At 42.0% G+C, this 144,179-nt stretch overlaps 1 protein-coding gene across 4 annotated transcripts; it reads right to left on the minus strand.

Annotated features, from left to right (window-relative positions):
• Positions 1 to 50,127: 50,127 nt before the first annotated feature.
• On the minus strand, positions 50,128 to 96,607 carry POLD3 (DNA polymerase delta 3, accessory subunit). Of its 4 annotated transcripts, XR_005021043.1 has the most exons (13): positions 90,660 to 90,812; positions 89,239 to 89,294; positions 81,712 to 81,814; positions 76,671 to 76,710; positions 75,315 to 75,447; positions 70,468 to 70,732; positions 69,287 to 69,359; positions 66,503 to 66,665; positions 64,070 to 64,179; positions 58,288 to 58,400; positions 57,086 to 57,164; positions 52,067 to 52,345; positions 50,128 to 50,973 (listed from the first exon to the last, which is right to left on the minus strand). XR_005021043.1 is itself a non-coding variant. In XM_036862285.1 (12 exons), exons 3-12 carry the CDS (start codon positions 81,811 to 81,813, stop codon positions 52,143 to 52,145), a joined length of 1,281 nt encoding a protein of 426 aa, XP_036718180.1. In that variant the 5' UTR covers position 81,814; positions 89,239 to 89,294; positions 96,582 to 96,607; the 3' UTR covers positions 50,128 to 52,142. The 4 variants fall into 4 exon arrangements, 3 of the variants coding, with proteins under 3 accessions (XP_036718180.1, XP_036718178.1, XP_036718179.1); XM_036862285.1 differs by lacking the exon at positions 90,660 to 90,812 and adding an exon at positions 96,582 to 96,607 and having other exon boundaries at positions 50,128 to 52,345; XM_036862283.1 differs by having other exon boundaries at positions 50,128 to 52,345.
• Between the last annotated feature and the right edge of the window lie 47,572 nt (positions 96,608 to 144,179).

Below are 144,179 nucleotides of genomic sequence, written 5' to 3' on the forward strand. Positions count from 1 at the left end.
TTAAAAAATAGTTATTTTACATATAATTCTTAAGTTTGTATTGAAACACAAAATACCCCAAATAGCCAAAACAAGTTTGAGAAAGAAGAACAAAGCTAGAGGGCTTCCCTGGTGGCGCAGTGGTTGAGAATCTGCCTGCCAATGCAGGGGACACGGGTTCGAGCCCTGGTCTGGGAAGATCCCACATGCCACGGAGCAACTGGGCCCGTGAGCCACAATTACTGAGCCTGCGCATCTGGAGCCTGTGCTCCGCAACAAGAGAGGCCGCGATGGTGAGAGGCCCGCGCACCGCGATGAAGAGTGGTCCCCACTTGCCACAACTAGAGAAAGCCCTTGCACAGAAACGAAGACTCAACACAGTCATAAATAAATAAAGAAAGAAAGAAAGAAAGAAAGAAAGAAAGAACGTGAATTTCTTTTAAAAAAAAAAAAAGCAAACTGGGCTATTCATTTCAGTAACAGTCAAGTGGTCTTAGTTTGCATTCAATTTCCAATCAGTTTCTCAAACTATTTCAAAAAAAAAAAAAAGAACAAAGCTAGAGGTATCATGCTTCCTAATCTCAGACTATACTATAAAGCTACAGTAATCAAAACAGTATGGTACTGGCACAAAAACAGACACATAGATCAATGGAACAGAATAGCCCCAAAATGAACCCACACTTATATGGGCAATTAACCTACAACAAAGGAGGCAAGAATATACAATGGGGAAAAGACATCAGCTGGGAAAGCTGGACAGCTACATGCAAAAGAATCAAACTGGACTACTTTTTCACACCATATGCAAAAATAAACTAAAAATGGATTAAAGACTTAAGTGTAAGACCTAAAATCATAAAACTCCTAGAAAACATAGGCAGTACGCTCTATGACATCGGTCTTAGCAGTATTTTTTTGGATATGTCTCCTCAGGCAAGGAAAACAAAAGCAAAAATAAACATATGGGACTACGTCAAACTAAAAAGCTTTGGCACAGCAAAGGAATTTATCAACAAAATGAAATGGCAGCATAAGTGAATGGAAGAAGATATTTGCAATTGATACATCTGATAAGGGGTTAATATCCAAAATATACAAAGAACTCATACAACTCAACATCAAAAAAAGAAACAACCCAATTAAAAAATGGGCAGAGGATCTGAATAGTCATCTTTTCCAAAGAAGATATACATATGGCCAGCAGACACATGAAAAGATGCTCAGCATCACTAATCATGAGGGAAATGCAAATCAAGACCAGAATAAGATATCACCTCACACTGTCAGAATGGTTATTATCAAAAAGACAACAAACAATAAGTGTTGGCAAGGATGTGGAGAAAATGAACCCTTGTGCACTGTTGGTGGGATTGTAAATTGGTGCAGTCACTATGCAAAACATTATGGCGTTTCCTCAAAAAATTAAAACTAGACCTACCATATGAACCACCAATTCTACTTCTAGGTATTATATTTATCCAAAGAAACAAAAATACTAATTTAAAAAGATATATGTACACCAATGCAGCATTATTTATAATAGCCAAGATATAGAAGCAGCCTAAGTGTCCATCAACATATGAATGGATAAACATGTGATATAGATAGATAGATAGATAGATAGATAGGAATATTTCTCAGCCATGAAAAAGAATGAAATCTTGCCATTTCTGACAACATGAATGGACTTAGAAGGTATTATGCTAAGTGAAATAAGTCAGAGAAAGATAAATACCACATGATCTCATTTATATGCGGATTCTAAAAAACAAACAAAACAAAAACAGACTCATAGATACAGGGACCAAATGGGTGGTTGCCAGAAGGGAGGGAAGTGGGTGGTGGGCAAAACAGGTTTAGAGGATTAAGAGGTACAAACCTCTAGTTATATCATAAATGATATTTATTTATTATGTAATATACAGCATAAGGAATACAGTCCAAATATTGTAATAATTTTATATGAGGACAGATGATTACTAGACTTATCGTGGTAAACATTTCATAATGTATGCAAATGTCAAATCATTATGTAGTATACCTGAAACTAACATAATATTATACATTAACTATATTTCAATAAAAGATATTTAAAATTCCCTCCCAAAATAGTTGTTTTAAGCTAAGTTTTGGAGTAATCTGTTATGTAGCAATAATAACTAGAAAAATGTCCAAGTTTCATCCAAACCCTCACCCCCTCCCCAGGCAAACTACCCCTCAGGCTTAGAGAACAGACCCAGGGAAGAGGACTGCACAGTCCTGGATGCAGACTCAGGCTGTTTGGGCAGAGAATACCAGGGCCCTGGGTTCCCTGGTCTAAAGTCGGGGCGGGGGGGGCACACATCCTTTTGATCCCACAGATTCCTTGTGCTATATGGGTAGGGGTGCAGCTGAAAGAGGGTCAGACTGGGGCCCTCTAGAGGGTGCGGCCCAGGATGGGGTCCCCCTTGCCTGGGCCTAAGGGTTGTCCTGCCCTCCACCATCACCACCACCACTATCACCACCCATTACTACCAGCACCGGTGATGCAATGGTCCTCTGTGTCCCAATGTACCCTCAAAGAGATCCCAGTCTGGTGAGGGAGAAAGACATAAACATGACAATTGAGAGTGACAAGCACTCTGATAGAAGAAAGCACGGTGGGGGGGGGGGCGGGTGCTGTGAGAGACCATGGTGATGAGGAGAGGGGTTTCAGAGAAAGCATCCTGGAAGAGGGGATACCTAAGTAGAGACTTTAAGGAAGCAGCCAGAGAAAGTGGGGAAATCACATTCCAGTCCCAGGAAACAGCATGTTCAGAGGCCTGGAGACAAGTAAGAGTGGTACATTCAGGGAGTGCAAGCAGACCAGCCTGGCAAGACGGTTGGGCTGGGCAGTGGAGGCAGGTGGTACAGGCAGCAGAGAGTGGCGGCAACAGCCTCTAGAGAAAAGCCAGGAGAGGTAGGCAGAGGCCAGCTCTTCCAGGGCACTCAGAACAGGAATGGTGCTCAGGGAGGATACCCTCACATGGCTGTCAATGCTGGCACCTATTCTGATTGCCCAGAGCCTATTCCAAATCAGTAATAATTCTGAATATCACCCCTTTCTTCTTTTTTTTTTTTTTTTTTTTTTTTGCCTGGAAGTGTTTTCAGCAAGGAGGTGACTCAATCAGATTTGTGTTTTACAAAGATCTCTCAGGCTTCTGTGGGAGAAAAAGCCTTGGAGGGAGCCAAGAATGGAAGCAAAGCCATCCATGAGTAATTTATCTCAACTATCATGAGAGAGATGATGGCAGTAGGGACTAGGGTGTGACAGTAGAGATGGAGAGAAGTCGACGGGGTTAAGCACCATTTAGAGGGTAGAATCAAGGGAAGCAAAGGTGAGTGAGACATGGCCTCTACCTTCAGTGAGCTCACAGTGCAGCAGAGAAGAAATGGTGTGAACATACATAGCAATTAAAATCAGCTCATTTCTGGGGATTTCCCTGGTGGTCCAGTGGTTAAGACTCCGTGCTTCCACTGCAGGGGGCACGGATTCGATCCCTGGTGGGGGAACTAAAATCTCGCATGCCATGCAGTGCAGCAAAAAAGGAAAAACATCAGCTCATTTCATCTTCACTATAAATATCAGAGGCAAGTACCAAAATTACTCTTTTGCAAATGAGGAAAAGTGATGTTCTATGGCAGATACTGTTGGTTGCCCACCTAGTAGCCATTCCCCAACCTCCTCTTTGCTAACAGAACCCCATCTGGATAGGTGCTCAGCATCTGGAGTGAACCATGACTGACTTAAGTCAGCTTTGGCAACCCAACACCCCTCTGCCGGTTACTGGTCTAGGGCTGAGCCCATGACCCCATTTCTGGTGGGGTGGGGGGGTGGGGGGAGATTTTCCTCTGCATAGTAGAGAGTCACATGAGGAGAAAGCCTTTTTGCTGATGCCCTCCCTTTGCTTCCTGCTTCAAATGCTATCGTTTAAGGACATGAGACATGGAGCTGCAGCAGCCATCTTGTGACCATGAGGCCAAGGATTATGGAAGCCAGCAATGCTAAAGAAGGCTGTAGAGAACAGAATCCTCAATGACACCGATGACCCACACTGAGACAATCTGGGGATCACCTACATTTTTGTTGTTGTTGTTAAGAAAACAACATAGGGCTTCCCTGGTGGTGCAGTGGTTGAGAGTCTGCTTGCCAATGCAGGGCACACGGGTTCGAGCCCTGGTCTGGGAAGATCCCACATGCCACGGAGCAACTGGGCCCGTGAGCCACAATTACTGAGCCTGCGCGTCTGGAGCCTGTGCTCCGCAACAAGAGAGGCCGCGATAGTGAGAGGCCCGCGCACCGCGATGAAGAGTGGCCCCCGCTTGCCACGACTGGAGAAAGCCCTCGCACAGAAACAAAGACTCAACACAGTCAAAAATAAAAATAAATAAATTAATTAAAAAAAAAAAAAAGAAAACAACATATATCCTCATAGCTTAGGCCGCTGTAGCAGTACTGCCAATGACCCTTTAATATTTTCATAGATGCTGGCTTCCAATGTGCTTTCACTCCCAACAGCCAGCATCGGCTTCTCCTTGTCCAAAGACCGCCCGCAGGCTGCTGGAGCCCACTTTGCCTGTGAGTGTGGGAATTTACACCCCCACCCACTCAAAGGTGCCCCTTAACCAATGATGGAATAGTATGGAGGTGTCAGTCCTCCAGCTGCTTTGCACTGATCTGTACAGCTCTGAGGAGTGATCTGTACTATCCCCAGAGCTCCTTTGCAAGATGGAGCCAAAATTCCCCCTTGGGGGACTTGGCTTGATATAATACTTGCCCTCCTGGCCCCATTTCTATACTTCCCTACTACTGGTTTGTCTTGGAAATAGTTCCTAATACATCGCTTTCATATGACTCCTTGTCTCAAGTTCTGCTTCTAGGAATTCCAACCTAAGAGAGTGACCACTGGTCAGGTTTCTGTACTTGCAGCCTAAAGCATCCTAACAGACATAACCCAGCAAGGTGAAGGTCTCCTAGCAAGTTTGCTCAAGTCTAGGTTTCCTGCTTGCAAATTCTACTTTTTTAATGCACTAATTAATAAGCTGATGATTAAAAACTTAATTTTGTAAAGTGCTATACTCTAAGCATAATAACAATGGCAACTAATCACAACCATTTACTGAGCATCTCCCATGAGCCTGGGAACAGGCTAAGGCTTTACCTTGGTGACCTCATTTAATCTTTACCAGAACACTATAAAGTGGATACAATCAGTTTTCTAGGCTGAGTAACAAACTACCACAAATTTAGCAGCTTAAAACACATTTATTATGTGCGGGGCATTGGGCAAAATAGGTGAGAGGGATTAAGAGATACAAACTTCCAGTTATAAATAAGTTGCAGGGACATAATCTACAGCATAAGGAATATAGTCAATAATACTGTAATAATTTTGTATGGTGGAAGATGGTTACTCGACTTGTCATGGTGATCACTTTATGGTGTATTTGATTGTCAGATCACTATGTTGTACACCTGAAACTAACATAATACTGTACATCAACTATACTTTAAAAAATACATTTATTATCTCACAGTTTATATAGGTCAGAAGTCTGGACACAGTTTAGCTGGGTTCTCTGCTTTATGGTGTCACCAGTCCACAATCCTATGTCAGTAGGGGCTGTGGTCTCATCAAAGACTCAACTGGGGGAAAGATCCACTACAAAGCATTCTCAGGTTATTGGCAAAATTCAGCTCCTTGTGGTTATAGGACTGAGGTCCCTGTTTTCTTGCTGGCTGTCAGCCAGGAGCCACTCTCAGTTCCTAGAGACCACCACATGCCCTTTTCATGGGCCCTCTCACAACATAACAACTTACTTCTCAAAAGCCAGGAACAGAGAGTCTCTGACTCCAGGGAGGGTCTGGTTCCTCTTTTAGGAACTTTTACTTGATTAAATCAGGCCCAGGCAGAATAGTCTTCTTTTTAAGTAACTCAAAATCAACTGATTTGGGACTTTAATCACATCTGCAAAATCCCTTCACCTCTGCCATACTCCACAGGCCACAAGCAAATCACAGGTTCCACTCACACTCAAAGAGAGGGATTATACATGGTGTGAAATCATGGGGGGCCACCCTATGATCTATCCACTACGCAAATATTATCCAAATTGTATAGTTGTGGAAACTGAGGCAAAGAGGGATTTTAGGAACCTTACCCAAAGTCATACTGCCAATGAGTGGAGGTGGAATATGGTTTCAAACCCATGCACTCTAGTTCAGAACCCACAGTCTTAACCATGATGCTGCAGTGACTGCCCCAAGCACTTTCCCTTTCCCTACATCCCTGAATCCCCTCAATAATCACAAGGAGGAAATAGAGTCTCAGAGAGGTTAAGGAACTTGCCCAAGGTCACAAGGTGGTAGAGTCATGGCAACAAACCTGGTTTATCAAACTCCCAAATCCAAGATCTTAACCAGTGTAGATGATAGGTAGTGCTTTAACAGAGGACTAAAGAGTGCTGGAATAGTTCATAGGAGACTGAGGCAGGGGTGGGGTGGGGCAGGGCAGGAATGGAGGAGGTAGCCCTTCAACAGGGTAATAAAGAAATGACAGAATTTATCTATTTGAAAATGGGGGAGGTGGGAGAGGGAGGAAGTGTATGTCCAGCTGGGACGAAGGCAAGGAAGCAGGAAAGCACAGCTGTTTGGGACAGGGTGGGGATGGAGGGTTGTTTCGGACCAAGATGGGGGACTGTGAGAAAGGAGGTTGGAGATGGGGCCAGGACCCAATTTGGAACATTAGGCTGAGGAGACAGAGTTTTATTTTGAAGGCAATTAGGATTTACAGAAGGGTGTTGAGCAGCAGCAGCCGTGCACAAAAATGCCTTTAGAGAGGTTGCTTAATGGCAGTGTGTGGGAGAGGGGACTGTTTAGAGTTTTCTTGCCCCTAATAGCCTTTTCCACAAAAGGGCACCTTTAGTCCTCCCAAAGCCCAAAAAGGGAGGGTGGATGAGCGAGGCTGTGCCATTTTATGGGCAAGGACACTGAGGTCTATTGAAGGACATGCTGCTCTATGAGGGGAATGAGACTCAGTAGTGGGGCCCAATGTCCCACTTCAGGCACGGCGCCGGGGAAATGGGGCCCAAGGATTATATTTTTTTCCCTACAGACTATGGCTCATTCATCCTCTGCACATCCCAGATTCACCCACGAGAATCAACATGGGGATCGTTTGAAATGTGGATTCTGGGACCTACGGCCATAGGTTGTGATTCAGCAGGTGTGGAGTAGGGCCAGGTTTTGGTATTTTAAACAAGCATCCCAGGTGGACCCGAAGGTCCTGGCTACCCTTTATGAAACCCTCAAGAGTATAAGAGTCTAGGACTTCCCTGGTGGTGCAGTGGATAAGACTCTGCACTCCCAATGCAGGAGACCCGGGTTCGATTCCTGGTCAAGGAACTAGATCCCACATGCGTGCCACAACTAAGAGTTCACATGCCGCAACTAAGGAGCCGGCCCGCCGCAACTAAGCCCCAGCACGACCAAATAAATAAATAAATAAATATTTTTTAAAAAAGAGTATAAGAGTCAAAACCTCAGATAGAAGAACGCTGCCCATGATGGGGCCTTCCCCCTCTAGGCCCCCTCCTCCCATTCCTCTGCCTCAGCCCGTCATATCCGACCTCATCACAAGCCACTGCCTCAAGTACCAAGCCTTCAACCCCTCCTTTACAGGGCAGTCCAAGTGAACTTTCCGAAGAGCCAATCTGACCTTCTCACTCCTCAAACCCCTTCCACACAAATGAAAGTCCTTATCTCCCCGGCCCACCCCTTGAGGATGCGACACACCAGCTTTTTGCGACCCTGCTCCCCATGCCTGGGCTGCCCTGGTGTTTCCATTCCCCTGGTGAACACCTCGACTTGCTTAAAGCGCAGCCTTCTCTCCCCTAAGAAGGGTTTTTGATGCCTTGTCCCAAGGCTCGCCCGGCTATTTTCTGATGTAAACCCTCCCAGCCACACGTTAAGGGCTGGCTGACCAGGTGAGTGCTATTATTAATGGAGAAACTGAGGCTCAGAGCGCCAAGAACGTACCCCGGGTCCCTCGGCTGTAAAAGGCGAGATTCGAACTCGAGGCGGCGTCCTGGGAAAGCTCCACTTCCTGCGGCTGCCAGCAGGGGTACGCGGAGCCCGGGGGATCCGGGAGGCGGGAGGCGGGGACGCTGGAAGAACGGGGGCTTTGATTCCCATCAGCCGGCGCAGACCCAGACACTAATTAAAATCGCCTGGGCCACGGGGGCGGCGGGGCGGGCACAAAGCCGGCTTTGACCGGGCGGCGGCGGTGCTGGCGGGCGCGGGTCCGCGCCGCACAGGGGCGGCTTGTGGGACGTGTTTGTTTTTGCTCGTAAAACGCGGCAGCCGAGTGGTGCCCCGGAGGCAAGGGGGGGCCCGGAGCCGGGAGAGGGCCCCTGAGGCCACGACCGACCGCCCCCGCCCGGGCTGCTTCGAGATCGACGGCCCTTGACACGCACCCCACTCTGGGGGCCCCTTTGGACCAGTCCCTTCCCTCTCGGAGCCTCAGTGTCCCCATGTATTTATTACGTGGTAATGATGGTAACCGAGTAGTATCACTAAGAATTAATATTTATTGAGCGCTTACTGTACTCCAGGCCCTGGGCTAAAGCTTTTCCCACTTCATTATATTTCTCCTAACTCTGTTAATAGCCCCATTTTACAGATGGAGCCCAGAGAGGTTGAGTGCCTTGCCCAAGGTCACAAAATTCTAAATGAAAGAGCCAGGCCTAGAATCCAACACTGGGACTCCAGAAACTAGAGGAGGCTGTCTCCCAGCAGAGGGAGACCAGGGCTAGGGCTAGTTGGGAGTGTCACAGGAAGGTGGGTTTCAGCAGGAAGAATTTCCCTGGTCAGAACCTGCTCACTGCCTGTCAAGCTGCCTGTCAGAGTGAGCTCCCCAGAGCTGGGGTATTCAAGTAGAGCCCTAAGCAGGAGCAGTGTGGCTCTCTGAGGTCCCTTCCTGGCCGGGTCTCTAGGATCCCCTGCGTATGCACCAGTGGAACTGCCCTGCTGGGGAGGCACCTCCCATCCTGGGCTGTACTGGGTGGTGGGGTGGGATGGGGTAGTGTGTGTGCCTGCAGGGGTGCAGGTCTGTGTGGGTCGGTGGGCACCAGGGAGAGGAGACCAGAGCCTCCTCCTTGGGAGCCCCTGTGTTTGGAAGGATCCCCTGGCCGCTCAGGTCACAGAATCACTGAACCGTAGGCTCATGCTGTGGGCCTTTACACCAGGGTCTCCTGTGATGAGAACTTGTTCCCACCATGTGGATGTCCCTTCCACCCACTTTTCACCTGCCTTCTACTCATCCTTCAGTTGTCAGCGCTAAGCAGGTTGTACCCTCAGCACCCACAGCTTCTCCTTCGGTAACGTCCCACCCCACGCCCTGACCCCGACCCCAATTTGGGGAGCTCCCTGTGGGGAGCGCTGTCCCCTCCAACCACAGTGGTAATGATGTGCACAGGGTCGCTGCCTCCCCTGCCAGACTGGCGCCCCTGGGGATAGCACTGTATGGGCCTTGCTCACCTCTCTGCCCCCAGTCCCCTCCCTTCATGAACTGACCCTGGGAAGATACCCTGATTGAGTAGTATTTCCTCTGGTACCTCAGGATCAGGGCTCAGCCTAGGCCAGAACAGGCTCAGTGAAGACCTGGCAGGGGACTTAGGGTGAGGGTGGGTGCCATCAGAGAGATGCAGAGCCTGGTTGGGGCCTGAGTTCCCCCCCCTAGGTGGGGTGGGGTGGTGACAGGCCAGGCAACTGACAATTTCCATCCAGTGACATGAGCACTGACGGAGGGGGTCCTGTGTCTGGGGACCTCCCCCTCTGAGACTGGGCCTCTAACAACCTAAGCTGTAAGCCTCTCCACCTCCCTTCCCCCCACATCCACCCCCCATTTGCCCTGTGTCTGCAGATGGCTGGCTGGGGAGGGCTCCGACCTGGATGGGAGTCCCCCACTGATCCCAGGCACCTGTGAGGAGAAGCACACTAATGAGGAGGAGGAGAAGAACAAGGAAGGAGGGAGGGTTTCTCAAAGACTCTTTCCCTGCCTAAGCCCTGGGAGCCAGAGCTTGGACAGAGACACTATTAACACGGAATTTGCAAACATGGCTTCTAAAAATAGCTCCAGCTGGCAAGGCCCACCTGGCACAGGCTGCACCTTTGCGGCTGCTGGCCCACTCCCCTCAGAGCATCGCCTTGGTCTGTCAGCGAGCGTGTCACTCTGCCCTCCCCCCATCCGTCGTGAGGGCGGCCACAGCCCTGGGTTCAACCCAAGGGAGGAGATGAGACTTGTCCCCATCTGATGGGGGAGCGGGATGTACGGGCTGAGGGGAAAGACAGTCTTGCCTATAAGGTGGTTGGAGGAGCTCCCCAAATCAGAGTAGAGGTCAGGGATGAGGGGGCGAGGGGGGTAGAACACATCTGTACAAAGAGACCAAAGTGGTGTTTAAACTCCTGCAAAAGAAAACAGCCCAATCAGAGTAAAAAACACCAAGATGAAGGAAGAAAACAGGAGGGGAGGAGCACGGGGCCAGAGGAGTGGTTCATGGATCCAGATGGGGGTGAGGACGCGGTCACCTCCCAGCAAATCCTTGGGGCCTCAGAACCGAGAAGCAGCCTGAAAGCTCCTCTCGTCCAACTCCTTCATTGAACAAATGAGAAAACTGAGGCCCAGATTGGTAGTCTGACTGACCCTGGGTTCCTCAGCAAGCCAGTGGCAAGACTGGGTCTGCTGGCCCGATGCCCTTTCCAACAGGCCCCTGGCCTCCCTTTCTGCTGGCTGATGGAATGACCATCGTTAATAATGAGTCTCAACATGCTCCTTTTCCATCACTGACTTATTTAGAAAAGATTTACTGAGCACGTGTTGCATGCCAGCCACTGGGTTCACAAAGGTGAACTGGACAGGCAGGCCCCTGCTTTCTGGTTAAGTTCCATTACAGTCTAACTGCAAGATCTGCTCAGGTGTGCACAGAGCTCTGCTGTGTTCAAGGTGCTTTCATGTGAACTCACAAAACAGAATACATATTGTATTTCCCAGGTGACTTGAGGAAACCGAGGCTTGGGACACTTAATAACTTGTCCGAGGTCATGCAGTAAAGTTGGGACTGGAGCCTCCCCATGTTACTTCAGGAGGCCTTGGGTTCCTTCTAAATCAGTGGGGACAGCCTGTAGGAGGCATTACTTGCCTCTGGAAGCCTTCTGTTCTGGCTGTCCCCATGGATGAGAGCTAAGAGTGCACTGGGATGTCCCATGACCAGAAACACCAGATTGCCCTCAGTGACCTTGCTTTTGGTTGGATTCAGTGGCATCCCCTGGACACATTACATAGGTAGATCCTGGCTCTTATAGACTCAAGGCAAAGCCTGGCCTCTCCCTATTAGGTGGCTTCTCCCTGATCTCTCTAACCCTCCCATGAATCAATCAGACCAGATGCAAATGCCATTTCCTGGAATGGGAAAGTAAAGCCAGAGCTGTTATCTTCCTGGCCCTCACACAGGCCCCATTCAGGGTCTAGAGCAGGAAGGGCTAGTGGTCAGCAACACAAAGACACGTGACCTCCCTCAAGGGGGCCTGACTGTGCTGGCTCCCTCACAGCAGCCCCTGGGCATTGCCCCCTGTGGTCTCTAGAGCCCCAGGCTCACCTGGGGTGGGGTCTGCGGACCATTTCTTCCTCTTTTTTTTTTTTAACATCTTTATTGGAGGATAATTGCTTTACAATGGTGTGTTAGTTTCTGCTGTATCACAAAGTGAATCAGCTATACATATACATATATCCCCATATCCCCTCCCTCTTGCATCTCCCTCCCATCCTCCCTATCCCACCCCTCTAGGTGGTCACAAAGCACCGAGCTGATCTCCCTGTGCTATGCAGCTGCTTCCCACTAGCTATCTATTTTACATTTGGTAGTGTAGATATGTCCATGCCACTCTCTCACTCCGTCCCAGCTTACCCTTCCCCCTCCCACTTCCTCTTTTGACGTCACAGTGAATTCTACTCTGCAAAGGACTCATTCCAGGTGGGCTTATCTGGGGCCTGTGCAATCACTCCAGCCATTCCCCCACACCCACAGGGGCGCCTCACCACATCTATACCTCCCCACTTGCTGCCTAGAACTTTCCAGAACACCATGATGCAACACTTGCCTTGAGTCCCCAGCTATCACACACCTGGTGGGCTGACAGGGCTCTGACTGTGAACCCTGGGAGTCACTGGCTGTTTCACCCCGTTCACGCTCCAGATTCATCTGCAATAGAGAGGCAGCTCCTGCCTCAGAGAGCCTGTTACCTGCATAGCCCCTGCTGATGAAAATGGCTACTGTGGACACATAAATTGCCAGGTTTGAGTTATATGCCCCTTCTACCCTAGCCACATCTCAGGCTAAAAAAAACCCATCCCTAAGCTGGACCTCAGAGAGATTAGTGTTCTTTGAGGTGCCCTGGCCTGGGAATCCTGCCCCCTAGGGGCACTCCAGGATAAGTAGAGGCAAAGCCAGTCTGAAGGCAGTAAGGATGTTCACAGCCTTACCTGTCCAGCATTTTCTTCTGGTGAAACAGCTACCCTGTGTCCTTTCAAGGAAGCAGGGGCTGGGCAGGTGTTTGCCCAGGGAAGGCCACTGATCCATCCAGAGGTGGGGAGAACATCAGCTCACGGGTTCCCTGGGCCCCAAGGCGGTGTCTGGGAAGGGTTGGCCAGTGAGGTGATCAGCTCACCAGTGGTGAATAGCTCAGCCTGTCTGAATGCACCCTCCAGGGGTCTGGACTGGGCTGGTCAGAGCAGTGGCAGGTGAGAGTGGAGAGGGCGGAGGGCTGCCTTGGTGTCTGAGCTCTTCCCACTTCCAGACCATGTGTGCCCACCCCACGCCCAGAAATGGATTCCTAAGATGGCTTGAGAGAGCCTGTGCTCCTTGCAACCAAAATGCTTGTTTAGCTAACAGATTCTGTCATTTAGGGGGTTTAAATGGGAGGCCCAGAGAGCAGGCAGGAAAGAGAAGCAGAGGCTGAGAGAGGCTGGGTCATGGAACCAGGAGAGGCTAAGGTGGGAGCTGAGGCTGCACGTCAGCTGGAGGGGCTGCTCGGCCAGCAGAGCTGCAGTTTAGACGCCGATATCAAAAAGGCCATTCCTCCCGAGAAGTCCTGTGCTCCCTCACCATCCCCACGTGTACCCATAATAATCAGTGGCTCTCTATTCCTTGCAACCTGAGCAACCCAAACTTAGCCCTGGACTCCTGCACCAACCCTCGGGCTGGAAGGGAGAAGCAAGCCCCAGCCATGGCATTAACTGCCAGGTGACCCAGATAAGTCACTCAGCCTCTCCCAAGCTCAATTTTCCCATCTGGAAATTGGGGCGACCAATCCTAGTTTCTCCATAACCTCGCGCAAAACATGATGTTGGCAGGGGGCGGGGTTGTGCGAATAAAATGAGATCACAAATTGGAAACCACACAGAGACTCAGCATCCAATTACACGTGATTCATCGTTTATGACCTCACCCGCGTGAAAACACCAAATGGCAAATCCTTGCCTTCTTCCCTCTCTCAGGTTAGCAGATTCTTCCGTCATTTGGTCAGTGGGTACAGAAAAAAAAAAACCCTTGGGTACCTGGCACCATTTGGGTCTGAGGGGGCACAAGAGAAAAAGACCCCAGCACAGCCCTCCAAGAGCTCATAGTCTGTCCGGGAAGATGGGATTCACACAGAACATAATCACCACCGTTTTGGGGAGCACCTACTCTATGCCGGCGCTGTGCGGTGGGCTCTATACATGATATTTCATGGAATAAATCAACCCCCTCAGGTGGCTGGTATTATCCTCAGTCCACAGATGAGAAACTGAGATTCCGGGAGGCCGCTGGGAGGCTTGTCCCATGTCGTACTGTTAGTGGCAGAGAAACTGGGCTGAGCCCAGTAGGAGCTGCCTCTGAGTGTGTGGTCTTTGCAGCATCCCTGGCTGCCTGTGGATGTTATCGAGAGGGGTCTGGATGCAGCAGGAGGGGCTGGCCCCTGTCACTCCCTGATGTCTGCTCTGGCCAGGCCTTGTGCCAGGTACTGGTGTCCAGAACAGAATCTTGAGCTATTAGCCCTGAAGAGCATGTGGTGTGGCCAGAACTGCCTTTCAGCTCCGCATCTCTGGGTGTTCCCTCCCAGGACATCTGCCCCCATTCTGGCACAACTGACCCCTCACCAGTAAGAATCGCAGCTCCTGTATGTGCACGCAGCTAGCTCCTCAGAAAGACTGTGGGCTCTGTGTTTGACAGGTTAGAGAGAACGAATCCCCCTCACCTTTGACCCTCCATGGGGTCAAGCCCTTGGTGGGGAGCGCTTAGCAAGGTCCAAGGAATCGGGTGCAGCTCAGGGTCTTGGCAGCAGCAGCCAGTGGGAGCCCCGGCCATCTGCAGAAGTCACACAGGTGCCACTTACTGCAGGCAAGTGTGTGTGGGCCAGGCTCTGCACTGGGTGCTCGCCCTGCACCGTCTTATTTAACCTGCACGTTAAATGTTATTGTTATCCAATTTTACAGATGAGGACATGGAGGCTCAGGGACATTTAGTGACTTGCTCAAGGTCACACAACTAGTAAACGATGGAGCTGGGCCTCCATTCTGTCTCCTGACTCCCTGCATCCCACAGCATCCTTTTGGGTAAAGATCAAGTTCATCTGGTGTTCAAGACTTTTTGCAGAATGACCTCAAAACCATCAAGCAGACTGGTCTCTCTCCTCACTGTACTCAAGCAGAACTGCTCATTCCCACCAACACACATCTGTGTCTCAGAAAACAAGACAGAGGGGACATGTGAACACAGGAGGAGAGGCCATGTCTCCTTGGGGCTTGTGGGTTTCTTTCTCTCTAACTGCATGCCAGTTTGGGCAGACAGTCAGCGGGAATCAGGCGACGGAACGCCACAGACTGCACGCTACCCTGGGCAAAGCAGAGACCCTCTGTGCTCCGGCTTCGTTCCGTCTGGAAGGAGTGGGCTCTGGATGATCTGAGACCCCACCAGCTCTGACCCTCTTCCCCTGAAGAAGGGAAGGTGCCAGGTCTCGGTCCAGCCCTCTCACACCCCTGCTGCAGGTGCTCCGTCACTCCAGATGGAACAGTGGCAGTCACCAGCACTCTACCCCCAACACACAACACACCAGTTCCCTGCAAGCAGGCTTTGGGGAGTGGTCCAGCCCTGGCGGGTGCTACTTAGTAAGAAAGCTTTCAAGAGCACTGGGACAAGAGGCAGGAACCCCCGGTTCTGGTTCTTCTCTGTCGTCCACTCTGCAGAGCGATGTGGGCCGATCAGTTCTCCCCTCTCAGGCTATTTCCTTGGCTGTAAAGTGGGGGGAAGAGAGGATGCTAAATGGCCTCTAAGTGTACTTCCAGCCCTGATAATCAAGGAGTTAGCTTAAGTGGAGGAATTCCAGGCATCAGCGGGGAAGATGGGAGGGACTTTATAACCCTCGGGCAGCAGGGCTTTCACCAGGAAGCAGAGCTGCTCTGTGCACCTGGGCAGCTGCATAGTCTGGTTGAGCATCACAGTAGAGGAGGGGGAGCGGCCTAGATAAGGAGAGGTGCCAGAGACAGGAGGTGGGAAGACAAAGGAAGGGACTGACAGGAGAAGGCAGTGAGGCTGAGAGGGGAGAAAACAGAGAGGTCGAGCCCGAGAAGGAGGATGGAGAGCACAGAGGTCAGACAGGTGGGGAGGGGGTGGGGAAGGGGTCGCACTGAGCCAGGTCCTCAACTGCACACCTGGGGCAGGAACCACCAAGGGTGGCGTGACATCGCTAGGTCACCAAGAGCCAGACGTGTGGAGGTGGAGCCAGTCCAAAGCCACTTTCTATTTTCCATAAGAAAGAAAAAGTAGAACCGCTGACTGAGGGAGGGTTGGGGATCCTCTGATGTTTATTCTGCACTCTTCTGGAACTGAATTGTAAAATCACAGTGACATCAACTAAGTAAAAACAATATGCATAGAGAAAAGCCTGGAAGGACCTCTTGTCAGGGAAGGAAGGAATACAATGGGAAACGGGTGCGCCAGACTTCGATTATATACATGACAGCTTATTTCTCAAGCTGAAGGGTGGGTACATGGATGTCAATAATATTACTCTTATACTTTTTCATATGTAAAATATTTCACTTTTAAAAGCTCCCTGTAAGGAATTTGCCAAAATCTTAACAGTGATTCTTTGGGAGTATGGAATTATCATGATTGTTATTATCTTCTTTTTGCTTTTGGTATTTTCCAAATGTTCTACATTGAGCAGATATGGAAAAAATAGCTAAACCTTTTAAAATAAATAGATACACTCCTCCTGCCACGACCATAATTTTAATCCTCAGTGGAAACTAAACACAGCTATTTGAGCCACCTCATCCTCATGTTCTTTCCCTCGCAGATTCCCAGGCTCAGTAAATCACAAGCGTCCTCTTTCACTCTCCATCTCTGCCCTAAAGCTGATGTTTCTCCAAAGTAAATCTTCCAGTCCTCTTAGTTCCCCAAGCCCAGTAACCCTCTAAGTTGAGAGGGAAGACATTAGGTTTATAATAAGAAAGATATGCGTTTGAAACTTAGCTTCAGTAGCTTCTGGTTGGTCACTTAACTAAATCTCATTTCCCTATTTGTAAAATGATGGAAGATTTCCATGAGGATCAAAGGAGATGATATAGGGACTTCCCTGGTGGTCCAGTTGTTGGGACTCCACGCTTTCACTGCCGAGGGCCCAGGTTCAATCCCTGGTTGGGGAACTAAGATCCCACAAGCTGCCGGAGTGGCAAAAAAAGGAGGTGATACATATAAAATATTCAGCACTTATTAGCAGTGCCTGGAATATAGAAAGTATTTAATAAATTGTCATCATCATCATCTTCATTACCATCATCATTGATGACTGTCTACCGCTTCCTCTAGGAAACCTTGACTTGATGAGAGATTTCAGTCTGAATTGGGCATCAAGCTGGCCTCCTCCTCCTGGCAAAACATCCGGATTCTAGTCTCAACTCTGTCACTAACTGTGTGACAGGGAGGGCAAGTTCCTTCTCTTCCCTGTGTCTTAGTTTCCTCATCTACAAAATGGTAGGATTGGACTTCCTGCTCTAATAGTCTGTGACTGGGGTAACCATACAGTTTATCCTTCAAACCAGGATACTTCTGAGAGTGAAAGGGGGTGCTATCAGTAATTACCCTGGGATGACAGGTTTAAGCCAGGACAGTTCGGGGAACATTGGCAAGTCCAGTCACTCCACCCTCGACAGATCCATTACCTCCTTGCCCACCAGTGTGGTAGGCAGAATAATGCCCCACCCCCCAACACACACACACAAACAGCCACTTCCTAATCCCTGGAACCTGAAGATTTGTTAGATCACATGGCAAAGAGAATTAAGGTTGCAGATGAGCTGCTTGAGATGGGAGATTATCCTGAATTATCTGGGTGAGCCCAGTGTAATCGTGAGATTCTAACACATTGAAGAGGGAAGCAAAAGAGGGAGTGACAGAGTGACGCAGTGCAAGAAAGGCTTGACCAGCCATTGCTGGCCTTGAGGAAGGAAGAGGGCCGTGAGCCAAGGAATATGGGAAGCCTCTAGAAGCTGGAAAAGGTAAGAACATGGATTCTCCCTAGAGCTTTTAGAAAGGAATTCAGAGCTGCCAATGTCTTGATTTTAGCCCAGTGAGACCCATTTTGAACTTCTGACCTCCAGGACTATAAGATAAAATACATGTATTGTTTTAAGCCACTAAGTTTGTGGTGATTTGTTACAGCAGCAATAGGAAACTAATACGCCTAGTATGGCTCAGTGGGTCCATTTGGCTGGCTGTTCCAACAGTGCTGTCCTTGGACCGTAAGAGAACTAGTCTAAGCTCCAGGGGAGCTGGATTCTAGTCCCTGCTCTGATACTAACTCACCCTGGGACCTTGAACAGCTCAGGTAATTCCTCTTGGGCCTCCGTTTTCTCTCTGTAAAATGGGGGTTAACACTCCTGCCTCATCTCTCTTTGTGGGGGGTGGGGAGGTGGGGTTGTCGAACATTCAGTGATCCGTGCTATGCTCAGTTCTGTGCTGGGGGCTCAGCTCTGTGCTGGGGAGGAGGGCACCTAGGTGAACCACACTAATCCCAACCCCATCCCTGCTCTTGAGAAGCTCCCATTCTGGATGGAGGAACAGACAGACACGTAAGCAGATAATTAAAATACAATGCGATGAACACAAAGATAGATCGTTATGAGCATGCAGAGAGGACATATATAGACCCACCTGCTGGGAGGATGGTCAGGGAAGGCTTCCTGGAAAAGGTGACACCAGAGCTGGGCCTTAAAGGATGAGTAGGAGTTAGCCAAGTAAAGGAGACAAGGAAGATTGGGAAGAAGGGGAAAAGAACAATCCAGACAGAGAAAACGGCAGAAGCAAGACCCCAGCGATGTGAATCAGCACGGCCTGGGGGACAGAGGTACAGACAGCCTGGTGGTGGTGACTTGGAAAGCCTGAGTGTAAACGGGATGCCACAAGGATTAAGTGGGATGATGGGCGAAGGCGTGACATGAGCATAAGGTTGCATTATGGGTCTGTGTGTTCCCCAGACCAGTGCTGGGTCAGGAGATGATTTGTAATGTACAATTCCTCTTGACCTGGCTTGAAGTGATCCCTTCTGGTTGTCTCATCCTCGCCTTTCCCCCAGACATGTGCCAAAGGCCTGGCAGCTTCCCCAGGGGGATGGGGCCATGTAAAATTATAGCCACTGCAAAGAAGCCGGTGTGACCTCAGGAGCTGGGTTTCATCATTCTGAAATCATGCTCCTGGCCTAAACAAGAGCCAGAGAGGAGGGGAGGAGAGGGTGGGAAAGCAGAGTGGGTGGCAGCAGGTTTGGGCAAGGTGCCGGGGCTGGAGGAGAAAGCAGCTGGGACCAGCAGGGGATGAGATTCCAGCTTGGGTGCCATCCGTCATGCTGTGTGACCTCAGGCCAGGTCCTTGCCCATTCTGGGTCTCTCTGGGCAGCACGAGTCCTTGGCGTAGTTCCCAAGGCCCATTCCCACTGGAGCCTCCTTGCAGAGGGCAAGAGCCTTCAGCTTTTCTGGTCATTCCTGTAGATGTGGCTCTTTGTGGGTGAGTAGGAGCCCAAGCCAGGCCCATTAGGCTGTATGGCAGGGCTGTTCTGAAGCATCCACATTTGCAGGAGAGGCATGCCTCTGTGAACCCATGTGAAGCTAATTGACTCCTGTCAGGATCAGACCTATGGCGATATCTCTAAGCTTTGGGTTACCTAGCACACACTGCCAAGATGTCCTTCCCGCTTCCATTCTCCATATTTGGTCAGTTCTTTTTTTTTTTAATTTTATTTATTTTTTTATACAGCAGGTTCTTATTAGCTATCCATTTTATAAATATTAGTGTATATGTGTCAATCCCAATCTCCCAATTGATCACATCACCACCACCACCCCCTCGCCGCTCCCCCCCTTGGTGTCCATACGTTTGTTCTCTACATCTGTGTCTCAATTTCTGCCCAGCACACCGGTTCATCTGTACCATTTTTCTAGGTTCCACATATATGCGTTAATATATGATATCTGTTTTTCTCTTTCTGACTTACTTCACTCTGTATGACAGTCTCAAGATTCATCCACGTCTCTACAAAGGACCCAACTTCGTTCCTTTTTATGGCTGAGTAATATTCCATTGTATATATGTACACATCTTTATCCGTTCATCTGTTGATGGGCATTTAGGTTGCTTCCATGACCTGGCTATTGTAAATAGTGCTGCAATGAACACTGGGGTGCATGTGTCTTTTTGAATTATAGTTTTCTCTGGGTATATGCCCAGTAGTGGGATTGCTGGGTCATATGGTAATTCTATTTTTAGTTTTTTAAGGAACCTCCATACTGTTCTCCATAGTGGCTGTATCAATTTACATTCCCAGCAACAGTGCAAGAGGGTTCCCTTTTCTCCACACCCTCTCCAGCATTTGTTGTTTGTAGATTTTCTGATGATGCCCATTCTAACTGGTGTGAGGTGATACCTCATTGTACTTTTGATTTGCATTTCTCTAATAATTAGTGATGTTGAGCAGCTTTTCATGTGCTTCTTGGCCATCTGTATGTCTTCTTTGGAGAAATGTCTGTTTAAGTCTTCTGCCCACTTTTAGATTGGGTTGTTTGTTTCTTTAATATTGAGCTGCATGAGCTGTTTATATATTTTGGAGATTAATCCTTTGTCCGTTGATTCGTTTACAAATATTTTCTCCCATTCTGAGGGTTGTCTTTTCATCTTGTTTGTAGTTCCTTTGCTTTGCAAAAGCTTTTAAGTTTCATTAGGTCCCATTTGTTTATTTTTGTTTTTATTTCCATTACTCTAGGAGGTGGATCAGAAAAGATCTTGCTGTGATTTATGTCAAAGAGTGTTCTGCCTATGTTTTCCTCTAAGAGTTTTATAGTGTCTGGTCTTACATTTAGGTCTCTAATCCATTTTGAGTTTATTTTTGTGTATGGTGTTAGGGAGTGCTCTAATTTCATTCTTTTACATGTTGCTGTCCAGTTTTCCCAGCACCACTTATTGAAGAGACTGTCTTTTCTCCATTGTATATACTTGCCTCCTTTGTCATAGATTAGTTGACCATAGGTGTGTGGGTTTATCTCTGGGCTTTCTATCCTGTTCCATTGATCTATATTTCTGTTTTTGTGCCAGTACCATATTGTCTTGATGACTGTAGCTTTGTAGTATAGTCTGAAGTCAGGGAGTCTGATTCCTCCAGCTCTGTTGTTTTCCCTCAAGACTGCTTTGGCTATTCAGGGTCTTTTGTGTTTCCACACAAATTTTAAGATTTTTTGTTCTAGTTCTGTAAAAAATGCCATTGGTAATTTGATAGGGATTGCATTGAATCTGTAGATTGCTTTGGGTAGTATAGTCATTTTCACAATGTTGATTCTTCCAATCCAAGAACATGGTATATCTCTCCATCTGTTTGTATCATCTTTAATTTCTTTGATCAGTGTCTTATAGTTGTCTGCATACAGGTCTTTTGTCTCCCTAGGTAGGTTTATTCCTAGGTATTTTATTCTTTTTGTTGCAATGGCAAATGGGAGTATCTCCTTAATTTCTCTGTCAGATTTTTCATCGTTAGTGTATAGGAATGCAAGAGATTTCTGTGCATTAATTGTGTATCCTGCAACTTTACCAAATTCATTGATTAGCTCTAGTAGTTTTCTGCTGGCATCTTTATGATTCTCTATGTATAGTATCATGTCATCTGCAAATAGTGACAGTTTTACTTCTTCTTTTCCACTTTGTATTCCTTTTATTTCTTTTTCTTCTCTGATTGCCATGGCTAGGACTTCTAAAACTGTGTTGAATAATAGTGATGAGAGTGGACATCCTTGTCTTGTTCCTGATCTTAGAGGAAACGCTTTCAATTTTTCACCATTGAGAATGATGTTTGCTGTGGGTTTGTCATATATGGCCCTTATTATGTTGAGGTAGGTTCTCTCTATGCCCACTTTCTGGAGAGTTTTTTTATCATAAATGGGTGTTGAATTTTGTCAAAAGCTTTTTCTGCATCTATTGAGATGATCATATATGGTTTTTATTCTTCAATTTGTTAATATGGTGTATCACATTGATTGATTTGCATATATTGAAGAATCCTTGCATCCCTGGGATAAATCCCACTTGATTGTGGTGTATGATCCTTTTAACCTGTTGTTGGATTCTGTTTGCTAGTATTTTGTTGAGGATTTTTGCATCTATATTCATCAGGGATATTGGTCTGTAATTTTCTTTTTTTGTAGTATCTTTGTCTGGTTTTGGTATCAGGGTGATGGTGGCCTCATAGAATGAGTTTGGGAGTGTTCCTTCCTCTGCAATTTTTTGGAAGATGTCTTTTGTTATTTATAACAAGCCCCTTTCAACCACACCTGAATTGTTGCCAGGGGACCCCCACCCTGGATTAGAGGGTTGGAACTTTCAGTCCCACCCCCCCTGCCAGCTGACCTCTGACCTCTGGGGAGGGGCGAGGGGCTGGAGTTTGAATCAATCACCAGTGACCAATGATTCAATCAATTGTGCCTACATAATAAAGCCTGTATAAAAAGCCCTAAACTACAGGCTTTAGGGAGCTCCTGGGTTAGTGAACACATCCACCTGCTGGGAGATGGGGATGGGATACCCCAGTTCCATGGGGACAGGAGCTCCTGCACCTGGGACCCTTTGAGACCCTGCTCTTTGTACCTCTTTATCTGGCTGTTCATTTTTATCCTTTATAATAAACTGGTAAATGTAAGTAACTGTTTCTCTGAGCTCTGTGAGCCAGTCTAGCAAATTAACCGAACCTGAGGAGGAGTTATGTAAATGTAACTGTTAAATGTAAGTAAATGTAAGTAACTGTTTCTCTGAGCTCTGTGAGCCAGTCTAGCAAATTAACCGAACCTGAGGAGGAGGTTGTGGGAATCACCAATTCGCAGCTAATCAGCCAGCAGCACAGGTGGGGGTGGTCTTGTGCCCAGGTAGAGGACATCAGAATTGCGGTAATTGCTTGGTGACGTTGGAAAACACACTTCTGACCTGCCTTCAGGCACCTTCACCTGTGGCCTCTGCCAACCCCTGAGCCCTACCCCTGCTCAGCCTGCGGGTTAAGGCACGGGAACGCCGGCACTGTCCCCTGAGCCTGTCTCCCTCCTCACCACAGAGTGGGCTTCCGGGTATGCCTCTCCCCACCTTGTCTGCCCAGGAAATGTCTCCTCAAGTTCCCTTTGAGCTCCAGGCCTTCCCTGACCGGCCCAGGCTGGGGGTGGAGGGGGCATCCCCTGGGCCTCAGGAGTCCCCTCCCCTCATTTCCCTCCCTCCTATACTGGTCACTCTGGTGGCAGGTGCCCATTCTGGTGTCTCCTCAACCAGACCGGGAGCACCCGAGGGCCAGGCGGAGCTGGTAAGTCGTGTCTGTGTTCTGGCGTGTGCACAGGACATGGTGCCGGGCCTAAGTCCTTAGCCAGGTTTCAGGGAATGAGGATGAATGTTGAAGGGAAGAACAAATGCTCCAGAAGGTTGCGTCAGGAGGGGCAGGAGGAACTCCAACACAGGGCCGCAATGGAAGAGTCGTTTTGCAAAAGGTGACATTCTTTCTGTGCCCGCTGCTACCCATTAGTGGCAGAAGTGGACCTGGCATTGCGGCTGCTGACCCCCTTCCCTCCCCTGTGTCCCTGCCCCCTGCCCAGGGAGTCCGGCACAGAGCAGGGGCAGGAAGCAGAGGCTTAGCCTCAGGTGGAAGCCTCAGGCCGGTAGGGCTGGCCAGGCAGCTCAGGGAGGTGAGAAAGCAGTGGCCTTGAGGGGAAGAGACTGGAAAATAACAGTAATGGGGAGAGGTGGATGGCTGGGAGTCTTGGAGTCCTGATTTCTGCTCTCCGCCCCATCGCTCGGCCTCAGAGAAGCTCCCCTTTCTGACCTTTCAGGTTCTTGTCTCTCCGGGCCTCAGGTTCTTCAACTGAAAATGGGCAAACAGGCTGGACGAGGTAGTGGCTGAGGTTCTCCCTCGCCCTGGCCAAGAAGCTTTGAGAAGACTGTGGCCGCCTCAGAGGTGCTGTATGAGGGGACTGTCTCCAGGCTGGCACACAAATTGCCGGGGCTCACATCTAGCCAGGCACTGGGGAGACGTGTCTCTGGGCGTGGAAAGAACTGGAAGGAGCTTCCCCAAGCCTCCTGTGCTGGACCTTGTCCCGCAATGCTGGCAGGCCCAGTGCGGCCCTCAGCTCTAATGAGGCCCGCCACCTGGAGAGCCATAGAGGCCCAGCTTGGCCTATTTTGTGGTGAAGCCATGGTCACTTCTCTGCCTAACCCTGAGGTGATACTCCCAAACGTGGCCTGGGGGCTGGGCAGCACCCTTCATGGGCCACCTGGGACTCTAAGGGGTACATCTGGTTGGTCAGGGCCTGAAGGAAGCTCCAAGCCACAGGGGCCCAGGGACCAGGTCTCTGATCATGTGGACAACCTCTGTCGGCCCCGCATTCCCTGGGTCCCGCCTGGCCAGGACAGGGCCTGCTGTCCTGGGCCCGTGCCTGCAGCCATTCCCTGGGCCCTGATTTCAGATTCAACTGGTGAAGACAGGCCTCCTGGGATGAGCCAGTTGGCCCCTCCCTGTTATTTGCTTCTCAAAGTTGGAAAAACTACGCTGTGCACCTGGCAGTGCTTGCTGCTGCTGGTTTTTCTTTCTCCCTTTTTTTTTTTTTTAGAAATTCACGTTCTTTTATTTATTTATTTATTTATGACTGTGTTGAGTCTTCGTTTCTGTGCGAGGGCTTTCTCCAGTTGCGGCAAGTGGGGACCACTCTTCATCGCGGTGCGCGGGCCTCTCACCATCGCGGCCTCTCTCGTTGCGGAGCACAGGCTCCAGACGCGCAGGCTCAGTAATTGTGGCTCACGGGCCCAGTTGCTCTGTGGCATGTGGGATCTTCCCAGACCAGGGCTCGAACCCGTGTCCCCTGCATTGGCAGGCAGATTCTCAACCACTGCGCCACCAGGGAAGCCCTCTCCCTTTTTTTTTAAGAAACAGAAAGTAACCCCTGTGCTTACTGCAACCAAATCCATTTTACTGGTCTTCTGCATCTGCCACTGCAATAATAATAATCCCTTACATCTGGTGAGTCTTTTACAGTTTACAAGCACTTTCTTATGCTTTCTCCTTTTTCAGTCCAGGCAACAGTTTGGGGAAGGAGAGAGAGCTGGCATTATTGTCCCTGATTACAGGTGAGGAAACTGAACCTCAGACAGTAAGATCAGCTGCCCAAAGTCATGAGCAAGATGAAACTAAAGCAAAGAACCTGGGTCCTCAGACCCAAGTCCTCAGTTCTTTCCCTTGCACCACACACCCCTCTTGTCATTTGAATACTCAGGGTCTCAGACAACCTCTTCCAAAAACCAGAAAGGGCAGAAGGCTCAGGTGCACCCCTGCCCCTGGCTCTTTTTATTTCTCAACTTTTTCCCTTGGTAAACTTAACCATCGCCTCACCTTAACTATCACCTCTAAGCCGATGACTCAAATCTGTGCTTCCCTCTGAGACCTGAGATCTTCAGAGCCTACCTGGCCTCTCCAGGTGTCTTTAATGTTCCCACCTGCCCCTCGCTCACCCAGTTTAGAAAACTCAGCATTACTTTAGTTTCTTTGTCTTTCACCTTCTAAATCCAGTTGGCCAGGTCCTGGCCATTTAACGTAATTCATTTATTCATCCAACAAATACTGATTGTATGCTACACCTTTCCAGTCCACTCTGCATCCCATTGTTACATAATACGCAGTCTTGTGTGCCTGGCTTCTTTTGCTTAGTATAATTTTTTTAAGGTTCATTCATGTTGTAGCATGTGTCAATACTTCATCCCTTTTTATGGCTAAATAATATTTTGTATAGATATACCACATTTTATTTATCTGTCATCAGTTGATGGACATTTGGGTTGTTTCTACTTTTTGGCTATTACGAATAACCGCTGTGAACATTTGTGTACAAGTTTTTGTGTGGACATATGCTTTATTTCTTTTGGGTATATACCTAGGAGTAGAATTTCTGGGTCATGTGGTAACTATATGTTTAACTTCTTGAGGAACTGCCAAACACTTTTCCAAAAGGGCTGCACCATTTTACATTCCCACCGGCAAGGCATGAGGGTTCCAATTTATCCACATCCTCAGCAACACTTACTGTCTTTTTTATTTATTTATTTATTTATTTATTTATTTATTTATTTATTTATTTATTTATTTATTTATGACTGTGTTGAGTCTTCGTTTCTGTGCGAGGGCTTTCTCTAGTTGCGGCAAGTGGGGTCCACTCTTCATCGCGGTTCGCGGGCCTCTCTTGTTGCGGAGCACAGGCTCCAGACGCGCAGGCTCAGCAATTGTGGCTCACGGGCCTAGTTGCTCCGCGGCATGTGGGATCTTCCCAGACCAGGCCTTGAACCCGTGTCCCCTGCATTGGCAGGCAGATTCTCAACCACTGCACCACCAGGGAAGCCCGAGTTAAATATTTTTATTAAAAACTTTTAAATTGTGGTAAAATATCCATAACATAAAATTTACTCTCTTAACTCTTTTAAAGTACGCAGTTCAGTAGTGTTAAGTACATTCATATTGTTGTGCAACCAATCTTCAGAAGTTTTCATCTTGTGAAATTGAAATTCTTACTAAAGAACTCCCCATTCCCTCCTACCTCCAACCCCTTGCTTTTATGTATAGTGTAAGAAAGGGGCCCAACTTTATTTCTTTGTGTGTGGATATCCTGCTGTTCCAGCACCATTCGTTGAAAAGACTATTCTTTTCCCATGAAGTGTCTTGGCACCCTTGTCAAACATCAGTTGACCATAAATATAAGGGTTTAATTCTGGACTATCAATTCTGTTCCATTGATATATATGTCTATACTCATGCCAGTATCAGCCTGTCTTGATTACTGTATCTTTGTAGTAAGTTTTGAAATCAAGAAATATGACAAATCTAATCTTCTTCTTTTTGAGACTGTTTTGACAATTTATGGTCCCTTACATATCCATATAAATTTCAGGATTAGCTTGTCAATTTTTGCAAAAAAAAAAAAGCCACCTGGGATTTTGATAGAGATTGCTTTGAATGTGTAGATCAATGTAGAGAGCATTCCCATCTTAACAATATTAAGTTTTTTGATTTATGAACATGAGATGTCTTTCCACTTATTTAGGTCTTTAAATGTGTTGTGGTTTTCAGAATACAAGTGTTGCGCTTCTTTTTTTAAGTTTATTTCTGAATATTTCTGTTCTTTTTGTTACTATTCTAAATGGAACTATTTTCTAATTTCATTTTCAGATTGTTCATTGCTAGTTTGTAGAAATATAATTGACTTTTGTATATTAATCTTGTATCCTGAAATCTTGCTGAACTAGTTTATTAGGTCTAATAGTTTTTTAGTGAATTCCTTAGGATTTTCTACATAGAAGATTATATCATCTGAATGTAGAGATAGTTTTATGTCTTCCTTTCCAATATGGGTCCCTTTTATTGCTTTTTCTTGCCTAATTGCTCTGGCTAGAACTTCAGTACAATGTTACATAGAAGTGGTAAGAGACATCCTTGTTCTTGATCATATGGGGAAAGCTTTCAGATTTTCACCATTAAATATGCTGTTAGCCGTAGGTTTTCATTGATGCCCTTTATCAGGTTGAGGAAGTTCCCTTCTATTCTTAATGTTTTTTTTTTTTATCATGAAAAAGGGTTGGATTTTATCAAATACTTTATCTGACTCTATTGACATGATCATGTAGTTTTTATCCTTTGTTCTGTTGATGTTATATTGAATATTAACTGATTTTCAGATGTTTAACCAATCTTACTTTCCTACGATAAATATCACTTGGTCATGGTGCATAATCCTTTTTATATGTTGCTGGATTCAGTTTGGTAGTACTTTGTTGAGGGTTTTTGCATCTATACTCATAAGAGGTATTAGTCTGTAGTTTTCTTATGATGTCTTTGGTTTCTGGTAGGGTAACAATGATCTCATAGAATGAGTTGGAAGTGTCTTCTCTTCTAATTTTTGGAAGAGTTTGGAAAAATTGGTGTGAAGTCTTCTTTAAATGTTTGGTAGAGTTCATTCCTTTCTATTTCTGAGTTGTATTCCATTATGTGAATATAGCATAATTTGTTTATCCATTCACCCGTTGATAGATATTTGGATTGTTTCCAGTTTTGGAATAAAGCTGCTATGAACATTAGTGTACAAATCTTTATATAGACATATGTTTTCATTTTCTTGGGTAAATATTTACAAGTGGAATTGCTGAGTCATTTGGTAGGAACATGTTAACTTTATGAGAAAGTTCCAGACTAATTTTCAAAGTGATTGCATCACTACACTTTACACTCCCACCAGCAATGTATTTTGCTTGTTCCGCATCCTCACCATGTTAGGTGTTGCCAGTCTTTTAAATTTTAGCCATTCTAGTGGGCATGTTGTGATATCTCAATGTTTTCACTTATATTTTACTGATAAATAATGATATTAAACACATGAACATGTGTTTATTGGCCATTTGTTTACCTTCCTTTGTTCAGAGTCTGTTTGTATCTTTTGCCCACTTTTAAAAAATTGGATTTTAGTTGGGTCTTCTTACTGTTGCACTGTAGGAGTTGTTTATATATTCTGAATAAAAGTCCTTTGTCAATATGTAGATATAGAGATAGATAGGTAAGTGTATAGTGACTATTTCCTCTGTCTATGGCTTTCCTACTCATTTTCTTAATGGTGTCTTTTGATGAGCAGAAGCTTTCAATTAAACTTTAAATTTTGATGAATTCTATTTTATTGACTTCTCTTTTATGGTTATTTCTTTCTGGGAGTTGTCTAGGAAATCTTTGCCTATCCAAAGATCATTAAAATAACTACATTTTCTTCTAGAAAACATTTTCATAGCCAATTGTTTCAGCACTGTTTGTTGAACAGACTTTTCTTTCCACATTGAATTGCTTTTGCACTTTGGATGAAAATCAATTAACCACTATTTCTGGACTAAGTATTCTGTCCCATTGATCTATTTTTTCCATCTTTATACCAGTACCACACTGTCTTGATTACTATGGCATTACTGTAAGCTTAGAGATCAGGTAATGTAAATTCTTCAACTATGTCCTATTTCAAGACTGCCATTTGTGACAACATGGATGGACCATAGATTATTCTAGATCTTTTAAATTTCCATATAAATTTTTTCCCAGTTTTACTGAGAAATAATTGACGTATATCACTGTATAAATTTAAAGTGTATGGCATGATGGTTTGACTTACATATATTGTGAAATGATTACATTTCATTAACATCTATCATCTCATATAGATACAATGAAAAGAAAAGAAAAAAGTAATATTTATTATTTATTTATTTATTTTTGGCTGCGTTGGGTCTTTGTTGCTGTGCGCAGGCTTTCTCTAGTTGTGGCGAGTGGGGGCTACTCTTTGTTGCGGTGCGCAGGCTTCTCATTGCAGTGGCTTCTCTTGTTGCGGAGCACGGGCTCTAGGCGCACAGGCTTCAGTAGTTGTGGCACACAGGCTTCAGTAGTTGTGGCTCGCGGGCTCTAGAGCACAGGCTCAGGAGTTGTGGTGCACGGGCTTAGTTGCTCCGCAGCATGTGGGGTCTTCCTGGAGCAGGGCTTGAACCCATGTCCCCTGCATTGGCAGGCGGACTCTTAACCACTGCACCACCAGGGAAGTCTCTGAAAAAAGTAGTTTTTTTTTTGACATTATATTTTGCTCTTCATTTTATTGCACTTCTCAGATGATGCATTTTTTACACGTTGAAGTTTTATGGCAACCCTGAATCAAGCAAGTCTATTGAGAATATTTTTCCAACAGCATTTGCTCACTTCATGTCTCTGTCACATGTTAATAATTATCACAATATTTCAAACTTTTTCATTATCGTTATATTTGTTACGGTGATATGTGATCAGTGATCTTTGGTGTTACTACCATGACTTGCTAAAGGCTCAAATGATGGCTAGCGTTTTTTAGCAATAAAGTATTTTTTAATTAAGGTGTGTACATTTTTTTAGACATAATGCTATTACATATGTAATAAACTACAATATAGTATAAACATAATTTTTACATGCACTGGGAAACCAACAATTTTGTGACTTACTTTACTGCAATATTCACTTTATTGTGGTGGTCTGGAACAAAACACACAATATTTCCAAGGTATGCCTGTACTGTGAACAACATTGTGGCCATAAGATCAACAACTTGGATCAGCACACTTTTCCTATAATGCGTCAGATAGTAAATATCTTAGACTTTGGGGGTCCCTATTGGAACTACTCAAAAAAGTAATTTTTAAATTTATAATGTTATAAGAGATGAAGAATTAATACCTCCACCTCTCCTTCCTCATCCTCTTCCCCAAATTTTATCATACTTTTAATTATATTGATAATTAGCTTTTGCATCATTATAACAATGTTATTGTTCACTGCAGAACATATTAGAAAACTGTGATTACATATCTTTTTTTATTGTTGTTGTTAATTGAAGTGTACTTGACCTACAACACTATGTGAATTCCAGGTATACGCCATATGATTTGATATTTCTATCAAATCATACATTACAAAATGATCGTGATAAGTCTAGTTACCATCTGTCACCATACAAAGTTATTACAATATTATTGATTATATTTCCCATGCTGTACATTGAATCTCTATCACTTCTTTATATTGTAACTGAAGTTTGTACCTCTTAATCTCTCTTGCCTATTTCATTCATTCCCCTACTGCCTCCCCTCTGGCAACCACCTTTTTGTTCTCTGTATCTATGAGTCTGTTTCTGTTTTTTAGATTGCACATATAAGTGAAATCATACAGTATTTGTCTCTCTCTGTCTGACTTATTTCACTTAGTATAATACCCTCTAGGTCCATCCATGTTGTCACAAATGGCAAGATTTCATTCTTTTTCATGGCTGAGTAGTATTCTGTTGTGTGTGTGTATTTGTATGTGTGGGTGTATATACATATACACATACACACACACACACCACATCTTTATCCATATATCTTTCAGTGGACACGTAGATTGCTTCCAAATTCCTGGCTATTATAAACAATGCTGCAATGAACATTGGTGTGCATGTATCTTTTTTAATTAGTGTTTTTATTTTCTTTGGAAAACATCCAGAAGTAGAATTGCTGGACCGTATGGTAGTTCTATTTTTAATTTTTTGAGGACCCACCATACTGTTTACCATAGTGGCTGCACCAATTTATAATACCATCAACAGTGCACAAGGGTTCCTGTCTCTCCATATCCTTGCCATCACTTATTATTTGTTGTCTTTCTGATGATAGACATTCTGACAGGTGTGTGGTGGTATCTCGTTGGTATCTCATTTCCCTGATGATTGGTGATGTTGAGCATCTTTTCATGTGTCTGTTGGCCATCTGTATGTCTTTGGAAAAATGTCTATTCAGATTCTCTGCCCATTTTTTAATTGGGTGGTTTGGTTTTTTTGATGTTGAGTTGTATGAGTTCTTTGTATATTTTGGATATTAATCCCTTGTCAGATATATCATTTGCAAATATCTTCTCCCATTCAGTAGGCTGCCTTTTCATTTTGTTGATAGTTTCCTTTGCTGTGCAAAAGCTTTTTAGTTTCATGTATTCTCATTTGTAATGGTAATGTAAATTCTTTACCTCTGTTCTATTTCAAGATGGATTTATTCTAGGTCTATTATATTTCCATATAAATTTTAGAACCAACTTGTCAATTTCTTAAAAGAGGACTACTAGAAATCTGATTGGTATTGCTTTGAACCTATTGATCAATCTGGGGAGAATTGGCAACTTAACAATACTGGGTTCTTCCAATCCATGAACATGATATCTCTCCATTAATTTTGAATTTGTTTAATTTCTCTCTTCAGTGTTTATGGTTTTTGATGTAGAGGTCTTGCACATATTTTGTTATATTTATTCTTAGATATTTTGTTTTCAATACTACTATGAATAGTATTTAAATTAAAATTTTTTTCAGTTCCTTATTGTTAGTGTATATAAATACAATTGATTCTTATATGTTAACCTGGTATCGTGTCACTTTACTAAATTCACTTATTAGCTCCAATAGTTTTTTTGTTTTTCTTTTTTTTGTTTTTTGGTTTTTTTTGTTTGTTCATTTAGATTTCTTAAGTTTTTCTATGTTTGTGATCATGTTTTTTGGAGAATAAAGACGATTTTACTTCTTCCTTTTTGAAGGCATACTTTCCTTTTGTATGTCTCTTACTTACTTTTCTTGTCTTATTGCATTTGCCAGAACCTCCAGTAATATAATATTGAACAAATAATGGCAGATATCACTGCCTTGTTACTAAACTTAATGGGAAATGTTCAGTATTTCACCATTAAGTATATAATTAGCCATAGGTTTTTCATAGATTCTGCTTTACAGATTTAGAATATTTAGTTCTATTTCTAGTTTTTGGAAAATTGTGTTTTTTCCTTTTCATCAAGAATATGTGTTGAATTGTGTAAAAATATGCGTGGTTTATTTTCCACATGCACTTGAAAAGAACAGGTATTCTGCAGTTACTGAGTGCAGTGTTCTGTAAATGGCAATCAGGTAAAATTGGTTGATAAGATTTTTCAAATCTTGTGTATTATTATATTGACTGCTTTTTCCCCCTGAATATGGGTCACACTTTCCCATTTCTTCACATATCTCATTTCTTGTATTTGTTAGATAATCTATTCTAGCAATTCGGAAATCTGTTCTTTCTTCTTTTAGGGGTTGTTGTTGCATTTGGTTGTTTAGTAACTTGCCTGGAATAAATCTGTGGAGCCTGTAGTGTGCAGCCACTAGTGTCTTTCTTATTATTTTTTAAAAATTTATTATTATTATTATTATTTTTGGCTGCATTGGGTCTTTGTTGCTGTGTGCTGGCTTTCTCTAGTTGTGGCAAGCGGGGGCTACTCTTCATTGCGGTGCACAGGCTTCTCATTGCAGTGGTTTCTCTTGTTGCGGAGCACGGGCTCTAGGCACACGGGCTTCAGTAGTTGCAGCACGTGGGCTCAGTAGTTGCGGCACACTGGCCCTAGCGTATGCAGGCTTCAGTAATTGTGGTGCATGGGCTCAGTAGTTGTGGCCTGTGGGCTCTAGGGCTCACACAGGCCTCAGTAGTTGTGGTGCACGGGCTCATTTGTTCTGTGGCATGTGGGATCTTCCCGGACCAGGGATCGAACCTATATCCCCTGCATTGGCAGGTGGATTCTTAACCACTGCGCCACCAAGGAAGTCCCGCCACTGGTGATTTTCTTATTTTTTGTTTTGTTTCTTGAATTCTTGTCTTTATTTTTAAGCCTTGCTTCCTAGGGATTGCCTCCGTGTCAGCATTGCTAAGTAGTCAACCAGTGACTGGTTAGAGTTTGCACTCAAACACCTTAAGCCCATAAGATTTTTGTTTTCTTCAATGGCTCTGTGATGAATCTAATGTATGGGTTAGAGAGCACATTCAAAATCCTGGCAGTTTACAAGTCTGTTGGGCACTCTCACGTCCCCTGTACCTGCATACATGGCCTCAAGTTCTACCAGGAATATGTAGATAGCCAGAGCACTCTTTGGTCTCTCCTGCACATGTGCTTTGCTGAAACTGTTTGGGAGCTTATCAAGACCCACAATAGCTGGCTCATTCCTGGTATATCCCTGTTAAATTTCTTTGCTTGCCCCAACCAACACCTCAAAATCAGGCTACCTGAGTTGTTGGCCTTCCTTGTTTGTTTGTTTGTCACCAAGATTGCTACTGTTTCTCTCAATGCCCCAGGCATGGGGTTTTTCAAGCTGTGCTCCAAATCAAGTGAGACCCTTCCTGAAACAAAGCTGCAGTTTTTCATGGCTTGCCTCTCCCTGTAGAACAATTACCACAATGACTGAGCTGGGGCAGTGATGTGAGGGGAAAGGGTTAGGAGCAGCCACAGGCTAAGATGTCACAGACTGCTTATGTTTCTTACCAAAGGTTCAGTAATATTTCATGAATCAACACTTCTCAGTTTGTTGTAAGCCTTTGATCATTTTCGTTTTTGCCAATTTTGTCCAGTTTGATGTTTTGGTTTTTTGATTTTTGGTTTTTTTAAGAGCATCTTCTGAGCTTCTTACTTTGCCATTCCAGAAGGCCTGTCCTCATCATTCTATATCCTTCTAAATTGTGGATTTATCTCTTTTTTCAGTTCTATTAGGTTTTTTTTAATATAAATTTATTTATTTTATTTATTTATTTTTGACTGTGTTGGGCCTTTGTTGCTGCGGGTGGGTTTTCTCTAGCTGCAGTGAGGGGGGGCTACTCTTTGTTGTAGTGTGTGGGCTTCTCATTGTGGTGGCTTCTCTTGTTGCGGAGCACGGGCTCTAGGCATGCGGGCTTCAGTAGTTGTGGTGTGCGGGCTCAGTAGTTGTGGCTCGCAGGCTTAGCTGCTCCGTGGCATGTGGGATCTTCCCAGACCAGGGATCGAACCCATGTACCCTGCATTGGCAGGCAGATTCTTAACCACTGCACCACCAGGGAAGTTCCAGTTCTGTTAGTTTTTACTTCATGTGTGAGTAAAGCTGCCCTAAACATCCATGTACAGGTTTTTGTGTGGACATAAGATTTTCATGTGTGGGCATAAGTTTTCAACTGATTTGGGTAAATACCAAAGAGCACCATTGTTGGCTCGTTATGGTAAGACTGTTTAGTTTTGTAAGAAACTGCCAGACACTGTCCAAAGTGGCTTTACCATTTTGCATTCCCACCAGCAATGAATGAGAATTCCTATTGCTCCCCATCATTGCCAGAATTTGGTATTGTCAGTGTTTTGGATTTTGGCATTTCTAATAGGTGTGTAGTAGTATCTCATTGTTTAATTTGTAAATCCCTAATGACATATGATATAGAGCATCTTTTCATATGTTTATTTCAATGCGTATTTCTTCTTTGGTGAGGTGTCTGTTTAAATCTTTTGTCCACTTTTTAAAAAAATTGGGTTGTTCATTTTCTTACTGTTGAGTTTTTTTTTTTCTTACTGTTGAGTTTTAAGAGTTCTTTGTATATTTTGGATAACAGTCTTGTATCATATATATCTAGTGCAAATGTTTTCTCCCAGTTTGTGACTTGTCTTCTCATTCTCTTAACAGTGTGTTTCACAGAGCAGAAACTTTTCATTTAAATTAAGTCTAGCTTATCAATTCTTTCTTTCATGGATTGTGTTTTTGATGTTGTGTCTACAAAGTCATCCCCATACCCATAATCATCTAGGTTTTCTCCTATGTTATCTTCTAGGAGTTCTACAGTTTTGCGTTTTATATTTAGGTCTATGATCCATTTTGAGATAGTTTTTGTGAAGGGTGTAAAGTCTGTGTCTAGATCCATTTTTTTGTGTGTGGATGTCCAGTTGTTCCAGCACCATTTGTTTAAAAGACTGTTTTGGCTCCATCGTATTGTCTTTGCTCCTCTGTCAAATATCAGTTAACTATATTTATATGGATCTACTTCTGGGCTCTCTATTCTGTTCCATTGATTTTTTGTCTATTCTTTTGTCAACATCACATTGTCTTGATTACTATAGCTTTATAGTAAGTCTTGAAGTCAGATAGTGACTTTGAACTTTGTTCTTCTCTTTCAATATTGTTGGCTGTTCTGGATCTTATAAGCCTCCAAATAAACTTTAAAATCTGTTTGTCTATGTCCACAAGATAACTTGCTGGGATTTTGATTGGGATTGCATTGAATCCATAGATCAAGCAGTGACATTTAAAAAAATTATTATATTTTCCAGTCTATCATTTCTATTTGTCTTTTTTATAACTTTCAGTTCTCTTTTGAGGTTCCTTACTTTCCCTCATTATGTTTATACTTTTCTCTAATGCCTTGAACACGTTCATAACTATTTTAAGCTCCTTGTCTGCTAATTCCAACATTAATATCATTTACAGATCTGTTTCTATTACATTATTTTCTTTTGGTTATGAGTCATATTTTTCTGCTTCTTTGCATGTCTACTAATATTTTATTTTATGCTGGACATTATGGATGCTACATTGTTGGGTGTCTGGATTTTGTTGTCTTCTTTAATGGGGTGTTGAGTTTTGCTCTGGCAGGCAGATAATTTACTTGTGGATGAGCTTGATCCTCTTGAGGCTGGTGTTTGTTAGGGTGCATCCAGAGTAGCCTTTACTCTAGGGCTAGATTAGCCCTGACCTTAAGGCTTGGCCCTTCTGAGAGTTCTATTGAATGTTTGGAGTACCCAGTGAGACCTCTATATTCTGACTAGTTACAACTCAACCATATCTTAGCTCTCTGCATGCAGTGGTAGTTGTTCAGCTCACAGTTCTCCAGTAGTTGTTCCCTGCCTGGACTTATGGCGCGTCTTCCTCTGCATGTGTCGGGGACACCTAGGCATACTTCTGGAGCTCCTTTGCTATGCAGCTCCAGTCTCTCTGAAACACTGCCCTGCAAATTTCAGCTGCCGCAGTAACCCTGAACTTCACTTTCTGTTTCTTCTTCTTAGCAAATGTTCTGTTTAGCAACCCCTTCCCTGCATCAGGGTCTAGAAAATGCCTCCAAATTGGGTGATAATGAGGCACATCATATTTGTTTTCTTTCTATTAGGGATAATATTCCTACTTTGCCTGTTGTCCAATGTCTGAAAACAATTTTTTCATATGTTGTATCCAGTTTTGTAGTTGTTCATGATGGGGCAGCTAATTCAGTACCAGTTACTCTGTGTGACCAGAAGCAGAAATCTGCCATTTTTTAACTGTGTGATCTTGGGCAAGTCAATCTCTCTTAGCCTGATTTTGACATGAGAAAATTGTGGCTTATAATAGCTAAATCAAAATGTTGTTGCATAAACAAATGGGACCTAATGAAACTTAAAAGCTTTTGCACAGCAAAGGAAACCATAAACAAGACCAAAAGACAACCCTCAGAATGGGAGGAAATATTTGCAAGTGAAGCAACTGACAAAGGATTAATCTCCAAAATTTACAAGCAGCTCATTCAGCTCAATAACACAAAAACAAACAACCCAATCCAAAAATGGGTAGAAGACCTAAATAGACATTTCTCCAAAGAAGATATACAGATTGCCAACAAACACATGAAAGAATGCTCAACATCATTAATCATTAGAGAAATGCAAATCAAAACTACAATGAGATATCATCTCACACCGGTCAGAATGGCCATCATCAAAAAATCTAGAAACAATAAATGCTGGAGAGGGTGTGGACAAAAGGGAACCCTCTTGCACTGTTGGTGGGAATGTAAATTGATACAGCCACTATGGAGAACAGTATGGAGGTTCCTTAAAAAACTAAAAATAGAACTACCATACGACCCAGCAATCCCACTACTGGGCATATACCCTGAGAAAACCATAATTCAAAAAGAGTCATGTACCAAAATGTTCATTGCAGCTCTATTTACAATAGCCAGGACATGGAAGCAACCTAAGTGTCCATCATCGGATGAATGGATAAAGAAGATGTGGCACATATATACAATGGAATATTACTCAGCCATAAAAACAAACGAAATGGAGTTATTTGTAGTGAGGTGGATGGAGTTAGAGTCTGTCATACAGAGTGAAGTAAGTCAGAAAGAGAAAAACAAATACCGTATGCTAACACATATATATGGAATCTAAGGGGAAAAAAAAAAAGGTCATGAAGAACCTAGTGGCAAGATGGGAATAAAGACACAGACCTACTAGAGAATGGACTTGAGGATATGGGGAGGGGGAAGGGTAAGATATGACAAAGTGAGAGACTGGCATGGACATATATACACTACCAAACGTAAAATAGATAGCTAGTGGGAAGCAACCGCATAGCACAGGGAGATCAACTCTGTGCTTTGTGACCACCTAGAGGGGTGGGATAGGGAGGGTGGGAGGGAGGGAGACGCAAGAGGGAAGAGATATGGGAACATATGTATATGTATAACTGATTCACTTTGTTTTAAAGCAGAAACTAACACACCATTGTAAAGCAATTATACTCCAATAAAGATGTTAAAAAAATGTTGTTGTTAAGATGAAAAGAAGTAATACATATCAATTCCTGATCTTAGTGCGTAGAGCATTTGCAGAAGCGTCACAAATGATTGTTGTTTATCACTGCAGTTATGCTACAGTGTGTTAAAATCTCTGTTGGACAGATGTGATGGAAAAGGCGAACACATCAACAGACAGGTGAAGAATCATATCTGAAGCCACAAGCTCTCACCATCCCACACAGTAATGGCCCAGCCTGTAGGCTTGGGGTTGTCCTAACCAGCTAGTGACATGCTTGGCTAAAGGATGGTGTTCCTGGCGCCAAGGACCAGGTGAAGGCCACTGTCCATAACAAGAAATGAAAGTGAGAACATCAGACACAACGGAGGCAGTGGGATATATGGGAAGAATACACAGGGTTTGGAGTCAGACAGGCATGGATTTCAATCCCACATGTGTTATTTGACTTTAGGTAAACCACATAATCTCATCTATAAAATAGGGGATAATATATATTTTGTAAGGTTGTTCTGAAAATAAGAGATGCTATATGTAAAGTCTCTGATATACAGCTGACGCATAATAACTATCATCTGATTATATCACTTCCTTGCTTAATAACTTTCCTTGATTTCTTATTTCCTTTAAGAAAAAAATCCAAACTCCTTAGTATAAGACCTCCTTTTACCTCTTCAGCCTTGAATCTTGCCACTCTGAGCTTCTTTGACTTTCTTCGGCCACATTGAACTATTTTCTTAATCTATCCAGGCCTTTACACTGCCTTTATCTCTGTATGGAACATTATTTCTATCCTTGACTTGGACTTCTATCCTTTCTGTCTTACCAATTTAGATATCGGCATAACTTTATTCACTCATTCTTTTGTTCATTCATTCATCAAACATTTATGGAGGACCCATATGTAGCAGGTACTGTGATCCAGCAGTGAACAAGGTATACACGGTCCCTGTCCTCATTGGAATTCACCCTGCACCCTTACCATATCCACCAGGTCTGGACTTGGGGCCCCTTCTGATATATTTTTATGATGTCCTGTACTTCTCTCTCATAGCCCTTCTCTTAAATATTATAATTAGTTCTTACCTATAGTTAACCCTCACTAGATTGTAAACTCTGCAGGATCACAAACCATGGTCATCCTAATCTTCACTTTATTTCCACTTCCTAACACATTAAATATTTGTTGAATTAACAGCAAATTACTGAAAAGTCCCCTTGGCCCTGAAACATACCCAGAGCACGGACTCTGTGCAAGGCCCTGTAGGAGATAAAGATACAGGTCTATCACACCAGCCAAGTGAGGGAAATGACCGGCAAGATCTCTGACTCTTGGGGTCACTCTTGTTAGTGACCCCACTCGGTGAACTAACAAGCCCATTATGATACTCTCTCGAGTCTGCTGGCAGTGATAACTCATGCTGCTCTCCCTACCGACTTAGCTTCTGCTGGAGTTGTTTCTTCCTTCTCAGGACTTTTAATGTCCCTAGTCCACAGGGCTCTATCGGCTTCATAGACCCTCTGCTTACGTCTCCAGGAACCACACCAAGTTCTGAGCAGCAGCAGTTGCACAGGAGTGCCCTGCTGTCAGCAAATGACCCGACCCCATGTGAGGTACCTTTCGGCTTCCTCCTAGGCCTTGGGGAGTTTCCTGCCTCCACTGGACACCATCTCTAACGCTTCATCTTCTTTCCTCATTAAAATTGTCAAAGTCTTGTTGTATTTCCTGTCTCTAAGCGAGAAAATTAAGTATGGCTGGCAACTCAGTTTTTTTTTTTTAATTTTTACTGGAGTACGGTTGCTTTACAATGTTGTGTTAGCCTCCACTGCACAACAAAATAGATCAGCCATACACATGGCAACTCAGTTTTATGTTGTTTGAAGCAGTGAGAAGGTCATTTTCATGTATTGACAATGAACATCAAATCGGTACAGGCTTTGAGGGGGCAGTCTGCAACGTGTCTTAAAAATGTATATCCTTTGACACAGTAATTCTATTCCTAGGAATCGATCCTAAGGATAACTTAAAATACATCAAAGATTTGGTTGCAGTTACCCCAAATGCAAGCATAATGCTCACGAGAACTTGGTCTCTATCAGACTTGCTTAAAAGTGGCTTATGAGACATTCAATTTTCAGAAAAGAGTTACTATTACAAGGTATTTAGGTCCAAATCCTAGCCATCTGGAGGATTTTAGAGGGAGAAAAAGCTCTCAGCTCTGTAAAGCGATGATAGGGTATTGAGAGGAGTGGACTGAAATGTCTAAGATGAGGCTCTGCCCCTGACCTGCCCAGTGGTCACCTGCCCTCTCTGGACCTGTTTTCTCACCTCTAAAATGGGGTAAAATCTGCCCATTATCTTGGACAGGCGTATAAGGAGGGCATCCAGCTTTCCCTTTTGTCTGTACTAGGGCTCTCTCTGTAATGACACGGATTGTCTTCCACGGCTTCTCTCTGCCTTTAGAATGACACAATCCTTCCCACAGCCTCAAGCGTCCCAACAGTCTGGCTCAGCCTACTTCTCTGGCCTCATCATGGGTACAACCTCCCTGTCAGTCACTGTGCTCCAGCCACATTCCTCCCCCAGGGTCTTCACGTGTGCTCTTCCCTCTGCCTGAAATCCTGTACACCCTTTGCCTGGCCAACTCCTACTTATCCGTAAAGTCTAAGCTTAAATGTCACTCTTACCAGGTTATCTTCCCAGATGATCCCCAACATGGTTAGGTGCCCCCGTTACATCCTGTCATAGTGCCTGCTACAGATCCTTCATAAGGCTTATCACAATGGTCCTTCAATACCTGTTTACGCCATAATTTATTTGGTTTCCTCTCCCTTTCAAAACTTCAGGAGGGCGGGTTCCATTTCTGACTTGCTCATGACCATGTAGTGTCAGGGCTTGGCAGAGTGCCCAGCCCAGAGACACAAGGTAATTTTTTTTTTTATAAATTTATTTATTTATTTTTGGCTGCATTGGGTCTTCGTCGCTGCACGTGGGCTTTTCTCTAGTTGCGGCGAGCGGGGGCTACTCTTGGTTGTGGTGCGCGGGCTTCTCATTGTGGTGGCTTCTCTTGTTGCAGAGCATGGGCTCTAGGTGCGCCGGCTTCAGTAGTTGTGGCTCGCAGGCTCAGTAGTTGTGGCTCGCGGGCTCTAGAGCGCAGGCTCAGTAGTTGTGGCACACGGGCTTAGCTGCTCCACGGCATGTGGGATCTTCCCAGACCAGGGCTTGAACCCGTGTCCCCTGCATTGGCAGGCGGATTCTTAACCACTGCGCCACCAGGGAAGTCCCAAGGTAATTTTTTAAATGAATGAATTCTTATCATCTTAGAGCATCAGGGATAGAGATCTAATGGCTTCATTTTACAGCTGACAAAATGAAGCCCCAGAGAAGATAAATGACTTTTCCCAGATCACATGGCCAATGAGTGGAAGAGGTAGTTTTAGAATTCATTCATTCATTCAAAAAATCTTTTCTAAGAGCCTACTATGTTCCAGGCACTGTCCTAGGTGCTGGAGATAGAACGACAGCCAAAGCAGGCCCTGACCTCCTAGGACTTACTACCTGTAGCGGAGGAGATAAGCATATAAACAAATAACACTTATATAACATCTGAGATAGTGATATCTATGAAGAGAGAGATGCTCTAAAGACAAGATCACATAACCGGCGAGGACTCAAACCCATGTTTTCTGCTTCCAAGTGCAGGCTCCTTCCACTACACCATGCTGCCTGCCCTAAGTAAACAAACAAAACCATAATTTATGAGGCTCCTTCAGCTGCCTGTGTGTGTGCTTGGTGGGGTGAAACCCTCATGAAGTCCGTGAAAAAGGGCCAACATCATCAGAAGCAGCAGCTGACTGGCTTGCCTGCTAAAGCAGGTGTCCCAGCATTAGCCAGCCTGGCCTCTACTGCCTTGAAACTTCACATCTGGCGCCCGAAGAGAGAGGGAGTGTGTTTAAATAAGACAGCTATTGACCAAGTGGATTGAGGAGGGTTGGAGTTGGCTTGCGTCTGGGAATGATGCAAACCACAAGGGGACAGTACTCAGGAGGCGGACAGAAAAAACAGATGGGCTCAAACTGCAGGCGTGACTATTGCCTGAGCACCCCACCCCCATCCCTGGGCGAAGCAGAGGGAGGCCTCTTCGCTGCCGAAGATCTGTTTATTTTTTCATTTATAAAGGCGCCCTCTGATGTCTGTACTTGGAGAAATCGAATGTGCACTCAGACCACTGACTTTCCTCTAAACTGTTTCAAGTAGAAATGTGGTTGAAACAAGAGTTCAGAACATATGCAGAATGACACAGCAGCCCACTGAGAGGGAGGGGTGCTGGTGGATCAAGGGGGTCATGGTTTGGACAGGTGAGCAGATCACAAGGCTGCCCACTGAAGCACTCCCTCCTCACTTTGGCAGAGCATCAGTTTTGATAGTCCAAAGTGTTGCTTATAACATAAAGTAGATACTCTAATAAAGATTAGTTGAAAAACAAATAAATGAAGGATGACAACCTATTTTTCTCACATAGGGAAGATTAAAGCCCAAAGCACTGCTTTGAAAATAATGATGATAGTTATCATTTACTGACCAAGCACTATGAACTGGACATTTCATGATCTCTCATCCTCACACTAATCTTGACATAGATATTATCTTCATCTTAGAGATGAGCGAACGGAGGCTCAGGGAAGTTCAGTGACTTGCAAGAAGTCACCCTGGTGGTGAATGGGCACTGAGCTCCTATCTGTCTCTAAAATCCAAGTACTTCCTACAAAACCAAGAAGTGACAACCACTTGCTGGAGAGCAAAAAGCGACCCTGTCTAGCTGCTCTGCTGCTACTCATGTGTTACTGGTTGGGAAGCCACGTAATTCATGTTGTGAGTTATGTACTCACTAAGTAAGGGTGGGGGGCTTCATGCAGAGGCTTCAGGATAGCGGGTCCCTTATTTTAGGGGTGAGCTTAGGAGTTTGCAGCAAAAACTCACTGCTAGAGTAGAAGCATATCATTGTACAATCCCAAGTATAAAGGCTGTTCAGTGAGTACCTGATGTGAACCCTAGTTACGGTAAGCAAGACTGCTTACCGCGCTCCACCCCACTGGAAAAGAACTCATGTCAGGAGTGGATGACAACGGGGCACTCAGTCTGCCCCTCAAATCCCCCAGCTCTACCGTATGCTAGCCTGGTGGTAGCCTCTCTTAATTTCCTAACTCACAAAATTGGGCTGATATCTACACTTCACAAAATTGTGAGGAATAAATGATAAAGTATACGGAAACACCTGGCATGGAATAGGTGTACAATAAATATGACTTTAGTCATATTTATTCATTATTCATAGGATGAGTTTGGTTGACCAGTGTGGGACTATGGGTCATTGTGGCCCAAAGAATTCCAGGGAGATGCAGTCAGTTCCAGGTCTAAATCAGAGTGTGTGTTCGTGCGTCAGAGAACGGCCTACATGGATCCTTAGTGGAACCGTGGAACCAATCCCATCTCCATGGTTTAACGAGGACCATGGCTCAGGCAAGAGCCAGAGGATTTCCAAGCATGAGATGAACCAGCAAAAGGCTAATCATTCCACATTTGAAGTCACTCCCAATTCTCTCCTGTCCTGAGTTTCCAAGGGGATCAAAGGAATCATTTGCCTAAAACTGAACTAAATCCAACTTCAAGCTTGTTCATCTTGAGATAGAACAAGCTTTTCCTTGGCTTGTTCTGTCTCAAGATGCAGGTGCAATTTGGCCTTTATGACCTATTTCATACTGGTAATTCTCTCTTTAGGCTACAAATGGCGATTTTTCTAATGTACGAATCTGAGATGTTAAACTTCTTCAATGGCTTCCTATTGCCTGTAGAGTGAAGTCCAAACTATTTAGCAAAGAATTCTGTGATCTGGCCCCTACCTACTTATTTGTCTCATAACCCACTATTCCATCTATCAATCACTAAACCACTTATAGCTCCCTAAACACTCTGTGCTTTCTCATGTGTCTATGTCTTTTATGTAGTATGTCCTGTTCCTTTTGCCTGGGGTGCCCTTCACTTTCCCATTTGGCAAACTTCTATTCTCAATTTAAGCACTTCATCCTCTGTGAATCCTTAATCCCTGAGGTAGTCACAGACAACCCTTCCCTGGGCTCACCCTTACGCAGCGAAGGAAGGACATGGTACAGTGGAAAGAATATAGGTTTCAAGTCAGGAAGCCTGGAGTTTAAACTCTGGCCCTCCTCCCAGGCCAGCTGGAACACCAACCAGAGGGAAAGACATAGTCTTCTAGCCTAATGTATAGTCCACTGGTGTGGTTTTTCTTATGTAAAGACAGATGCAGGGGCTTGTAACCAAAAGATTCAGTGACCTGAACCACTGGTGAGATTATCCCTATCTGGGATTGACAATTCTAAAGGTGTAATTCATTTAACTCCTTTTGTTCCAACCTCCATGTTTGCTCACACACCCATATGACGGGAAGTCAGCTTCCTATACAGGTTTGCTAATCACAACCACTTGAGTATTCTAGTTCCTCCAATTTTTTGTTACAAATTTATTATTAAAAATAAATGCATCTCACCTTTGCCACTTACTGGCCAAATCATTTAAACTCTGAGCCTCTTTTATCTTCATTTGTAGATGAAAAGTGTGGGGATTAGAGAAAATGGATTGAGCACAAATTTTGGCCCATGGTAAGCACTAATATTATTGTATCATTATAGCACATTTAAATTATTTATCTATGTCTCTCCCTCCACTAGATAGTAAATCCCTCAAGGGCAAGAAATTCATCTTTATATCCCCCAGCATCTAGCACAACAGTGCTGGGCACATAGAAACTTCTGGCAAAAGTCTGTGAGATGCACAACATGCACACATTTTGCCTTTCCAATGCCTGTCAGTTGCAGGAAGGCAGAGAACTTGTTGTGTGCTTTTCTTTTATCTTTCACAGCAGCCACCATGGTTGTGGAGCAAATCAGTAAGCAGTCATTCAAGGCAAACTCATGAGTAGACCAACACATTCTTCTTCTTAGCAGTTGCTCTACAGTGGAAAAGTTACATGTTGTGAAGTCTGAAGACCTTGGTTCTAGCCCTGGTCCACTCCCTTAATGTGAGGTGTTAGGCATACTCGTTAAATGACCTATGCTTGTTTTTTGCAAAACAGGGGACAGAAAAACCTTGAGGGTTATCACAAGGATGAAATAAGATGAAGTAAAGCACCATGTAAAGGTGCTTTAAGAGGGACAAAGGAAACACTCCTATCAGGCTTTATGGTTTTCAGGAAAATGGTTCTGCTTCCTGTACATCCCATTCCAGGAGAGAATAAAAAAGCACAATAGGGCTTCCCTGGTGGCGCAGTGGTTGAGAATCTGCCTGCCAATGCAGGGGACACGGGTTCAAGCCCTGGTCTGGGAGGATCCCACATGCTGCGGAGCGACTGGGCCCGTGAGCCACAACTACTGAGCCTGCGTGTCTGGAGCCTGTGCTCCGCAACAGGAGAGGCCGCGGCAGTGAGAGGCCCGCGCACTGCGATGAAGAGTGGCCCCCGCTCGCCACAACTAGAGAAAGCCCTCGCACAGAAACGAAGACCCAACACAGCCAAAAATAAAATAAAATAAATAAATAAAAATTAAAAAGAAAAAGCACAATACCATGATTATGCTATATTTATGTAATCTTCACATATCTTTTAGGAAAACCTGGTTTTGAGAAGACTCCCTTGGCCTAATTCAGAGCAATCAGTGGCTAACAAGCGTCCTGGGGCCACTTTACTATCTGCATGGCTTAAATAGGGCAAAAAATGCCAAATTTCTTTTTGATTTTCTTACAAAGCTTAAGTCAAAGGCAAGGCCAAGAGTTGGACAATCTTTTCCAAGGAAAAAGTGTTCTTGATTTAAACTAAAAGCAACCAAATGGATTACTTAGGGAACTATGCTCTGTTCAGAAGAGTTTCCTGATGATCTAAAATTAATTATAAAACTTTATTCTAGCCTCTCTTTACCTTCTTCTTAACATTTATTAGTCTACTTATCTAACTTTGTAATTTAGTAAGTATGGTATACTGAACATAATTGAATCTTTGTTTACAGATTCAGGACCACATGGCGGGGATGCTGTAGAGAGGACTCATGCAGCAGACGGGTGGCTGAGTTAGATAAACATTAAGATCACCTTCAAATCTGACAATCTGGGATCTGAACAACTTAGTTGTACTTTCACTTGTAAAACCGAACATGAATCATCATTGGGCAGTGTGGCAATGTGAACTAATATATAGCCAAGAGCAGTATAGCACAGTGGTTACGACTGCAGGCACTAAAGCCAAATTGTCAAGACTGATATCCTGGCTCTGTCACTTGCTAACTCTGTGACCTTGAACAAGTTTCGTTATTCCTCTGCTTCAGTTTCCTCATGTGTAAAATGGAAATAAAAGTACCTGTCTCTTAGAGTTGCTGTAAGGATTAAGAGTTAATATATCTGGGGGGAGAGGCAAAATAGGGATAGGGGATTAACAGGTACAGACTACTAATATAAAACAAATAAGCTACAAGGACATATTGTACAACACAGGGAATATAACCAATATTTTATAACTATAAGTGGAATATAACCTTTCAAAATTGTGAATTAGTGTGTTGTACACCTAATATTGTACATCAACTATACCTCAATTAAAAAAAGAAGCTAGGGGCTTCCCTGGTGGCGCAGTAGTTAAGCATCCGCCTGCCAATGCAGGGGACACGGGTTCCAGCCCTGGTCCGGGAAGATCCCACATGCTGCGGAGCAACTAAGCCCGTGCGCCACAACTACTGAGCTCATGTGTCACAACTACTGAACCCTGTGCTCCACAACAAGAGAAGCCACCGCAATGGGAAGCCCTCGGCAACTAGAGAAAGCCCGCGCACAGCCACGGAAGATGCAACGCAGCCAATAAATAAATAAATAAAATAAATCTATTAAAAAAAAAAAATGAAGCTAACACCTTTAACATTCTTGGAACAGTGTCTGGTACATAGTAGGTGTGCAAAAAAATATGAGTTATCCTGCTTTCTGTTAGCTTAATATATGTCAGAATACTAGGGACTGACTGCCCATGCAACATTTCATTAAAGCCTGAAAACAACACTTTAAGGTAGATGGTGTAGCTCATTCTAAAGATGAGGAAACAAGTTCTCGGAGGATGAGTGTCTTACCTGAGGTCAGTGCCTTAAACAGGGTTTGAATCCAGAGCCCTCTGCCTCCCAACTTGTGTTATTTCCATCACAGCACCCTGCTTCCCCAGTATGTCAAAATTGTTGAGTGTGTGCAAAACTGAGTTGAATTCATGCCGATCCAATATACGTAGATCCTGTAAACTGCCTTTTGGAATAATGCTGGGTACCTGCTTGCTATCTTGTCAATACTCTCATTTTTAAGGTAGGGCAGAAATAACCCCATTAAGGATTCACTTTATCATGATTTACTTATACCATGATTGTATAAATGGTGATGTTCGAACAGCTAGATAAAAATCCACTAAAGGGGGGCTTCCCTGGTGGCGCAGTGGTTGAGAGTCTGCCTGCCGATGCAGGGGACACGGGTTCAAGCCCTGGTCTGGGAGGACCCCACATGCTGCGGAGCAACCGGGCCTGTGAGCCACAACTACTGAGCCTGCGTATCTGGAGCCGTGCTCCGCAACAAGAGGCCACGACAGTGAGAGGCCCGCGCACCGCGATGAACAGTGGCCCCCGCTCGCCGCAACTGGAGAAAGCCCTCGCACAGAAATGAAGACCCAACACAGCCAAAAGTAAATAAATTAATTAATTTTAAAAAAAAATCCACTAAAGGGACTTCCCTGGTGGTCCAGTGGTTAAAACTCTGCACTCCCAATGCAGGGGGCCTGGGTTTGATCCCTGGTCGGGTAACTAGATCCCACGTGCCGCAACTAAAGGAGCCCGCATTCCACAACTAAAGATCCCACATGCCACAACTAAAAGAGCCCGCATGCCGCAACTAAAGATCCCACGTGCCGCAACTAAGACTCAGTGCAGCCAAATATTTTTTTTTAAATCCACTAAAATGGTGACCCTTCCTTAGCCTGTTTCTCGTCTTAAATCCTTTGTTATTCTTTACACAGGACGATAAATTTTCACCCATTATGATTATCCAGGTTCTCTTCTGAATTAAGTCCCTCTTACCACTCATCTAAGCATCATCTCAGTTGCTATCTAATGCTATTTAGTGTGCCTGTCCTCCACTCCAAAATGATAGCCTCTGAGCTCTTGCAATCCCTCAAGTATCTTATCCAGGACTAAACATAACTAGTATTCAACAACTGTTTGACCCTTTGGATTTGAATGACCCAAAGTAGATGCTAAATAATGTGGTTTTTCCATTCTTCAAGAGCAGTTCAATAAAAGACATAAGAACCCTGAGAAAGAAAGCCTTAAAAGACTGGAAAAAAAAGAAGTTAAAGAAGGACTAGCTGTGAAGAACTTTGAATATTAAAAAAAAAAGAGGGGGAGAAGCCAAAGTGAAGCCTCAAGAAACAAGGAGTCTGGCAAAAGCAAATGAGAAAAAAGAAGGGGAGAGGTGGCAGAGGAGCCACATATTAGGGTTTGAAATGAAGGGGAATTCTAGAGTTAAGGTGGGTTTGGATCAGAAGCCTTCCCAAGTTTCTCAGGCTAAAGAGCCTGGGTGGCAATCTGTGGGTGGCCCACACTTAAGAACACAAAAAAACTGGACATAGATGCAAGTGGTGAGAAGTGTCATGCAGCAGGGAGTGGCAAGAGTCCATCCTAAATGCAGTCATTTGGGTACAACGTGCCCTTCAGAGAGGGCATAGTGACAGCATGGGCTAATTTACAGAGCCGCCAGGGTAATAACTCAAAAAGCAATACTGCCTTCTCACAACAAAACGAGGCAGCCCCAGAATGTTTTGTGGTGGTAAAAAGCTGCATTACAGCATACTGAGATCCCGGAACCAATGAAAGGAGACAAGTTTACCAAAACGAGTCTTGACACAGAGTACGTTTCTGGCAAATACATTATTATGCACTCACTCTACTCAGGTCCTGGAGCAACTATTTCGTTTCCTTATATGGCCCTTCTCTTCAGCTCTCTCCTGTATAATAACTAATGTCTTCTTAGAGAAACAAAGAAAAGGAATAGAACTGTTCCACTCGTCCTCCTCCGTTTTTTTCAGGGAAATGAGTAGAGGCTCATATCATTGAGAGTGTCAGAGAAGAAGTACCAGTATTTGAAATCACTTTTTAAAAACTGAAATCATTTCTGCTAGAGAAAGCTGCTTTGATGGGGGGAGGCAAGGGAAAATACTGCAACTGCCTACCCTGACTGCCAGAATTAAGCAGTCTTACTTTAACCAGAACATTTTTCTTTAATTCCATTAGAACTTTAATTTGAATACTACTAGAACTAAGATACGATGGGCAAGCATGGGTAGAAACACTCCCCATATGACACACAAAATCAAAGAAAATGCCAGCTGTCACGCTTAAATAAAAATCAACTTCTAATGTTACTCCTCTTCTTAAAATTCTTTGATTGGCCCTCATAGTCTTCAAATAAAATCCAAACTCCTTAGCAGGACCCCAACTTCACTTCCCAATATATTTCCCTCCCTATTCCCAAATTCTAATAGTCCATTTCTCCCCAAAAGTCATGTTCCTCTACCTGGAAAATCCTTTCCATTCCTCTTTGCTTGGTAAAATCCTACTCATCCTTCAAAAACACTGCTTGGCTTTCTCTCCTTCAGGAAGACGTCCTCAACACCCCCCCTCCTATGAGCTCTCTGAGGACCCTGCGCTTATTTATCATTGCGCTCACCATGTGATGCTATGATTTCACTTTACTTTCTTGTCCCTTCCACTAGTTCCTGAGGACAAGTGCCAAATTCTAGGATTCTACCTTCTAGTGCTCAGATAGAAGCATGACATATAGGAGATACGCAATAAATGTTTTAATGAATAGTAAATATAGCCATCTACGAATCTCACTTTCTCTAAATAAGAAAATATACTCTCTAAAACCTTTCATAAAATAGGGTAACTATCTTCCCTCTTTGACCACACTGACAGCCAGAATGATGATTTTGAAAGAGTGTAACATCTGGGTCATATCCTTGATAACATTTCAGGAAGTTGGTGGCTGACTGCATAATTTATGACATCAAGAAGGAAGCCATCATTTGCAGAGCACCTATGTGTGCCGAATTTATTCTGTATACACGTTACTTCACTCTTGGTGGCCCATGGTAACTTGTTTGAGCTCTATTTTGATAAAGAATCTGAGGCTTAGAAATCTGCCCAAGGTCACAGAGCCAGCAAGTGGTGAAGCCAGACTAACACAATGTGCAAGATCAGGACTAGATTTTCTTCTAAAGAAACTAAAAAATGAGGTTGGCTGAATCTAAGATTTCCCACAGGACTGAAAAAATGATGAAGACAGCAAATAACTTGTCCATCTCAGACTATGGGTATGCAGTTTGAACAATATAAACTGAAAACCAGCCTTGTTCCTGTTCAGAGTTTAAATAATTGCATACACTGTTGCCATCCTGTCAAATAACAGATTCATCAGACAATCAGTTTGAAGCACTGTTTTAAAACAACTTCTCAAATTTATTTAACTCATGTGGATAACATGGTAGAGTTTTTTTTTTTTACAAAAAGAAGGAAACAGCCAGCACTTACTACTCACTAAGCCTTGCCGACGGCTCAGAGTGTAGGCAGCATACCGGGCACAGTGACCACAGGATTTGCATTATGCTTGCAAAGACAGAACTCCACTAGCACCAGAGTTTTCCAATTCAAAATGTGATTTAATTAGAGATCCCAGCATGATAATTTTTTTAAAAAAAGGCTGGATTGTTGCTTTTTTTTCTTTAATTTTCCATTTCTATTTAGAAAAATGACTAGAGGCAATGGCGAAAATAACCATTTAAAAGGGATTCCTCTCCAGAAGTTTTTTGTAAAGTTAAATCCAGCCTTTCCACCCTTCTCTCCATCCTTCTACATTTTAAAAAGAAAGGAGTTTGGAATGTGTCAACCTTTACTCAGCTTGCTGCACAAAGCCTCTGCCTTCTCAAGTTGTAGACGTAATGCTGGGACTAATCTCCCAAACCTCTGGTTTTAATCAAGTCCATGGGGTGCCTGGCTGGAGGGCCCTGGGTGACAGTTGCTAAAGAAGCTCCTATTAATCTAAGGTCAGTCACAACACAATCCTAACCTTAAACAGTAGACGGCTGACTGCATCACTTACGACATACACCAGGCGAAGGCAGAAGGAGCAAGAGGCAAGTCAGACGTCCCTCATCTGTTAGTCATGAGTCACGCCAGCAGCTGAGCCTGTGTTCCTTTCCCCAGAGCTCACTGTGCAAGGTCACTGCCACACCACCTCCATCCCCTGAGCTCACTCTCCAGCCATAAAGGAAGGTGCTTCCAAGTTATCACTGGAATAAATGATTTTCCATAAGTAACAAAAGAAAATGTTTAGATCTACCAATGACTCAGGCTCTCCATCTCTTCTTGGGGAGCCTGTACTTCTAAGCATGTGAGGAAGTTAAAAATACAGAGGTGCAGCATCAGTAGACAATGTGCTTTACCTCTTCCTCATTACCTTCCTGGAAAACTGTTGTTTCTAACATTCAGTTTCCTTGAAAAGGAGAAATTTTACTTAACTGTTGTACATTGCATGTAAGAAGGAACTTCTCTTTTTAGCCTTCATTTCACTATATGGGTTTCCCTCTCTAGGTACTGAGAGTGGGAAAGGGAGAGACAGGAGGAGACAAAAATCACAAAGTGTCGTATAAAGCACACCCTGTGTCAGCAACATGACAAGTCCTCTAATGGCATCAATGTTGACTCTAAGTAATTTCTGGCGGGGTTGAATACATCATTACATTTCTATTTGTGCTCTGCCTGAGGCTTTTCCCTAACCACTAATTGCGAATAAAGGGCTCAAGAGTAAGAGCTTTTGTGAAAGGGCTAGAACACAAGTAATGTGCTGGTCTGTGGCCAGGTGTCAGTGTACTTTATAATGGAGGAAAAGAGGATTACCGGGAGATTTTTGTTTCAGCCTTTAGTCCAACCAAGATTTAAAAGACTTACAGAAAATGCTTCACACAGAAGTGTGGTAGTGGGGAAGGGAGGATGGGGCAGTGGTAAACACATCCAGTAAAATTCAGGCATAAAAGAATACCCACACAAGTCCACAAAATACAAAAGAACAAGGAGGATCACTTCCTGAGCCATAAATGGATGGATAAGGGCACAGGGTGGGTAGGGCACAGTGGATTAGCCACTAACGGCTTCAGTGATAATTCTGAAACCTGTTCCAATTTATTTTTGGAGTGAATTCTTCTCCTGGACAGGTCAAAATTGTACTTAAAAAATGTCATTAGAAGATAACAGCTTTTGAAATATTCTTTTGCCTCTTGCTTCCAGGTGATTTCCTTTTTGTTGAAAACCAGAAGCCGTATAAACCTTACAGGATGGAAGAACAGTCTTTTGATAAAGATGAGGTGAGGCACTGGATGAACTTACACAGTAAGTGAGAGTCTGTATGTCTTGGTCTTGTCCCTTGACCACTCCACATCTCTGACCTAACAGAGATGGCAGTTCACTTCCTCTGGAAGAAGCCAGTAATGGACACTTGTCTATTGGCTTTGCCCAGAGCAGCAGTTCCTTTCTTTGGGCCCTTTCGTTCCTCTTTGGGTTCCTTTTTCAGAGTCATGGCGGGAGGCCTATGTACAGAGGAAGTCTTCATCTTAAGCTCTTCTTCACTATCTGTGCAGGATTCACTCTCGTAGACCTTTTCAGTTACTGGAAGAACACAGAAAAAAATGGGATATGAGTGGGTTGAGTCATTTAGAACACTGCTCTCCTGAGAGGATGAGATGTCTGGTTCACTCCAGTCCCCTCAGACCCACTGACCAAGGGAGGTGTGCTCACTGACCACCGCAGCTTAATCCCGCTGGGAGATCAGATCCCTCCTCAGGGAGGAAGCAGTATTTTGAGCTCACACAGGCCTCTAGCTGGGGCTCAAAATCAACATTTACCTTACTCCGTCACTGCTATGCCCCATGCCTTTAAGTGGGCGCTTATCATGCGGTTGCCCAAATCCTGCATTTGGGCCTTGGTCTATGCTTAGCTAACTTGCTGAGCTCTACATCAGAACTGTCTGCATCTCAAACACCTACTTCTACCTCCATGCTTTGACTGACTTCTTCAGTCTCACCTCCCTGACCCCCAGTGCCTGCCATTTCCATCACTGGTTTTCCTGGTCTTAAGCTCTGCTCTACCAGCCAGTCCCCATCCTGCCTAGCCAGACGCATTGCCATGGACCCTCCTGGCTAGTCCTATCCTGATGTCACCCACTGTGAACTGGAGATTAGCTACTCAACTATTCAGTTCTTGGTTCTCAGTGACCCAGGATTTAGTAATGGTCTACATCATGAAGATGACTATCTCAAGTAAACTTGGTCAGATGACAAACTTGATAGTTTTAATTTTTTTTATTTTTTTTTTAATTAATTAATTAATTAATTTATTTTTATGGCTGTGTTGGGTCTTCGTTTCTGTGCGAGGGCTTTCTCTAGTTGTGGCAAGCAGGGGGCACTCTTCATCGCGGTGCGCGGGCCTCTCACTATCGCGGCCTCTCTTGTTGTGGAGCACAGGCTCCAGACGCGCAGGCTCAGTAATTGTGGCTCACGGGCCTAGTTGCTCCGCGGCACGTGGGATCTTCCCAGACCAGGGCTCAAACCCGTGTCCCCTGCATTGGCAGGCAGATTCTCAACCACTGCGCCACCAGGGAAGCCCAAACTTGATAGTTTTAAAGAAGGACAAAGATAAAATGAGAAAAAGTTCCCAGTGTTTTTACTCCCTGTCAGCCAAGGGTGTCTTTTGCCTTTTCTCATACCAATAAAATTCACTGATCCCTCCCCATTGGAAACTTTAAAAAAAATTATACCAGTGAGGAGTCACTGTAAGGAAGCCCCAAAGGACACAGGCACAGACAATCGCTTCCAACAATGATGTCCCACAACTGATGAGGGTCTCTTCAATACTACTGCAGTGCACACACCAACCGCAAGAAACAGTACAATGCCACCCTCCTGTGACTTTAGAGAGATGCAGCAGCTGTACAGTCAACGTCATCTAAATCCTTTCTCAGCAAATGATGGAAAAAGGAAAACACCTTTTCTTAGCTGAATAGAGTAACCTAATATGCATAATACTCAAATGAGTAAAGTGAAAGGTATTTTTTCCCATTAACAAACAATGATAGTTTTAAGCTCTCAATTATTGATCATTTCTTTCTAATAAAATATATACGCCGAACTGTTCTAGAGGCATAGGCTTTGGAATCAAATACACCTGTGTTCTAATACCTAGTCTGTCACTTACATAATCTCAAATTTTAATGTGTATCAGAATTACTTGAAGGCTCATTTAAACACATATGGCTGGGCTTTATTTCCAGAGTTTTAGATTCAATAGGTCTGGGGTGGACCCAAGAATTTGCTTTTCTAACATGTTCCCAGGTGATGCTGATACGCTGCTGGTCTGGGGACCACACCTTGAGAACCACCATTCTTTGCTCCCCTGTAAAAGGTGATATGCTGCCCTACGAAATGTACAAATACACCCAGTAATCTTTGGCAAGCACTCTTCAGTGCTATATTTTCCCCTTGCAATGGGCCACGCTGGAGGTCAACTGGCTATAACCAGTGGAGTATTCCTTCACCTTATTCATCTATTCTTATTAAGGTTGCATAATCAACAGTCCCCTCCCTAAGAGTTCCTAGGATTTGTCATTACTTTCAACAGCCTAGAATTCACTTTGGCTGACCCCTGTCAACTAAGAGGCTAAAAAAACACTAGTAAGCTTTAAATATATACTAAGCATTCTTGAAGGTCTTAAGGCTCCACAGACCAGAGGCATTAGAATCTCCCATGAGCTTATTAGAAACAAAGAATCTCAAGTCCTAACCTAGGCCTACTGAATCAGAATTTGAATTTTGTCAAGATCTTCAAGTAATGTATCTACTCAGCAAAGTTTAAGAAATGTTGCTCTAAGATACTTGAGGAATTTCCATGCTGTACCTGTTAGTTCAACAATTATGATCCCAGAACATCAGCCCCATCCTGATGCAACTTCAAAAGCATTACATAACTGGATTTTAGAACAAAATTATGAGCTGTTATTTACTCAATATCTCAAATTAGGGAATTCTAAAGAGCCACCTACAGATATAGAAAAGACAAGACTTGCTCCTCCATAAGCTATATTATGTATTCAAATGGCGGCATGTCTGTAATATTAAACTTCAGCATCAATTAGCTCATTATTTCATGACTAACCACTGGTTGTTTCATTGCCAATTCTGTGCAATGCACTGCTTGAGGGAGTTAAAAACCAGTCAGGGCAGCACCAACAGAATTTCTTAAGCAGAACACTTTGTATATACCTTAAGAGCTAAAAGGAGCATTTCTATATTCAAAGCTGTGGCTACTTCAAACTACAGAACAAAGGAGATTTCAACTTAAAAATACAGGACCTTTATTTTAGCTGAACAACACGCCACTTTTCTGGGCTGCCATAAAAACAGGCCCAGTTTGCATGGGTAAAAGAATTCTTTTCCACTCAATGTTTTGCTCTTGGAAATCTACCCTGTCCAGAAGTCCACCCCAAATTTATCTCAGGGGCCCAACTCCCCAGTCCCTGTAGTAAACTCACAGAAAGGGAAAGATCAGCTTTTTAAACCCACAGACCAACTCCCACCCAGCACAGGACAGGAGAAGCCCCCTGTGCTGGTACGTTTGGAACAGTCTGAGCAAAGAGAGGAAAGCAGAACTCCTTTGTTGGTTACAGGAGCCAAGATTCATTAGGTTGAGCTTGGACTAAAAACCTTAAAAAAAATGTGCTATGTGAGCACAGTTTTCATTGTTGCATCCAAGGCTCTTAATAGTCCTGTCTGGAGACAGGAGTACAAAAAAGTTCACATCCCATACCTGGCCAAAACTTGAGTACTATGTTTTGAACAAAGCAATAGGTAATTAGCCACAAATTCCCAATGAACTCTCATAAAGATATTTTTGACACTTTTCTTTTGGGGTAGCAGGAGGGAAAAACTGGCACTGATGCTTTTGTCCTCTTAAGTTTAAAAGAAAAAAGACTGCGCACTGCGATGAAGAGTGGCCCCCACTTGCCGCAACTAGAGAAAGCCCTCGCACAGAAACGAAGACCCAACACAGCCATAAATAAATAATAGTAAAAAAAAAAAAAGAATAAAAAATTCAACAGTAAATACGTAAATTACCATTAACAGTCAAACCAAGAGGCTTGAAATTCATTACTAGAAGACTAAAAGCAAAAAACAAACAAATAAAACAAAAAAAGACCAAAATCCAGAATTCATAGGCACAAGAAAGTTAGCACTGAAAAGACAGAAATTTCCTGTGTAAGGAATTTTATTCCCAATCACCTGCTACAATTAAAATGGCAGAGGCCTTTTCAGATGAGTGGGAGGTGGGGAAGGGGAGAGGGCTCAAGACTGATGAAAGGTCTTCACTAGTTTTAACAACCACATTGCCCAGGGAAAGTTGATTCTTCAGAGTCTATCAATCGTTTTAAGACAAAAATTTGAACCAGAAAAGGAAAATCAAGAAAGGGAAAAACTACTTCTCTAGGAGAGTCAGCATGTGGCAGGTGCCACAGGAAAGGAGAAATGACAATTCTGGGCTATCTCACTAACAAGAGGTTGAAGAGCCTAAACCCACAACTTTTTACAAACACAAAAGACAGTACCAGGATCTGAACATCTCATCGGGCTTCAAGTGCTAAATCCTAAAAGCCCCACAGAAGTCGGTCAATCGTGGTAGAACAAGCTAAAACATGGCTGAAGAATCAAGCAATGACTCAAGGCCTGAATTCTAATTTCCCTCTAGGCCTCCATAAAAAGCACATGCTTTTACCTAACATGGCTTACAAGCAGGAAACATAAAGGAAGTGATTTGGAAGAGTCAGACCCCTCTACAGAACAAATGGGACAAAACACAAAGAAGACTCTTGACACTCTCTTCAGAGTCTAGTCATCTATAGGAGCTTCTTTTCCACTGTTCAAATGTATAAAACAAACATTCAAAAAAACCCCAAATGTTTCTCAATGTCTATGATTTAAAATTGGTATTGTGGTTTCCATCTTGAAAGTGTTTTTTAAATATATTACTTCACATGAATCTTCACAACAATCCCACATGTAGGCAAAATGGTATTTTCCCTCCACTCCACAGATCAAGAAACTCCCCACCGAGATGATGTGACTTTTATGCAAGATCTCAAGCATATGACCCAAACAGGAACCCAGGTATTCTGACTTTAGTTGTAGTGTTCCCTATATTCCACTACTAAAAGTGTGGGCCACAGGAAAGCAGCCCAGCACCACCTGGGGATGAATCATGTGCATATTAAAGTCTGAGGCACCCTGCTCTGTAAGGGATTAAGGTGCTCTCCACGGTAATAACTCTATCTCTGGATTTGGAGTCAAAAAATTTTCTTACCTATGCAGCCCTCCTCGTCCACAAAGGCTTTAGATTTTAGCACACGTTTTCGTTTTCTTTTGTTTTCTCCACTTGAGCCCTAAAAGATCATAGGAAGATCAGAGGATACAACATTAAATTGACCTATCAAGCTATAGAGAAAAATAACAAAAGCTTTTTACTCTATAACAATCACCCTCCAATATTCTATGACGATAAAAAGTTAAACAAGTTATCTACAAATTTCCCTTTAGGGGACCAGCCCAACCACAGACAAGTTACGCTCATTGATACTTCATTGTGAGAAGAAAAGTAGCATGTTGAGCAAAGAACTGTGTTCATTCAGTCAACAAACTTTTGTTGGGTAGTGCAGGCGTCAAGGTTAAAAAGACCAATAGGACAAGGGCCTTAGTGGAGGAGAGAGACAAAGAAAACAGACCATTGCAATCCACTGTGGTAAGGGCTTTAATGGAAGGCCACAGCAGGTACTATGGAAGCGCTCAGGGAAGGCCTCTAAACCAAACCAGAGGTCTCCACGGCATCCACCCTTGCTGTGGATACCTGCTAGTTCAATCTTGACACTGCAACGTTACAACTGTCTAATTTAGTATCAAAAGGTATTACTTATACCAACTTCCTTTTCTCTCCACTGGTCTTCCACCCCATTTTCTCTTCAGCTAATGAGGAAATTAGTGCAAAATTTAAATGACAGTCTTAACACAAAGAATTAAGGAAAACTAATAGTCATAAAGGAAAAAAAACGCCCATCTTCTCAGTCCTTCATTATCTACACTAACAGATGCAGACAAGAGCCAGATGAAGATCATTGAAAACTGTATTTCCCCATTTGCAGCCCTTTTCTGGAAGAGCAACAAACCTGCATAAGTTGTTTGTTCTACTCTGTCTTTCACATACTCTGCTGCAAGACTTCACTTTGCATAATGCCAACAGGAGTTGGGTGGCACAGCTGCCCTAAAGCTGGAGGGAATGAAAAACAAAAGAGCTCCCAGGATTGACTTCGGCCACATTCCTGAGATGACACCTAATGGCTGAACTCCCTCTTCAGGTGAGAAGAGAGGGAATGCCCATTCTGCACTACCTATAGGAGAGCAGGACGAGACAGGAGCCGGCTACTGACATCTGTGAAGTGTATAGCAGCAAACTAACGTAGCAGAGTAGTTTTATCCTTGGGTGATAAAGGACACATCCCAGTAAAGTTGTACCTTGACAGAAGGAGGCTCTGGCTCAGTCTTCAGCACTGGTTCAGGAGATGGAGAAGCAGGAGGAGGTGGGGATGGTGACTCAGCTTCATAAGCCCCAGGAGAGTCTGGTATGACTGAAATAAGGAAACAAGCTTAGATAAGAGAACTACAGCAGTGTCTGGTACAATGCCTTCTCCACTGGCTCTCTAAAATTCCATGTCCAACAAAGGGTATTTTGCAAGCAGTAATTCATGACAACCAAGGACTCTGCAATCATATAACTATAAATACCTTTAAAATACATATTTTATTAATTTTCATACAAAGAGAATCAAAGAATCAAGAATTATTAGAGCTGGAATATACCTTAGAGATCATCTTAGCTAAGCTCCTAATTTTATAGATAAGTCAAAGTATGATGTTGTTTTATAAATATCCACTGATCATCTACCATGTGTCATGTATTTCACTTACATTATTTTACTTTATCCTCACAACAAACCTAAGAGACAAATACTATTATTCATACATTAGAGTTGAGAAAACAGAGGTTCAGAGAGGTTAGTTAACTTGCCAGGGGCACAGAGCTTGCAACCAAGGCAGGAAGTTTTAGACCCCTGTCAGTCTGATTCCATAGCCTTACTATTCCAACTATCCCATGCTACCTTACCACTCAGGGCCAGACATTTTCTCTTAAGATCAAGTAAGTGGAGATAATCCTCAGATTATACCAAATGTGAGTACCTTTCATCTGAAGAGCTACAAATCCGTTAACAAATATATTTAAAATACACCGACGCATCCACATTCCTTATGCTTATGTCACTAAAAATATATTGAGGGACGATGCTTGACTAAGGCAGACAGACATGGATTCTAGCATATGAATGTGGGCAAGTTGTAAAAAAATCTCTTTGAACTTCAGTTGTATAAAACAGAAATAATAGTAACAGTGATTTTGTGACTGTGATCTGAGGATTATTTGCCATCACTTGAGATGTATGTTAGACTGAAATTTTCCAGCTGATATTAAGAGCATAAACTGTGGGGTGGGGGAATCATCTTTGACACGATGATCACAATTACAGCTCTAACAGCTAGGACTTGCCTGTTAATATGTGTTTGGGAACTACGTCTCACTTGCCTCACTGATGAGGCTTATTTTGCTACACTGAGATTATCAGGAAAGAATATTTTAAGGAGAGAAATATTGCTATGGAAGTGGTACCACCTGAAAAGAGAGTACCACCAGAGGGATCCCATCATTTCTGAATAGTTCCAGAAATAGTATAAGGCCCATAAGAGAGGAAGTGAAAATCCTCAGCTGACCTATTGCTTAATTACCACAAAGAAATTGCTGGTCAAGGGACTGGGTAAGCTGCTTAGCCTCACCTGCTCCCTGAATCTCCTGGCTGTATTCAAATTCTTAGCACAAGTCTTGGATCTGAAATTCTCCCAACCGATTAGGTCAGTGCTAAAAATTATGACAGTGGAGGGTTCAAGGCCAAATGACCTGAAGAGGTGAAGCAGAACAACAGCCAGAAAGAAACAATAAATTATACACTTCAAGTATGAAATGGGCCCCAAAACTTTATAAGCTCTAGGAAATAAAAACATAAAAGGAAAGTGGTCCAGCTATCAACCAGCTCTGGGAGGCTAGAACATGATGGGAGCTCAAGGAAGCAAAAGTCCAGTCAAACCACAGAACCAAGCACCCGTTTTTCTGAAGGTATAGCTATTAAGAAAGCTGTGTCACAATGTATTACAGTGGTAGGAGTGAAGTTTATGTGGTGAGGATGCCAAAAAAAAAGGAATTTTGAGTACTCTCAGTAATAAGTTTAAGAGTTCTTACTCTATTTCCAGTTCTGTAACGACTTAACGAAGGAGAACACAATCCCAGTGGCGCCCTCTAAGATCCCTCTCACTGCACTGCATGGACTGTTTATCTACACTCCCCCTTCAGACTCTAAGCTCCACACAGGCAGAGGCACCACGATTTCCCTAGCATTGAATATACAGTAACAATTTCTTTTAAATAAAGGAAAAGAATCATTTTCTGAACTAAATCTCGGATGATGGGCTTCTAGGTCAAGGAAGATTCAGCATATACCTCCTTCTCCCTTCCACACACCCCCAAAGAGAAACATTATAAACGATACTAAAGGAAAGAAATGTTGTAACCCTCTCATAATAGGGAAGAGAAGAACACCAGAGGAGCCAAGGGCTCCTAATGAATAAGAAATTTCAACAAATCCCTGGAAGATGGAAGGCAGATGGGAAAAAGTTGACAAGGGAAGCATCAGTCAATTAGGTGAGTCTGATAGGAGAGGTTACTATACATTATAAAACTTGTATTTTATCTGATTTTTGAAATTGTGTACATGTATTACTTTGCTTAAAAATTTTTTTTTAAACAAAATATTTTAAGAAAGGAAGGACAGGGAAAACAACTAGAATTTTCTGGGCTTTACAAACATTAATCATTCATTTTCATAATAACCCTACAAAATCACTATTACTATTTCTGTTTTATATTGATACAACTGAGGTTCAAAGAGATTTTTTAAAAACTTGCCCACATTCATATGCTAGAATCCATGTCTGTCTGCCTTAGTCTTTATTACCAAGCCAAGCATTCTCCCTCAATATATTTTTAGTGACATAAGCATAAGGAATGATGGATGCATTGGTGTATTTTAAATATATTTGTAACGGATTTGCAGCTCTTCAGATGAAAGGTTCTCAAGTAGTGAAACATCACTCACCCCAGGAAAGCAACCTTTGTTGGGGCAGAATAAGAGCTGTGGTAAAACTAATTGCAGGGATCCAGTAATGCAACCACTGTTTATCAGAGTTTTCTGGAAGAGATGGGTAACTAGAATTCCTGAAAATCATTCATAGCTTCCTAGGAAATTTTTTTAACTACTTATCTTAACCTTTAAAAAAGGGGTTGTGGGTCATTTGCTTAACATTCTCTATAAGCAATTTGCAAGGACTGAAAATGGTAGCAAGGACTGAAACATACCATTTAAAACTACTTTTTCCTAGCAATATAGATATTATTCTTAATGTTATTTCTCTCTGGGTCTGGCCTTTTCTTGCTTTACAAAGAGAGTATGTAAAATAGAACTGCTAAAGGTGCTTATGACTCTGCCAGGGAGAAAGAGAAAGGAACAGTCCCTTGGGTAGAGAGTTAAGGATATGAAGTTGACGGGAATTTTCTGAGAGAAGGTACTTTCAAGTGTGTTTATTACCATTAAACGCTTACTGAATTTCAATAGGAAAAGTGGGGTGAATAATAAGAAAACTGACTATATGTTAAGCTCTGTCCCGGCACTTTTGACGCAGCATCTTATTTAATGTTCATAAAAGGCCGGCACAGTTTGTGATAACATCCCTATATTAGAGATGAGAAAACAGGAATTGATTAAGTTATCTGCCTAAAGTCACATGGTCAGTGGTAAAGGTTACGATTTAAACCCAGGTCTGTCTAACTGCAAAGTCTCTGCCATTTCCTCCACTCCTGCTGCTCAGGTACTAACTTCTAGCTGAAGACAGCATATTGAACTAATAGTGTAACAGAAATAAAACAATAATAGGTTAGAGACTGTATGAAGGTTTAAAATGAAATCCCACTGGCTTTGAGACAAAGAAGAAATTTAGGAATAAAATGGCAAAGGTTTATAAATTTAGTCAGATGCCAAAAATTACCTTTGCCAGAAAAAAAAATCTGAGAGCCTCTGCTTTATATCATCTGCTATTATACGTTGTCCACCTCTTTCACATTTCTTCTCCCTTCCAAACTAAATAACCCCACTCATATTTCTAATCACTTAAGGGTATTATTTTTGTGAGCTAAGGATCAGAACTACAGAGAATATTTCAGAAGTATGTAAAGAGTGTTCAACCAACCACAGTAATTCCTTGACTTAGAGCTGACTCCTTCACTAACACTAGAGTATCTAGTTTACTTTTTTAATGTACATTAGGATGATGGCTTCAAAGACTTTTCTAGAGTCTTCCTCAAGTTCTTTTCCTGGTTGGAATTTAGGGAAAACTGTTCCAATTAGCACACATTCCTAAGTTACTTGCTAAGTTATTTTCCTGTGTGTCTGCATAGATTTGCCTCTATTTCCTCAACTCTTAACCAGTCAGAATGTTCCTTGATGGTTGTTTCATCACACACTTGGGAATCTTCCTTTCTGTAGTCTTGGTTAAAGCATTTTGATAAATGACATGGAATTAAGTATACAGCAACTGCCCCACTGGGATGCTCACAATACCCTATCCCTATCCATTCCACAGTCAATGGAAACCCTAAATCCATGGAAGAGTCAAAGATGTACCTCTGCCATAGACATATTCAACTTTCTTGTACAATTTCTTAGATATATTCATTTCCTTTGCATTACTGTCACCTGTATATGTAATTTGTTTTTTCACTCACTTGAGCTAGTATCCCCCCACTTTTGGGGAGCCTTTGTTACCATTTTCAGTGCTTCTTACAGTAGTTTCTGGTAAGAGTAGAGTCTAACAAGTTTAGCTTTGTCCTTTAACAGCATAGCAGGTTCCTTTTTTTGCATTCATTTTTCTTTAATCTCTTTTTAGTGTCAGTTTGTTTGCTTTTGTCTACCTTTATATGATGCTGAATCCCTTTGGACGAGAGTTCCCCTGGCCATTACCTAAAATGTTTATACTCATTAGGCCATGAATTCATGGAGGATCAATCACAGCAGCTCAAGCTTTTCACCACTGGTTCTCAAACCAGGCTTTTCAGGATCGAAGTCGTCTGGCATATCAGTCCAACCCAGGTATCGTTCTCTTTGGTCTCCTCCTTTTTCTGTACACTTTCATTTACACATTTTGGGAAGGATACTTGATACTGGCTCTTAGAATAATTGATATTCTTTTAAAAGGCACATTTACTTTTCAGGCGAGACTCTTGCCCTTATTCTGTTCGCTTATTGTACAACAGTGTCTACAACTTAAAACTGGAAGGGTTCACAGTGTCATTCCCTCTCAACATTGACCATACAGGTTCTTCATCTTAGCATGGTTTTACTTATGTGGTACAAAACACCACCAATACCCCTGATGCCTACAACATCACCCATTTTATAAGATTCACATGAAGGTACCCAAAGGAAGAGCTCCATTTTATTTTTTAAAAAAGAAAATGTCTTTGATAATAAATGTAATAATCCTTATTCTCTTTCCCTTTGTATCTGCTACTTTGACAAATTACCATAAGATTATGGTTCTTGTCAAAAGGTTAAAGTAGGTTTTAAACAGAAATAGGTACACTGTATCTCTCAGTGCTTGGATTACTATTGTCACTGTGACCCATAATAAGTAACTTTTTAGCTCCTTGAGCCTAAAATCATCATAATAAGAACTGACCCTTCTGTGGACGGAATGTTTGTGTTCCCTCAAAATTTATATGTTGAAGCCCTAATCCCCAATATGATAGAAGTAGGAGGCGGACCTTTGGGAGATAATTAAGTCTCGAGGATAGGGCCCTCATGAATGAGATTAGAGACACAAGAAAGATGATTTCTCTCTTTATCATGGAGGATACAGCAAGAAGGTGTCCGTCTACAAATGAGGAAGAGAGCTCTCACCAGGAACTGAATCGGCAGGCACCTTGATTTTGGACTTCTCAGCCTTCAGAACTGAGAGGAGTAAATTCCTGTTGTTTAAGCCTCTCAGTCTATGGTATTTTTGTTATAGCAGCCCAAATTGACTGAGACAATCCCACTAGCCAAAAATTAAAATTAAAATTTAAAAAATTAGCAATGCCCACCTTCATCTTCACTGCTATCAGACTCAGGAAGTTTGATTCTTCTCCTCTTTTTCTTCATGTTTTCAGTTTCTTTTGTCTCATCATCAGATAACTCCACTTGCTTCCTCCTGTTGCCGTTCGGGAATAATTTAAGCATGTTACACAAAATAAAAATGTAAGTATTCATGTGCTACTATCAGCCTTGCTTCATAACTCATGATCTTAATTCCAGAGGGTAGAAAGTAAGAGTCGTAATAGACCCATAAGGATACTCTGCTAACTGACCACAGCTAGGTCACTTCATGGGGTAACCAGAATAAAAACTTTCTCTGGCTCTCTAAAGACCACTGTAAGCTACTTACCAGGTTATTGAAAAATTTTCCAAATTCCTTCTTACTTCCCCTACTGGCCCTTCAATCATTCAACAAGCATTAAATAAGCAGCTACTACCTACATAAAGGCTTTTTGCTAAACACTCAGATGCAAAGATCGAGAAAATACCGTTGTTCTCAAGAAGCTCTGGCAGGAAAAATGGGTATAAATACCACTAACTATAAAATACAATGTGATAAATTTTACTGGACAAATAACCTAGATCCATCTTGACATTATTTAGCTCCTCTGTCTGGATACTCCACCACACTATTCATTCAATCAACAATAATTTATCAAGGGCCTAATGTGTGTTATAGACACAAATAAGTACAAGACATAGTTTTTACCTTTAATCTTATTTCTTATGTAACTAAATATCAACTTATTTTTCTACCTTAAGCTAGGAAAATAACAAATTAAACTCAAAATAAGTAGAAGGAAATAATAAAGAGCAGAAATCAATGAAATAGAAAATTTTAAAAGGTAAAAGTTATTTTTCAAGAAAAGATTAATAAAATTAGTAAGACTTTTACAAGAATGATAAAGAGAAAAGTATACATTACCAATGTTAGGAATGAATGAAGAAATCTATAGTGATACCTACAGATTCCATAGATACTCAAAGAATAAGGCTATATATATTATAAACAATTTTATGCCAATAAACTCAACAACTCAGATGAAATAAATTCCTTTAAAAACACATTCAAAATTGACCCCAAAAGAATAAGAATATTTGAATAGCTCTATTTAAAGAAATCAAATTCATAATAAAAATTTTCCCCCAAAGAAAACTCCAAGCCTGGATCCACTGGTGAATTTTATCAAACTTTTAAGAAAGAAACAATATATACCTTACACAAACTCTTTAGGAAAACAGAGGAGGAGGAAACTCCTCTCAACTGGTTGTATGAAATGAGCATAACTTTGATACTGAAATCTGACAAAGACATTACCAGCAAGAAAATAACTGATTATAGCCCCCATAAATATAGATGCAAAGAATTCTTAACATAACATTAACAAATCGAATCTAGCAATATATAAAAAGGATAATGCATCATGACCAAGTGGGGTTTATCTCAAGAATGCAAGGCTGGTTTAACATTTGAAAACCAGTCAGTGTAATTCACCACATTAACAGAAACACCATACGATCACCTCAATAAATGTGGAAAAAGTATCTGTCAAAATTCAACACCCATTCATAAAACATTTCAGCAAACTAGGAATAGAAAAGACTTCCTGAATCTGGTAAAGGGCATCTACTAAAAACATACAGTTAATGTCCTACTTGGTGGTGAAATCCTGAATGCATTCCTGGCAATAACCATCAACAGCGAGTAGTCATACCCATGGTTAGAAACATTTTAATCCATCCCAATCATATGTTCCTAGGAGGTGAGGCCCACTGGACAGAGAGCTCTGACCCTCTGAAACATCAGCATTTTGTTGATGTTCTCTAATAGCGTAGCCCCAACCTTGCCACAAAAGTCAAGTATGTCTGAGCCTATCAGTGCTGACAGTGTCCTTTAGAATTTCTTTCAACAGACTAGCTCCTACCAACTATGAGGTAGTGTCTCAAATTCCTGGATTCATTTTTAACAGCTTGTGTGCTTTTTATTTTCTTTTCTAATTACATTTTACCACTTGAAAAATAAACTCATTGATATAAAAAGAAAACAAAGAACTTTTTCTCTTAAATTTCACTGGAAACAGTAACCCCTCATTTGGCAATCTGAGGTGAAAAACAGACACAGAGACATACAATCAGGCACACTTATGCCATGTCCACAAATATAAAATGAAGTAAAGGAGAAGACAATCAATTTAAATCAATGGGGCCCAAAAAACTGGCTTTGGGCTCTAAATCATCTGAACTGGCTGATTCAAGTTCTGCTTCACTAGACAAGCTATGGGGCTTCTCTCTTCATTTTGGTTATACAGCTGTATCCCTAAGGCTATCCCTAGTAGGATTTAGTGCTCAACTGAAAACTGCCTGCTTGTCAATAAGCCCAAAAAGACCTGCTCACCCCCAGCAGAGACACTCTTCCCCCACAAATAACAAAATTTTCCTACCTTTTTTTTTCCTTCTGCTGCATCTTAACAGGCTCTGCTTTTTTGCTAGATTTCTTCAGGCCCACAGGGGCTGCCAGCTTTGGTTCAGTGACAGACAGTGGAGGTTGCTCCACTTTTTTTTCTTCTTTCACTGCTTGTTCTGAATCCAAATTTTTAATTTTATCTGTAAATAAAGTATAGCAGATGACATATAACCCCATCGTGCAATATTAATCTATCATTCCTTTGACAGTTTACTAAGTGCCAGGTAATATATTAGGAACAGGGGCTAAAGGGATAAAAAACAGTCCCTGTCCTAACAGAGCTCATGGTCTAGTCAGAGAACATTTCTCCTTTCCAACTACCACTCTAGCTATAACTGTTTTCATTTCTGCCTCCTGCTAATCCCTCATTATATCAAACCCCCCAAGCCAAATGATAGTAAACGTAGCACTTAGAAAAAGAATGAATACAACTTTATGAAGTACCAACATTCTCATTTGTTAGATGAGGAAATTAAGAGTCAGAGGGATTAAAAGATGTTTCCCAAGAGTATGCAGCTTATGAATTCTGAAAACAGAAAAGCATCTCCTTTGTATACGCAAAAAAATATGAAACACCCTTTTAAGCAAAGAATGATAACAGATGATGACTTTTTAATTGTCACCAATGCTGTAATTTTTTGGAATATATAAAGCATTAAGGTTTTTGTTACTGAAACAGAATTCATATCATAAAATTTACCCTTTTCAAGTATACAATTCAGTGGTTTTTAATTGCAACACCACCATCCAATTTTAGAACATTTCATCACCCCTAAAAGAAACCCTATACCCATTAGCCATCACTCTCCAACCCATCCCTTAACAACCACTAATATACTTTCTGTCTCTATAGATTTGCCTATTCTGAACATTTTGTGTAAATGGAATCATATAACATGTGGCCTTCTGTGTTTGGCTTCATTTATTTTGCATAACATGTCAAGGTTCATCCATGTTGTAGCATGTATCAGTATTTCATTCCTTTTCATGGCTGAAAAATATTCCATCATATGGATATATCACATATCATTTAACCATTCATCACATGATAGACCTTTTTGGTTATTATGAATAATGCTGCTATGAACATTTGTACAAGTTTTTGTGTGGACACACAGTTTTAATTCACTTGAGTAGATACCTAGTAGTGGAAGTGCTGGGTAACTATGTTTAATTTTTTGAAGCACTGCCACACTGTTTTCAAAGTGAGCACATCATTTTACATTCCCTACAGCAATGTATGAGGGTTCAATTTCTCCACATTCTTGCTAATACTTGTTATTGTCTGGCATCAAGTTTTAAATGGTTCAAATACCAACAATCAACTCTTTTCATCCAGCTCTCAAGCTTCATTTTCATTGCATTGATCTTGTCATGTGTCAAATACAATAAAAACATTCATAATTTTACTCTAAACATTAAGCCTTGAAAAAATCATCTGTTAAATAAATCAGCTTTGTAAGCCATTCTTTTAATTAAGTGAATATTTCATTCCTTTATTTTATCCAGGTTTCCCCCCTCCCTCTATTACATTCTATCATAATGTCCTGTTACTCTCTGCCTAGCTATTACAATCATTAAGTATTTTATTTTTTCTGTATTTATTTGTCTTTCTATTCCAGTAGAATATAAGGGACATGAGGACATTTTCTGCATTGCATCACTAGCGCATAATAGTTCCAAGCATTTAGTAGGTGCTCAATAAATATTTGCTAAATAAACACATGAATAAATAAATGTATACTTCTGTTTGACTTTTACAATTTGCAGTCATGTTTTATGTATTTTAGAAATAATAGTAATTTTAAAATTCACTGGCTTTTAAGGTTACAAACATATTAAAAACAACAACAACAAATAAACATGTGGGCCTCCTCAAAGTTGCCAAGAAACCACACAATCTGATTGGGTATAGTGGACTAGCACCAGCCGTGCAGGCCAGTGACATTAGCATGACATATTTTCACAGAAGTAGGGAGCCCTCCTTATGCACTGTGCCTGCAGTAATACAATCATGCCTCCCAATAACCTGACAGTAGCAAACTTTCAATATTTTTTCAGAATATAAAAATGTTCTCTGATAGCTTTTATGGCAAATAAAAAAACTATTACCCCAATCTGTCCCCTGACTACCATTTTGACCATCACAGAAAAGCAGATTTCTGACTAATTTTGCTTGCACAGGCATGTAACAAGTGCTACGCTCCAAGAAGTGTGCCATAATTATCCTGCAACTCCTGCATTCTTCCTGGTATTCTGGCCACATACCCTCAGGGGATGTGTACTTGATATGAGAAGTACAAAAATATGTGGTTATTGGTTCTTTCTATATGAAAGAATTCTCATCTAAATATATTTTTTTAAATAAAGGAGATTTGCTTTCTCAAAAAGTAAATATTTATAAATGGCCATTATAAATAAACTTCCCTTTTATTTTAAACACCCATTTTCAAGAACACTATGAAACAAATATTTAATTCTCTTTTCAAGGCAGGAAGTAAAAACAGAAATAAGTAAACTACCCGCCAGGATATCTCGACTGAACCCAGCTCACCCATAAAATCTACTGTTCCAGTTGGTTATATTGGTTATATTCATCAACATATAGGTCCGTATACTACAAGTTTATGTTAGGATGTGGGAATGCCACATGGTAGTGTGTTAGATGGGTAAAAACTGGACAAGGTGGCTTTCACCTCAGATATAATGTTATTATATTAACGTTCATATATTAGTCAAAGGAAGGTAAGAACATGCTTACTCATAGCAGCTTTTCCAAAAAAATTGCTTATCGCATTCGCTTTCCCTGGTGCCTTGTTGCCTACCGAAGATGCCTAAAAGCATAGAAAAAGAAAACACACATGATTTTTTTTCTAGTGTTTAGGCTGTTCTTCAAGTAGCAGTCAAAAAATCTCTTCAATAGCAGAGCACACTCTCATGATCATACAGTCTCTATATTATCATGCCAAAACGTGTAGGCACTAGATATAAGAACAAATCCAGACCAGATAGTATTTGGTGTTAATTGCCATAGCTTAGTTTCCCCTGGTTTTTATAAAATTATTATCCATGAATATGTCTAAACTTTTTTAGAGTATATTTAAAAACTACTTAGTTTGACAGAATTAAAACACATCAGAGGCAACATGGTACAAAATGGGGAAAATCCTCCAAAACATTACATTTGTAATCATCCTAAGTGGAACTGAATGCTGGTTCCACCACGTAATAGCAATATGACATCCAAATTACTTAACAAGATGATAATATCTCCCTCACAGAAGTGATAAGAGGATTTAAACAAAGACCAAACTATTGGCACTCAGTAGGAGCCCTATAATTGTCAGTGCTTTCCCTCTCCCTCTCCTCTCCTTTCCCAAAGTGGAAGCTTTAAAATGACAATAATGGTAATAATAATAATGGCAATAATTATGCTTTTCTAGATTATTTTTAATAGTATCTTATGAGACTTTTCTTAAGTCAATGCACTTTAGTTCAGATGACTGAACAATAAAAAACTAAGGAAAGGGATGAAAGAAAAAAATAAGAAAAATTCATTAAATAGAATGAGAATGTTAAATACACTGGCAAAGCCCAAAATATAGATGTTCCCAAATAACATACTGCTAATATACAATTCCTTGCATTATTTCAACTGGGTCTCACAATAATCTTGTGATGTGTACAGGGCAGGCATTACATTTTACAGGAGCATCTGAGTTTTGGTGAGAAGCATTAACGAAAGAAAAAGGACTACTTCAGGTGAGAATATCAAGAATTAAAGGATTAAAAAAAAAAAGAATTAAAGGGTTTACACTAAAGCAGAAAAAACAGAATTAAATATCAGACCTTAAATAATTAAACTACTACCACTGGAATTGTTAAATGCTTTTCTAGTTACCCATTCTGAGCTGTAAAAGCATATTTTTAAAGAAGACTTACATTCGTTACTTCTTTAGCCTCTGCTCTGGTTTCCTTGTTGGCATCTTGGGTTTTAGAAGCAGCTTTAGAAGCAAACATGCCCATGATTCCTTTGGGCTGCTGGGAACTCTGTTTGGGGATAGGTGGGCCATGACCATTGGTGGTCAACTCATTACTGGCTTGTGTCTCAGGTGATACCGGAAGATCTGACTGCTCAAACTTTTCAGAAGATGAGGATTCAGCAGGAGCTCTAGGGACAGCAGCTGCACACTGGATGGCACTAAACCTGAGGACAGAAATGTTACATTAAATTAATTGATGTCAACATCAAACCTTATTTTTAAACTCTTGCTTCTTCCCCACAATACTTTCTAACCCTAATACTATAAAATTAGAAAATTTTAGAACTAGAATGGATTTTAGAAATTAGTTTGTGCAACAAGTACTGGAGAGGAGTGAGTGAAGTCCTAGATTATACATCTCGTTAGTAATAAAACTAAGATTGGAAGGTGTCTTCTACCAAGCCATATGGGTATTCTTGCTTTTTTGAAAAAAGCATCCTAATTCAAAATAGTAAGAATACACCAAACAATAATAAAACATTAGTAATTTCACCATCTTTGGTAAACCAAATTGTTATCTCTTGTTTTTAAAGACCTTCAATGTATAGGGCTAGCAATACCATAAATACTGACAGAATCAAAATTAAGAGCCTTAAATATTAACAAATTTCCTGGCAACTCTCCTGGCCAGAATGGATCATGCTTTAAAACATGGAATAAGCTGGGAACAGAGCCACTGGCTTCTATAACCTGTGGTCCTTTATAGTCACTTGTTTAATAATTTATAATAATCCCAACTAACAGCACCAGACAAGTATGCCCATCGCCAAGTGAAGAAATTTGGAACAATATGCATGACGTATTAAAGGGAACATTCATCTCTTCTTCTCTAATCACTGTAGATGTGCCTGTTTCACAAAGATCCATAATGGAATGTCCTACATTGTGAATGGGTAACTGATCCAGCCTTGTCAAACAGTTGTACTTAAAGCAAAGTTTCCAACGTTTCCTAAGAAAGAAGAACATTCTATTTCCCTCAGTCTTTTGCTTATTGAGGGTAGGTAAGAGCTCCTTGAAGGTAAGTATATTATTCATCTTTTGTATTTCAGGTACCCAGTACAAGACCTGGCACAGAGAAATACAGGTTGAAAGAAAGATTATTTAAGTCACTGAAAGTGAGGCTTCTGGCTTCTCTCCTTTCTTTAGTGTATCATCTCGACTTGGGGTGGGAGAAGATGTAGGTTAAGAAACTATGTGGTGATAGCAATTATCTTACAGATCAACCAGGCACAACTCTGAGATTAACTGGCCTAAGATAAAAAATCCCTGATAATATCACTTAATTTCTGAAGTAACTTTAGGCTGAACAGCCCTGAGCTAGAGTCCACAGTTCCAAAAACCTTCCACTGATTTATTACAGTCCACATAGAAAACCCCATATTAACACAAATATTTTGTGCATCAGAGTTAAGAACAGACGGAAATCATTTCCTTTCACTCACCACTCTTCCTCTCTGGCCCTGCAGTGCCTCCATGTACAAGGAAAGAGAGCAATGTTTTATTTCATTGTCAACATCTAAAGTTGGCCCCGAGACAACTCTTTCTCCATTCGGTCTACATTCCACACCTTAGGGTCAGAACCAGGAATTGGCAATGAGGAAGAGACCAGGTTAGGCTGGGAACATGTCCGAAGAGAGAAGAATCTGCTCAATCTAAAATTTCAACTTTCTTCCTGTCACAACACTTCTTAAAACACATGAAACAATGTGTCAGATCTCAGTTGGCCCATGATTCTCAGGACCAAATACAAACTTCTTTACTGGAGATAAATTCCTCACATTTCTACCGAGGATACTTTAAGTATTTAAAGTTTCATTGAAGTGCTTCCTACTATCACATTTCTACTTGCCATGTTTATTTTAGCGGTCCCTATGCAAATTTCATTTTGGACTTTTGAGTCACTTTTATTCTTGTTTGCTTACTAACTAGATATAACAGAATTGATTTTTAGAGTTTGACATACCACAACTAGATTTTAATACAGATTATTTTTGAAATCTAATAATACAACTTACAAAAACATATCTGGGTATTAATGTTTTCTTATAATCCTTCCCTAAAAGACACCAGACATAAATTACCCTTTAGCTGTATATTCATTATTTATCTAATAAATATTTGTATGCCTACTATACTCAAGGTTTTGAGCTGAAGAAAAAAAAAGAACCAATGTCTACCATTAATTCACTCAACAATTATTTACTGAATGCTTACCATTTGCCAGGCACCATTTTGGGTATACACTGGTTAACAAAATAGACATGATCCCTATGCTCATGGAACTTACAGAAATTATTTTTGGCAATCCTATATCTATTTCTCCTCAAGGACCCAACTTTATCAGTTATCCCATCCCCCCCCAGTATCTTCAACCATTCCTTCTTTTTATAGCTCTTTCCTAATAATACAAGTTCAAGGCATTCTCAACTTTAAAAATGTATATATCCTCCCTGAGCCTCAATTCCTCTGTAGCAGGTTACCTCTCTTTTTCCTCCATCTTACCGTCAAATTTCCTGGAAAGTTGTCCCTATCTGCTGTCTCACTTCCTTATATCCCTATCTGCCCAGCTGACCAGAAGCTGGTTGCTCCACTGAAACTGCTCTTACCAAGGCCATCACTTTTCAGTTCCTGTTTTACTCAGCTTCTCAGAAAGGTTTGATATTGTCAACCAGTCCCTCCTTCTTGAAACTCTCTTCTTAGTTTTTAGAACTCCAGACACTCTCATGATTTTCCTCTTATCTCTGGCTGCTCCCTCTTAGGTCCCTCTTTTCTGCCCACCCCTTAAAAAACAGCTGTCACTTAAATAGTGCTTACTGTGTGCCAAGCATTGCTCTAAGTGCTTTACATATATTAATTCATTTACTCCTCTACAACCCTGAGGCTGATACTAATTTTATTAGTTTCATTTCACTGATGAGGAAACTCAAGCAGAGAGGTTAAATAATTTGCCCAAGGGGTTACACAGCTAGTAATTGTGGCTGGAGTTTAATAACTTTCTGCCCTTCAGTCTATGCATTCTCTCTGCATGACTGTATCTACTGCTGTAGCCCAATTAATTATCTATTTTCTCTGATTCCAAAATCTCTATCTTTACCCTCAAATTTCTCTCCTTAGCTCTAGACTCCCCTATCTATTGCAAAGGACACCTCCACTTGGACTCCCGACAGGGTACTAAAACGCAACATGTCCAAAGCCAATTCATCATTTTTCCCTTCTCCCAAAGCCTGCTCCTCCTCATATATTCCTCTTCTTAGTGATGGTACCATTATCCATCCAGCAATTCAAGCCAGAAGCATGGCCATCATCCTTAACACCATGAACCCCACCCCCATCCCCACCATACACACTCTCCTGGTCCCTAACCACTACCACACCATCCAGGTTTTGATGGTATGACTCTTTAACCTCTGTACCTCTCCATTTCCAACACCACTACTATACTTCAAATAACTGTCATCTCCACCCTGAATCACTGCAACATTTATCCTTCCTGATGGCCTTGCCTTCAGATTACTCCCTTCAGATCCATTTTCACCATCACAGTCAGAGTGATATTTTTATGATGCAATTCTGATCATTTCAATCATCTGCTGCAAAATCTTCAGTGGCTCCCCTGTGCCCTTGGAATAAAGCCTAAACTCCTTATCCTAGTAGTCAAGCATACAGTCTGACTCCTTGTATCATTATTTCCAGCCTCTCACTCTAATTTCCAACCATAGAAAACTACTGTGGTTCTGCACAAGCACCACGTGTTCTCTCAGCCTTGTCCTTACTCTCCCACTTCCCTCTGACTGGCTACTTCTACTAGGCCTTCAGGCCTCAACTTCAATGCCGTACCCTTCAAGAAGCCATCTCTGTCTTGCCTCCTCACTACACCCCAACCAAAAAGGGGGGGATGAGTGTCCCCCAACATCCTCCCACACTCTTATTCATATTCATATTGTAGCACTGTCACACTATACTGTAATTGCCTCCCATAGGATCATCAGTTCCATAAGCAGGTACTGGGCCTTATTCACTCTATAGTATGTGGCATGTCACACGTACTCATCAAATCTTTGTTGAATTAATTCAAATTATCCTGCTTAGTACCTATCAAAGTAGTAGGTGTTCACTATATGTCTGGGGATCTGGCCTGAACCATCCATACAACCTCACAAAGTAGGCACTTGACCAAAGCTCAAAAGAGTTTAAGTAACTTGTCCAAAGCTACTGGGCCATGAGCAACAAAGCCAAAAATCAAGCCCATGGCAATCAATTTCCAAAACCCATGTGCAATATAGTCCACCTCCTCCCTGTGCTGTGAAAGATACAAAAGATGAACAAGATCTGATCCTGGCTGTGGAAGATCAACTGATTTTGGATGGAAGGTAGAGGAATATTAAATTAGGAATAGTTTTTTGAAGGATAACATTTGAACTGGTTCTTGACAGATGGGTAGGATTTAGACAAGCAGAGACTGGGGTAAAGGAGTAATGAGGGGGCCCAACAAACAACATTTCTGGTAGTAGTGACAGGATAAATACATGAGAAATAGATTTATGGGGAGTCTACTGAGGTTTTCAGTATGGGTTGTGGCTGCTATTTTTCACCTTATGATGTACTAATAAAACCAGGCATGTGTCTTACTGCAAGATAAATGGGGTTTTACTAGACTTGGCGTTCACTCTTAAGACGCAGCCACTGTGTAAACATCTTACAAAATCAATTTGTAAAGAAGCCCACAAGAAACATTAAGGAGCTCACTTGCTGCAGTTCTGCAAGTTGCTTTTAAGGATGTCATAGTCGGTATTGAACAGAGGCCCACTGTCCTTTAGCATGGCTTTCTGGATGCTGTACACATGTACACTGGCAGTCACAGCTAGCTTGGACTTCACTGCTACAAGTCAACAGGAAAAGCAGTCTGTTAATACACAAACTTCATAACATGTGGGGAGTTTAACAAGAAACCCTTCTGCATTAAAACCATTTGTAATCTGTGGTGGTCCAAAAAGCTCTAAAAGGCCAAACAGTTTTATATACAGTATAATATCAACTCTTCTGTCTGTGACAAGGACATTAAGAAAGGTAGGTGGTGGTGAGTCAGTTCTAAGTACAGTACTGTGAAGGTATCACTCATCCAGTGGACACTCAGTAAATATTAATGAATAATTGATGATACTATGATGTGGTTTTTTTTTCCCCCTCAGTCAGGGAAGAATCTTATACTCTAGCATATAAACATAGCAACTGAAGAATAAGTAATTTCTGAGAAGTCTCGCTTATATAATTCAATTTTAGTTTACAAAAAGAAACTCTATATAACAAAAATACTACTAACCAGATAAGTCTGCAGAGGAAATACACAAAAGAACATCACAAGAACAAATTTTAGGTTCCATGAAGGAAGGAACCATGCCTAACTTGTTCCAAGTCTCTAGTGCCTAGCACAGAGCTTGACACAGAGTAGATACTCACTATGTATCTACTGAATGAATAAATCTACCACTGTGGGAATTCAGAAAGAAAATACTGGACATTTCCACCATCTTGAATACCTCAAAGTTAATTTATAAGAAAACAACTCCACTGGTAGGCATCTTAATATACAAAGTACAACAGTGCAGGTTTTGTCTTGAGACATAATCCAAGATCGTGTGGCTGACTGTTACAAAATTCCTTTGAATTGGGTATTAAAAAATAGAACAGTAGCATTAATAGTCTTGAAATGGGTAGACAAATTTAATTTAGAAGTTATACTAAGTTTTTCTGACTTCAGAAAAGCATTCTTTAATTTTCTTCCTAGAAAAACTGTTATGGAATACAACACAATATTTAGAGACCACTGTCTTCTGGCAGCTGATGAGGTGTTCCATATGGTATTCATAATAGTTTTTTACGTCTGTCACGGTTTTGAAACCCCGTGATAAAAGCGCTTTATAAATGTCAGCAGCCATTGGCCTTAAAAATGGGAAATTAGTGTAGTATCATCTTTTAACATGTTTCAGAAATTACTAATAAAAAGAATACATGGCTCTCCAGTAAAACAGCTAAATATATATGAGATGTTAATGACACTGATGCCATAAGAGGAAAAACTTGCTAAATCGCTAAAATACTTACCTTCCAATTTATCTTCTCTCACTACTGCAACCTTGTGGCACTGTAACAAAATAACACTTCATTGGTATTTAAAATAGTACAACTTGCAATTTTAACGTTTCCTTGCCAAAAATTCATTTGCACTTGGATGTGAAATTAGCAACATTAGGTACCCCTGAAAATGTATGTTACAGTTTAATAAAGTCAGACTCATTTTTAACTTGCTTACTTTGAAACTTCTCAATCAGGTTAAGGAAAGTGAGCGAGTGTAGATATCAGTACCAAAAAAACCCCCAAAACTCAAAAAAACACAGCAGCTCAAAATAGTGTGAGGAAAAGAGGACTTTTTACTAAGTAATGTAATGAGAATTACTGTATAATCATATGGAACCAGATAAAAATTGGATCTCTCACACCATACAAAAAAAATAAATTCTAAATGGATCAGAGATCTAAATGTAAAGAATGAAACATATATATATATATATATATATATAAAATATGCACAGAAAGAAAATATGGGTGAATTCTTCTATAAACTAATATAACCTGAGAATGAGGAAAAGTTTCTTGACTATAATTCAAAATCCAGAAGTAACTGAAATAATCCATAAAAACTAAAAATCATTTTTGGATGATAAAAAAAAAAACTTTAAGCAATGTAAAAAGACAAATGATAAAGTGGGAAAAATATCTGCAACTTACATCACAAAGGGTTAATATATAGCTCCTAAAATAGAGAAAACAAAGACTAACTATCCTTTTGAAAATCGGCAAGAGGTATGAAGAAACAGTTCACAGAAGAGAAATGCAGATGACCCTGAAACAGGACCACATGTGCTGTGTAGAAACAGATGCTCTCCTACATTGCTGGTAGGAATGAAAAATGGAGAGGTATTTGGCAATACCCAACAAAGTTTATATATATCCTACTTCTAGGGACGTAACCCTAAAACACACTGGCAAAAATATACAAAACACATATACACTGAGCTATTCACTGCAGCACTATATGTAATAGCCAAAGATGGTAAATAACTCAAATAACTATCAATAAGGGACTGCTGAATAAACTAAGGTATATCTATCAATGTAGGATCATGTGGCTGTAATAAGGAACGAGAAACATTTCCATAACTGCAACAGAGTGATGCTCGGGATAACTTAGAGACCTTAAACTGTTTTCAGTCATCATATGGTTAGTAAAATTGTTGGTTTTGCTTTTCTAAATCACATATATTTGGCTAAAGCAAATAAATATTTATTTTAATGTTAGGAACAACCAAAATTCACAACATAAGAAAAAAGAACAATATAAAATCAAGTAAGTTTTTAAAAAATATAATTGTAAATTTGAACTGGGAATTTAGCGTGTCTTCATAATGCATTTTCTCTTAAAAAAAAGCATTCTTAAAAATGTCATGTTCTGCAAAATTGTACAATAAATATTACAGAGCTTATGAGAAAAAGAGCGTTAGGAACTAATCACTCAAACCTATGTAATAGGAGCCCTAAAAACAATAATTGGTACCCTCAGGAGAAAATATCGCAGCCCAGACAGTTCAGTGTGACTAAACGCTGCCTTAGGGGATATAAGAAATGCATAAAAACAACGCAGTGGAAATGCCAGTGCTAAAACAACGTAGACCAGAGTAGAGCTCTGGTTCAGGGGGATCCTATTAAGGGGGACACAGGAGTTGAGTTCAGAATCCATAAACCCAGAGCCTGGCTGGGGGCAATCCCCTTGAGCTTTTTATCAGTTAAAGAAAAAGGGAAAACATAGCTAGTTGATGAGAGAAAGTTCTTCTTTATAGAAACATTCCAGCCAATAAATCCAGAAGGAATGACAGAATTAGAACATCACTATTTTGTAACTCCTAGTGAATTAATGATCTAGGCAATGATAAAAATCAATCTCAGCTAAAATCATTAGATGAAAAGCTAATGGGGGACCTAATAAAGAATGGATCAAGCTAATAACCTCTAATATCACAAAAAGAATCAACCAAACATTTCCTTGAAATTTTCAATAATTCTCTGGAAGACTCTCCAGGATGAGATTAGAAGGAGGCTTTTACTTTCTATGTATTATCAAGCATTTTTTACAATAATGATCATTAGAAAAACAGAAATTATTCGTATGTTTAAAAACCCATACAAAGCCTATGTATCTTTTTTTCTTTCTAGAAACACTTAAAACTTAAAAAAGAAATGAGAAAGAATAAGAACAAAACCTGACATTATGCTTAATAATCTGCCTTTTCTTAGCTTGGCTCTCTTAAAAGAAAAAAGCATGGATAAGCATCCACACTTGGTCAGTAATTAATTCTACAGGGTTCCACAGGGCTCTAAAATTCTCACAACCACTTCAACCACAGGAACCCTACTCTTAATATATTTTATATTTTAGGATTCCAAGATTTCATTTGATAAAGCGTTCTGCTGCTTTAAAAAAAGGTGGGCAGGGCTTCCCTGGTGGCGCAGTGGTTGAGAATCTGCCTGCCAATGCAGGGGACACGGGTTCGGTCCCTGGTCTGGGACGATCCCACATGCCACGGAGTAACTGGGCCCGTGAGCCACAGCTACTGAGCCTGCGCGTCTGGAGCCTGTGCTCCGCAACAAGAGAGGCCGCGATAGTGAGAGGCCCGCACACCGTGATGAAGAGTGGCCCCCGCTTGCCGCAACTAGAGAAAGCTCTCGCATAGAAACGAAGACCCAACACAGCCAAAAATAAATAAATAAAATAAAAATTAAAAAAAAAAAAATCCAAATTGCCCAATAGCTGCTAATCCACAAGAACAATTCCCCTTCTTCACAGAACCATCTTTGACCAACCAGCCATGAAGCTAGCTGGACTTCTGCGTACTCCCTCCTGCTAAGGCCCCATAAAATAGTCCACCATCCTTCTCCAAGTTAGAGAGTCTGACACCTGGCATTCTAAGTGAAGGCTTATGTTAAAGGCGTTCTCGCTCATTTAAAAAAAAAAAAAAAAAAAAAAAAAGGTGGGCAAAAAAAAAAAAAGGTGGGCAGAATTTAAATGCCCTCTTTTTTTTTTTTTTTTATAAATTTATTTACTTATTTTATTTATTTTTGGCTGTGTTGGGTCTTCGTTTCTGTGCGAGGGCTTTCTCTAGTTGCGGCGAGCAGGGGCCACTCTTCATCGCGGTGCGCGAGCCTCTCACTGTCACGGCCTCTCTTGTTGCGGAGCACAGGCTCCAGACGCGCAGGCTCAGTAGTTGTGGCACACGGGCTTAGTTGCTCCGTGGCATGTGGGATCTTCCCGGACCAGGGCTCGAACCCGTGTCCCCTGCATTGGCAGGCAGATTCTCAACCACTGCGCCACCAGGGAAGCCCCCTAAATGCCCTCTTAAACTTAGAAACAGAAGGCTTTATACAAGCAAACCACAGCACAGAAGTTTTTAATTGATCATGGGTTACACATCATTTTGAAAAATGGTCTCAAAAAAATGCACTGAGGAACACAATTTGAATGTACTTTCAAGGGTTCACCCAAGAATCCCTTGAATCCTAAAGACCATCCAAGAATCTGAAATTAAGAACCTCTGTCATATGGGTTAGAATAAAAATCTACCACTTTATCTTAAAACATAAATTCTTAACCTTGGACCCTTGTTCAAAAGATCTGTGATCACTGAGCCTGCGCGCCTGGAGCCTGTGCTCCGCAACAAGAGAGGCCGCGACAGTGAGAGGCCCGCGCACCGCGATGAAGAGTGGCCGCCGCTTGCCGCAACTGGAGAAAGCCCTCGCACAGAAACGAAGACCCAACACAGCCAAAAATAAATAAATAAATTAATTAAAAAAAAAAAATCTGTGAACACTGAAAATTTCATGAATATGTCAACATATGCATTTTTCTTTCAGATTCTCAAGGAATCAGTGACCAAAAAAAGAATAGAAACCACTGCTTTAAAGGTACACAGTGAGTCCCAGGTAAAGAATTGACTATGACTAAATGGAAGGCTTTGACTAAACTCAAGAAAGAGACAGAAGGGAGCTGATTAACCCTGGAAACAAAAGAAGGCATTCAGATGCAGACTTTGGCAGAATCCATTCAAGGGCCATACAGGGAGAGGATTCTGGTCAGGTTTATTTCTGAGAGCAAATGAATCAGGTCTGCTTAATCTGGTTTCAGATATATAATGACATCTGATTCCATCTACACTTGCAAATATCTTAATTAACATCTGGCTTGCCAAACAGCTTACCAACAAGAACAGAATATGCTAGTCAGGGAATATAAGGATCTGATAGCCCTAGCAGTTTTGTTTCTCCTTGTAAATTACTAAATCGCCATTCCAGTTTTGAATCTCACATGTTTGGGACTCTATTGATACAAGACAAATACAGTCAGTATTTTGATAAATCTGGCTTCTGAATTTATGAATCTTAGGGAAAGTCAAAAGGGAAGAGGAAAACAGGTATCAGTGGATCTCTGAGAAGGAGTCTTGATCCTTGGGCTAAATTCTCTAGGGCTGGTGGTATGGGAGCAAAAGAACCTTCAGGTAAGAAGTTTGGGAAGTAAGAACAGAGGAGGTGTGCCTCAGTTTGGGGAGGAAGCAAAAGAGGAGGAATTATCAAAGTTCCAAAGATCAGTCTGGTACAGGAGAAGGAATGGAGTTATCTTAGCAGAGCTTCTGGGACAAAAGCTCAGATTAAAATCAAGTTCACTTAAAAAAAAAAAAAATTGTACTTGCTGAACACCTGAGTTTGTGGCTTGACATTTGAACGGGCTGAAAATTAACCACCATTGCCCCCAATATACCTTCAAAAGGAAGAAAGAGGAATAAGAGAAGCAGTTCCGAATGTCTTGTTGCCTAGGAAAACTGCACAATAATGAGTCTCTGTATCACAGCCGAGATATTACCCAAACTTCTCAAGAGTTTTAGGTTTAGTCTAAAAATCCAAAATAATCACCATCTTCAAGTAGCTTTTTAAAATTTCCATAATACTGAATCTTGTTGTTTTTGCCCTGTGTTGCGTTATATAACACTATTCATAGCTCAAACACATTTAAACTCATAATAAGATTCTGAGAACTTACAGAATGTCCATTCTGAATGAGACTGCCAGACACTAAATAAGTAACATGCAGTTGGGCTCCTGAATTTTCCTTTCGCTTCCTTTCAACATAATCATACAGCATCCTGTTACAAACAAAAGGCACAAGTAAGTCATTAGTAAAAGTTTACCTCATCAACTCTTAATCCATGACTTAAAAGTTAGATATATTAAATCTGACAGTCCATCAAATATTCTACAGAATATTTTTGCTCTGTCCATGGACAGAGAGTTAAAAAAGATGAATGGAACATAGGGGTTGGGGTCAACTTGTATTGAGCTGGCACAGTGACCAAGCAACTGAAATAAAAGAAATCTAATAATTGGTCAAGTGGGACTGAGCCTGCACTAAAAGAGGCAAAGACATATAATGGACAGAATAATCAATCAAGGATAAGTTTAGTCACTATCTAGCCATTTGATCCTGGATAAATTAATTAGTTTTTCTAGGCCTCTTTCTATCCTGAGGTATAATTTGGGAGGGCTGTACAAGATTGGCAATTCTCTGTTAATCTGGGATTCCTGTGGCCATCCATAACCCTCCATCCCGGACTTCCATGGCGGTCCAGGGGTTAAGACTTCGCGCTTCCAATGCAGGGGGTGTAGGTTTGATCCCTGGTCGGGGAACTAAGATCCCACATGCCTCGCGGCACAGCCAAAAAGAAAAGAAAAAAGAAAGAAAGAAAGAAAGAAAAAAAGAACATAAGCCTCCATCCCTCAAAACTGTAAGCAAAATGTAGGTGTTTTTTTGCAGGGAAAGAGGGGAGAGGGTAGAGATGGTTCAAGGTTTTCAACAGATTTGCAAAAGGATTACTCCAGAACATTAAGAACCACTATGTAGATGACCGTAAGTGCATAGCTCTGAAGTTCCAATTTTATGATCATTCAGAATCAATGCTGTTTCAAAACTGCAAATGTAACAGCTTACTCACACTGTCCAGTATTCATTAACCCGAGACTGCCAAACACTCAATAATGCTGCTTTTATAACATTCCCTAAATTCATTTTTATCCTTATGATCCACTTAGTATCAGAAGCTGATTCCCCCCAATAACTTACAGCTTAACAAAAACATCAACCAGGAGACATCACTTGTGTCGTTTATTTCAAGAAACATTTACCGAGCCTCTATGACATGTCATACTTCTGGCAAGAATAAGGGAAACTCAACCTACACTGTTGACTACTCTCTTAGCTTCCTTGATCCAATGCCTCACTGAGTCTCCTGCCACCTCCCTAACTGCCTCTGATCCATTTCCTGCACAGACCTGACTACCGACTCCTTTTCTGTACTGCTGGGGTTGTCTTCAGCTATCTTTTCTCTATATATATTAGAGTGACCAATGATCTGGGTTTGCCTGGATCTGAGGGGTTTCCTGACATGGACTTTTAGTTCTAAAACCAACAGTCCAGGGCACACCAGGATGACTGGTCACCTTACTAAATCTTCTCCTTGATCCATTTCATTCATCCCCATGGCTTCATTCATTCCCAACAACATCATCTGCTCAAACCACCCAAGCCAGAAATCTGGGAGTCGTTATCCCTCACTTTTCCCAGTCTGGTGAGTTGCCAAATCTTGTCAGTTTTCCATCCCAAGTAATTCTTGACTCCATGCCCTCCAAATCTCTTGGCTGGACTATTTCAATTCCAAGTGTCAATGCCTTCCTCACACCATCTTCCCTTTCATTATCCACAAGGCTGCCAAGGTGAAGTTTTAAAAATGCAAATCAAGTCATTCGGTCAACAAAACCTTAATGAGTGGCTACTTCATGCTCTATGCCTTGGGGATAGAGCAGAGAACAAAGCAATCAAAGTTTCTACACATTCAGAGTTTGCACTGCAGAAAAGAGAGATACAATAAACAAACAAGTAAATATATGTCAGATGGTAGTAAATCTATGGGGGGAAAAAAATATTAGGAGAATAGAGACTGCCTGAGAAGTTTTGCTATTTTATATAAGATGATTAGGGAAGGACTCCTTCCCTGCAGGAAGTTACAGAGCCACCAATGTGAATATCTCAGGGAAGAATGTTCCAGGCAGAAAGTACAGCAAATCCAAAGGTTCTGAGGCAAGAATGTAAGCAAGGTGCAAGGAACGGAAAAGAGGTGAGTGTGCTGAATAAGGAAGAAGGGAAGAAGAGAGCCAAGCACCAGACATGTGGGCTTTGTGGCTCTATGTAGGAAGGAAGTCCTCAGAAGGTTTAGAACAGAAACAACATGATCTCACCTTTTAGGAGGATTCCTGACTGCTGTGTGGAGAATATATTGTTAAGGGGCAAGGAAGGAAGCAGGGAGACCACTTACAAGGCTACTGCAATCATCTAGGCTAGAGATGATGGTGGCTCAGACTACAGTGGTAGCAATGGAGCCAGTAATCAGTGGATGAATTCTGGGGACACCTTAAAGGGAGAAACAACAGGATTTGCTGATGGACTGACTGTGGGGTATGAGAGAAAAAGAAATCAAGGATGACTGGATTAAGCAACTCAAAGAACAAAGTTGTCATTCACTGAGATGGAGAAAAGCAGAAGGAGGCGATGTGGGAAAAATTAGGAGTTAAGTTTTGGGGCATGTTAAATCTGAGATGCCTATTAGTCATTAAGTGCTGTTAAAAAGTAGCTGAATGGGGCTTCCCTGGTGGCGCAGTGGTTAAGAATCCGCCTGCCAATGCAGGGGACACGGGTTCAAGTCCCAGTCCGGGAAGATCCCACATGCCACAGAGCAACTAAGCTCGTGCGCCACAACTACTGAGCCTGCGCTCTAAAGCCCGCGAGCCACAACTACTGAAGCCTGCATGCCTGGAGCCCATGCTCAGCAACAAGAGAAGCCACCACAATGAGAAGCCCGCGCACCGCAATGAAGAGCAGCCCCTGCTCGCAGCAGCTAGAGAAAGCGTGCGTGCAGCAATGAAGACCCAATGCAGCCAAAAATAAATAAATAAAATAAATTTAAAAATAGAAAATAATTTATTGCTAAAAAATGCTAACTATCATCTGCCTTCAGCAAGTCATAATCTTTTTGTTGGTGGAGGGTTTGAAACATGATGAGAATTACCAAAATGTGACACAGAGACAACAAATAAGCAAATGCTATTGAAAAACTGGCACCCACAGACTTTGTCAACACAGGGTTGCCACAAACCTTCAATTTGTAAAAACAAAAACAAAAACAAACAAACAAAAAATGCAGTATCTGCGAAGTGCAGTAAAGTGAAGCACAACAAAATGAGGTAAGCCTATACACATTTTAGGGCTTCACTTATAAATAAGCTTGAACCAACACAGTGTATTCTTACTGTGAGGACTGAAGCATTTTTAGTATAACAAGCACAAGATACGTAGAAATGTTAAATAAAGTGATAATTATTGATTTAAGAGCTAAAACTACAGAACTCTCAGAAGAAAACACAGAAGTACATCTTCATGATTTACTTGGGTTAGGCAAAGCCTTCTTAGATACTATATAAAAAGCACAGGCAACAAAAGAAAAAAAAACCGGACTCCATCATCAATAATAAGAACTCTTGGGCTTCCCTGGTGGTGCAGTGGTTGAGAGTCCGCCTGCCAATGCAGGGGACACGGGTTCGGGCCCTGGTATGGGAGGATCCCACATGCCGCGGAGCGACTGGGCCCGTGAGCCACAACTGCTGAGCCTGCGCGTCTGGAGCCTGTGCTCTGCAACAAGAGAGGCCGCAATAGTGAGAGGCCTGCGCACCACGATGAAGAGTGGCCCCCGCTTGCCGCAACTGGAGAGAGCCCTCGCACAGAAACGAAGACCCAACACAGCCAAAACTAAATAAATAAGTAAATAAATTTTAAAAAGAAAAAAAAAAAATAATAATAAGAACTCTTGCACTGCAAAGGGCACCATCAAGAAAGTGCAAAGAAATCATTATCTGATCAGGGACTTGTCTCTAGAATATATAAAGAACTCTTACAACTCAATAATAAAAAGACAAACACAATGGAAAAAATGGGCAAAGGATCTGAATAGGTATTTCTCCAAAGAAGATACACAAATGACTAATAAGCACATGAAAAGATGATCAATGTCATTAGCCATTACAAAAATGCAAATCAAAACCATAATGATACTGCTTCACACCCACCAGGATGGCTAAAATTAAAAAAGACAGATAACAGAAAGAGTTGACAAGAATGCTGAGAAATCAGAACCCTCACACCTTGGTGGTGGGATTGTAAAATAGTGTAGCCACTTTGAAAAACAGTTCCTCAGCTCCTCAAAATGTTACATATGACCCAGAAATTCCAATCTTAGGTGTATACTCAGAGAACTGAAAATACATGTCCACACAAAAACTTGTACGCAAATGTTCACAGTAGCATTATTCATAACACGCCAAATGTGGAAACAACCTAAATGTCCATCAACTGATGAATGGATAAACGAAATGTTATATATCCATATGTTATAGGTTGAATTGTGTCCCCCCCAAAAAAGATAAGTTGAAGTCCTAACCACCAGTACCTCAGAGTATGACCTTATTTGGAAATAGGGTCTTTGCAGATGTAATAAGTTAACATGAAGTCATACTGGAGTAGGGTGGGCTCCTCATCTACTATGACTGGTATCCTTGTTTTGTTTTTTTTTAATGGTATCAACTGCTTTTTATTGAGCACATATTAAGTACTTTCCATAAAATTCAATCTGCACCCTAACCTTAGAAGTTACATGTTTTTATTTTTTATTTTTTTTATAAATTTATTTATTTATTTTTGGCTGTGTTGGGTCTTCGTTTCTGTGCGAGGGATTTCTCTAGCTGCGGCGAGCGGGGGCCACTCTTCATCGCGGTGCGCAGGCCTCCCACTATCACGGCCTCTCTTGTTGCGGAGCACAGGCTCCAGACGCGCAGGCTCAGCAGGTGTGGCTCACGGGCCCAGTTGCTCCGCAGCATGTGGGATCTTCCCAGACCAGGGCTGGAACCCGTGTCCCCCGCACCGGCAGGCAGACTCTCAACCACTGCGCCACCAGGGAAGCCCTACATGTTTTTATTATTCCCATTTTTCAAACAGAGACAGAAGCTCAGAACCTAAGAGTGGTGACTCAAGTGGGTAACTCAGCTAAATGAGTGGATTCTGATTCTGGATGCATGGCCTCCAAAGCCAGTGTTTGTAATCCTAAGGCTCCTGTGCCTCAAACTCTGCTCTGCTGGTATTGGCTGGAGGGAGCCAGGATGAGCCCTCTAAGGGTTAGGCCTTCCAAACAGGAGCCACCAAGCCTGATGTCTCATCTGTCTCTCAGTTTAGCCTGACTGGTATCCTTATAAGATGGCTATGTGAAGATACAGACACACAAGGAGAATGCCATGTGCTATGAAGGCAGATACTGGGGTTATGCAGCTACAAGCCAAAGAATGCCAAACATCGCTAGCAAACCACCAGAAGCTAGGAAGAATCAAAGAAGAATTTTTCTCTACAGGTTTCAGAAGGAGCATGGCCCTGCCACTATCTTAATTTTGGACTTCTAGCCTCCAGAACTGAGACAATAAATTTCTGTTGTTTTAAGCCACCCAGTTTGTAGTATTCTGTTATGGCAGCCCTAGAGAACTAATATACTATATAATGGAATATTATTCAACCATAAAAAGAAATGAAGTACTGATACATGCTACAACATGGACAAACCTTGAAAATATTATGCTAAGTGGAGGAAACCAGACACACAAGATTACTTATTATTAATAAGTAATCTTAAGTATTAATAAGTATTAATAATTACTTATGATTCCATTTATATGAAATGTCCAGGATAGGCAAATCTATAGATGGAGAGTGTATTAGTGGTTGCCTAGTGCTTGGGGGGTGAGGGGAGAAGAATGATGAGGGACTACTAACGGATATAGGGTTTCTTTTGGGGGGGGTGATTAAAATGTTCTGAAATTAATTATAGTGCTAACTGCACAACTCTGTAAATATATTAAAAATCATTGAATTGTACATTTTAAACGGGTGAATTGTATGGTATATGAACTATATCTAAATAAAGCTGTTTTTAAAAAAAATAATTATGAAAGAAAGTAACAGGGTGCATGACAGAGAGAGAGGAGTAGGGACACCGGAAATAGAGCATTAGGGAAGAGTTGCTATATGAAGTAATGTGTGAAATTTGAGCTGAAACCTGAACAATGAGGACAGCTGTGAGAAGAGCATTCCAGGCAGAGGGAATGGGACAAATTTCCTTGAGTGAGAATGGGCTTGGCACATCTGAGGAACAGAAAGGCAAATATGGCTAGAGTATAAGTGATGTAGAGAGTGGTATGGGATGAAACTGGTAGACAGGCAGGGGCTAGACAGCGTATTAATTCCATAAAAATTATAGGAAATAATTCCATAAAAATTATAGCTACAGTAAAATTGCCGGCAACTTTATTTCATCTCCAGTCCTCAATATGCACCTTTAATCTCAATAGGCTTATATAGTAACAGTTAACTCATTTCATATTTAAACATCTATAACCATAACAAATAATTACTCTTATGGGTGTCTAATCCCAAAGTTACCTAAACCTGTTAGGTTTGGGCCAGGACTGGTCTCAGCAATGGCAATCTCAAATAGTCAGAATCAGTCCGAACCCATCCCTGGGCCAAGAGTTTCAGGTCTTGAAGGCATAAACATCACAGTCAAAATTAAACTCCTGGATCTGCCAAACAGCAACCCAAATCAAGCCAAATCAACCCATTCTAGAGATCAGGGATTTTTTTTTAAGACTCACAGAATGTTCCTATGACTCAAGGAATAGGGAAAAACCAAACCACCTTTAGGAATAAAGCAAACAAAATGAGTATTTAACTCAATATATGTTAACAGGCTCTCAGCCTGTTCACCAATTCCTACCCATTGGACATAGACAACACCTGCACATTTTCAGGTGAAGAAATTCCGAAGTTAATTCAAAAGCCTGCCCCTTCCATTTTGGCCCCAGGTCGGACTACAAGTTTCAGCAAGGAAAGGTGATAGGGCAAAATTCAAGAAGGGCAATGCTCTGTCATCCTGAACACTCCCTTTTTAGTTTCACTTAAATAGTTCTACCCTGTCTTATACTGTTACACAGCTGTGTCAAACACCTGTTGACCTCATTATGGAAGTTATTTCAGTAACACCCAGAGATGGGCCTAAGGAGCACATGTGAAAATGTAATGAAGATGTTTAAGATAACAGACATATAAATCTGAGATGTAAACAGAATTGGCTAGCCCATTTAATAAATTAGAAATAACAAAGTGATGTTAACCAGAGGGCAAGGCTACAAATAAATCCAGTAAACATATCACCACACATTTGTATACAAGTCCACCTATCTCCTAAATAATAGACAAAAGCATTAAAGGTAGTAAAAAAAGGTATTCTTTCCCATTCCCCCTCAGGGTGGGTGAGGTGTGGGTTCTAACCTAGAGACTATCTGTAAAGCTAACAGAGCAAAAGAAAACAAACAAACAAAACCAAAAATTCCAATCAGATTAAAATTAGTAATAAATTGTACTTACTGTTTGGCCTGATTAACATGAACTCCTAGTGTATAGCTCAGCCATTTGTATGTCACCTGCAAGAAGAAGGAGTTTTATTTTAATGTTTTATTAGATGACTCCAGAGTGCAGGTCAGTCCCAAGGGCTCCTAAAGATTCTTACTCCTAGATGATTAAGCCTTATAAATTACATTAGATGCCACCCCAGTTTTGCCAAGAACCATACACCTAGGCAGGTAGGACTCAGATATTTATCTTACAAATACTAAGATGTCTGTATCATAGATTAATGCAAGAATCTAAAAAGAAAGGCTGAATATACATAGAAAAAAAATCTCATTTTTCTCACACTCCTTGTTTTACTAAGGCCCTTTTTTTTCACATTCTGTCCTTTTTTGGGGCCACCACCAAAAACTATCCTCAAACTCACCCAGAAGCTAGGTTACTTTGGAGTGTATAACTCAGAAACTTCTGAGGAAAGTTGCAGCCATACAAATATTAAAGGGCACAGGTGGTGCAGGGGTCAGGGAATGAGTGAAGTTGTTGAATACTGTATCAAGAGGTTAGACTGGTAACTACTGGCATCAAGCTTTGATCTTCCTTCCATCCTTCATTGAACTCTCCTGTCATTTGCCACCTCCTTATAACCTGTCACCCTCCTCTCAAAGTCTTCCAATTCTAAACGCTGAGTTTCCAATAATTAGAAGACTTATATAGGTTAGGCAAAGGCAGTGTGATGTAGAGGAAAGCACTAGCAAAAGAGACAGACCTAGGCTGGAAAACTGATTATCCCTTACTAACCACAAATAAATTATTTGGTCCCTCTGCTTCAACTGCCTTTTCTAGGGATACTTCCACCGACCTCCAGGTGGGTCACTGTAGAGACTAAACGCAATAATGTGTATCCAAAGCTCACAGTAGGCACTCAGTCATCACGATTTGCGAAGCGCTCTCACATCCATCGTCTCACTTGATCTTTACTCCAACCCTGTGAGGCAGGCCAAGCCTGTATCAATACCAAACTTCCAGGAGGAGGAAACCAACTGACGGCCGGAAGGTTACATGTCACTTAACCCGGTCAAAACACAATTTCCTCAACTGAAAACTTGAGACTTCAAACGCCAACCACGTCGTCAGACAAGTGTAGAGACGCCTTAGAAACACTATCAACCAATGTTCCTCCTCGCCCCCCCGCCCCCGACCTCCGGGGCCCCGGGCCTGTGCACAGAACCCAGCACGCCCACCCTAAGGACGCGGATTTGCGCGCGAGCCACAGGTCCTCCCCGGCGAGTTCTCGCTCGCCCTGGGGCACCAGGCGTGGGGACCGTGTCCCCTGGGCCAGTCCCCACGCGGCACACGCAGACGCGTCAAGGCCCCCGCCGCCCTCGCTGGGCCCAGGACCCCAGTCGCACGCCCGCATTCCCCAAATCCTAGCTCCTCACGATCTTGTTCTGGTCCGTGACGAACTCGTCTATATTTTCCAGATAAAACTGGTCCGCCATGGTGCCGCTGCGCCGGACCCGCAGCCTCCGAGCTCCCCTGGCCACCACAACTGCAACTCCCGCCGGCGGGAAACGTCTTTCCTCCCTCACAGGTCCCGGGTCGTTTCCCACAGCAACGGAGGCGACGCGCTACGGCGGCCGCCCGAGGGTCAAACTAGTCTCGGAGACGGCGCAGGCTGAGCGAAGCGGAGCTAATAGGAGCGGACGGAAGTGAGGTCCTAGCGGCGCAGGCGTGCTCTGGAAGGGCTGAGTGTAGAGCCCTAGTTTCAAATCCCAGTTCTGCCTCTTAGTGAGTGACCAGGGCAAAATACCTCACCTCTAGGAACTACAGTCTTTCCAACTCTAAATTGATAAAATAATCCTTACCTTTTCATACATTTATTCAACAAATATTTATTAAGTACCCAGTCTATTCCAGGCACTTCTTAGGCACTGGGACATAGCAGTGAACAATAAAGACAGAAATAAACAAGTATTTTAGTAGAGTCCTGCCAGCTAGGATAAAGTACTGCCTGTTATAATCTCTCAGAATTGAGAAATCAGGGAAAGTTTTCCAGAGAGGATGAGAGAGGGGGAGTATTTGCTGGGAAGAGAATAGTTTTCATTATGGTTGGAATGCCGGGAGAAAAGGACAATGAGGAGGGATGAGACCGAAGAAGCCAAATCATGCTATGCCTACAAGGTTGTGTGAAGGGGCACGTGCACTTTATTCTCAAGAAAAGTTTTCGAATTGGGGAATTTCAGCTAAAATTTCTCCTAACATCAGCTAAAAAACCATTCAGCAGAAGCCAGTGTATTTCAGTAGGGCAGCATAGTGGATAATGGAGCAGGTCCTAGAGTTAGACCCTGGATTTGAATCCTGGTTTTGATATTTGTGTGTGAACTTAGGTAAGTTATTTAACCACTGCAAGCCTGTTTCCCCACCTACAAAATGGAAATAGTGGGACTTCCCTGGCAATCCAGCGGTTAAGACTCTGCCTTTCCAGTGCAGGGGGCGCGGGTTTGATCTCTAGTCAGGGAACTAAGATCCCACATGCCTCAAAGCCCGGCCAAAACATTAAAAAAAAAAAAAAGATGGAAGTAGCAATAGCACCCATTTCAAATGTTTGTTGCAACATGCATTCATTCAAGACATAGTTAGCAAAAGCCTACTAAGGGCCCGGCACTGTTCTGGGTACTGGGGCCCTGGGGATACAGCTGTGATCAATAACACACAGAGCCTGTTCACATGTAGCTTACATTTTCTTGGAGATTTTTAAGTGAGGGACGGTAGCAGCTTAAAATAGGATCGTACGTACTGGAAATTGAGAACTGAGTAACTTGGGTTTTCTTTGAGTCAGCAAAAACTGCTAATGAATTAGATGAGTGGAGTATGAGAAAGACAGTAATCAAGGAAAATGCCTAGATTTGGAACCTAAATCTTATCTCACCTTAAAAAAAAAAAAAAAAAGAGAGATATGAAGATATGAAGAGAAAGAGCAGATGAGAAAATTTAAGAATTTTATTTGGCCAGAGTTATAAACGGGATAATATACATATACCCCTCATGCCATGCCTGCACACAATGAAATCAACAATTAGTAGCTGTACTTGGAATTGGCAAATAATAAAATGACTAAAGTTAGAAAACAACAACAACAAAAAAACAGTTATTACATTACTATATACCAGGCACACTGTACCAGGCTTTGAGAGTGAGATTTCATTTGATTCTCATAGAATCCCTGCAAATGGATTGTGTCTGTCCATATTTTATAGACTAGATTGCTGAGGCTCAAGAGAGGAGACACGGATTTTCCATGTCACAGGGTTAAGTGGTAGTACGGGAGCTGGAACTCGTTTCCAGTCATTGCTCCACAGGATTGGAAAAGAAGTCAAAATTGACCAAAGAAGAGTCTTGATACTACCTCCCTGCCTAAAGGGAGCAGATGATAATACTTATAGACTACCTGGCCCAACATGGTCCTAGATCTGCCAATATTAAAAGAGTTGCATATCTTTTAGAAGCTAGATTCGTGGTTGTCTTTCGGAAGATAGAAACTGAAAGGGAGTAGGAGGAGGCTTCTGAGAAAAAGGTAATGTTCTGGTTCTGGATCTGTGTGCTAATCCCATGGGTGTGTCAAGTCTGTGAAAATTTGAACTGTACACTTTTGATATATATGGTTTTCTATATGTGTGTTTACATCTATAAAAAGTTTAAATGATTATTCAGGAAATCTTTAACTACTGTGCCAGGTCTTCTCAAATCAGTAAAACAGAAAATAGGTACAGGTAAGGATGGGTATTGGAAAGGATGGGTTCAGTCTTAACCTTGGAAAAAAGAAAAGAGATTCTGGGAAGAAAGGATAATGGACAAATGGACCCCAGGCAAGACAGTAATGGAATTATCAAGTTAAGATAAATGATCAAAGGCATCTCCAAGACTGGGTTGGAATAATGAGACTAGAAAGGAATGACCACCGGCTATGCCCAGGAGGGGGCAGGTTGGGAGTTGGGCTTGTACATTAAGGGCAGGGAGCTGGAGGGGGAAGGGAAAGCTCTTCTGCTTATGTCTGAGGCCTACCCAGCCTTGAACATTCCTACCTCAGGGGAGGGTAGCTGACTGGAAAGCATGTGGGCTTTGGAAATACATTTTTCTTTTAAAAAGCAAGCAAAGCAAACAAACAAAAACCTAGGCTTGAATCCCAGCTTCACCACTTTCTAGCTGCGTGGCCTTGGGCAAATCATTTAACCTCTCTAGTCCTCACTTTCATCATCTTTAAAGAAGAGACAATGATATGTAGTGATGTTCTGATAAATGATTAAGAACCAATTTACCAAATAAAAAAAACCCTGATTTGTAGTGGTTGCCAGCTTCTGTGGTGTAAATATTCCCACCATAGCAGATTCCAAACTACAGATAGTGAAGTCACAGAATGCAGAGTCAGGAAAAGATGCACACTATCACACCATTATTTCCACTGTACAGACACAATAAGCAAATAACCTCAAGAGCATAGATGATAGTAAAATGTAGTAATATAATTGAGAAATAAGATTTGAATATTATCTTTGTTTTTAATATAATTTATTTAATAGTAAGTTATGTAATTTAGTTTTTAGTAACAGCTCTGTTTAACAAGTGACTTGCAAACTTTCTGAAACTTTAACGTTCAGCTCTCATAAGCAAGTACATGCCATCTCTAGCACATTACTATAAATATAATTTAACTTGCATGATTGAGGGGATTGAAGGAAACATGTTCTGTGCCTGGCAGATAGCTAAGTGCTCTAAAAATGGTAACTATTATTATATAACTAACACTTGCATACAACTAACTATATGCCAGACTCTGTTCCAAGTGCTTCACAAATAGTAACCCATCTAACCTCCATAAGAGTCCTAGAAAGTAAGGTGTGTTATTAGCCCCTTTTTCCAGATAAGTAAACATTGGCACAGAGAGGTTAAGTAACTCGCCCAAGATCACAGAGTAAGTGGCAAAGCCAGAATTATAACCCAGGCAGTCTGGCTCCAACATCCATGATCTTAAACGTTTGTATTTTGCTGCCTCATTATTAGTTTACAACTGCATATAGGAAAATAATAAGTACTGTGAAAGTCTAACACACTTTATTGCAGAATTTTGGAATCCCTGTGCACATTAGTCAAGTGAGAATTGCTTTCAGTGGAAGCCAAGTAACAAATGATATATGTTGAGTATCTAAAGGATGTGGGACTATAGAGTCCAGGTAAACAGGAGTTAATCTTAGAAGTTTTCAAGGCAATTGTTGCAGGGGGGGAACAAGGTGGAGGGAGGAAAGTTGGTGGGGGAGGGAATGGACTTTGATTAGGTTTATGGAGAAAACCACAGCTAACAAATGCCAGTGTACAAGCCTAGGACTGTGGCCAGGAGATTAGTGTTTTTCTAAATAATGCCTGAAAGCTTAATTCTAGGGTCAAAAGTAAATCAGAAAAGAAAGGAGCGCTCTGCACTTTCACGCCCATAAATCATAGGTGTGAAACTCCTTCAGCTCATGTGCATCACTGAAATGTTAATAACTATCATTTATTGAGCACCTACCATGTTGTGGGGACCTTGCAGAGAATGACTCATTTAATCCTCAAACAACCCTGTTAAATTCTATTATCCCTTCACCAAAAAAGAACCCAAATTTGAAATCAATTTTATGTTGTTGATAGGAAGAATGAATGGGAAATGATTTCATATAAGTTCCAAGACAAGTTTTGCTTAAACTAATAACTAAGTAGGATTTTAGAACTGGCCTCCTTCTAATATAATAACAACAACCTCACCAGCATCTAATAGGTTCTCAGTGACGTTTATTGACTTAAATTCAATTACACTGAAGGAAGTGAGATTTGAGGGGGAAAAACACTGGATTAAGAAACAAGGTGATCTGAGACAGTGTTCACTCTTACTTATCATTCTTGGAGTGTGGAAAGTGTACAGGCACCATGCTAGGCCTTTTACTTTAATATTCTCATTTAATCTTCAAAATAATTCTATAAAGTAAATAAATATTATTACTTACCTACTATTATCCCTGTTTTACAGATGAAGAAACTGGAGCTCAGAGAGGTTAAGTAACTTGCCCCAAACCATCCAGGTAATAAGTGGTGGAGATAGGTTTCCACCCAGGTGTGCCCAGAGCCCATGCTCAAACACTGTGGTTGTCTTTTTTATTCTTTTCCTTATTTTATTGTTTTCTGTGCATCTTTGAATTTTTATGAGTCATTTTTACAAGTATCATTTTTATTGTTAGAAAAAAATGAACATATTTTCACTTTGAAGAAAAAGTGCATTTAGCAACATAAAATTAACTCATCTTCCTACTCCAGGCATGGTGTTTTCCCTATTTGAAATGTAAAAGGCAAATCTCCAAAAAGGAAAAGTACCACCATTCCTTCCTTCACCTCAAATGTTGCTTCTTTTAATAAGACAACTCACTCCCTATTCCTTAAGGATGAGGCTTAAGATTAGTTTTAAGAACACGAGCAGTTCTGGGGATGGCAGTGTCAGGTGATACCAGCAGTGGGAGCCATAGCATCAAGGCTCCATGTCTCAAAACAGAACCTAAGGTTGATGTTAGAAATAGAAGACTGACCCTCCTCTTCATCCCACTTTACCCCAGAAATGATTGGCTTCGGAGAGTCTAATGATTCTGACAGAGCGTGGGGTGGGAAATCTGGACGGGGCTCAATATTGGGAGGGAATGAGGAGCCGTCAGCCTGTATGTGGGCAGGATCCCCAGACCGCAAGCAGGGGAAGAGGGCCTGTAAGAGGAGCTCAGGAGCCCCACCAGCTGGCTGGGCTTCAGGGCTGCTATAGGTCTCTGGGGGATAGCATTCCAGTCAGGGTAACGGGTTAGAACAAAGGAGAATAAGATTAAGAATTATGACTCGGAGGCCACATAACTGTCCAAGGGCCATTCCAGAGTCCCAGAGGCCCAGGACTTATTAACACCAAGGTATTTAGCATTAGATCATTCGTACATTCATTCATCAAACTTTACTAAAGGTCTCCTACCTACTAGACCCTGTGTGACCAATGGGAACACAGCATGGTCTTCATCCCTGGGGATTTTAGAGTTGGGGGGAAATAAACAGCAATACAGTGCAAGGGAAGCACAGGGTGCCATGTGAACCCACAGGAGGCAACCAACCCAGCCTGAGGATCAGAAGAAATGTGGTCTTGGGTTTCCAGGATTACATACCGCGTAATCCCTCCTCTCACTTTAGGCAAAATATAAAAGAAATGAACTCAGGGTGCTGCCATTTTTATAGTTTTTAACAACGCAAAACACACCTGTATTTCCTCTTAAAAAAAAAAAAAAAGAGCTGTTTTATGAGAATACATATACCTTGTGCAGACTGTCCTGTGGAATGTACAGCCACCAAGGCCAGGACACATCAACCTTCCTGACAGCTGGGGAGTCAGGAGCCCAGGGGACGGTGAGATAAGGCTCCAGCTGCTGTTTCAAAACACTTTATCAGTTCTGTAAAAATCAGTGTAAAACCCCTCAGTTATCAAAACAAGGTGGATGAGGCAAGAGGACACTCAGACACTGGTTCCCTTGTTTCATACCCACGGCACCGAACCACACCTCCCCCCAGCCCACACTCACACCCCAGCCCGTTCATCCCTCAGCTCAGCCACCGGAGGCTCACGGTGCCATCTTTGTTGCCGCAGACATTCAGAAGAACAGGAGGACCTCACCCCCGCCCCATCTTGCAGTTGCTTTGTACATTGTTTTCCTTTGTCCATTCCCTTGAGGGCTGGAAGGGGGCTGGGGGTGGAGGGGATGCTGAAGGTAAAAGTTAATTGGAAATTGCCTATGAGAAGTTTTGTCTCAAGCATATCATTTCTGAATTATTAAAATTGGGGGCAGGGGGCATTGGCTTTCAGGGCTGAAAAGAAGCATATGATCCTTCTCTTACAGACCATTGCTCTCTGGCTCCCAAACCCTGCTGGGTGGGAATACTTCCTGAGGAAACGCTGTGTGGCTTCAGCTTTAGTTTCCGGTGAAGAAGGGACAGAGGCCATTCTAGACACAGTCCTGATGGAGTGGGCTGCTCTCTTTGCTCTGTCTGTCTCCTGACATCGCTGCTTCTCTCTCTATGACTATTCTGTTTTCTTCTTTGGCTTAACCACTGTCTCTACTTCCTCAGAATTTCCGTTTAAACACAGCCATAGGTTGCCATGGCTCATCTCTCCCACTGCCTCCAGTTTTTGCCTGTCACTACAGATTTTCTCAACAATTCCCCATTTTGTAATTCCTAAATTGTTGAACCTGATATGCTCAGCTTATCTCAGGCTTTTGTTTCTTTTAAATCTCAGATTAGCAATATCTTTCTCAGGATACTGAGCAGCCAGTGGAAAGATTCCTCTGGGATAATTGCTTCTTCATTCATTCTCCAGTTGTTGATTGAGTTCCTTCTGTGAGCTGACTATGTCTGTGAGCTACGATAGAATACAAGAGACATGTGGCCCTGGATGGAAACAGAGAAGTTGATGAAAAGTTACGAGATCATGGTATGAGAGGAAACAAACAGTGTGCACCCATCGGAAATGTCCGGTAGACTGTGGGGTATGCCTGCGCCCAGATGCAGAATTAGAGTGGGGATCCACACATGTAGATGGGAACTGAAGCCACTGGAGGGGATTAGATGAACCAGGGACAGAGCCAAAGGCAGAACCCCAGGGAACATCAGCAGTTAAGGGACACATGAAGGAGAAAAGGCCTAAAAAGAGAACTGAGAGGGAGAAGGAGCACTTAGAGGGTTCAAAGTGGAAACAATGGGATGGGGAGGGTGGGAGGGAGGGAGATGCAAGAGGGAAGAGAAATGGGAACATATTGTATATGTATAACTGATTCACTTTGTTATAAAGCAGAAGCTAACACACTATTGTAAGGCAATTATACTTCAATAAAGATGTTTAAAAAAAAAAAAAAAAAAAAAAAAAAAAAAAAACAAAGTGGAAACAAGAGGAGAAGTGAGTTTGAAGGAGGAATTTTTGACAGTGTCAAATGCTTCCCCAAAGTAGCGCTGGGTAGGGATTGAGAGGAATGCATTGGATTTGGCAATTAGGGGGCCTCTGGTGACACTGGCCAGAGGAGTGAGCGGCACAAAAGCCAGATTGCAGTGAGTTAAGAAGTGAGGAAGAGTGAAAAAAGGAACTGAAGATAGAGGGTAGTGACAACGTTGGCCAACTAAGTCTGTGAAACAGAGAGGTGGGTGGGGGTGAGGGTGGTCATGAATTTCACAACACGTCTGCCTAAGCAACAGGGGTGGGAGGTGGTGATGGGTGTTAGTCTGAGAAGGAAGTATGATAGGCATTCTGGGGTCCTTTCTATGTAGAAGGTCCTCAGTCAGGGGTGCCTCAGAAACTGCAGGCCTGAATCTGCAGGAGGAGAGCATGTGGTAGATCCTCGGTTCCCGTGGAATGGGGATTTTTCAAAAGTCTTTTCATCCCTGGATTCCCAGCACCCAGCGTGGTCATAGCTGGCATGGCGTAGGCCCTTAGCAAATATTTGTTGACTGATAACTGAATGGCAGAATGAGTAGATGGATGGTTGAATGGAATTGAATTAAATATTGTTCTGCTCTATAATCCCTTTTGTTGATTTACAGAATATTGTTTGTGGAAGGTGTTGTCTTTCCTTTCCCTCCACCACTGAAATTGTTACATAGTCTTGTTATCAGGGGGAGCATTACTGATAAGTTAACTGGGGAGATTCAGCTGCCTTCAAAGGCCCAGTGATCAGAAATAGGGGGAGAGGAATGACCTCTTATGGACAAAAGTCAGGACCAAGTCCAGATCCTAAACAAGCTTGAGAGTTGCAAAGAGCACTGCTGCTGAAGACCCTGAACGGAGGCTCCATGCATTCCTATATGTACAATCTTTATAGACAGGATTTTACCTAGTAAACACTCCATACATTTTGGGTTGACTAATTTGAAGTATCTTACCTTTCAATATTTTCTTCCAAGACTCTAGAGAGTAAGAGACAAAATCAGATGGTAGACTCCCCCCAGACGAATTCTCCTCATTTCCCCTTTCTCTGTTTGATGAGGAAATGCCTCCATCACCCTTCTGATCTCCCTGGACCTGCCCTATTTCAGACCCTCCTTATCATCAGTCTTTTTTTTTTTTTTTTAACTTGTTTTTCGGCTTATAAAGGAAATCATGCTCATCTACATCTTCTCTAGCCTGATCTCTGTTCCAATCTGCCCCCGCCCCCCACTCCGGTCCATCTTTAACACCAGTTCCACGATGACATTTCTAAAACACAGAACTGATGATATTGCTCCCTGCTTAAAAACCACAGTCCTATTTTAGAACACTTCCATTGCCCCCTAAAAGTTCCCTTGTGCCCTCATTCGCTGCTTACACAATCAATCCCTATTCCCACCCCCAACACCAGGCGACCACTGATCTCCTTTCTGCCGCTATAATTTTGTCTCTTCTAGAAATTTCGTATAAATGGAACTATAAAATATGTAGTTTTCTGGGTTAGGCTTCTGTTATGGGCTGAACTGTGTGCCCACCCCAAATTCATATGTTGAAATTCTAACCCCCAGTAGCTCAGAATGCGACTATATTTGGAGATAGGGTCTTTAAAGAGATAATTAAGTTAAAATGAGGTTATTGGGGTGGGCCCTAATCTAATATGACTGGCGTCCATATAAGAAGAGGAAATTAAGACACGTGTACACTGCAGATGGAAGACCATGTGAAGACACAGGGAGAAGAGGGCTATCTACAAGCCAAGGAGAGAGGCCGCAGAAGAAGTCAACCCTGATAACACCTTGATCTCAGACTTCTAGCCTCCAGAATCGTGAAAAAATAAATTTCTATTGTTTAAGCCACCCAGTTTGTGGTACTTTCTTATGGCAGCCCTAACAAACTAATATAGCTTCTTTCATGTAGCATGATGTTTTTGAGATTCTTTCATAATAGTGTAAATATTAGTAGTTCTTTACTTTTTGTTGCTCGGTAGTATTCCACAGATGTACCGTATTTTGTTTATTTATTCACCAGTTGATAGACATTTGGATTGTTTCCAGTTTTGGTGCTAAAACTCCTGCTAAAAAAATTTTCATACAAGTCTTCATGTGAACATATGTTTTCATTTCTCTTGGGTAGATCCCAGAGCTTTTAAGATCAAGTTTAAGTTTCTTACTTCTTCAACCTCACTTCTCACCCTCTATTGCTTCTTATCTTTGCTTCAGCACCAGAGATTGCTCATAAATAGATTGCATATACTATGCTATTTCTCACTTACAAGTCCTTACATATGCTGTGTTCTCTGTGGACTTTCGTTTCCTCATCTGTAAAATGGAGATAATAATCAGACATATTGAGCCTGAGATGTTAGTGGAATATAATCTAATAGACAGTACCTCTCATCTAGACAGTGCTTTATAAAAATTTACAAAGCTTATTCATATCCTTTATCTCCTTTGATCAACTCTGTCACATAGTCAGGGATTATAGTTTAGCAGCTATGGCAGATTGGGAAAATGGCCAGGAATTATTCACTTCTCTCTATCTACATCTTTTAAAAGTGTCCTTCCACACGGACTGGTTTGGCTTTGTTGTTCACTTTGACTAGAAACGTGCTTGAGTACAGGGGCTTCCCTTCTCTTGCCACACGTGGAGTCGAGAGACCACCATGTGAATGAGCCTAGGCTAGGCTGCTGGAGGACAAGAGGCCACATTGGAGGAGAAAAAAAGGTGCCCCCAATATGTGAGTGAGGCCACCACCCAACTTGCCAGTTGACTACAGACCCGAGGGGGAGCCCAGCATAGATCTGCTGAGCTGACCAAGACCAGGTGACCTATAGAATATGAGCTAAATAAAGTTATCATTGTTTTAAGCCACTGTGTTTCAGGGTGAGTCATTTTACAGCAAAAACTAACCAATATGGAGATTCAGTGCAATAAAGCTTTAGAGCTAAGCAGCCTGGGTTTGAATCCTAGCTCTGTCATTTACTAGCATTGTAGCCGTGGGCAAGCTACTCCATCTTTCTGAGCTTCCGGGTCCTCATCTGAACAAAGGGGATAATGGTAGTGCCCATTCCCTGGGGTTGTGAAGATTCAATAAGATGATAGATGTCAGACATTAGCTCATGTGCCACTGGGCTCGACATAAGTGCCTAATAGAGGGAGCCATTGTTCAGATGAGTAAACTAAAGATGAGAAGACTAAACTCCCAGATGTTTAGTGTCTTTCTCCAAGATCACACAGCCAGAAAGCGACTGAACTTGGCACTCACACTGGGACTTCTTGACCCCCACCAAGTTTAGGATTCATGGTAGACTAGTGGGGGAGATTGACTGGGGGTGAGGAGGAGCATTCATTGTCCACTTTGCAGATTGCCTTGCAGTATGAAAGCCAAATAGGCTAAAGTTAATGAATGATCAAACTGAACTTCTATGAAGATTAATTTGGTAGCACAAAGTACAAGTCATTGGGAGGCATTGGTAGTCCTACTCCTTCATCCTCGGGATCCCATGTCTCCCCAGGTCTGGTTTTCTGTTTGTACTGTTTCTCAAATCCACTCTTTTCTCTCCACTCTATTTCCTTAAACTGTGCCCCTTTCTGGAGCTTCCAGCTTCCTTTGGTGTCTCCTGTTCTAATCCTTTCTCCTCTCCCTGCATCTTCTACACTTTGTGCTCTGTGCCAGCACAGATGCTGACCAGAGGAGAGAATCTGCTCGTGAGTTTTACCTAGGGGCTGGCTAGATGGCTTCCAGGTACTGAAATGAAAGACCCCCAAGTGCCTCAGACATCCCATCCCTAGAACGAAGGGCCCACGAGAAGACCTTCCAGATCTGATCAATTCTGCAGGCAGTGCCCAAACCCTAATAAAGGACTGGCAGGTACGTACCGTCACTGAGCAGCAGAGGGCAGCACCAGCTGTTCCTTTGTCATCTCCCATCAGGAGCTGCTGGTGCTCCTTCACAGAGGAAGAATAACAATGAAGACAGGACCTCAACAACCAATTAGAAAACGCTCTGTGGGCCAGACTTTAATTGAATTAATTGCCTGAATTGAAAGAATAGGGGATTTTATATTAAAATAGGATTTCAGGCTTTAATTATTAATCCAAACATCTGGCTGCCATCCTTTGTCCAGGCTGTGCTCTCCCGTGGGCCTTAGTCCTTGCCACTCCCTATGGTCTTCCCAACATTTAGGCCAAATGTCTTTTGCCATTGATCAAAGTCCTTGTATTGTCATTTTTCTTAAACCTTTTTCTTATAAGTGAAATCTTTCTTAACCATGTCTTCAACAAAAGGAAGAAAATAAGAGCTAGATTAAGAGAACCACAAGTTCCAAAAAATGGGGGAAGAACCCATTTCTTTGTGAAAATGAAGTAAGCAGTGTGTCTGTGTTGAAATAATACAACTTAAGGTGACATTACAAAAATAAAGCACAATAACGGGACTTCCCTGGTGGCTCAGTGGTTAAGAATACTCCTGCCAATGCAGGGGACATGGGTTTGAGCCCTGGTCTGGGAAGATCCCACATGCCGCGGAGCAGCTAAGCCCGTGTGCCACAACTACTAAGCCTGCGCTCTAGAGCCCGCAAGCCACAGCTACTGAGCCCACATGCCACAACTACTGAAGCCCGGGTGCCTACAGCACTGCAATGAGAAACCCACGCACCGCAATGAAGAGTAGCCCCGGCTCACCGCAACTAGAGAAAGCCTGTGCGCAGCAACAAAGACCCAACACAGCCAAAAATAAAATAAATAAATAAATTTATAAAAAATAAATAAATTTAAAAAATAAAGCTCAATAAGAACCAAAAGGAATATAGAAAAGATGTGAGATGAAAAAGCAACCACGGAAGAAAGGACTGATATTTCAACAGACTTTATTCTTTTGAATGCAAATAAATGTTTCTGCTATAAAATGGAATTAAGGGACTAAATTATAAGTGTATAAAATATAATTCAATAAGTGAAACAGTAACACCCACAGGAGGCTGTAGGCATTTGAGATTGCACCCTCTAACCCAACCCCTCCCCCCAGTCCCCAGCTTTTATGGATAAGATAGCTGAGGCCCAGAGAAACTGTAACTTGTCCAAGGTCACAAAGCCAGGAAGTGGCAAAGCCAGGGATAGGAATCACATCTTTGGACTCTATACCCTTTGCTTCTTCCATATATTTTATGGCCACAGAGCTTGACAACATTTGCTGGGTTGATGAAGGGCAGCATAGTGTAGTGGAAAGAACATTAAATCGGGATGGAGAGTCCTAGATTCTAGTCCTAGCTATACCAATGACTGACTGTGTGACCTCGGGCAAGTCACTTTCTCTCTCTGGACCTTATTCTCCACATCAAAGTACAGAGAAAGCTAAACTCAAGACTTTGAAAGTTAGTTGGGAACTGTGTCATATTAGCCAGTTATAGCCTTTTTGTCCTGGGGCTAAGAATTTAGCCCCAAGGGAAAGGCGTAAAGACCTCACTTAAAGAGAAGAAATCAACTCTGACTGATTAGAATAAGAAATAAATTTATTAAGATAATCTTCTATAGCTCGTGGAGTTACCAGAAAGCCTGGAGAATTAGGCTCAAAAAATGGGCAGAAAAATGAAAGCATATATGCACACAGACACCTGTATACAAATGTCTATAGCAGCTTTATTCATAATGGCCAAACTATGGAAAAGACCTTTAAGAAGCAAAATTCAACAGAGTAAATCTGAAGATCGAATTGGCTTTATTCAATGATTCATGAATCCGACAGCATCCCATCTAGTAAATAATGTATTTACAGATGGGATGCACTCCAAGGAGTTGTACAAAACGGAAGGTTTTTATAGGCAGAAAATGGGGCAGGACAAGGAAGTTATTTGCGAAAGAGAAGAAAGAATTGTTTCAGGCTAGGTCACCTTCCCTAAGTGAGCAGCAAAGGGGGGGGTCTTATCACGCTTATTACCTCACTAGTGCTGACAGGAAATTCCAGACTGATCGGTTTACAGTTCCACTCCTGGGAGTGGCTGAAACTGCATTTAGGTTAGGTATTAAGTCTTGGCGAGGTTTAGGAGAAGTGACTCCATTTTGGGCTTATTTCTTTTTAACAGACCCAAATGTCCATTAACAGACAAATGGATAAACAAAATCTGGTCTACAGTAGAATATTATTCAGCTGTAAAAATGGAATGAAGTACTGATACTTCTGATACAGCATGGATGAACCTCGAAAACATTATGCTAAATGAAGTAAGCCAGTCACAAATGACCACATACCACATGACTAGTATGAAAGTCCAGAATAGGGAAATCTAGAGACAGAAAGTAGATTAGGGGTTGCTGTGGACAGGGGAGGGACAAGGAGTAGGGGAGTGATAGTTAAATGGTATAGCGTTTCTTTCTTTTTTTATATATAAATTTATTTATTTATTTTTGGCTGGGTTTGGTCTTCATTGCTGCGCGTGGGCTTTCTCTAGGTGCGGCGAGCGGGGGCTACCCTTCGTTGCGGTGCTCCAGCTTCTCACTGCGGTGGCTTCTCTTGTTGTGGAGCACGGGCTCCAGGCACGCGGGCTTCAGTAATTGCGGCACGCGGGCTTAGTCGCTCCCCGGCACTTGGGATCTTCCCAGACCAGGGATCGAACCCATGTCCCCTGCACTGGCAGGTGGATTCTTAACCACTGTGCCACCAGGGAAGTCCCTGGTATAATGTTTCTTTTTGAGAAGATAGAAATATTCTAAACTAGACTGTGGCAATGATTGCACATACTTATGCATATATTAAAAAGTGAACTGTATAGTTTAAATGGGTGAATTGTGTGGTATGTGGATTATACCTCAATAAAGCTGTTAAAACATTGGCAGAAACAAAGGGAGCCAAGACAGGTACAACCTCAGCCCAAATCATGCTACAGAAGCAATTCAATAAGAACACCTCTGCCACCCCTACCCCTGCCCTGAACACTGGACCCAGAGGCCACTACTTGCTCTGCTAGCACTCCTACCCCAAAATCTAGATGTGAAGGCCACTGCCCCCACCACTACCAAAATGAATTCTCCATTGTCCCTGCTTCTTTGCAACCCAAATGTCTTATTCTAAGGTCTGGCAGAATGTACCTGATAGATTGAGTCTGGATCATATGTGCATACCCTAGCTGTAAGGGGGGATTGGGAAAGCAAATATCTGGCTGTCATCACTTCTATAATGGGAGATAAGATCTGACCCCCTGCAAGATGCATACGGTAGAGAATTCTCCAGATATATGAAAGGGGTTTCAATGTTGGACAAATGAGCAAACCAACCAAACAAAAAACAAAAACAAACATCCTGACCTCTATACATATATATAACCACAGTTAAAACGCAAATATTCCAGACTAACCTGTGCTTTAAACGCTCATTCATTCATGTACGCCTGCAATCACCGTGAGCATTTATGAAGTACCTAAAAACTCTTTGCCGGCTCTATGCTAAGCCCCACAGAATCAGAAACAAATAAACCTGGCCCTCAAGGCGATCACAGTGAGCAGGAGAAAAAATGGAGTGTTACGGGTTGCAGGCTAAAATTATAAGGAGTAAAACGGGGGCTCAAAGATGGACTGATCAACTCTCCTTGAGGAGAAGGTTAGAAAGCCGAGATGACTTTGAGGAGAATCTTAAAAGGTGGGTTGGTGCCTTGCTAGGCAGAAGGGAGGAAATAGGGGCCTAGAGCAGCCAAGTGCAGGGGGGAAACTGGGAGAAACACTGTGCTGGAAGCTTGGGGTGTGACACGGGGCACAGCGAGAGGGGCTGGAGAGGTCACTGGGGCCAGGTCATAAGGGGTCATAAAGCTCAGACCAAATAGTTTGGTCTTCCCTCTTTTCAACAGGGAGCTATTGAAGGACATTTTGTTTTCAAAACATAATTTTTAAAAGATATTTTAATTTTATTGGAGTACAGTTGATTTACAATGTTGTGTTAGTTTCAGGTGTACAGAGAAGTGATTCAGTTATACATGTACATACAGTCATTCTGTTTTAAATTCTTTTCTCATATAGGTTATCACAGAATATGGAGTAGAGTTCCCTGTGCTATACAGTAGGTCCTTGTAGTTTATCTACCTTTTATATAGTAGTGTGTGTATGTTCATCTCAAGCTCCTGATTTATCCCTCTTCTCCACGTCAAAACATTGTTTTGATGTTGTGTAGAGAATGAACTGGAGGAGAGATCGGGCAAAGAGGTCACGTAGTGGGCTGCGGCCATAGTCCAGACATTAGATGGCAGAAGAGGGTCTGGACCAGGGTGGTAGCAGTGGCGATGAGAGGGACAGAGATGGATATGAGATAATACATAAGGAAAAATTTCGTTCACCTTATCTTGTCAGAACTGCTTAAGGGCGAGCAGGACCCTGATGACTTGGTATCAACCCATTCACCCATCTGTCCCATCTATACACTCACTCACTCCTGCCCCAACATTTACTAATGTGTAAGTGCTGGGGATACAGAAATTGTTCCCACTTTAGAGGAGCCCTGACTGGAGAGGAGACAGGCATCTAAACAGACAGTTATAAAGAGTGCAATGGCTGCTAGGAGACTGCTGGATGGAGGGCACTGTGGGAGCACTTTAACTGAGGAGTTCAAGGAGGACTTCACAGAGAAGATTGGAGACCTGTTTTAAAAGATCAAGAGGAATTGGTCAAAAAGAAAAGGCTGGGAAGGAGGCACTGGGGGCAGAGAGAAGAGCATGCTATGCGGCCATGAAAAGGTATCTTTCAGTCTGCCAACTAGAGGAGTGTAATAGACCAAAGGCCCCAGACGCTGCTCTCTAGAGATCCAGTCTGCGCTGAGACATAACCTCCCATGAGCTGCTGTCAGCTGAGAGCTGGGCACAGCAGGGAGACTAAGGCAGGTGTATTCCTGAGAGGCAAGGGATTCCTCTGACCTCTGACAGCCAACTTTGTGGCTTCAGGATAACCCAACCTTCCTTAGACCATACAGCAGAATCGGACACTTCCACCCAACCCTCCTTTCCCTTCTGCTTACTCAGGGTCAGACTTGAATGGAGGATTTATCGTTCAACCAAACTCTCCTTTCCCATTTTTGTAAAATCTTGCATGCTTAAACCTTGCTTGACTTTGCTTGTAGGAGGACCCAGAGTAACATACCTGTGTAAAAGTGTACATTATTTAAGGACTTCGGACTTTCCTCTGGACTAATTCACAACACCTGAGACACTTTTAGTAGAGTATTGGGTTGGCCAAAAAGTTCATTCGGGTTTTTCTGTAAGATCTTATCACCCAAACAAACTTTTTGGCCAACCTGATATAATCAGACAAAATGAAATTTGAAGTTTGGAGGTAGATGGCCTAGAGGTGTAGAGAGAATGGAGAAGGTAAGAGAGAGCAAATAGTTGTACATTTGACCCTTAAACAATGCAAGAGTTAGGGGTGCCAACGCTGCACAGTCAAAAATCCAAGTATAACTTTACAGTTGGCCTTCCATACCCACAATTCCTTCTTATCCAGCGTTCTTTCCTATCCACAGTTTCACATCCACAGATTCAACCAACCACGGATGGTGTTGTCCTGTAGTATTTACTACTGAAAAACATCTGCATATAAGTGAACTCACAAAGTTCAAACCTATGTCAACTGTAATTAATTTGGGCTGCCAAGCTTTAGGACCTTTTCATGTTTGGAGAGTTCCTCATCTTATGAGACGGGCAGAGCTGGCTTCCCGTTACAGAAACTGAGAATGCCAACTCACTTTCCCAGCATCCCCTGCAACTAAGACAAGGCACATGACCTAGGCCCTGCCAATCAGATACACCTGCCTTAGGCAGACTTTGAATTGGAAGCTAGTGAGGCAAAGAAGCAGGGGTGTACGGAATCAGCGTGAGCCATGGCTGGCAGCAGAGGCAGCAGCTGTAGTGGCAGAGTCCAGGATCTTGGAGTGGTCATGTTGATTGTACTTGAGTGGTCCCAATCCCCAGAACAGTGAATGTCATTGTGTTCACTGGGCCAGTTCTACATGGTGAATTTGGGAGTTGATCCTGGGGGAAAGTTCCAAGCCCGGTTCTCTGCCCTCCAGGAGATTCTGTGAGCTACCTAATATCCTTTCAATAATTCTTTTCTGCTTAAATAAGCCAAATATGTTCCCTGCTTGCAGCAAGGAATGTTGCTTGATAAAGGGGAAATGGAACAGGAGCTACCAGCAGCCTCAGTGGACTAGAAGGGAGAAGGGTAGCAAGAGAGAGAACGCAGTATGATGTGAAAGTTATTAAGCTCTGGAGCAAAGAGACTCACGTTCATATCCTAGCCCTTCACCTATGTCTAGTTGGCTCAGGCTGCTATAACAAAATACCATGGACTAGGTGGGTTAAACAGCAGAAATCTACTCCTCATGGTTCTAAAGGCTGAGAAGTCCAAAATCAAGGTGCCAGCTGATTCAGTTCCTGGTGAGAGCCCTCTTCCTGGTTTGCAGTGTCACCCTCTTGCAGTACCCTCACACGGCAGAGAGAGAGAGTTGCTCTGGTCTCTTCTTCTTATAGGGGCACCAATCCTTTATAAGGGGCTCCACCCTTATGCTCTCCTCTAAACTGAATTACTTCCCAAAGGCCCCACCTCCAAATATCATCACAATTGGGATTAGGACTTCAACATATGAATGGCCGGGGGGTGGCCATTTAGTCCTAGCAGCCTATTCACTGAGTGACTTTGAACAAGTTACTCATCTTTCTGAACTCCAGCTATCTTACCTGTAAAATAGGGATGTTGAGTTTTACCTCCTTCATAGGGCTATTGTAAAGATTAAATGAAATAATAGGTACAAAAATACTTTGTAAACTATAAAGTGAGTTCTACAAATGTTTGTAATTTACTCTAACAGGGCCAAGCACACAGTGTGGCAGGCAGAGGTGCTTTTTAAATATCTGAAGTAAGAAGAAAAAATAATAATTATTTTTAGAGCTAGTACTGTGTGCCAGCCACCATGAGTGCTTTACTAAAATAAACTTCCTAATAGCCTAAGGTGAACAACCTTCCCAGTTTGCCAGGACTCCCCTGAAAGTCACACATTCTGGGAATCCCCTGAGATCTGAACATAGGTTTAAGGATCATGCCTATTTTTCAGATGAGAAAACTGAGGCTTAGCGAGATTATGCAACATGCCCAAAATCACATTTATTAAGTGACAGGGTCAAAACTTGAACCCAGAGCTATCAAAGAGGAAATATAAAAGAAGACTTTTTAGAATGAAAAATGGAAGGTATCAAAACCCTGCTTTTTTAACCATATGACTCTAGCCCAGTTTGGTCTGAGGGGCTGGTGCTGGGAAACTGTTTAGAGAAGGTCATAAACGGGCCCAGCCCCAGGTCATCTGCTCCCCCAGGGCAGTTCCTGGCAGATCATGGTACTTTGTTCTGTTTTTCACTTCATAGAAACTCTCCTGTTTCTATAGGGTAATTAAACCCTCATGCCTCATCCTGTTTATATTTTGCCTTTGTCTTTTGTTTTGCTTATGAATGAAAGAACAATTCAACCTTCCTAATCCAAACTGCTTAACCCCTTAAAGCAGGTGTTTGGGGTCTTGAGCTACAGCATTACTATAAATATGTATACAGAGGTAAAAGGATCCTGTGCCCAGACAGTGTCAGAAGCAAAGCATTTCTCAGATGCTGATGGGTAAGTTTTGCTCAGGGTGCAGAGGAAGTGTGGTCAGGAGAGAAAGTCTGGTTAACCTCAAGATCAAGCTTCCTTTCCATTCAGATACACCTGTAGTGGCCCCATCTTACCTCTTGTCAATTCACCCTCATTCTGTACTGTTGAACTGAGAGTCCGGAGGCTGGCATGTGGCCCCTAGCTCTGCCACTAGTAAAGTGTGTGCCCTAGATGACTCTCTTTCCTCTCGGAGACTCAGTTTTCTCATCCGTCAAACAAAGGAATCTGATGATCAGATTAGGTGCTTCCCTATAGGGTCCCTGTGGTGTTGACACTTTAGGATACTATAACGGTACACGTAATTGAACTGATTTTTTTTTAATAAGCATTTTAATATCTTCAAACTGATAAAAGCAGAAAATGTTTCAATTACAAAAAAATAGGGGATTATGGAACAAAAATAGGTAGATATGAAAAAAAACAGCTCGATCTAATAAAATTATAAATGCTAGAAATGAAAAAATATATATATCAAGGAAAGAATTTAGAAAAGATAAACTTTAGGCTGGATCCAGTTTTAAAATTAGTTATTGAACCACTGCTAGGGAATGTACACTTGAATCTTGGTTCTCCCCAGGTGAACTGCTTCTGAAGGCAGGTTCTGGGCTAGGTGGTGTGTGTGGGTAGATGTGAATGTGTGCAAGTGTGTGTGCGTGAATGTTTGAGTGTGAGTGTGTGAGTGTGCATGCAGATCATTCTCAAAAAAGATATACTCGGGGCTTGCATGAACTTCCAGATCTGGTGAAAGCCCTTCACCCACCCCTGCCTGACTCTCCTGAATTGCTTTTCCAGACTCAGCTCTCCCAGAAAGTGGGAAGTAAAAGCATTTCTTTTCGTGAGACAGCATTGTGGACAGGAATGAGCACTAACGCTGGAGTTAGACTTGGGCTTGAATCCTGGCTCCACCCTGTACTTGCTATGTGACCTTAAGCAAGTTATTTACCTAAGCCTGAATTTCATCAGTGGTGACAAGGAGCTAACAGTCCCTAACTCAGCATAGTTAGAGACTGGAATGGAAGGTGTATGTCAAGTACCTGGCTTAGAACCAGACACATGGGACACCTAAATCAGGACAAGCTATGTAATTTGCAGGTCCTAGGGTAAAAAGAAAATGTGGGCTTCTTATTCAGAAATTATCAAGAATTTCAAGATGGCAAGAACAGAGCATTAAACCAAGCACACGGTCCTTCTAAGCACAGGGCCCTGGGCATCTACACAGTCATATCCTCTTGATATTAACTTTCTTCCAGGCAGGTTAGCTAAGATGTTGGGAGAAGAGTGATGGATGGAAGGGGATGTCATAAGTAAGGATCCCCAAGTAACTCAGGAAGCAAAAATTGAGGCTAGGAGATCTCTTCCATCCCAACCCCCTCCCTGAAGCCACCCTGGCCATGGGAAGGCATAGATGAAGGTCAGAGCAGGTGAGTCACTTGCTTCCTTAACCACTGGGAATGTTTTTTCCACTCTGTGAATTCGGCCTCCTTCCCTCCCAGACACGGAGGCTTAGCTTAGGATAAGACAACATGCATCCTTTCCCAGGGAGTCAATCTTCATTTCTTTTACCTCTTTTACGTCACCTAAGTCCTTCTGGACCCCCTGGAAAGGAACTGAGGTCCTGGGGCCCAATGACAAGGAAGGAGTAGCTGAAGGAGGTCACTGTCCATTGGGCAGAAGGGATACTCCAGACCAAAGTATTGTTGAACACTTGGAAGCTGGGAAGTCAGCCAGCGTTTCATCTTTTGTTTTTTCCTCCTGGGGCTTCCTTTCCCAGAGGTGGATGGAGAGGGGTCGTGGGGAACTTCCTGACCTCTACAAATAAACCTTTCCGTTGTGGTTGGCCAGGCAGTACTTCCAGGCCAGACAGACCAGGTTGATGGGCAATAACAGAGGGAGACAGCAATGCTGCCTGCAGAGGAAGCTCACTCCTAGTTCCATCAAAGCTCCCAGCAAGAGGTGGCTACACACTGCTGGGATGGAAAACGTGGTCATGGGAAAGGCCAGGACTGACTGCCTACAGTGGGGGTTGGGGGTGTATGGAAACTGGCTTGGGGGGAGCATCAGAGAATGTGAGGGCTGAAAGGGCCCCCAGAGGTCATCTAGTCTGTTCTCTGCTGATTCCCAGTACCCAGACAGTTCCTAGCACATAATAGGGGTTCAGTTGGCATTTCCTGCATAACTGAATGAATCTAGTCCAACATCTTTCTTTAACTGAGCCAGAGAAGCAAGGCCCAGAATGGAAAAGAAAGTTTCCCAAGGACACACAGTGAGTTAGTATCAGAACCCAGACTAGAGCTCAGAGTTCCTGAATCCCAGACCAACGTTCTTTCTACTGGGTGACAATTAGTGCATAGAGGAGGGTAGGGGTTTCCTCCTCCTTCTCTACGTTGAGGAAGACAGGGGATTTCAAGAAAACTGCTCAGAGAGCTTGATGTAACCCTAAAGTTCAGTGATCATAAGACACAGAGTTTGATACATGCTTGAAAAACCTAAAGATGAGAGACTGATGAACTTGTAGGACAAGGAGAGAGGTGGTTATGCTGACAGCGACTGTCCTCTCACTGGCCATGGGGCAAAGAGAGGTGCATCCTGGGGACTGATGTGGACCTAGAAGAAGGGAGATTACCTGGATCTTCTTAAAAATGACTTGCCCTCAAAAGAATTGGATGGAGGGCACTGTGACCCCAAAAAAGAGGATGGACTGCTAGAAGCTCAGGAGCTAACCTGGAGGAGAGGTCTTGCCTTATCAAGGGAAGTGCAGGTGGAGCTCCAGGGTAGGATGTCCATAGGACCTTCTAAAGCCTTCTAAAGAGAAAAAATTTGTTTTGGACATCTGACCCTCTCCAGACAGCAGCATCATATTGCAATTGGTGCCCTGTGTTCCTCAACTTCTCTCTTCCTTGGAGGCAGAGATGATGTTCTTTGAAACTAACAAAGCTTATATTTCAGGGCCTCTCACTTGCATAGGCCCCCTTAGGCCCATAAATTTTATATTATAATGTTTATTCTTTTTCTTCAAGAGTGTATTAGTTTTCTGTTGATGTGTAACACATTACCACAAACTTAGCAACTTAAAGCAACATAAATTTATTATCTCCCTTCTGTATGCTGGAAGTCTGGACATAGCATGCATGAATCAATTCTCTGCTCAGGGTCTCACCAGGCTGAACAAGGTATTGGTCAGGTCTGGGGCTCAGTGTCCTCGTTGAAGCTCACTGGTTATTGGCAGAATTCAGTTCCTTATGGTTGTAGGACTGAGATCCCTATTTCCCTGCTGGCTATCAGCTGGGGACCACTGTCAGCTCCTATAGCCTACTCCCAATACTTTGCTATGTGGCCCCTTGTTATGAACTGAAAAGTTTGTGTTCCCTCCTCCCCAAATTCGTATGTTGAAGCCCTAAACCCCAGTGTGAATGGTATTTGGAAATGGGACCTTTGGAAGTTAAAATTAAGGTTTAGTGAGGTATCCAACAGGATTAGTGTCCTTTCAAGAAGAGACATAAGAGCAGGCTCTGTGTGCCATGTGAGCACCTAAAGAGAAAGCAGCCATCTACGAGCCATGAAGAAAGCTCTCCCCAGAAACTGGCCATGCTGACACCCTGATCTCAGACTTCCAGCCTTCAGATCTATGAGAAAATAAATCTGTTGTCTAAGCCACTCATTCAGTGGTATTTTGTTAAGGCAGCCTGAGCTGACTAATACATGCCTCCCCACCCCCACCCAATGCAGATCACAACACAGATGTTTGCTTTCCAGACCAGACAGAGTACATCTCTCTGACTTCATCTTCTTTCTAATGTCAATACTTAAAAGGAATTGGAGAAATTTCATGACCTGAGGACCAAAAAATACCTATGGATTTCATCAAGCAGCAAGGAAAGACCTATTTAGTAAACTGAATTTTAGGGAAACTGGTGGGAAAAAATAAGGTATTCTACCTGCAACAGTATGAGTCCAGTTTGTTCAACAAACTAGTTACACTTATAAAGGAAGAGACATAAATACAGTAAAACAAATACACAGCACAGCAACACAAACACATAATGCTTCAGGAAGTGGCCCAAGTGGAGAAATTCCCAGACTGGAAGTTGAGAGATTGGACTGTAGTCCTGATTCTTTCACAGACCACTTAAGTTGCAGTGGGGAATGTATACAAGACAAACAACCCACAGAGAAGAACAGACAAATGATAATAATATGAACAGGCAATTCATAGAAGAGGAAATGAAATGGACAATAAACATATGAAAGGATACTCAAACCTACTATTTGTCAGGGAAGTGCACATTTAAAAAAACAGAATATAGCTTTTCAACAATATATCTAACAAAAAAATAAAAGATTGAGAACATCCAGCCCTTGTTAAAGAGTAAGGAAACGGACATATTTCACATTGCTGGTAGAGGTATAACATTGTACCATAATCTGTTTGGAAAATATTCTGGAAGAATCTATTAAAATTTTAAATGTAGATACCCTTTGGTCCAGAAATCTCTTGTAAGACTCTGCGCTATTAGAGTAAAAGTATCAGTACCTAAAAATATATATGCAAGAATATTTATGGGTACATTGCTTATAGTGGCAAAAAAGAAAAAAAAAGAAAACTGGAAGTAACCTGAATGTCCAACAGGAGAGAAATAACTGAATACATTTTTATGCATTTACATTATATTATGGAGTATGATCTAGCTATTAAAAACATGAGTTAAATCTATCTGTACCAACCAGGAGGAATGAGTATGAAATATTGTTAAGTGAAAAAGCAAGTTGCACAGTAATGTGTATTGCATGTCCCTATTTTTGTTAAGGAAGAAAAAAGGAGAAAAGGACCCACTTTTTATGTTTATATATTTGTATCAGCAAAAAGAAAGTCGTGGGAAGTTACACAACACAGTGTTAATGTTGGTTGATTGAGGTGGGGTGGAGGATGGTGGTAAGGGAGTGGTGAAGGCATTAGAGGGAAGAAAGGGGAAATTATTAACATGTGCTTTTTTTATATGTTAATTTTTCCACTGTTTGACCTACTATAAAGTATATGCATTACTCTAATTTTTAAAAAAAGTATGTCTAAAAATTAGAAGAAAAGAGGGACTTCCCTGGAGGTCCAGTGGTTGAAACTTCTCCTTCCGGTGCAGGAGGTGTGGGTTTGATCCCTGGTCAGGGAGCTAAGATCCCACATGCCTCGTGGCCAAAAAAATCAAAACATGAAACAGAAGCAATATTGTAACAAATTCAATAAAGGCTTTGAAAATGGTCCACATCAAAAAATCTTAAAAAAAAATTAAAAGAAAAGAGAGTAAAAGCATAGGTTTGGCAGTTCAAAAAACCTAAGTTTGAATCCAAATTCTATCTTTCATTAGCTGGGTAACCATGAACAACTTACTCAAACCTCTCTGAGCCTCTTCTCATCTGTTAAGATGGGCATGATACCCAGCCCCTAGAGTTGTGAGAATTAAAAGAGATCATGTATTTAAGTGCTGAGTTCATAGCAGTCATTTTAAATATTTATTTATTTATTTAGGCTGTGCCAGGTCTCAGTTGCGGCACAAGGTATCTTTTAGTTGTGGCATGCAGGCTCATAGCTGCGGCATGTGGGCTTCTTAGTTGTGGCATGCAGACTTCTTAGTTGTGGCATGTGAACTCTTAGTTGTGGCATGCATGTGGGCATTAGTTCCCCGACCAGGGATCAAACCTGGGCCCCCTGCATTGGGAGCACGGAGTCTTACCCACTGGAACACCAGGGAAGTCCCCATAGCAGGTATTTTAATAACGGTAGCTATAATTAGCCCCACTCAATATTGGATTGACTTATAGGAACTCTGAGCAGGTTAATGCTCTGGCAGCTTTCAGCAGTTTTATTCCTTCTGGAAAACAAAATTCACACTAGTCATGTTAGTAGAATTTTAATATAGAGACTTAGTTAAATGGGCGTTAGAGGACTGACTTAGTTAAATGGGCGTTAGAGGACTGAAAGAAGAGAAAAAGCAGAGAAGAGAGAGAGAATAACTGCATTAGTGGCGACCTCCCCCAGGCCTGGGGGAATAGAGAGGGAAGAGGATGGGGTTATCAAAATCTAGAAGTTTGGAGTTCAGGCTTGTTCTGAGAAGGCACCTCTCAGAGGGCACCTCCCCTAGAGGTGCCCTCTAGAGGCTAGAGGGCACCTCTAGCCTCTTCTTCATTCAGTGGGTTCTGGTCTGAGAAGTGGCTCAGGATCATCAAATTTTAATTGGGGCCATATTACTTTCAATGGCTCATTAGAATAATTGTATCCACCTGGTTTCTAGTTAACTCTATAATCCAGAGGTTAAGTACTGCCACCTGGCTTCTATCATTTTGCGGTTGTACCATCCTCATTGCTGTTCAGTGTGCCTAGTTCTATAACAGTTTCTCCTACCACCAGCGCTGGTGTATACAGGAGAGCCACCACTGAATTTTTCAGTAATGCTGGTGCCCCTCTTCCAGATCTGGAAACTGGCACCAACTGCTGCTGTCAAGGTCAATGGCCTTTGCTAGGGTGACACTGACAGGAACAGGAAATAGACCGAAAGGAACAACTCCCATCTCCCTCCTGCAGTGTTCCAGTCTTCCTCCAGTGCCCCTTGCAGGGAGAGCTTAACAGAGGACCAGGCTGGCAAAGGAGAAATGTGGTTTGCAGAGCCCCACCCAGCTCAGGGTTTGGAAGGGTAGATTGGAGGCTAAGAGCTACTAGCACACTTTCTTCAAACCAGGTTTCTTTAACTTTTGTTCTACAATTAGATAGAGGAAGGGTAGAAGGGAGGACCGGAGGTGGTAGGCTAATCCTCACCTTTATTTTCCAGGGCAATCCAGCTGTGAGCCAAATTTGCTTACTCCATTCCACAAAACAAAAGCCCTTTGTTTGTCCATTCCAGACTCCTTAGGAAGCTGTTGAGTGAGAGTTCATTGTTATTCATTCTCATCTTAAATTACTAATCAAAGTCTCTCTTACAACAACTGGAGTTCACTGCCCCAGAAGGGCTCTCATATACATACACAAATTTTCCTACCTTGTTAAATTTCCTGCAGTGTTTTGGTACCCAGAGATGTTTGGGCACCCCTTATAAACTGGAGTCTTATAAACTGGAGCAGCTGCCTACCCCTTACTCTAGGTCAGATCACCAGCAGGTCACTTTATGTCTTTGGGTCCTCAGTTTCCTCTGGTATAAAACAAGAATTTTAGGCTACATCATCCCTAAAATTCCTCACAATTCCAGCATTCTATAATTTTGCCTAGCTATGAACAAAATGAGTCATGGCTCTTTTTTATTTTTTTTTAAGATTAATAAACTAAAAATGGGTTTTCAAAAATGTTAGATTTTTGATGACTCTGAGGCTAAGTTTGGGGTTTATTATTATTATTATTACATTTAGGTTAAAACTACACCTTGACATTAAAGAGTTTGATACTTTGGACGAATCTAGTTATCAAACGTCAATTAAGATTTATTAAGGGCCCATTATGGGCCAAGTTCTACAATGGAGATCCAGAAGAAAGATAAAATACCACTTCAACTCTTGAGGAAGCAATAACTGTAAGAATAATTAACTAATAAGATGACAAAGCAAGGGTTCAATACTTGAGTAGTGTACCAACTTTTTGTTCTGAAGTGAAATTGACTGGGTGCGTTGTACTGCTTTGTTGGTTGGTGGTACAAGGGTAAGGAGGCTTCTCAAAGGAAACGAGCTGAGTTCTCTTGAATTCCATATATACCTCATTTATTTAAAAAGAGGGGGGAAAACCCGCTGGCTACTAATAGGGCAAGGAAACTTGATAATTGGCTCAAAAAGGCATTAAATGTGGTAGAGGCAGTGAAGAAAAATAAGAAAATTAACACTGACCTACCAAATAGAAATTCTGGGTGGAGTTTTATTAGGTACTTATGTAATATAACAAATAGTGCTTGGAGATGGATGATCAGACTGAAAGGGTAGATTAACCATCCCATCCCAACTCTGTACTTGTAGGGCTATGTGCTGCATGCTAGGAATGTATTTTGGAAGTGAGGACCCTATAATCAACACTCCCCAAAATATTTTGGTATTCTCATTTCCACAGTAGTGGGAGGACTGAGAGGGAAATCATTGCCGTGTATACTTGCCAGAATGTCATAGGGTTTTTCCTTCTGGGGACCTAGCCTCTTCTTCATTCAGTGGGTTCTGGTCTGAGAAGTGGCTCAGGATCATCAAATTTTAATTGGGGCCATAACTTTCAATGGCTCGTTAGAATAATTGTATCTACCTGGTTTCTAGTTACCTCTATAATCCAGTGGTTAAGTACTGCCACCTGGCTTCTATCATTTTGCAGTTCTATCATCCTCATTGCTGTTTAGTGTGCCTAGTTCTATAACAGTTTCTCCTACCACCAGCTCTGCTGTATACAGGAGAGCCACCACTGAATTTTTCAGTAATGTTGGTGCCCCTCTTAGCAGCACATTCCTTGTAGCTTTGGTAAATGGTGTAAAGTTCCTTTGGAGCATAGTTATCTGGTGAGTCTTCTGGCCTTACATAGTGTATCCACTTCCCTGAACCTTTTAATCCTTTTCTCCACCAGCTGCACTGGCCCTTGTGACATTTTAACTTCACTTAGTGTGAGCCATCACTTTTCCCATGCTTCCAGGAGCCATCTTAATAGCAAGTTTGTCTACCTACTAAATCAAACTCTCCTCTGTCCAGTCTTATGTTCTGGTTCCCTTGACTAAGCCTCCTCAGAGTCCAGTCTCATGTGTACACCCTGGCTCATGCTAGTAACTGATGGCTGGGCCTTGTAGTTCCTTTGCAGCTCCTTTAGTGAATAGTCCTTTTCTTCCTTTAATAGGCCCAGCACATCCCCAGCTGGATTATGCTATGACTTAACCCTAAGTGTAGGCCTAGTGGCCAGGGGTATAGGTGGGGGCAGTTCCTGAGGGAGGCACACTTTGTCTTAAGGGTCTGAATTCTCTGCATTGCCTTCAAACAAGCAGGATGTGCTAACTCTTAAAAGGAGAAGAGGGGTACTTCTGCATGCTCAGAGGATTTAGAGGAGTCTGGGAGTTCAAAATATACACAGACATCCCCATCCTAAGTGTCAGAGTCCCATTAACCTTGGTATATCAGACCTGCCTTGGTTAGTCATTTACCATCTCTGGAACTTGACTACTTTATTAAGTCCCAGTCCAGGTCTTCAGCTTTCTCTGCCCTCCTGCTGCAGGAGATGAGAACCTCTTTGTAAGCTTTCTCACTTGGCTTTCATTGCCTGTTAATGGCCTGCAGCTGGTTATTATCTTTTTCTAGAATATCCATGGACTTTGCAATAATCACTCAAGTCTATTATCCTTATAGTTACCATTTCTCCTATATTTCTCAGATGCTTAGTACATCGCACCAGCTAGTGCATTCCTCTCCATGGACATACCACCCTAATTCATCACCAGTGAGAACTGGACCACAACCTTTTATGCTCTACCTATTACCAGTGATGAGCTCCTCATTGCCAACCAGGTGGTTAGTGATCTAGCTTTAAAATCTCATCTTACCACCTGCTTCTTTGGACCTCTCCTGGCACAAATTTCCACAGGTCGCGTTCTCCAGATGCAGATGCTGATAACTGTAGGAGTTCGGCCTGCAGAATATTTATCAGGGATCCATATCTGTGCAAAGGAGGGAAAGGAAAACAAAACAGAACTGGGCAGAGGGAAAAGCCCAAATGCCATGCAGGTCTGACAAAGCTTCAGCCAACCCATGAGATCTCTGAAACATTTATAACCCATCAGAGTTGTCCCATGGTGGGCCAAAATGGCCAAGCCTTTATACCCCTGCCTCACTCCATCACCTAGCATGGGCTGCCCCTGGAAGGACAAGACCTTGGGTAAGGTAGGTCTCTAGATAGCTGAGGCAAATCCTGAATGAACTGACAGATGGAGGTTGTCTTGGAGCAGCACTCCTAGCAATGGGGGCAACAAATTCTCCTTGAAGTGAGATCTGAGGCAGCGTATCTCTAATGTTAAATTAGGCTGCAGGACAGTTTACGCCCCAGGGCATTGATGAGAACAATAGAGCAATCAGCCAGCAATTAGTGGAGCCTAACATCTTGGTGTGATACCAGTGAGGTGGACAGCTTAACAGAGAAATCAGAGAAAGACAAAAAGAGCCCTGATAAAACCACTGTAAACCCAGGGTGACTGCACACATACTTAAGGCTGTGTCATCTGAGGAGTGACATCAGAGGCTTCACACTGTGGGGGAAATAGACTTCACTAAAATAGTGCAGCCAAGTTCTTAAACAAATGAACAAGCAAAAATCAACAAAAACAAGCCTCAGAGAGGAGAGAAGGGAATTAGGATCCAAAGTGGCTACAATATGTTATCTAAAGTATCCAGTTTTCAACAAAAAATTATGAGACATGCAAAGAAACAGGAAAGTGTGGCAGATACACTGTTGTTGTTGTTTTTTTCCTTAAAGCAGGCAACAGAAACTGCCTATGAGGAGGCATAGATGTCACACTGAACAAAGACTTCAAAGCAGCCATTATGTTTCATACATTCAATGTTCAGCATTCAGAGTTCAAAGAACTCAAAGAAACATGTTTAGGGCTTCCCTGGTGGCGCAGTGGTTGAGAATCTGCCTGCCAATGCAGGGGACACGGGTTTGAGCCCTGGTCTGGGAAGATCCCACATGCCACGGAGCAATTGGGCCCGTGAGCCACAACTACTGAGCCTGTGCATCTGGAGCCTGTGCTCCCCAACAAGAGAGGCCGCGATAGTGAGAGGCCCGCGCACCGCGATGAAGAGTGGCCCCCGCTCACCGCAACTAGAGAAGGGCCTCGCACAGAAACGAAGACCCAACACAGCCAAAAATAAATAAATAAATTTATAAAAAAAAAAAAAAAAAAAAACATGTTTAAAGAAGCAAAGGAAGATACACTGACAATGTCTCATCAAATTGAAAATGTTAACAAAGAGATAGAAATTATTAAAAATAACCAAACAGAAATTCTGGAGTTGAAAAGTACAATAAGTAAAATTAAAAATTCAGTAGAGTGGCTCAACAGTAGATTTGAACTGGCAGAAGAATTGGTAAACTTGAAGATAGATTGATAGGGATTATGCAAATTAAAGAACAGACAGAAAAAAAGAATAAGGAAAAATGAACAGAGCTTGTGGGACACCATTAAGTACGCCAACATTGTGTAAAGGAAGTACCAGAGAAGAGGAGAGAAAGAAAGGAGCAGAAAAAATATTTGAAGATATAATGGCTGAAAACATCCCCGATTTGATGAAAACCACTGATATACACATCCAAGTAGTTCAATGAAGTTCAAGTAGGATAAACACAAAGAGATCCACGCTCAGATATATTACAGAAAAAATGCTGAAAGACAAAGAGAGAATTTTGAAAGCAGCAAGCGCAAGCGGCTTGTCATACACAACCCCAGTAAGATTAACAGTTGATTCCTTGTTTGAAATAGTGGGAGCCAGAAGGCAGTGGGATGACATATTCAAAGTGCTGAAAGTAAAAAAATTACATCCAGCAGTGAAACTATCTTTCAAAAATGAAGGTGAAATAAAGACATTCCCAGACCAATAAAAGCTGAGAGAATTTTTTTGCTAGCAGACCCACCTTACAGGAAATGCTAAAGGAATTCTTTAGCCTGAAAGCAACTTAACCCACATGGTAATTCAAATCCACATGAAAAAACAAAGAGCCTAGTAAAGGTAATTATGTTACCTTTATAATTATAAAAGACAAATAAATACATTTTTTTTCTCCTTTTTTCTATTAACTGATTTTAAAAGCAATTGTAGGGACTTCCCTGGTGGCGCAGTGGTTAAGAATCCGCCTGCCAATGCAGGGGACACGGGTTCAATCCCTGGTCTGGGAATATCCCACATGCTGCGGAGCAACTAAGCCCTTGCACTACAACTACTGAGCCCACGTGCTGCAACTACTGAAGCCCACGTGCCTAGAGCCCATGTTCTGCAACAAGAGAAGCCACTGCAATAAGAAGCCCACACACTGCAATGAAGAGTAGCCCCTGCTTGCCACAACTAGAGAAAGCTCACGTGCAGCAACAAAGACCCACACAGCCAAAAAATAAATAAATTTTAAAAATTAAAAAATAAATAAAAGCAATTGTATAAAGCAATATATATACTTTTTGAATATGACATTAAAAACTAAAACAACAAAGAAAAAATAAACTTGACAGCATCAAAATTTAAAACTTCTGTGCTTCAAAGTACATCATTAAGAAAATGAAAACACAAAACACAGAATGGAGGCACAATAGTTCCTTTCACTCTTATGATTCTCTAAGTACTATTTTTATTTACTTTTGTTTTTATTTTTCTTTATATATTTTAAAATTGGTCCTGATTCTCCATAAGGGCAGGAAGTGTCATTTAGCATAGTTCAGTGAGTACTTTGATAAATAATTGTTGATAGTGAAGGTAGTATAAACTTACCACTGCAGATAAAGAAAATTTTGAATAGGAGAATGGTTACATGTGGACTTGGTAGAGTACTTGGGAAAGTTAGCCAACCCCTACTGTAATCTCCTGTGGGATCCAGAGAGGAGGTACCCTGGAGCCAGCTAGGACTCCATTAATGTTAATGGATAATTTTCTTAAAACTCCACCAGCTAAGAAATCTTTCCTTCTTGATAGCAATCTGTCTACTTTAGTTCCTGATAAAATGCTCTTCCTAGTCCAGACAGGAATAAGGGCATTGGCCCTAGGATCCTGGGAGTATTTAACAGCAGGTGCCCTGACTTCTTGGTGGTGTCAGCACCTACCCACTTATCTGCAGCACTCAGCACAAGCATGGCACCATGCAGGCAGGCTTGTGAAATGAATGAATGAAAGAAACATCAAGGGAAAAGAATTACAGGCCAGAAACAGAATCTTCAGCAGAAAGTTTTATAATAGAAATATTTAAGCCTACACCAGAGAACATCAGGAGAAGATATAATAGTCATCTTCAGGTCTTTATAGCCTGGGACCAGTGGTGCTGGTAAATGTTTAGTCTAAGAAAAAAAGAAAGCCCATATTTGTAGATTTGCTGATTTCCTTGGTATAACTACTCCTACAATGGCCAATTTCAAACTACTAACGTGCATACAATCAGCTTTGAAAGCCAGTTCACTATTGCCTGCCTGCACCACAAAGTATTTCAACACTGGAGCACACCTGTGTGGCCACATTATTTTTCTCTTCTTAGTTTATACCTCCCCAGACTCTCTCACTACTTTGCACTTTGAGTTCCATGATCTCTTTAGCATCTAACCTTTTCCCAATGCTTAACTTCCCATGTCTTTTAACTTCCTCAGTTCAGGAATCACCTCCTTTGAAAGAGGCCATGTTTTGACTATCTCCACTGGATTAGATACCTCCCTTTGCACTCCCACACTCCCCTGCTGTTCCAGTGGTCACAGGACTTATCACATATATATTGTTTTGTTTGCTTGCCTCCATTTCTTGCCTCTCCCTCCATGCCCACCATGTAGTCCTATCAGGAGCTGCCTATTACAGTATACCTTCCCCTCAGTTAGTCCAGGGGGCAGATGTACAACCCAAGTTAGATGAATTTGAGTCTGATCATAAGAGTTTTTGAACTGGAGCTGCAGAATTAAGACTGTAAGGTATGAGATGGGGATTTAAGCCATCAGGGGGGAAGTTAATCTGAGAAAATAAATCCAAAACGCAAAATAAATCAGAAATGGGTGGACAGATATGTGATAAATTAAATATAGCAAAATGGTAACAGTTGTAAAATTTAAGTTGTGGTATATATATGTACAAATCTTTCAACTTTTCTGTATATGAAATTTTTTATAGTAAATTATTGAAGGAGGGGGTAAGAAATAAACAAGGGTCAGAGAGTGGGAGAGTCCTGGGGAGATTCCAGTCTCTGGGTCCAGTTCTCCTAAGGGCCCAGCTGATTTCTTGCCCTGCTCATCATGACTACCTAGGAAAATTTTTTCCCTTTTTACTATGCTAGGTCAAATTGGAATTCTGTCACTTGCAATCAAGAAGGTCCTAACAAAAAGAACAGTATAATGCAACTAATACCTATCTCCTCTGTTAAACTATAAACCCTGAGAAGGCAGAGATCCTGCTTTATCTTTTTTGCCATTCCATATTCTCCAAAAACAGGCAATTTAGTGGAGTGGTAAATAGCATGCGTTTAGCAGTCAGGCCTAGGTATAGTCTAGGTCTGCCATCTTACTGTAGGATTGTAGGCAACAACCTACTTAAATCTTTCTCAGCCTCAATTTCTTCATCTATAAAATAGAGATAATATTTGCTGAATAGAATGTGAGAATAAAATAGGTAATGTATTCAGAGCATTCAACCAAATGTCTGGCCTGCAAAAAGTGCTTGGTAAATGTTAGCAATACTTATGGTTATCAGGCAATTCATATGACCTCACATTCCTTAGTCTCTATCCTCAGTTTTTTTAATTCTTAAATTTCCTCTATTCTAAATTGCCACTGATTATAGACCACACCTTAGATTTAATAGCAACTCATCATAAAAATAAGGAAATAGGGGCTTCCCTGGTGGCACAGTGGTTGAGAATCTGCCTGCCAATGCAGGGGACACGGGTTCAAGCCCTGGTCTGGGAAGATCCCACATGCCGCGGAGCAACTGGGCCCGTGAGCCACCCCTACTGAGCCTGCGCGTCTGGAGCCTGTGCTCCGCAACAAGAGAAGCCGCGACAGTGAGAAGCCCACGCACCGCGATGAAGAGTGGCCCCCGCTCGCCACATCTAGAGAAAGCCCTCGCACAGAAACGAAGACCCAACACAGCTAAAAATAAATAAATAAATAAATAAATAAATAAACATTAAAAAATAAGGAAATAATAACATAAAATATATGGTAAGGCAGTACAGTTTCATGGTTTAAATTGTGAGTGCTAGAGAGAGATTACCTGTTTTAATGACCTGTGATAAATTACTTAACTTTCCTAAGCTCAGTTTCTTCATTCAGAAATTGTAACTGTTCAATAAATGTTAATTAATATTCTTATTAATATATTCATTGATTATAACATGCAGTTATTTTTCAAATTTTCAACAGGGAAGAATGGCTAGAGTTCAAAAGGCACTGTACAGAGAGGTGAGAACTTCACACAGAGAGAACGCCAGAATATCTTACTTGAGTCTTTCAGCTGAGTAATGATCAGCATATGCATGTGAGGAAACTACCAGGGCCAGGGAAAGAACCACCTGAACAGACTAGAGGTGACAGTGGCCAGTACTGTCCAGGAAGTGTCTCTTCCCACCAGCCAGACTAGGAAAACTCATATTTAATGGGGTATTGGATGAAGCAATCAGGAAGATCTTGACTCAGTAGTGGCATGCAAAGAGGCAGGAAAATGTGACTTATGGTGAGAAGAATATCAACCCATTGAAACACCCAGAACTGACAAAGATGGTTGAATTAGCAGAGCAGAACATTAAAACAGTTGTTATGACTGTATTCCATATGTTCAGAAAGTAGAGCCATGGAAGATATAAAAAGACACAAATAAACTCTTTAGAGATGAAAACCTCAAATGTCTGTGATGACAAATACACTGGATGGAATTAACAGTAGGACAGAAACAAATATCTGAAAAAAACAACAGCTGAATTTCTTTCAAATTTGATTGAAACTGTAAACTCATAGAACACAAAATTCAATGGAGGGACAAATTTGGAGTTTGGGATTAACATATACACACTATTACATATAAAATAGATAACCAACAAGAACCTACTGTATAGCACAGGGAACTCTACTCAATATTTTGTAATAACCTATAAGGAAAAAGAATCTGAAAAAGAACATATATATATATCTGAATCACTTGTGCTGTACACCTGAAGCTAACACAACATTGTAAATCAACTGTATGTCAATTTTAAAAAGGTGAATTTTTATTACACGTCAATTATATCTCAAAAAAGTTGTCATTACCAAAAAAAAGAAAAAACTCAAGAAACATGGAGAAGACTACAAGGCGCATCATACCCTAATTGTTCAAAATCAGTGATAAAGAGAAAATATTGAAAGCAGCCAGAGAAAAAGCCAAGTTATATACAAAAGAATAAAGATAAGGATGACAACAGTTTTCGTATTGGAAACAATTCAAGTGAGAATATAGTGCAGCAAAATCTTTAAAGTACTGAAAAAAAATTGTGAACCTAGAATTTCATACCCAGGGAAAACATCATTTTAAAAAATCAAAATAAAGATGTTTTCAGACATATAAAAACTGGAAGAATTCATCACCAGGAGACAAACACTGAAAGAAATGCTAAAGGAATTTTTTCATCAAGAAGGAAAATACCAGATGAAAATATGAATCTACACAGAGGAATGAAGAGCACAAGAAGGGGTATCTGCATGGGAAAATATATAAGAATTCGCATTATTTGTATCTCTTTAAAAGAAAATTAACTGTTTAACAAAAAGAACAAGGTAGAGTTTACAACACATGTAAAAATAAAATGTATGACAGCAATAGCACAAAGGGCAGGAGAAGGGAAATGAAAGTATACTATTTTACAATTCTTATATTGCACTAGAAAAAACTCAGTTTTTCTTCTTCTGTGTAGGAGAAAACCTAGCTCTTCCTTACTGTGTTTCTCTTCTTGTATTTTCTTTACTCTTCACACAGAACAGCGCTTCACTTCTGACATTTCTGGTCACTAAATGTGTGGAGGTTTTCCCCCACACCAGCAAGCAATTCTCGAACACCAGGAGGGTCTCACAATACTGCCCCCTGTCCTACACACACATTTCAGATGCCAGGCCGAAGCCCAGATTGTCACCCAGGCTTCTGACCAGCTGGCTGTATATCAGCTGTTCCCTTGACCCCCTCCTCAGGTTCAATTAATTTGCTAGAGCAGCTCACAGAACTCAGGGAAACACTTAGTTACATTTAACATTTTATTAAAGGATATGATAAAGGATACAGGTGAACACCCAGATAGAAGAGATGCATAGGATGAGGTATGTGGGAAGGGGCATGGAGTTTCCATGCCCCCTCTGGGTGCACCACTCTCCCAGCACCTCCATGTGTTCAAAAACCTGGAAGCTCTCCGAACCCCATACTTTTGGGATTTTACGGAGGCTTCATCATAAAGGCATGATTGATCATTAACTCCATTTTCAGCCCTTCCCCCTTATCAAGAGAATAGAGGATGGGACTGAAAATTCCAAGCTTCTAATCATGGCTTGGTCTTTCTGGTGACCAGCCCTCATCCAGGAGCCATCCAGGAGCCTACCCAGAGTTACATCATTAGAACAAAAGACACTCCTATCACCCAGGAAATTACAGGGGTTTCAGGAATTCTGGTCAGGAACAGTGGTCAAAGACCAATATTTGAACAAGAGATGCACCTAGTGTTCTCATCACTTAGGAAGTTATAAGGGTGTTAGGAGTTCTGTGCCAGGAACTGGGGGCAGAGACCAACATATAGTTTCTATTATCTCACATAGACAATATGTGAAGTGGCATAATATCACTTAAAGGTAGACTGAAAAATCTAAAGATGTATAGTCTAAACCCTAAAGCAATCACTAAAATACAAAACAGAGTTACAGCTTATTAGCCAGCAAAGGAGATAAAACAGAATTATTTTAAATAATTTAATTAGACCAAAAGAAGGCAGAAGAAGAGCAAAAGGAAACAAAGAACAGATGGGTAAGTGGAATACTTAGAGCAAAGAATAATATAAGTACAAAGAGGATCACTTAATAATGATAAGGGAGTTAGTTCATCTAGAGGACATAACAATCCTAAACATTGACACCTAATAAAGTTTTAAAATATGAAGCAAAAACGGATATGCCTACAAAGAGAAATAAACAAATCCACAACTGTAATTGGATTTCACTCTCTCTCTCTAAATAATTTAAAAAAGAATAGACAGAAGATCATTAAGGATATAGATTTAAACAATAATGTTAAACACCTAATTGATATTTATAGTACATTCCATCCTGAACAGTAGAATATCCATTCAGTTCAAGTTCACACGGAATATTTGCCAAGATAGATTGCATTTGGGGCCATAAAACAAGTTTCAATAAATTTAAAACTAAACTATTGAGATCATAAAGCGAGTGTTCTCTGAATGCAGTGCAATTAAATTGAAAATCAATAATAGAAAGATCTCTGGAAAATCTCCCAAGTATTTGAAAACCAAGTACACTTCTAAATAACCCACGGGTCAAAAGAGAAGTCAAAAGGGAAGTTAGAATTTTTTTTAAAATAAATTTATTTATTTTATTTATTTATTTTTGGCTGTGTTGGGTCTTCATTGCTGTGCGCAGGCTTTCTCTAGTTGCAGTGAGCGGGGGCTACTCTTCATTGTAGTGCGCGGGCTTCTCATTGCAGTGGCTTCTCTCGTTGTGGAGCATGGACTCTAGGCGCGCAGGCTTCAGTAGCTGCGGTGTGCGGGCTTCAGTAGCTGCGGCACGCGGGCTCAGTAGTTGTGGCTCACGGGCTTAGCAGCTCCACGGCATGTGGGAATCTTCCCAGACCAGGGATCGAACCCATGTCCCCTGCATTGGCAGGTGGATTCTCAACCACTGTGCCACCAGGGAAGCCCTAGAAATTATTTTGAACTGAATGAAAAGGAAAACACAAAATACCAAGATTTGTGGGATGTCACTAAAGCAATACTTAGGGAGAACTGTATAATATATATATATATATATATATTAGAAAAAGAAGAGAGGTCTCAAAAGAATTATGTCAGTTTCCCCCTAAAAGCAAGAAAAAGAAGAGCAAATTAAACCCAAAGAAAGTGAAAAAAATTAAGAGCAGAAATCAATGAAGTCAAAAAACAGAAAAATAGAGGTCAATGAAATCAAAAGAAAGTTCTTTGACATCAATAAAATTGATAAACCTCTAGACACACTGATGAAGAAAAAAGAAATATGACAAAATTACCAATATCAGGAATGAGACCTGTGACATCCTTATAGATTCTACAGATATTAAAAGGACAATAAAAGAATATTATGAACAACTTTATATCAACATATTCAACAACTTGGATGAAATGGACGATTTCCTTGAAGGCACAAACTGCCAAGCTTCACTCAAGAAGAAACAGACATTGAAAATACAACCTTATCTATAGTTTCAGAGAGCAGATTAGTAGTTGCCTGGGAATGGATGAAGGGGTCAGATTGCCAAGGGGCATGAGGAAATTTTGGAAAGTGATGGAAATGTTCATTATTGTGATGATGATCTCAAAACAGGTATGTCATATGTCAAAACTTATCAAATTCTAAACTTTAAGTATGTGTAGTTTATTGTATGTCAATTATACCTCAATAAAGTGTTAAAGAATAAAAAGTGAAATGTACCAATTCTTCATGCCGTATACTGCAGAAATTCAGATCCCTCCTCCACATCTCCAAGGGTTTGGAAAGGTGTCTTACCTTCTTCTCAGTCAGTCCAGGTTGCACTGAATTGTTTCAGCAGCTCTGCTGTATCCTGTTTCTGACCATTGCCCTTGGTCCTTCCTGTACTCTGTGGCTGACCCCCTTTGCCCTATGCTGGCCACCAACCCCCCTGCCCCACTGTCCTTTTTTCTCCCAAAGTGGCACTAACACGTGGCTATTACTGAAGACTTAACAGGTGATGGAGAGTAATTACATCACAGACAAGAAAGAAATCGAATGTCAAATATTGCTTCCCTAAAGGTTTATTACCCATCCCCTATCACAGGTTTTTTTCCCCACTGGCTGCATCTTTCTGTATGCTCTTTCTCCCTCTCTCCTCCTCTTTCTACTCTTAAACTTCTTACTTTCTAGTCTTTCAAGCTGTCCATGAACAATACCTAAACTCTCATTATTCTCTTACACAGTGCAATTTATATCTTTCTTTGTTTTGCCCTCCCCTTCCAGATCAGACCCTATCCAAGGGGTGTGGGAGAAAGACCCACTTTTCATATCCAAAAAGGCTGATCATGGTATTTTTCTAAACAAATAAAATCTTTTCTCTACTGATGAATATGGCATTCCCTGGAAGGCAAACAAGACTATGCTAAGTTTTGTTTTCAATATCCATTTTTTCCCCTTCTTGCTACAATTCACGAAGATATACTATGATAAATGTTATCACAGGAAATGCCCTGCTCCAAGAAACTTAACCTGGCCACAGGTCTCATATTGATTCTGCGGCTACAACTTTAGAAATCATTGAGTGTTGAAGCTAGGTAGGACTTCATCAAGCAGTCATTTCCCACAGACATTCCCCTACCCTCATTATACAGAGTGTGAGGCCCAGACAGTTCAAATGACTTGTCCAAATTAAACACTGTAGTCACAGGGCAGGGACTGGAGCCCAAGTCTCCTGGCTCAAGTCAATTCCATTCAGTATAACAAACACCAAGTGAGTCCCTGGGAGCCCAGCCAAGGGAATGGAGTGGTGAGGGTTTTCTGGGAAGGGGCTCTGTGTGTAGGTGACTTCACTAGGTTGGGGCTCAGAGCCAGAGAACATTTGATTGTTCCCAGACCCCAAATAATCTGTCCCCATCCCCCAACCCCAGCGGGTTGTCCTGGGTAAACTGACCCTGTATAATACAAAACTAGATTAAATTCCTGTAATCCATGAGACCAAGCTAAAGGTATGAGCACACAGGAAGAGAACTTAACTCTGGCAAGAATTTTTTAAAGGCAGGCAGGATTTCCACTTGAACCTGGCAGGGTGTGATTTGGGCAATGGTCACAAGCAGAGGCTATTTGCATGTTTGAGAGTTAGGTTTGAACCCCAGTTCAGCCATTTGAGCAAATTCCCTTCACCTCTGTGAGCCTGTTTCTTGAGCTATAAGACTGAGATAAACCATCCCCATGCGAGACTTGTTGGGAAGATTGAATGAGATAAAGGAGGAAACATGTTTAGCATTAATGGTGACTATTAGAACAGCTATTACTGCATTCCAGGCACCTGCCCAATTAATCCTCACAGTAGCCCTGAGATGTAAAGTTTTATTAGGCTGACTGTTTTACAGGTTAGGGACCTAAAGCTTGGAGAAGTTAAGGACCTTACCCAAATTGCTCAGGAAACACTGCTAAGGTATCAACCTCTGCAGCACGGCTGCAGCAGAAGGTACATGTTGGGGGCAGCGGAAAATGGTAAAGGAAATGTCAGATGTGCCTAATCCTGGAAGACGCAGTTACATCCAAGAGGCCCTGTACACCTTTTCTTGGAACTACATGATAATACGTTGTGGTTCATCTTTTTGGACGTCATTTTGACCTTAGGTGGCAGCAGGCAAGACTCCCATTAGACTCAAATAAAATTCTTAAGTATGAGAATGTTCACTAAGCAGCTAACAGAATGTTTTTCAAACTCAAGTAACGGATGGGCCCCTGTTTAAAACTCTCACAGACTCACCCCAAAGTTGACTTATTTTAATTTTAATACCACTTACATATTTATAAGCGTAGCGCTCAATATATATATTCCTTATGCTTATAGCTCTTCTACAACTCTAAACCAAGACACATGGAAAATAAAACTATAAAACCTACGAAATTCAAATAAACACTTCAATTTAATGTGACAGAAGATGTTGTTTTGATGAAATTAGACTGCTATTTGAAACCTGACCGTGACACACACAGCTCTTTTGAGCCTGGCACCCATCGCACTGTGTACTACAGCAGCTCCCATCATGCTTCCCTGGTCAAACTCCTGGAAAATCTTCATTTTGACAGCGCACCAAGACCCCATTTGACTTTCACTATGCACAGGAACATCATTTACATTAAGTCCACCTCACTATTTTCCTGATCAGGCTACAATTAACATAGCACTATTGGGCACTAGAGCGATCACAAACACAAAGTAAATGCCAAAGTGGCAAGGCAGGTGGTGGTCTTTCAACCAGTTCAGAACACGTCTGTTTTAACTTGTTTGGATTATCACCAAAATGAAATATAACATTTAGAAGATCTCAGAGACACATCTCAGGCTCCTAAAAATACATGTATTGGCCTCAAGGGGTCTACAGACTCAGGTCTGAGAAACTCTGGTCTAATCATTTCCAAAACTCTGGGATGTCTTTTCCTGAAGAGCTATAACGCAGAATATTGGTCTCCCGGGATTGGAATGACTGGGTCACACACGTGTGCGTATGCTAGTCTGCTGTTTCCTCCTTTATCTGCCTGGTGACCTTCTACTTGTCCCTTGAGCAGATTCTTCCTCTGGAAGCCCTTCCTGGATTCTGCAAGCTGAGCGAGTCTGGCCCACTCTGCACTCCTACCATACCCTCCACACTCAGTCCCCAGGCTCATAGCCCCTGGTGGTATAATCATTTATTTACCCTTTTGCTTTGCCTCACATCATCTCTTCTATCTCTTAGACTGCAAGCTTGGTCTGATCCATTTCTGGTCTTTACTTCCCTACCAGGGGCCAGGAACAGGGTATTTGCTCAGGTAGGAATATGAATGGATGAATGAATGAATGAATGAGTGGATGAATGAATGAGCTAGGCAAACTCTCTTCTAGCTCTGGGATATTCAGCTCCACCATTCAGCTCAGCATTTTTTCCTCTCTCCAACTCCCATGATTGTTCTCTTCAAGGGCTTGAAAAAAGTATATCCTAGACCCATAGCATATTAGCAATAGAGGTGCCCTACAACTGAAGTGCAGAGAGGGGAAATGATTTGCCCCAGGGTACCCAGCTAGCATATGAAAGCATCAGACCAGAGGCCATGTGCTCTGATTCCTATTTCAGTGTTTCTCCCAGGACATTATTTATTTATTGTTTATTCATTGATTTATTTTTGGTTTGGGCTGCCATGGGGGAAAACCTTGTTACCTTGTGACCTCACCTCCCAGTGGCAGTGTTTTGGGAACAAACTGGATTCTCACGGTTCTCCCAACGGTGGCAGGGTGCCCATATCAGGCAAGGTATTTTTCATAATGAAAAAGAAACAAACATAGCGTCAGACCTCATTTGTAATTTCCCCATAGCAGCCAGAATCTAGAAATATCTTTGTTTCCCTTCTCAGCTTATTATGCTGCCCTTGTCCTTGGTAAAGTGGAGCAAGAAGGTGGATTTGGAGGCTTGAAAAAAAAATCTGTACTCTTTTGTTCATGTACGTATTTACTTCCAGAAGCATTTATTTTTGCCACATAGGCCAATATGGACATCCTGCAATTCCCGCCTGCCTTTCCTCCTTAAGAGTGAGATATCTCACTTTTCTCCCATGGCCAAAAACACTAGTGTCACCCCTGACCTCCGGACACCCTCTTCCTTCCAGGCAGGGAGGCGTCCCACCTCCTCACGCCTGGCCTTCCCAGTGGGCCGTCCTGGCTTTGACCTCACAACCACCAGATCCTCGTTCAACGTTTAATCACTTCCTCCCTCCCTCCCGTCATGCACTCCCTCATCCTGCCTCTTGGCCATGGCCCTGGAATCCAGGTGAAAAGAAATCCAGAAGGAAGGAAGAAAGAAGCTCAGACACACAGATCACCCACTGGGTACCTGGGACCATGCTTTTTGTGTGTGTCTGGCTTCTTTTATTCGAGATATTATTTATTTATTTATTTTTACTGTGGTAAAGTATACATAGCATAAAATGTATCATTTTAGCCATTTTTAAAAGTAAGCAGTTCAGTGGCATTATTGCATTTACTTTGATGGCACAACCATCGCCACTGTCATCATCCCAAACTGAACCTCTGTACCCATTAACAATAACTACCACTCCCCCTTCCCGCAGCCCCTGGTAACCACAGAACACTTTTATAGACACTATTTCATTCAATCCTCATATCCACCTTATGAGGTAGGTATTGTCACCTCCATTCTTAACACCTGAGAAACCTGAGGCTCCGCGAGATTAAGTAACTTTCCCAAGGTCACTCAGCTCATGAGAGTCCAGGCTGAGAGTCAATTCCATCTGACCAGGCTCTTCCATTCTTTTCATTTGTGGGCTCTTTCTCAGGCTGAGAGAGAGTGAGGAGTGATGTGGAAGAGTTGTCTTTGCCTTTAAGGAGCCTATTCTTTTGAGAAGAGCAAGTTAATTTGTCTAAATGTGTGGCTCAGCATGCACAGAGGTTGTGCAGTGAAGGTGGGGCTGTGGTGAATACAGTTGGGACTCTGTATTACCATCCACTCCTTCAGTATTACTGGAAGATTGCTCCATATCAGGGTCTCTGCTGGGCCCAGAGAGCCACCAGACCCCATCCTGACCTGGAGGAGCTGACATCCTAGGACGGAAGGCAGGGATCTAAACAGAAGTGCACAAGGCAGAGTACTCTCCTCTACATGGAGGGCTATGGAGGGCAGACAAGGAAGCAGGAGGCTTTGGGAGGAGGAGACATGTGAGCTAAGCCCTGAAGGATGAGGAGGAGAATGACCAGTAGAGAAGACAAGGTAGGGCATTCCAGGCAGGGGTCCAGGAATAGCATGTCCTAGAACACAGAGTGATCAGGAAGGAGCAAGATGGCAGGGGTCCTGGCAGGGAGATGGCAGGAGATGGAGCTGGAAAGATAGGTGAGAGCTGGATGATAACCCTAAGGGAGTTTGGACTCGATTCTGTTGGCAATGGGGAGCCAACAATTTCCATCTCCAGCCCAGACCTCTCTTCTCATCTTCTGTCCATTTACATAATATTGTGTTGACATTTCCACTTGGATATCTTATAGTCATCTCTAACTTTGCATTTCCCAAGATGAACTCTGATTTACATGCTTCCTTGCCCAATCCCACCAGCAGTGATATTAAAGATATTTAGGGCACAGGCACCAACAGGTCCCCAGGGCTTGGTGTCAGCATCCTGAAGGCCCATAGCTGTGCCAGGTATTAACTCTTTAGATGCTGGAGAGTGGGAGGATCTGAGGGTCCCAGGGGAAAGTCCAGCCAGCTGGGATAGCAAAGGGGCTCAGAGCAGCAGCAGTTTTCCCAATGGATCTGGCCAGTACCAGCTGCTTATCAGTCCTGCCCCAACAAAGCTAACCCTCCTGTGCTTTCCCCATCTCAGTAACGGCACCACCACCTGCCCAGGTACTCTTGCTGGAAACCAAGGGATTATCCTTGAGGCCCAGGCCAAAAATACAACGGGGCTCGTATAGTATAAGTCTAAATATTTAAAAGTTATACATCACATTAAATCAATTACTTATTAAGAGATAAGGTCTTCTTAACTTTATCCAGGTATTTTTTACATATAATAAAATGCACACATTTTAAGGGCACGGTTTGAGGAGCTTTGACAAATATATTGTGTAACCCCAACCCCAATCACTCATGGCTATAGAATATATCCATTACCCTAGAAAGTTGCCTTATGCCTATTTGCAGTCAATTTCCCCTCCCCTCCACTCCAGGCAACACTCATCTAATTTCTATCATCATCATAACCTTATTCCAGGACTTCATAGAAATGGAATTATCCATACACTCTTTTGTTTCAGGATTCTCTTGCTCAAAAGCTATGGATTTCTTTTATGATTGAAAGTTGGCAGGGACTTCCCTGGTAGCGCAGTGGTTAAGAATCCGCCTACCAATGCCGGGGACACGGGTTTGAGCCCTGGTCCGGGAAGATCCCACGTGCCGTGGAGCAACTAAGCCCGTGTGCCACAACTACTGAGCCTATGCTCTAGAGCCCGTGAGCCACAACTACTGAGCCTGCATGCCTAGAGCCCGTGCTCCGCAACAAGAGAAGCCACCGCGATGAGAAGCCCGCGCACCGCAACGAAGAGTAGCCCCTGCTCGCTGCCACTAGAGAAAGCCCGTGTGCAGCAACAAAGACCCAATGCAGCCAAAAAATTAATTAATTAATTAATTAATTTTAAAAAGTAATTAACTTAAAAAAAAAAGAAAGTTGGCAAAATATCGAAGATGACTGAATTTAATGGTGTCCTATTGATGGACAGTAATATATGAGTAAAAAGAAATACGACTCATAAATGATTATATATTTCATAAAAAATTTTCTTGCTTTCACTTAGCACAATCACTAATTATGCATTATCATCAACATTTTCAAATAATTTTGTTTAATTGACAGTAAGGTCCAAAATTAAATAAACTTTGTTGAAGCCTATGTTTTAATTTTTTTTTAACTTATTAATTTCCATTTACAAAAACTTTTCAGTAGCAACTGGAATTATCAACAAAATTCTTGAAGCAATATTTTAGATTAAAAATGTATATTGTGGGGGCTTCCCTGGTGGCGCAGTGGTTGAGAATCTGCCTGCTAATGCAGGGGACACGGGTTCGAGCCATGGTCTGGGAAGATCCCACATGCCGTGGAGCAACTAAGCCCGGGCGCCACAATTACTGAGCCTGCGCGTCTGGAGCCTGTGCTCCGCAACAAGAGAGGCCGCGATAGTGAGAGGCCCGCGCACCGTGATGAAGAATGGCCCCCGCTCGCCGCAACTAGAGGAAGCCCTCGCACAGAAACGAAGACCCAACACAACCAAAAATAAATAAATAAATTAAAAAAAAAAAAAAAAAAAAATGTATATTGTGAATTTTATAAATTATGGTCAACTGTTATGGGAACACACAATAAATTACATATTTCATAATAATATTTTTATATTAAAATAAATTTATAAAAATCATTAAGACAGATAATAAATTATGAGAGAATTTTCCAAAATATTTTAATTTCATCATATAAATCACTACCAGTTATACTGTGATTTTCATCACTCCTTAAAGCAATCTCTAAGTCCACAAAGAATCAGTATCATGTTATGAGCAGACCTACTTAAAAACAAATGTAAGAGTGCTATGAATTGTTTAATATTATTAGCTGCCACCTGTAACCATTGCAAATACCAAGCAAATCTTCAGTTCCTCCTAGACCATGAATTGGAACTCAAAGAGAAGCAAGAAAATGGACCCTGCTCCTCTGGGAAATGACGCCTCATGATGCACTCATGCTATCTGAGAGAAAAGATTCCACAGGACCAGTTCATTTGTCTCCTCTCATCAAAGAGCTATGCCACTCACATGCCCCCTGTACTCCAGAGCAAAGTGTCCAGCTCTGATGTGGGCAGCAGCACAAGACACAGAACTTCAGACACGTGGAATGGAAATGGTTTGCATCCATGACTGAGTGGGATGGTTGTTACATAGGTGGATACATTTGTCTCCTCAAACTATGCACTTGGTGGGAAAAGTGTTTCCCTGGGGCCTGAATGGGGTTAGGCACGAGGAGGAATGTTTAATGTACAAGACTCGCAGGGCCAGTGCAGCTCCTGAGCGTCAAGGCAACCATGTACTCTTTATTAAACTCTTGTGTGTGGTGGGGGAGGGGTGTATATAAGGCCTCTAAAGCACAGGGCCCAGGTCCATGGGTGGAATTGCCCTTGATCCCGCCTTTTTCCTCATCGCCCACCCCCGCCACCGCTTCCAAACCATCGGCTGGTCCCAAGTGTATCTTAAATCTCTCTCCTCTCCATCTCCACTGCCCCCTCCAGCCCAGGTTGCCATCATTTCTCACTTGGACGATCTCTTCTTAACAGGCCTCTCTGCTGCCACTCTTGTCTTCCCCCTGTCTGCTCTCCACATAGCAACCAGCATGATCTTAAAACATAAATAACAACAAGTTGCTATCTTGCTTAAAATTATTCAACTGGGGACTTCCCTGGTGGCGCAGTGCTTAAGAATACGCCTGCCAATGCAGGGGACGTGGGTTCGAGCCCTGGTCCGGGAAGATCCCACATGCCGCAGAAGCAACTAAGCCCGCCTGTGCGCCACAACTACTGAGCCTGCACTCTAGAGCTCACGAGCCACAACTACTGAGCCCATGCCCACAACTACTGAAGCCCACGTGCCTAGAGCCCATGCTCTGCAACAAGAGAAGCCACCGCAATGAGAAGCCCGCGTACTGCAACGAAGAGTAGACCCCGCTTGCAGCAACTAGAGAAAGCCTGTGCGCAGCAACAAAGACCCAACACAGCAATAAATAAATAAATAAGTTTATTTTTAAAAATCACCTTTAAAAAACAAAAAACCAAGCAAAAAACATTCAATTGCATTCTCTTTGCTCTTAAGATAAAGATCAGTAACCTTAGTGACCTTTAAGGCTCTTGGAGCACTGGTCCCTGAGCAGATGTCTGACCTCAGGCCATTCTCCGGATTTATTCTTGATCAGCACATCCTATTCAGAGATTTGAGTAATTGCCCACAGATTTCTTGTCTCCCTCACCCACCCCCACCCCCCGAAAGCAGGCAGGGACTATCTGTTCTGTTCTTGGCATTCTTACCTTGTACAGTGAAAGCACTTAGTAAGTATTGTTGGCCAAATAGATGAATGGTAAACTGAAGGGTGGCACAGATGGGTCTGGGTTTTTGAAAGGTCTCTGGCTGCAGTGTGGAAGGTGAAATAGGTGGAAACAGGCTAGAGGGAAGCAGCTGCCATCTATGCATGCGCTTAAGATCTCACTGGACCAACTTCCACTGTTGAGAGCTAGTGATTTAAAAAAAAAAAAAAAGTGACTTAAAGGCTGAGACAGCGAGGGAGAAACCAAGAAGCAGAGGCTTTCTGCTTTATGTAATGGGGATCTGCATAAGATTTCCATTGGAAAGTTTCCATTACTAAAAATGGATTTCAGAGCCCCTAGTGTAAAGGAAAGCACACAGGCTGGTAGTCAGAAGCCCTGAGTTCCAGTCATGTTTCTTTCCCTAAATGCCCTTCAGTAAGTCCCTGACTCCATCCAGGCAGAGTTAGTGGCGCCCTCTTTTGTGTAGCTCCTGTCATGCTGTACTGCCATTGTCTATGGACATATTTGTCACTACTGTGCCAATTCATTTTCGTATCACTGGCCCCCCCTGTGGGGTGGGGTAGGACAGTAACTATTCATTGAATGGATGGAGAGATGGGTGAATGGGTGGATGAAGGATGGATGAATGATAAGTGGATAGGTGGATGGACTGAACCACATACTAAGCCCATATGTTGGAGAAAGACTGGGGCTCGGTAAGCAGATGGATACTCAGGGGAACCGCATACCCTTCTAATACCCAGCTTCTCAGTTTACTGCTTTTATTTATTTTTTCAATAGACATTTTTACTGAGTACCTACTATGTGCCAAACTGAGATTTTTGCTATGGGGTGTTTAAAGAGGAATAAGACAGAGTGCTGGTTAAGGACAAGGATTCTGGACCCTGACTACCCAGATTTGAATCCTGTCTCTGCCACTTACTAGCAGCCTAATGGTAAACAAGTTACTCACTCTGTGCCTGTAGTTTTCATCTGTGAACTGAGGGAAAAATAGTACCTACTTCATGGTTGTTAAGATATTAAGTGCATTGATGATTTTAAAGCTTTCAGAGTGCATGACACATGGTAAGTACAACATAAGTATTAGCTTTACTCTGTATTCTCAGGTCACAGGTCAAGTGGGGGGGATGATGAACCCAACACACAGTAACCTGGGTAGACTATGTACTAGAAGAGGTACAATTTGTTGAGGGAAGGGGTAGGGAGGCATTGTGGAGGAGGCAGTCTTTGAGCTGAACCTTGTGGGTTGAGTTTAGATTTGATGCAGCATGCTATGGGATGCACACTTTTTAAGGTGATGGTAGCCAAGTATCAGTCCTCCTGTCCAGAAAATTTGGGGTCACTAGGGACCTGAAGGCCACATTGACCCAGTGTTTCCTTTTATGGTTGAGACCCCTGGTAAAAGGTCCCAGTTCAAGGACACACAGCTAGTTATTTATTTAACAAATCATTCATTCATTCTACAAATGTTTACTAAGAACTTACTTTGTGCCAGGCTCTAGGCTAGGTGGGATCCAGGGATCCCACCTCATACATATTTACTTATAGACTGTAGGTACCCTGGGACAGGGCCTTAAGTAATCCAACCTCAGTTTTTCCCTCAGAGCCTGGAGCTATCTAAATGTTATGTTTATTTTTAAACAACAGCACTGCCACTGATGACTCACAGGGACTTTTGTAATCTGCTCTGAAACCTACCATTGCATATGTCTGTCCAGCTATTTTGTCTCCTTCCTAATTTCTTGGCCCTGAGCCTCATTTTGGTTGTTATGCCCTGTCCCCACTCCAGTTCTCACTTCCTCCTTCCCCACCTCTGTGGATTATTCCCCTACATAAGGATTAGTTGTGGACTAATCAACTACATAAGGATTAGCTGATATTTAATGTTTAAGTGTCTGTACTCCGTTAGTCTCACAAACTGCATACGGAATCTGGGCACACACCCTTTGAGGTGCTACCTTCCTGTCTAGGAGGGGGGCTGGAGCCAAGAGAGATCACACCCACTCTGGGTTCCCTCTTTTGGTTAGTGGACTCATCATCCTCAGAGACCTTGTATCCACTGGGCCCCACAGGCCCAGCACCTGGTACTGACAAGATTTTCAAGGGCCTAGAGAAAAGTTTCAGACTACCTCCTCCCTTTTTTTTTTTTTACAGAATCCAAAATACCAAAAGAGAACGATAAAATCAAAATCAATAAATATTTAGACAAACGTCTACCAATGTAAATTTATATCAGCTTCATTGGCTGTTCAATTTAATTGTGATAGTGACTGCCACATATGCCCTCCCTCCTTTATTAATAGATCACCTGAATTTTAACCAGGCACAAGATCACCCAGCAAGATATACTTCCCAGCACCTCTTGAAGCCAGATGTGGTCATGTGACTAAATTCTGGGCATGAGAAGTAGCGAGTACACTTGATACCTGCTACTTCTGGTTGTGCAGTGGATGGGGGCTCTTCATCTTTCCCCTGACTCACTGGCCAGAGTTATTGCATTGGACAACTCCAGGGGGCACATTTGCATTGCAGTCTATGAGAATGGTGTTCTCTGCCATTGTGCAATGCAGCGGCCCCGCCCCTGGCTGAGATGCAGACCTTCAGGCAAGAGCTGGAGTTGGTATTCATAAACATTTGATTACGTTTAAAAATAATTTGTAGGGAATTCTCTGGCAGTCCAGTGGTTAGGACTCCACGCTTTCACTCCCGAGGGTATGGGTTGGATCCCTGGTCAGGGAACTAAGATCCCGCAAGCCGCGTGGCATGGCCAAAAATAAAAAACAAACAAACAAACAACAAAACAAAACAGAATTTCTAAGTTTGATTTTCTCACTTTGCAAACATTCCATGTATGGACTGTGACTGACAAGAAATCAAATCTTGTCATAATTTAAGTAGACATAGCAAATGATTTCAAAGTAAAATTTAAAAAATCCTTTTAAATATTTTCAGCAAAGGAACAATACTTTATATGGGATATAGAAACATTTTAATATAGGATAGGACCTAAAAAATATATGTATGGAGGACCAATGAAGTTCTTAGAAAGGCCTTGATCATTTTCAGTCCCCCAAGCTAGAAATTTCAGAATCATTTTTGATATTTTCCTAGTAATTTATTCATTCAGGAAATAGTGAGCATTTACTTTTAGACAATATATATAGTGGAGGAGTATCAAGATTGTGGTCAGACATACCTAGGTTTGAGTCCTGCTTTTGCTACTTACTAGGTGTATGACTTTGAGCAACCTCTGTAGGCCTCTACTTATCTGTAAAATGGGGGCAATAATAATGCCCATCTCTTATGTAATAAAGAATTTGACTGGCCTCTGTCCCTGATTACTGGGAAGGTGAATTTCAACCCCTGGAATTTCCGAAGTAATAGGAGTATCTTTGTTATCATGAGCTCTTTGGATCATAAATGTGAGTTTCTGCTAAGAGATGGGATGACTCAGGATGGGGGCTGGTCATCGTAAAGACCAACCATGTGGTTAGAGGGTTGGGACTCTGAGCCAACCTGATCTCTAGGGACAAGGGGAAGAACTGGAGATTGAGTTCAAGCATGTGACCAATGCTTCAATCAATCATGCCTTTGTAATGAAATTCCAGGGGCTTCCCTGGTGGCGCAGTGGTTGAGAATCTGCCTGCTAATGCAGGGGACACGGGTTCGAGCCCTGGTCTGGGAGGATCCCACATGCCACGGAGCAGCTGGGCCCGTGAGCCACAACTACTGAGCCTGCGCGTCTGGAGCCTGTGCCCCGCAACGGGAGGGGCCGCGATAGTGAAAGGCCCGCGCACCGCGATGAAGAGCGGTCCCCGCACCGCGATGAAGAGTGGCCCCCACTTGCCGCAACTAGAGAAAGCCCTTGCACAGAAACGAAGACCCAAAAAAACAGCCATAAATAAATAAATAAATAAATAAAAAGTAGCTATAAAAAAAAATTTAAAAAAAAAAAAAAAAAAAAAAAGAAATTCCAATAAAAACTCTAGACACCATAGCCCAGTAGAGCTTCCTAGATGATGAACACATCAGTGTTCCTGGAGGGTGACATATCCTGATTCCATGAGGAGAGGTCATGAAAGCTCTACATACAGAACTCTCACAGACCCCACCCTGTGTGTCTCTTCATTTAACTGAAACTGATTTGTAACCTTTATAATAAATCTGTAATCATAAGTATAATGCTTTTCTGAGTTCTGTGAGTTGTTCTAGCAAATCACTGAACCCAAGGGGGTCATGGGAACCCCAGAATTTGTAGCCATTTGGTCAGAAATGCTGGTGGCTGGGGAACCCTCAAAAGTGCAACTGGCATCTGAAGTGAGGACAGTTTTGTTGGGAAGTATGCTCTTTTTTTTTTAAAATTAATTATTTAGTTAGTTAGTTATTTTTGGCTGCTTTGGGTCTTTGTTGCTGTGCATGGGCTTTCTCTAGTTGCTGAGAGCGGAAGCTACTCTTCGTTGCGGTTCACGGGCTTCTCATTGCGGTGGCTTCTCTTGCTGTGGAGCACAGGCTCTACACAAGCGGGCTTCAGTAGTTGTGGCACATGGGCTCTAGAGCACAGGCTCAGTAGTTGTGGCGCACAGGCTTAGTTGCTCCACAGCATGTGGGATCTTCCCGGACCAAGGCTCAAACCTGTGTCCCCTGTATTGGCAGGTGGATTCTTAACCACTGTGCCATCAGAGAAGTCCCGGGAAGAATGTTCTTGAACCTGTGGAGTCTGCTGCTAACTCTGGGTGGTTAGCATTGGAATTAAATTGTATTTCAGTATATCAGCTGCTGGTGTCAGAATACTGCCTCATAGGGTTGTACAGGATCAAATTAGAAAATATATGCAAGGCACTTAATAATGATGATTATTACCCCTTAGGGCTGGAAGGATTAAATAAGATAAACTGCATGAAGCACTTAGCATAGTCATAGTACTTGAGACTCCTGTGAGCCGCACACTACGCTACTCATGGAAGATAGTTTGTCCATTTTAATTGTTGAGCAGTAATCCATTGTATGAATATATCACAGTATATCAGTTCTCTTACTGATAGGCACCTGGGCTGTTTCCAATTTGGAAGTATTGTAAATAAAGTTGCAGTGGACTTTGTTGTACAAATCTTTTTGTGGTATAAATGTTTCCATTTATCATGGATAAATTCTTAGGATTAAAACTGGGTCATAGGATAGGTGTATATTTAATTTCATGAAAAATGCCAGACCTTTGTCAAAAGTGTTTATGCCATTTTACACTACAACCAGCAATATGTGAGAGTTCTGGTTGCTCTGCAACCTCGCCAACACTTGATGTCTTCAGTCTTCTTAATTTTAGCCATTCTGGTGATCATGTAATGACATTTCATTGTGGTTTTAATTTACATTTCCATATGATTAATGATATTAAGCACAGGAAGATGGGGAAAAGAAAACAGAAATAATAAACAGAGAGAACAAACAAAAACAAAAAAAGGGTCAGGCTTAAGCCTTAATATATCAATAATTACCTTAACCTAAATGGTCTAAATACACTAATTAAAAGACAGAGATTGGCTTAGTGGAAAAAAACATAACCCAACTATATTATGTGTATAATAAACTCACTTTAAATGTAACAATAAAGGCAGACTGAAAGTAAAAGGATGGAAAAAGATAAATCATGCAAAATTAATCAAAGGAAAGCAGGAGTGGCTAAAATAATATCAGATAAAGTAAACTTCAGAGCAAAAAAAGTTATCTGAGACAATAACATTATAAAATTACAAAGGGTCGATTCACCAAGAACACATAGCAAACATAAATGGATATGCACCAAGCAACAGAGCTGAAAAATATGTGAAGCAAAAACTGATAGAACTTAAGGGCAAAATAGGTAAGTCCACAATTACAGTTGGAGACTTCAGTACCAATCTCTGAACAACTGGTAGAACAACTAGAGAGAAAATCAGCAAGGATATAGAAGAACTCACCAGCACCATTGACCAACAGATTCTAATTAACATTTATAGAACACTGCACCCACCAACCACAAAAT

Source organism: Balaenoptera musculus, chromosome 8, assembly GCF_009873245.2.
Source record: "Balaenoptera musculus isolate JJ_BM4_2016_0621 chromosome 8, mBalMus1.pri.v3, whole genome shotgun sequence".
Classification (NCBI taxonomy): domain Eukaryota; kingdom Metazoa; phylum Chordata; class Mammalia; order Artiodactyla; family Balaenopteridae; genus Balaenoptera; species Balaenoptera musculus.

Excerpts from the sequence above, each read along its gene's own strand:
- POLD3 (XM_036862283.1), bottom strand. The coding sequence starts at position 90,719 with ATGGCGGACCAGTTTTATCTGGAAAATATAGACGAGTTCGTCACGGAC. Across the intron at positions 76,711-81,711 it reads TCATTCAGAATGGACATTCT|TGCCACAAGGTTGCAGTAGT; the intron begins GTAAGTTCTCAG and ends ATTTTGTTACAG. Across the intron at positions 64,180-66,502 it reads CAGCAGAAGGAAAAAAAAAG|CAGGAGGAAGCAAGTGGAGT; the intron begins GTAGGAAAATTT and ends CCCGAACGGCAA.